The 117,234-nt window shown below is 37.2% G+C and overlaps 2 protein-coding genes, 1 long non-coding RNA gene and 1 pseudogene across 12 annotated transcripts; 1 reads left to right on the top strand and 3 right to left on the bottom strand.

The window, feature by feature from the left end:
* Nucleotides 1-9,666: 9,666 nt before the first annotated feature.
* Nucleotides 9,667-11,937, bottom strand: Tceal3 (transcription elongation factor A like 3). 4 transcript variants are annotated; one of them, XM_058571598.1, is made up of 3 exons: nt 11,805-11,937; nt 10,864-10,935; nt 9,667-10,519 (listed from the first exon to the last, which is right to left on the bottom strand). In XM_058571598.1, the coding sequence occupies exon 3, from the start codon at nt 10,498-10,500 to the stop codon at nt 9,895-9,897; it is 606 nt and encodes a 201-aa protein (XP_058427581.1). In that variant the 5' UTR covers nt 10,501-10,519; nt 10,864-10,935; nt 11,805-11,937; the 3' UTR covers nt 9,667-9,894. The 4 variants fall into 4 exon arrangements, with proteins under 4 accessions (XP_058427581.1, XP_046276794.1, XP_046276796.1 ...); XM_046420838.1 differs by lacking the exon at nt 11,805-11,937 and adding an exon at nt 11,478-11,602; XM_046420840.1 differs by lacking the exon at nt 11,805-11,937 and adding an exon at nt 11,478-11,602 and having other exon boundaries at nt 9,667-10,516.
* Nucleotides 11,938-21,396: 9,459 nt separating this feature from the next.
* Nucleotides 21,397-22,914, bottom strand: LOC124076726 (small ubiquitin-related modifier 1-like; annotated as a pseudogene).
* Nucleotides 22,915-41,465: 18,551 nt separating this feature from the next.
* Tceal4 (transcription elongation factor A like 4) lies at nt 41,466-43,877 on the bottom strand. Of its 7 annotated transcripts, none has more exons than XM_046420797.2 (4): nt 43,728-43,853; nt 43,345-43,520; nt 43,098-43,169; nt 41,466-42,716 (listed from the first exon to the last, which is right to left on the bottom strand). In XM_046420797.2, the coding sequence occupies exons 2-4, from the start codon at nt 43,384-43,386 to the stop codon at nt 42,111-42,113; spliced, it is 720 nt and encodes a 239-aa protein (XP_046276753.1). In that variant the 5' UTR covers nt 43,387-43,520; nt 43,728-43,853; the 3' UTR covers nt 41,466-42,110. The 7 variants fall into 7 exon arrangements, with proteins under 7 accessions (XP_046276753.1, XP_046276758.1, XP_046276755.1 ...); XM_046420802.2 differs by having other exon boundaries at nt 41,466-42,711; nt 43,422-43,520; nt 43,728-43,852; XM_046420799.2 differs by having other exon boundaries at nt 43,422-43,520; nt 43,728-43,851.
* An 18,124-nt stretch (nt 43,878-62,001) lies between these two features.
* On the top strand, nt 62,002-88,275 carry LOC124076753 (uncharacterized). Its single transcript, XR_009224589.1, has 8 exons — nt 62,002-62,118; nt 62,879-63,000; nt 66,930-67,005; nt 68,824-68,908; nt 77,396-77,535; nt 78,559-78,684; nt 84,026-84,164; nt 88,025-88,275. It is a non-coding gene; the product is annotated as an uncharacterized LOC124076753 (long non-coding RNA).
* The last annotated feature ends 28,959 nt before the right edge of the window (nt 88,276-117,234 follow it).

Below are 117,234 nucleotides of genomic sequence, written 5' to 3'. Positions count from 1 at the left end.
AACTGGGGACACAGAACAAATATATATTTTCATTACACCACATATCAAAATCTTTACTATTTTTGAGAGCTCTCTTATGTTTGATCTCCATATTCTGTTGTAAGTGAAATGATTTTCATTGGAAAGAGGTTTCCAGCTCTCTGTTTTACACCTGCTCCCCACCCATAAAAATCTCTGACCCATGAATCTGGAGTTTGTAATATATATCCTAGGTTATCACATTCTACCATCAAATAAAATATGACTTCATGGGTAAAGGAAGAACCTTATAATTGTGCATTCTCCCTCCCATCTTTTTTCTATCATTGTATATTTTACTTCCATGTATGTTATGAATCCGTTGTTATTATTTTTAATGTATGCAATTAATTATATATGCTTAACCTTGGGTTAAGCATATATAATTATATATATGCTTAACCTTGGGTTAAGCATATATATAATTATATATATGACCTTGCGTTAAGCATTTTTTATTCATGTTGAAAACAAATGCATATATGAAAAAAGACAAGATACATTTGACCTCATCAAGAAGAAATATATATATGCCTATGTTTTCTTCTGAGTTTTAAAGTTTTAGCTATCACTTTTTTGATTTCAGGGATTTTTTTTCTGTTTTAGTGGTACTGGGGATTGAACCCAGGAGCTCTCTACCATTAAATTACCTTCCCAGTCCTTTTTATTTTTATCTTTGAAGCAGAGTCTTGCTAAATTTCCCAGGCTAGTCTTAAACTTGAGATCCTTCTCATCTTCCCAAGTAGTTGGGATTATAGTTATGTACCACTACACCTAGCAAGATTATTATTTAAAAATAGAAACACTTTTAATTTTTCCTTTCCTATTTGGATGCTTTATTTATTTACTTAATTATTTTTTTTAAGCCTAATTGCCCTGGCTAGAATAATCCAATACAGAGTTGAGTAGAAACAGTGAGAGACTTCTTTGTCATGTTCTTGTTCTTAGGGAGGAGTTTTTCTTTATTACACTGTGAAGTATGATTAACTTGCTTATTTTTCATAGATGTCCTTCATCAAGTTGTGGAGGCTCTTTTGTTTATTAGTCCACTTTCCATCACTGTGACCAAAATACCTGACAAGAACAACATAGAGGTGGAAAAGTTTATTTTGGCTCATGGTTTCAGAGGTCTCAGTCCATGTTCCAATGACTCCATTGCTCTGGACTTGAGGTGAGACAGAACACCAAGGTAAAACGGCATGGTGCAGGAAACCTGTCAGTTCATGGCAGCCAGGAAGGAGAGAGAGAGAGAGAGAGAGAGAGAGAGAGAGAGAGAGAGAGAGAGAGAGCGCACAAGGAGCCAGGGACAAAATATAATCCCCAAAGGCACACCTCTAATGACCTACTTCTTCCAGCCATTCCCACTTGCCTACAGTTACCACCCAGTAATCCACTCAGATTATTAATCCATACAATGTATTAATCCACCAATTAGATTATAGCTTTTATAATCCATTCATTTCACTTCTGAAAATTTATTTCACTTTTATAATCCATTCATTTCACTTCTGAAAATTCCTGCATTGCCAAATGAGCTTTTCAGGAGGTATCTCATATCCAAACCATGACACCTTGTATTCCTGTTGTGTTGTAGGGTTTTTTTTGTTTTTTTTTTTATCATGCAAGGGTGCTGGATTTAGTCAAAATATTTTCCTGCATCTACTGAAATAGTTTTGGGCCTTTATTCTATTAATATGGTTTTATATTGACTGATTTTTATGTGCTATACCAAGCTTGCTTTCCTGAGATAAATTCCATTTGGTCACTGAATATTCTTTTTACATGCTGGTAACTCATTTTGCTAGTAATTTCTTGAGGAGTTTTTGTATCTATATTCATAAATGATATCAAGCTATAGTTTTTTTGTTATGTCTAGTCCTGTTTTGATATAAGAGTGCTCCTAGTCTCATATTCATTGGGGAGTATTCCTTCCTCTGGGCCTGGGATTATCTTTGTAGGATTTTAAAAATTACTAATTCAATCTCTTTACTTGTTACTGGTCTATCCAAAAGTTCTATTTCTTCTTGTGTCACTTTTGGTAGTTTGTCTTCCTAGGAATTTGTCCAATTCATCTAGGCTATCTGATTCATTGTTATACAATTGTTAGTAGTATGCTCCCATAATCCTTTCTCTCTCTGTAAGTGTGGTAGTAATGTCTCCTCTTTCAGTCCTGATTTTACTAACTTGAATCTTCTCATGTTTTCCTATTTTTTTTTATTCATCAATACAGTTAATGACTCATTGTTTTGTTGACCTTTTCAAAGAACAAAATTTTGGCTTCATTTTTTTTTCTCTACTGTTTTTGTATTCTTTATTTCATTAATTTCCACTCTCATCTATTTTATTTTCTTTCTTCTACTTGCTTTGTTTTTAGTTCTCTATTCTTTTCATAGTTTTTTAAAGGTGGAATATTAGGTTATTAAACAAATTCTTTCTTCTTTTTATAGGTGTCTCCAGCTATGAATTTTCCTCTAAATTCTGTTTTAGTTACATCCAGTAAACTTTGGTATGTTTTCATTTTCTTTGAACTCAAATTATTATGTAATAGTATGTAGTTTCTCCTCTGTTTATTCTTTGACCGATTGGTTATTTAGAAGTGTTTTTATTGTCCACATATTCTCAAATTTCCCAATTTTCCTTATGTTATTGATTTCTAATTTCATGCCATTTTAGTCTTAGAACATATTTTATATTAATTTGATCCTTCTAAATATTTTGAGACTTGTTTCATGGCTTAACAGAGTTACTGGGAAAAACAGAACACCCCAAACCCAAAGGAAGTCACAAAGATTAGAGCATGAATAAATGAGAATAGAAAAACAACACAGAAAATGAAACCAAATTTGTTTTTCAAAAACCAACAAAATTGATCAACTGCTAGCTTACATTCATCAAGAAAAAGCAGAGGGCTGGGGATATAGCTTAGTGGTAGAGCATTTACCTTGTGGGTGTGAGGCCCTGGGTTTGACCTCCAGCACCTTAAAAAAATGAAAAAGAATAAAGAAAGTAAGAGTAAGAAAGAAAGAAAGAGAGAAAGAAATAAAGAACAAGAAGACCCACATTATCAAAATCAAGAATGAAATTGGGGGCATAACTACTGACTTTACAGAGAAGAAGAGTACTATAATAGAATACTGTGAACAACCATATGGCAATAAATTAGATATCCTAGATGAAATAGACATTTTCTAAAAAAGATACAGTGTATTGAAACCAACTCAGGAACAATTAGAAAATTTGAATAGATCTCTGTTTTGGTTGGCATCTGGAATGCCCATAAAAGCTCATGTGTTGGAGGCATGGTCCCCAATACAGCATTTTTCAGAGCTGGGGCTTTTAGGCAATGATTAGGGCTCTGACTTCATCAGAGGATTAATCCTTTTGCTGAATAAATCTATTAATAGCTGAATGGACTACTGGGAGTTAGGACCTAGTTGGAGGAAGTAGGTCACTGAGGACTTGCACTGTAAGGGTTTATCTAGTCCCCAAGCCCTTCACCTCTCTCTCCTTCTTATCTGCTGTGAACTGAACAGCTTTCCCCTTCCACTGTCATGTTTTTTTTTTCTGCCTTACAGCCAAATGACCATGAACAAACAGAGACTGCTGAAACTGTAAGCCAAAATAAAACTTTTATTCCTATAAGTTGTTCTTATCAGATATTTTGATCAAAGTAATGAAAAACTGATTAACACAACCTATAACAATTAAAGAGATTGAAATAGTAATAAAAAATTCCCACAAAGAAATTTCCATGCCCAGATAACTTCATTTATTCTAGAAAACCCTAAAAAAATAACTATCCTTCAAAATCTCTTACAAAAATAGTTGGAGAAAATACTTCCTAATTCATTTTATGACATGTACATTATCCCAATACTTAACCAGAAAAAACCATCTTAAGAAAAATAAACTGTAGATCAATAACCCTTATGGATATAGAAACAAAAATCCTCAACAAAATGCTAACAAAATACTAAATATGGTGATTAATCCAGCATAATATATAAAGAACCAAATGAAATTCATCCTAAGAATGATGAAATGAAATTCATCCTAGGAATACAAATCTAATTCAACATCTGAAAATCAGTTAATTTAAAATGTCATTTTAATAAAACAAAGGGAAAATCACATGATCATACCAGACCCAGAAAACACACTTGACAAAATGAAACTTCCTTGATCTGATAAGAACATATACAAGTGTAAGCAATAGGTTACAATACACCTCATGGTTAAAGACTCATTACTGTATTTTACTAAGATCAGGAACAACACAAGAATATTTAATCTTAATATTTTTAGTCAGTATTATACTGGAGATTTTATCTTGTGCAATTAGGCAAGAGAAACAAGCAAAAGTCATCTAGATTGAAATGAAGAAGTAAATTTATCTTCATTCATAGATAAAACTATCTTTCTTTTTAAAAAAATGGTGCTAGGGGAAAAAACCTGGGGCCTCACACACACTACACGAGAACTCTACCACGGGGCTACCTCTCCAGCCCAATAAACTAATCTTGTAAATAGTATTCCTAAGGTATCCACACCTCCAAATAAATGTGTTCAGTAAGGTTGCAGAGTATAATATCAATATATAAAATGAATTGTATTTCTTTTTTTTTCAGTACTAGGGATTGAACCCAGGAGTGTTCTACTACTGAACTACATACCCAGCATTTTTTACTTTTTTTAAAAATTTTGAGACAGGGACTCACTCAGTTGCCAAGGCTGGCCTTGAACTTGCAATCCTCCTGTCTCAGTTTCCCAAGTAGCTGGGATTATAGGCATGCAAAACTGTATCTGTCTATATGAATCATATTCCTATACACTAGCAATAAATCAACTGAAAATGAAATAAAAAAGTTATTTCATTTACATAGCATTAAAAAAAAAGAATAAAATGGACTTAGGTGTAGCTCAATGGTAGAGTGCTTGCCTAGCATGTGCAAGGCCTCAAGTTTAATCCCCAGTACTATAAAACAAAAAGAAAAAAATGTTTAGGAATAAAGTTAACTGAATAAGTTCATGAATTATACACTGAAAACTAAAAAAAAATGAAATTAAATTCCTAAATATATGTAAAGACACGCTATATTTGTGTATTAGGAGACAATATTGTTAAAGTAGCAGTAATCCTCAAATTGATTTACAGATTCACAGCAAGCCCTTTCAAAATTTCAGCAGACTTCTTTGCAGAAATTGACAAGGTTATCCCAAAATTCATGTGGACTTGCAAGGTACCCAAACCAGGCAAAACGATCCTGAAAAAGGAGAAGAAATTCGGAGGCCTCACATTTCTCTTTTTCTAAACTTCCTGCAAAGCTATAGTAATCAAGGAAGTATGCTATTGGCAGAAGACAGACATATATATATATATAAGTAAAACAATTGAATGTATAGAACTAAACCCTCACATTTATGGTCAATGGACTTTTGAGAAATGTTCCAAAAATCATTCAATACCAAAATAACTGTTTTTCAAGAAAAGGTACAACTGGATATCTTCATGCAAAAGAATGAGCATAAACCCTTATCCTACAAAGTGCATTCTGTTGTCATGTATAACTAATTAGAACAATTTTTTTTAAAAGTAAAAAAAAATTTCTTGAAAAATAAATAAATAAAAACCCTGTTCCCTAAAAAAAGAAAAAGAAAAACAACAACAACAACAACAAAATCCCCTATCTTACATCATATGAAAACTCAAAATGAATCAAATATCTAAGTGTAAGGAATGAAACTATAAAAATCAGAAGAAGGGGCTGGGGTTGTGGCTCAGAGGTAGAGCACTAGCCTAGTATGCGTGAGGCACTGGGTTCGATCCTCAGCACCACATAAAAATAAAATAAAGATATGTGTTCACCTATAACTAAAAAATAAATATTTTTTAAAAGTCAGAAGAAAACATAGGAGTTGGGGCTGAGGTTGTGCTTCAGTAGGAGAGCATTCGCCTAGCACGTGCAAGGCCCTGGGTTCAATCCTCAGCACCAAATAAATAAATAAATAAATGGTATTATGTCCAACTACAACTAAAAAATAAATGTCAAAAAAATCATAGGAGTAAATATTCACCACCATGGGTTAGACAATGTTTCCTTAAATAAGCCATCAAAAGCATAGAAGGGGCTGGGATTGTACCTCAATGGCAGAGTCCTTGCCTAGCATGTGTGAGGTACTGGGTTCAATCCTCAGCACAACATAAATATAAATAAATAAAAAAGGTATTGTGTCCATCTACAACTAAAAATATCTGTTTTAAAAAGAAGAAAGATGAAACAAATAAATTGGACTTAGTTAAAAAAATTTTGTACTTCAAAGTACATCATACAAAGATTTAAAAGACAATCCACATAATGGCAGAAAACATTTGCAAATCATTTACATGATAAGGGAATTGACCCTAGAATATATAAAGTTCTCTTACAAGTGAACAACAAAAGAAAAAATAAACCCAACTTAAACAAGGGCAAAAGGTTTATTTAGACAATTCTCTGAAGAAGAAGATATACAAATGGTCCCCATGCCAATAAAGATATTTAAATTATTAGCAATTATGGGAATGCAAATCAGATGACAGGAAGATCCACACCCATTAGAATGAATAAAATAAAGGCAGAAAATAGCGAATTTGGGGAAATTGTAACCCTCATGTGCTGTAGGTGTAAGTGCAAAATGATAAATTTCCCTTGGAAAATAGTTGGGCAGTTTTTCAAAATATTAAGCATATAATTATCATATGACCCAGCAATTTTACTCCTAAGAATATTCTCCAAAGAATTGAAAACAGTGTTGAAACACAAAATTTTACATAAATATCCATAGCAACATTATCTATAGTAGCCAAAGGTGAAAAGAACTCAAATATTGTGACCAATTAAATGAATTTTAAAAATGTGGTTTGCCATTTAATTGAATATTATTAGATGGTAAGATAGTAATGGAGTACTAATGCATCCTACAACATGTATGAACTTTCAAAATACAAGCTATATGAAATAAACTAGTCACAAATCCCACATATTGAGATAGAGGAAGTGGCACACTCCTGTAATCCCAGTCACTTGAGAAGCTGAGGCAGGAGGATCACAAATTCAAGGATAGACTCAGCAATTTAGCAAGACCCTGTTTCAACATAAACAGCAAAAAGGGCTAGAAATGTGTCTCAGTGGTAGAATGCCCCAGCTTCAAGCTCCAGTACCCTCACCAAACCCATATATTATATAATAACATTTATATTAAATGTCAACAATATTCAACCATGGAGACAAATTAGTGGTTGCCAGAAAGTTGGGTTGAGGGATGGAGAAAAAAAGGGGAATGTATAATGTTTGCTAATGTATAAAGGGTTTCTTTTTTTTTGGATGATGAGGATGTTATAAAAATTAGATAGTGGCTATGGATACACAACTCTGGATATACTAAATGCCATTAAATTGTATGCTTTAAAAGCACACAAATTTATGGTATGTGAATTATACCTCAATAAAACTGTAAAAAGTACAATTGCTTCCATTTAAGGATCAGGTATTGCCTCTCCCTGGTGGAAGAAGCCCACTGTTATCAACCTTCCTTCTGGAAATGCTACAATATCTGAGACTCATCACTGGTTTCTGCTTTTGACAGATTCCAAACTCGGCTGTAACAATAGTTAGATTAGGTTGGTGAGGGAAGTCGATATTATTGACTTCTTTCATAGCACTATTCTTACTTCCTATGGTCACTTCATACATGGGCCCATGGAACAAACCCTGGCCTAGTGGGATGTGGGAAGAGGCTGACAGACACTACAGAGATGGTCATTTTTTTCCCCTCTCAATTATTGAGAGTTTGTTCTGCAGTATCTGAATAAGCAGATATGGCTAGTTAGAGGGGAATGATGTGGCCTGCTAGCATTTAGATCTCAAGACTCTTCCAATGAGTAAAAACAAATAGAATCTTGGTCAGGACATTAAACCATGAGGGAGTTGCCCTGGGCCCCTGCTTCTTGACCACCATTCAGGTAGCTTCTGAATGGGAAAATGAAGTGCACTGGTGCCTGAACAAGGCAGGGAGGATGAGCCTGATCTCTTTCACACTGCTTTTGCAGAGCAGACTCCACTGACAATTCTTTCCAAAGAGTCTGGGAAAATACATTAGCAGAGGTGTCTCTCCTTCCTGGACCCTGGACTCTAAACCTTTGTTACTCCAGGATTCTATGGGCAAGTCTTGTCCTTGAAAAATTAATTGAAACAAACTTTAAAAAATTAGAGCACAAGGCTGGCTTAACTATTTTGCAAGCTGAGCCCAGAGATATAACTTTGAATCTATTTTTTAAAATAGTTTTGTAGTTGTAGATGGACATGATACCTTTATTTTATTTATTTATTTTTATGTGGTGCTGAGGATTGAACCCAGGGCCCCACATGTGCTAGACAAGTGCTCTACCACTGAGCTACAACCCCAGCTCCTGAATTTTATTTTTGATAAATTTTAGTAACATTTGATTGAAAAATTTCATGGCATAACAGGGTGTTCCACTAAGGAAAACACATGTTACCAAAGGTTGAGTATCCCTTAACAGAAAGGCTTGAGGCCAGAAATATTTCAGACTTCAAAGTTTTTTTTGGATTTTGGAATATTTACATAGGATTTACCTGTTGAGCACCCCTAATCCAAAAGTCTGACATGCAGAATGTTCCAAAATATGCATTAGGAGAGGGCCTTTATGTGTATTCCTTTGGGGGTCAAATAGGGGTTTTAGCTCTTTGGGGACTGTAGAGAATCAGTTGGACCTTGTCACCATGAGGACTCCATTATAGAAGAGGTTGTCAGGAGGGAGTACAGTTATAGGTCATAGCATGATGGGACTGCCCAGATATGGTTGTATCCAGAGAAGAATGACACGCCTTCTCCAATCTTGGAGTTCTTCCTGGGCATGGGTAAGAACTACCTTCAACTCCCACTTCAGTGTATAATAAGTTCCAGGGTCCTGCTACTGCAAGGGAGCTAGCTCAAAACATATCACATATTTATCATGCCATCTGATGCACTGTGCAGTCCTGTGAAGCAAGTAGTTATCCCCATTTCACAGATGATAAGACTAACTCTTATAGCAAGAATAACCCTGTTATAAGTGCCAGACTGATTTTAGTTCTGAATCCCAGAGGTATTGTTAACTTTATTTGTTTTACATTCTGATAGCAAGAATTTTAAATATCTTTATTGCCCTCATAATGTTCTTCAATAATTCAGTCAATTATCACATATTGCTTTCTGATTTTGGTTTTTAAAAATATTATATGGAAAATATAATCCATATAAGTTAGGGAAAAGTAAATGTGAGTGAGCAAAAAGAAAGGAAAGATAAAAGGAAAAGCACCACACACTAGGCAGCAATAAGATGGTAGAGGACCCAGGAGAAGGAGCAACGGTGACTACTGACCTGGGACCACCTAGGGAAGACCCACTTTGGGCACACCAGCAAAGGAATGGCATGAAGTTACCTAATCCTCAGGTGGTAAGACTAACAGGTAATGTCTATTCTTGGTCACCTTGGAAGTCACTATTGCCTACTTTTTAGTGTACACACTTGCAGAGTTTTCTCTGAGCACAAATGCATTATGCAAACATATTTACACTTTTATAAAAATGGACTGACACTGTATATGTGGTTTTGCAAACTTTTTATTGTTATTATACAATGGACATGCACATGGGTGAAAATCCTGTACTAAAAGAGCGCTGTAGTTGGGTCAAAAGGCTGCTGGTAACAAGAGTGACACCTAAAGCAAAATATCAGCTTAAGGTTAAAGCACAGGACCTGGCAAGTATCTACCAGGGAAAGCAGGGCCGGCAATATCTCATCAGAGAAGTCTGAATCCATGACCAAAGGCATTAAAGGTAGGGAATATCGTGTAAGCCCCTTTGGCCCCTACCTCCGCCCCTCACTCCCCTGACACCCCGCTGGCCCCTTGGGTTGAAGGCATCCTGAGCATCTCTTTGCATCCAGTGAAAACTACCCATTTTCTGTTGTTTTTTCCTTAGCTCTTCCTGAGCCCTTGACACATCTGCACATTCTCTCATCATCTCCTCACTGCTCAAATGCCTGTCCTGTAAGTCCTCCTGAGAGTCCTTGGGGGAATCGTCGGTGCCCCTGTCCGTTTTTCTTTTGGCTTTCCGGGGCACATAATCTTCAGCGGGGCGCTTTTCGGCGGCCCGCGGCTCGCTGGCTGGCTTTGCCTGGGATTCTGGCTTGCCCTCCCCTGGTGGCTTGCTCTGACCTTCCGACTTGCCCTGCTTTTCTGCCTTGCCCCCATCTTTCGATTGTCCCTTCTCCTCTGGCTCTCCCTCATCCTCTAGCTTTCCCTCCCTTGCTGGCTTCCCCTCCTCGTCTGGCTTTTCTTCTTCATCTGACTTTCTTTCATCTTCAGGCTCTACTTCGTCTTCTGGCTTTTCCTCGTTTTCCAGTTTTCCTTCATTTTCGCGGTAGGGTTTTTCCATGTCGAGATTTCCCCTCCTTCTGTCGTGGGGGGTAGGGATGCAGAGAAGAGGAAACAAAAAGGAGACATGGGAGACTGAAGGCCCACAGAGTATTGCATCTCGCCCTTGAGAGGGTTGCCCTAAGCTGATCCGGCCCTCCGAGTGTGCCTCTGCAGATCCCTTACCCCACACTCATCCCTGACAGAGAGCCAACCATTCCTGTCACCTTCTCCATGCCGCTTCAGCGTGGCGAGGTGCGTGTAACCCATGCGGTGGGGGTGGGCGGTGAGGCACCACAGTCTGCCCGGGGGCCTTGTCCTCTGCACTCTCACCCCTCTGGGTCCCTGTCCATGCTCCCTCCTCCCTCCCCCTCTCCCCACTGACCTGCAGGGATCCTGGGCGGGTTGCTCCTCTCTTCAGGCCCTGCAGAGCACTGGGAACAACAGAAGCGCAGACCTACAGACAGGATGCGGGGGCGGGAGAGGCGCTCTCAGGACTGACAGGGACTCAAGACTCTTTCCTGAATCCAGGCCCACTTCACTCAACCTTTTCCTCTGCTACCCTCTCCCGCACCCCAGCCGCCATTTCTTTTCAGGCCTTGGGCACCAAACCAGGATGCTTTCCAAACTACGTTTGGGTCTGCGTGTTCCCCTTCCCAGAGGCGACCTGTCCAACCCACTCCCCTTTCGCTCAAGTCATTCATTTGTGTTCGCAGGCGCAGAGCGTGAGAAGGGGTTATCCCCAGAATGCGTCTACGTTTTACTGCCGCACTGCGGGGACGCGCACCCACCATGGTTTGCTCTAAAATGGATGGAGGGATGGGGGTCCAGAAAGCAGCCGGGCCACTACGAGGGCCCACCCTCCCCAACTGCTCTGCACCCCTCTTCTCACCGATATCGCAGATCCCTTCCCCAGCCCCCTGCCCGCTGCTGCGGGATCCTGCCACCCACCTCCACCCCTGTCCCGGGTCCGCTGGCAGTGCCCGCCTGTTTACTGACCTGCGAGGACCCAGGACAGGCCTGCGCCTCCTCGGGCTCGAAGAAGCCCGCTCGCTGCTCGCCCGCCGCCCAGCGCAGCTCAGGGAGCTGGTTCCGCGCGGGCACCGGGACCGGACCGCAGGGCGGGCGGGCGGGCGCGGGGGCTGGTGCCCACGTCTGCGCCCGGCCGGTCACGTGAACGTCGCGTCACCCGAGCTCGCCCCCCCTCCTGCCTGACCCACCTCACCACCCCCCATCCCTGAGGGGCTGAGAAGATGCGGACAGTGGGGAATGTATGTTGGAAATAGGGTGGGGGGAGGGAAGACTTCTTAACTCCAGGTGCTTTACCTGGTGCATCTCACCACATCGTCGTACAGCATACCTCTCAGATGCCCATTAAAGTTGTGACAGCTGATCAGAGAGCGTATTTTGTTGAGAGCGCTCAGCTCCTGAACCCCAACAACTGGTTTTCAAAACCAGCTCTGCCTGATTCTAGAGCCCGGTGGTTTCTCTGGGAAGCTGAGCTGCCACCCTGAACTGCAGCGTTCCCTAGGGTTCTGTCCTGGGCCTCCTTTCTCCTCAAGTTCTCTCTAGCTGGGTGTTCTCATTCGTTTGCCTCTAAAAACTGAACTCCCAAATTTGCATCTCCATATTTTCTCCCCAAACCTCAGATTTATTTTTCCTTTCTCACCAAAAATAATAGTGTTTACTGATACCCTTTCTAACATACCATATGAAATACGTTTAAGTATTCACTAATATCATAGTTGAGAAGTAGTATCTCAATGGCTTTTCCTTTTGCCTTTCTCTATGTTCAAGGGCAATTTAAATATCTTTCTGTGTGCATTGTCTATTCAGGGCTTTTCCATATTTTTCTAGTGGGAATTTATACATTAACTTTATTAAACCTGTTGTATATGTTGCAAATATTACCTTCTAGTTTGTCAGCTGTGCTTTGGCTTTGCTTATGGCATTTTCTGCCGTGCATTGAAAAATGTAGTCAAATATATCAAGCGTTTCTCACCTCTACGCTTTCATTCATAATTAAGAAATATTTTCCTATTTATGGTCAGAGAAGTATTAACCTGTGTTTTCTTCTCATATGCATATTGTTTTGTTTATATTTAGAGTTTATACTTGTGTATGTATGAGGTATGGATCTCCACTCCACAAGGCCAATGTTTTTTTTTTTTTTAACTAGTTTCTCAGTTGTTCCTGCATCATTTATTTAAAAGTCCATCTTTGCCCCTGTGATTTGAGATGCTACCTTTATTACATGCTAAATTTTCATATGTATTTGGGAAACTTTCTGGGCTTTTTATTCTATTGCATTGGTGTGTTTGATATTCATACTACCAGTTTGAATTATAGATGATTATATTAAGTTCACATATCTGGAAGAGCTACTACCCCCAATAATTTTTCTTTTTCAGATTTTCCCTATATGTTCTTGCATATTTACTTTTCCGTCTGAACTTTAGAGTCAACTTGATTCAGATACATTTTAAATAACTATTAGACATATCCACTCAGATATCCCTGGAATACCTCAAATTCAATGTCCCCAAGTGATTTCATCATCTTTCATTTCCTTTCTTCCCACACAATCTCCCTCTCTTCTTTCCTTTATCTTAGTTGATGGTCGCAGAAACCACACAGTTGCCCATGCAAAAGTCTGGGAATCATCCCTGATTCCCTTTTTCTCCCTGTGACCAAGTACAGTCACATGTTACTTGATAATGGGCATACATTCTGAGATTTGTATCAATTGGCAATTTTGGCATTGTGCAAACATCATATAAGGTATTTATATAAAATAGGATAACTACAGTGTCATTAGGTGACATAATCTTATGGAATCACTATTATATATGAAGTCCATCATCTATCAAAATATCATTATGTGGCACATAATTATACTCTTACAAATCCTTTTCGTTCTCCCCCATTTCTACTCTTACTGTGCACTTTCAGACAGCCAACTCCTCTTTCTTGGCCCATAGTGTCAGGTCCCTTTCTGGTTTTAGTATCTCAAGTCTTACTGTCCTCTAATATATTCATTTTTCTAAAATATTTTATATCATATTGTCTCCATACCTTTTCCTGTTCCATCTTTATTACAGCTCTTGAAGCAACTATTGGTAATACATTATCTCTCATTCAGAAGCTATTCTATACGTCAGGTTAAAAAGGGTCCCTGTCCTTAGTTTGATTATATTCAAATCAATTTTTAGTCATTATTGAAGATCTAAAGTAAATTTTGAATTTTGTTGAGATAATTGATAAGAAATATGTCTTTTGGATGTTTAGACAATTAGGAGGCCAGATTTCCAGATGGGATGACTCAGTCTTACAAAGCTGTGAATTCTATCTACCCATCTTAACACGTGAGAGCTTCTAATAATAAATAATTAAAACAGTGTGGTACTGGTTTATCTTCTAGTAGAAGATAAGAATGCTCTTCTACACTCCTAGGTTTTAATGCACTTTTAATATGTGGATAAGGTAGCATTTCAATATAGTGCCAAAAAACTGGCCTATTCAGTACATTGACATTTTGCTCTAACTTCATAGCCCAGGACCCTAAACCTAAGGAGATAATTCATCTTTGTTATCATCATCATCAAAAGGTTTTGTTGTTATTTTATGTGCATCACATCATATGGTTACCATATTACATACACTTTGACAGCCAGTCTCATTATTTACTGTGGAGGTCAAGAACTAAAATACCAGCTTTGCAACTTATTGGTTGTGTGAACTTGGAAAAGTTCCTAAAACTCCATGAGCCTTAGTTTTCTTATCTGGAAAGTTGGAATAACATTATCAGCATCAGAGGATTATTGTGAATTCTAAACAAAAATGCTCATAAAAGTGTTCAACATATAGCAAGTAGATCTTTAAAAAATGTTGTTTGGAACCTCATCTCGAACTCCCATTAAAGATATAATTTTGGGGGCTGGGGATGTGGCTCAAGCGGTAGCGCGCTCTCCTGGCATGCATGCGGCCCGGGTTCGATCCCAGCACCACATACAAAGATGTTGTGTCCGCCGAAAAAACTAAAAAATAAATATTAAAATTCTCTCTCAAAAAAAAGATATAATTTTGTAGTAAGAGGAACTAATATATATAATATGAGCTTCAGTGACATCAGATCAACAGATGATTGGATAGGAGAAAAACACACTGCACTATCAATGACTCTTCTGCCCCATTATGTTACCTTCTAGATGAACATCTGGGAAGCGTAGGTATATGAGAAACAGAAATACAAGTTACTGTGGATGCTGCTTCTATTTGGACCAAATACTGGAATCAGGAGATCCCTTTGAGTTTCCAGAGGAAAAAAAATCACTACTTTGTGTCCTTGAGTAAGTCACTTCCATTGTGTTGCCTCCACATCTGAAACACATGAAAATAATAATACATCTTGGGCCCTCAATAAAATGCAGTCATAAGGATTTCTTATACATCCACCAGAGTATGTGAGGATGGGGGAGGCACAAAGACCAATCACAAAGAAACAGTACTTTTCCTCTGGAGACCTCTGGGACATTCACCATTACTGACTGCTTGCTAAGTGTCTTGAATGGAGACAGCTGCTTTATATAGGTCAGTGGGGTAATAAGGTGCCCTCTCACCAATCTGTGAAGTAAGGATTCATTGCCTCATTGAATCAATTAGGAACCTGAGGCTCAGTGTTTATTCACAGTTAAGAATTTTTTAAATTATTATTATTATTTTATTGGCAGTTCTGGGGATGGAACCCCAGGCCTTGAGCACACTAAGCTATCTCCCTATCCTGTTTAAGAGTTTAAGTTTACACAAGCTGGATAGTGCCAGTCATAGAATGAGGCTGTCTCTATGTTCCTCTGTTATCTCCCATTCTCTCAATTTCTTTCTCTGTTGGGTGATGAGTTAATATTTATTTCTTCAGGAGCCTAAGGATGCCTAGCACTTCCTTGCATCCCTAAATGGAAAGGGCACAACCTTGTTGGAAGATATGCTCTCTCAGTAGGCAGAAAATTTCTTTACATGAGGCCATCTGTGGAAAGGGCTAAAGGGAAGGATGTAATCTTGGGTCAGCAGGGGCTCAAAGAAGACAATGGTGATATTGGTCTGAAATATACAGAGAAAGCTTTCAAAAGGAAATGGGGGCTGGGGATGTGGCTCAAGCAGTAGCGTGCTTGCCTGGCATGTGCGGGCGCTGGGTTTGATCCTCAGCACCACATAAAAATAAAATAAAGATGTTGTGTCCACCGAAAACTAAAAAATAAATATTAAAAAATTCTCTCTCTATCTCTCTTAAAAAAAAAAAAAAAAGGAAATGGACCTTGACCTAAGCCCCAGAAGATGGTCAGGATATAGAAAGAGGGAGGGAGCAACTAGCCTGTTTTGACTACAAATCCCAACCTGACATTAATTAACTTTGCCTATCTTTACAAAAGGATCAGGTAATGTCAACTTGAAATCAAAGTATCATCTGATTTTTCTCTCCCAGTCAACAAGTCCCCTTCTTGCTTCAGGGTATCTCCTTAATCTATAACTACCTTAAAACCTCATAATCTCATGTCTGAACTCTATAATAGTTCCTTCTTTAGTTTTCCTGCTTCCTTACCTACCCACTTCCATTTCAATAAATTTTGTATATTACCATCAAGTTAAACTTGACTCTCCCCCAGTTTCAACATGTTATTATCCTGCTCGAAGGCCCTGAATGGCAAGCCCATCACTTACAGAGCAAAACTTATTCTCTTAATCCTAACATTAAGCATCATCAGAATTGTGCCCCAGGACACACATTCATGTACTAGTCATGTACTTCTCTGCTTTCACTACTTGTGACCCAAGCACACTATATTTGTTTCTTATTGTCCTTACATGCCATTTTCTTCCTGCTACCTGCTCTCTTATTCTTCCCAGATCCTGGTCCTTCTCATTATTAGAGGTCTGGTATTCATCCTCTTTCATTCGTCCTTTGAAACCCCCCAGCTGGAAGTGATCTTTCTCTTCTCAGTGCCTACTGCACATAGGGTCTACACCCTCATGTGGCCTTTAACAAAGGCTACCTTGTACCCATCTCTCCTCCTCCTCTTCCTTCTTGTTGTCCCTCCCCACTCTCTCTGTAGAAAGAGTTAGCTCATCAGAAAGGTGGTCAGATGTAGCAGATCAAATGTGATCTTATCCTGCATTACAGGTCTCTATGCTGGTACATGGTGATTTACTCAGAAATCTGTCTCAGAAGTAGCTGTTTACCTATTGGCTCACAGCTTAATCTGCTTTCTGAGTGCACAAAAATTGGAGCAGATGGAGGTTTTTGTTTGTTTGTTTGTTTTGGTACTGGGGATTGAATCCAGTAGCACTTAACAACCAAGCTACATCCCCAGCCCTTTTTATTTTTATTTTTTATTTTGAGACAGGGTCTCACTATGTTGTGCAGGCTAGCTTCAAATTCCCAGGCTCAAGTGATCATTCTGGCTCAACCTCCCAAGTAATTGGGACTACATACATATGACACCAAGCTGGACATGTATCTTGGGTTTACATCATCTAGATTGACTAGTAAACTTTAAGATATGAATATAGATTATTATAGTGATTCCAGACAGTAAGCACACTTATGGCCCTGACCAATGCAAACAAAATATTCCATCATCCTAGACCTAAAGTTAATCCAGTAAGTAATTGCTCAAGTATAATATCCAGAAATCAGAAATAACCAGAGGTACAAGAAAAAAGACATTATGAGTAATAAGTAGTAGAGACAACAGGCAGCACAAACAGATCCATGAGATTTGAATTACTTGATTATGACTATTAAACCATAAAGCTTAGAGTATTTGGTTATGCAAAATCTAATCTTGAAGATTTCAACAGGGAACTCAAAATCAGAAAATTTGAAAAATAAGCAAAGAGAAGTTATTTTAGTAAACAACTTACAAAACTTAGCTGAAATTAGTAACTAAATAGATGGTTTAACAGGAGTTATGCAGCTTGAAATTAAAGAACTAGAAATGGTGTTCAGAAGAAACTTACCCATAAAGCTGCACAGAAAGTAAAGAAGATGAGAACTAATAGAAGGGAAGTTATGAGATGTAAAAGAAAAAAAAAACATAAGATTGAACATGTTCAACTGAACTTTCATAAGAAAAAGATAAATGGAATTGTTCAGAAGCAATCTCCAAAAATATTATGGCTGAAAAATTTTCAAAACAAATGAAAGATGCTGATATATAGATCCAAGAGTCCCAACATATCCCAAAGAGAAACTTACACCAAATGCACAGTACAGCAATCTTCCCTTACCTATGGTTTTGTTTTTAGTTACCTCCAGTCAATCATAATTCAAAAACATTAAATGGAATATTCCAGAAATAATAAGTTTTAGATTGCCTGCTGTTCTGAGTAGCACAATGAAATCTCAGGCTATCCCACTCCATCCCTTTCTCCAGCACATCCATGCTATATATTATATCCATCTGAGTCACTTAGTCTCATTTATCAAATCTACTGTTATGGTATCACAGTGCTGTGTTCAAGTAATCCTTATTTTACTTAATAGTGAACCCAAGGCACAAAAGTAGTGATTACTGCAATTCAGACATGCCAAAGAGAAGACATAAAGTACTTCCCTGAAGTGAAAAGGTAGGAGTTCTCAACTTAATAAGTAAAAATATCATGTGCTGGGCTAGGGTTGTGGCTCAGAGGTAGAGCGCTCGCCTAGCACATGAGAGGCCCTGGGTTTGATCCTCAGCACCACCACATAAAAATAAATAAATAAAGGTATTGTGTCCAACTTCAACTAAAAAATAAGTATTTAAAAAATATCATATACTGAGGTTGCTAAGATCTATGGTAAGAATTAATCTTCTCTCTATGAAATTTTGGAGAAAGAAAAAGAAATTCATGCTAGTTTTACTGTTGCACCTCAACAGCAAACATTATGGCCACTGTACATGGTAAGGTGCTTAGTTAAATTATAGAAAAAACATTAAACTATGAGGTTTGGTACTACCTACTGTGTTAGATCTGGGTTTTGGAACATGTCCTCTGAAGATGGGGGTGGGGGTACTAATGTAGTGCATTTGTAGAGAATCAAAGACAAATAGAAAATTTTAAAGTAGCCAGAAAAAATAGATTATGCCTTGAAAGAAACAATTTAGACTGATTGCTGATTTCTCAACAGTAACAATGGCAACATGAAGAAAGTCAAATATAGGTTGTGTTTTCCAAAAAAAGTGCCATCCTAGACATTGATAACCATCAATAATACACTTCAGAAATTAAGGTGAAATAAAGACTTTTACAAATAAACAAAAAGTGAGAATGCTTGACACCAGCAGGTATGAAGTAAAGGAAATCCTAGAGAACACTTTTCAGATAAAAGGAAAATGATCTCAGATGGAAGATTGGAGAGGGAAGGGATATGAAACAATTAAAAAAAATATCTACATAAATTTAAATCAATACTTATAAAACAATAATATTATCATATTGCTAATCCATTTTGACAAAAATATGAGTTAAGAGGGTGAGATTAAAAGTATTTAAAATGTAATATTTGGGGAGTGTGTAAATTATAATAAATCAAAGAAGTCTCTATTCCTATTTGATAATAGTTTGTTATGAATATATTCTGAACATACTAAATTATATCTATTCATGTTTTGAGATAATCATATAGTTAGACTTTATTCTCTTAATATAATGAATTATATGAATTGATTTTCAAATGTTATTTCTATCTTTCAACTCTTGAATACTTTAACTTGTTTTCAGTATATTATTCTTTTCATAAATGGTAGAATTTTTTCTCCTATAGGATTTTTTTTATCAGCTATGTTAACAAGAAAGATTGGCCTGGATTTTTCCTTTCCCATAATGGCCTTGTTAAAGTATAAGTATTAGCATTTGATAGGCCAAGAATGCATGCTTTAAAATGATCCTAAAGAGAAAACTATCTGGGAGTGGTGATGGATGCCTGTAATCCTAGCGACTCTGGAGACTGAGGCAGGGGGATTGAAATTTCCAGGCCAGCCTCAGCAACATAGCAAGACACTGTCTCAAAAAGGACTGAACTTGGGCTGGGGTTGTGGCTCAGTGGTAGAGTGCTCACCTAGCATGCACAAGGCACTGGATTCGATCCTCAGGACCACATAAATGTAAAATAAAGATATTGTGTCTACCTAAAAAACTAAAAAATAAATAAAATTAAAAAAAAAGAAAAAAAAGGACTGAACTTAGATTTGGGGTTGAAGTGCATGTGTGCGCACACCACACACATACTCACACACACACACACACACACACTCATGTACACATAATATGCTACTTGAGATTTGACATCATGCAAGTGTCTTTCTTTGTCTAAGCATCATTTTCTTCATATTATTTTAAAAATTATATTAATTATAACTTACCTTTTTCCATAGAGTTTTGAGATGATCAAGTGAATTTCATGGACAGAAAATTGTTGTAATTAATGTGGATGTTATTATTATGATAATTATGCAGCAAAACTGGATATGATTTGCATCATGTTATGAAAAAGTGCTTCACATTGGTGATCCAAAAACACTACTTTGGCAGGACATTTTCCAAACTACTTTCCCCAATAATCTGACCTGACCATTGAACTTAACATATTTCAAGTTATTCTTTAATTCAGCAAATCTTGGCTGAATGAATAAATGATGCTACCAAAAAAGGACTGGAGATGTAACTCAGTGGTAAACTGCCCCTAGGTTCAATTCCCAGCACCTATATATGAAGGAAAACTAATATGAATCATATGAGATAAACAGAAGGAACTTGATACAATGATCAATTTATACCTATTACTATCAATAATCACAGTAATGCAAATAGTCTACGTGTAACAAATTAAAATCAAAGATTTTTAGACTGGAAAAAAGCCCAACTATATGCTCCTTACAAAAGACAAACCTGAGGGACTAGTGAGGTAGCTCAGTGGTAGAGAATGTACATGCTAAGGCCCTAGGTTCAATTCTCAATACCAAAAAGTAAAATTAAAAAAAAGACAAACCTGAAAGATGAAGATTCATGAAGATTGAAAGTAAATATATAGAAAAATCATAACATGGAAAGACTAATCAAAATAAAGCCATTGGAATTATATTAATAATAAAATAAACTTTAAAGCAAACAGAATTAGAAGAGTTAAGGAGTGTCACTTCATTATAATATTTAAATATTTTTATGCATTTATTAACTTGATCTCAAAACAAAATTTTTAAAATTTCCAGAATTACAAGGATAAATAAACAATTTTTCTATATTATCGTTAACACCCTTCTCTCTGTAACTGATAAAAAGACAAAAATCAGTAGGGATACAAATTAAATGAACAAAATCATGAGTAAATTTGACCTACAGTGACATTTAAAATGCTGAACAATGACAGCACTCTGCATATTTGTTTAAAATGAATGCAAATCATTTACTAAAATTGAATAGATTCTAGGTTATAAAATAAATCTTAACAAATTAAAAAAAAAACTGAAATAAGGGGATTGAGAATTTAGTTCAGTGGCAAAGCACTTGCATAGCACATGCAAGGTCCTAAGTTTGGTCCTTGGCCCCGAAAAAAAACCAATAACCCTGAAATAATATAGAGTAACTTCTTTGTCACAGTGTAATTAAGCAAGAATCAATAGTAAAAATAATTACAAAATGTTTGGAATTTGAATAACAAATTTGTCCAATGAAAAATTTTAAAATGTTTGGAGTGAAGGGTAATTAAAATTACATATCAAACATTATTTGGAAGAAAAAAGCTTGAGGACTATAACTGAATCATACCTAGAGAGATATTTATAACATGAAGTACACATATTAGAATAGAAGAAACACTGAAAATCAATGACCCAGGCAACTAGCTTCAGAATATGGAAACAGAAAACAATCTATACCAAATGAGTTAGAGGCAAGGAGACATAAATCTACAAGCAGAATTTAATGAAATAGAAAACAGACATATAATAAAATACATCAACAAAACTAAAGTTGATTATTTAGTAAATGATAATAAAAGTAATAAATACATAGTCTGACCTGTGATAAAATGAAAATGAACAAATAATAAATGGCAGGAACAAAAATTGAAGTATTTCCTCAAAACCTACAGATTTAAAAATATATTAAAAATAATTTTATGTCAATAATTTCAAATTTTAAATAAAATATATGAATTTCTAATGATATGCATCTTATAAATATTGAAACACAAATAATTAAAAATTCTTATTTATTCTTTAAATATAAAAGAAAAAAATCAAAAATTTAAAATCCTTTAAGATGTTTTCCACCAAGAAAATTTCAGACCCAGATAACTTCTGTAGTGAATACTTCCACACATACATCTTTTTAAAAGGTTTTTACAAATATTGTTTATTTTAATGAAGCTGGTACAGACAATGTCCATTTAAAACCCATATCCCAGGCCAAAAGTACAAATAAAATAAAAGGAGCAGTGTTCTGTTGTATACAGTTCTGCATGAATAACTAACTTATTAACTGCTAACGAAAATTAGAACTTTTCCAGTATCTTCTGACAAGATTTTTTTTTAAATCTTAAAACGTTTTCTCTTCAGTGAAGCCATCTTTGGAGTTAGTTGTTACTCTCCCCATGTCTGTTTGTCTTGACTCCAAAGCTGATATTCCTTTTGGTCCAGACCCTCAGATTTTAAAAGTAGCATCAGGTTAAGGAAAGGTCATTTTCCCACAGTTCAGTTCTCTGAAAAACTTCCATCTCTCACTGAAAGTCAGAGTCCAGGAGTGAAGCAGTCACATGCTAGAACTTCAGGGCCAATTGGAAAGTCATTATAGACAGTCACATTGGTCAGTCTTATTTACCACCAAAAGTCTGAAAATGTACAGTCCTGAAAAAGGTGGCCTCTCTGTAAATACGTGTAATTTTTTAAAAGGAGAGGTCAATATGAAGGGAGCTAAGGTTTGATCACCAAAAACTCAGCACAATGAAAACAAACAATAATGAATAATGAGCGCTAGAATTCAAATTACCAGATGTTTTAAAGAGATGGGTGCCAGTTTTCAATTCCATTTGAACACCATATTACAAAAGAACTATTTTTTTTAATAAAAAATGATTAAGGGAAAATAAAAAAATAAAAGAATATCTAAACCGTTGAATGGTTTGTTCCTGATAAACTTCAATCACATCTTCTTCCTCCATTTCCAGTTCTTTTGGAGTATGATTATCAGCAATTCTCTGACCTTCAAATAGAAACCCGAGTGAATTCATTGGAACTCCCTGTCTTTGACAGTGTGATTCTTTGAGTTTCTTGAGATGTGTTGTCATTTTTCACTTTGAAGTGAATCTCACTGCTATCCTGTCCAATTACTTTGTATTTAATTCATTCTCCTTCTTTCTTATCCCCCAAATCCTCAGTTGAATTTTTGCCTCCTGATCCGACATGGTGACTGTGGCTTCACCTGGGGGTCTCCGCACAGCAGCTGCTTTGGGTAGGTAGAACCTGGCTCCGGGGTTTACAATCCTTCCACACATACATCTAAGGAAGAAAATAGTATCCATCTAAAAGAGTCTTTCAGATAATTATAGAAGAGGAAATACTCTGAATGCCATTTAAGAGTACAGTATAACCTTAATATCAAAACCTAACAAGGCTATTATGGGAAAGGAAAAACCCAGGCCAATCTTTCTTGTTAACATAGCTGAAAAAAAATCCTATATGAGAAAAAATTCTACCATATAGGAAAAGAATAATATACTACAAACAAGTTAAAGTATTCAGGAGTTGAAAGATAGATATAAAATTTGAAAATCAATTGATATAATTCATTATATTAAGAGAATAAAGTCTATATGGTTATCTCAAAACATGAATAGATATAATTTACTAATATTCAGCATGAATTCATAATATAAAACATTATCAAATAGGAATAGAGACTTCCTTGATTTATTAAAATAAATTTGTAAAACACACATAGAAAACATCAAATTCAATGGTGAGAATTGAAATATTTCTCTTTGAAATTAAGAATAAGACAAGGAAGCCCTAGATCTTTTCAAAATATTACTGCAAGTCATAGAAAGTAAAAGAAAAGAAATCAAAACAGAGGAAAGGAAGTATTGGAAAGTCCCACACAGACAAGATGATTTTGTAATTTAGGAAATCTAAAAGAATCTATATGTATATTTTACAATGAATGAGTTTAAGTGCTCAGGATACAACAATATACAAAATTTCAATTTCATTTTTTAAAAAAATAGCTTGAGATATAATTCACAACTCACGAAGTCCACCATTTTAAGATGTGCAATTCCATAGTTTTTGGTATATCCATAAGATTGTGCAATCAACACCACTATCTAATTTTAGAACATTTTTTTTCTCTCCAGGAAAAGAATTTCTGTAGCGCTTAACAGTGAAACCCCATTTCCTCCCCATCAGGCTCTAGCAACTACTAATGTACTTTCTATCTCTTGGATTTGCCTTGCTGGACATTTGGTATAAATGGAGCATATAACAATTTTTTTAAAAAAGCAAATATTAGTTTTATCAGCACCAATCTCCAAATGACAGTATTCAAATATTTGCTTATAGAACACAGGTGCTGAAGGGAAAATATAATTCGTGACACAGAAACCATATTCTACAGTTAATTTAGAAAAAATGTAAGCATTATGTATTCATTATTATGGTCACTGGAACAATCTGAATGAGATCCTGGCTCTGCCATGTAATAATGATTTGACCTTGAACAAGGTACCTAAAGTCTTTCTGCACCTCAGTTCCCTCAATTTATAATGAAAACAATAACATAATCTATCTCATAGGATTATTACAAAAATTGACATATTTAGGTCATTAGAGAGTGCCAACAGGAAATATTAGCTATTTTTCAATGCTCCATAACCAATGCCAATATCTAATAATTAAGTATAACACAATCCAATCAGGGGATAAAAAAGGATTAGTTTGTTTTCAAATAATTGGAAAAAGTAAAAAGGAGACTACAAAACTAATTTCAACAGAATCTATTCTTTCTTCTTTAAGAGTCATTGAATACTTAAATACTCTTTCTGTCTTTTAAATTTTAATTGTCATATTATTATTGTACAAATTTGTAGGACACAAAGCAATGCTTTGAAAATATGTATACACTATTTGATCAGTGTATTTAGCATATTCATCACCTCAAATGGGACAAACAGAGAAAGAAATCAAATCTTATCACTCAAGAAAACCACCAAAACACAAAAATGGGGAAGAAAAGAATAAAGGATATACAAAATAATCAGAAAATAATTAACAAAATTACAGGAGTAAATTCTTTTTTAAAATTTGTGCTTATTAGTTATACATGACAGTAGAATGTATTTTAACACATTATACATATATGGAGTATAACTTCCCATTCTTCTGGTTGTACATGATGTGGAATTACATGGGTCACATATTCATATATGCACATAGGAAAGTAATATCCAATTCATTCTACTATCTTTCCTATTCCCATTCCCCTTCCTTCCCTTAATTCTCCTTTTTCTAATCCAAAGTACTTCTATTCTTTCCTACTCCCCTTATTGTGAGTTAGCATCCACATATGAGAGAGAACATTCAGCCTTTGTGTTTTAGGGACCGGCTTATTTCACTTAGCATGATAGTCTCCAGTTGATCCCTTTACTGGCAAATGCCATAATTTTGTTCTTTTTAAAATATTTTTAGTTGTAGTTGGACACAATACCTTTATTTCACTTATTTATTTTTATGTGGTGCTGAGGATCCAACCCAGGGTCTTGCACGTGCGAGGCGAGCGCTCTACCACTGAGCTGCAACCCCAGCCCAATTTTATTCTTCTCTATGGCTGAGTAATATTTCATTGTGTATATATACCACACTTTCTTTATCCATTCATCTGTTGAAGTGCACCTAGGCTGGTTCAATAATTTAGCTATTGTGAATTGAGCTGCTATAAACATTGATGTGGCTATGTCACTGTGTTATGCTGATTTTATGTCCTTTGGGTATAAACCTAGGAGTGGGATAACTGGGTCAAATGGTGCTTCCATTCCAAGTTTTCTGAGGAAACTCCATACTGCTTTCCATAGTGGTTGCACCAATTTGCAGTCCCACCAGCAATATATGAGTGTTGCTTTTCCCACACATCCTTGCCAACATTTAATGTTACTTGTATTATTGATAATTGCCATTCTGACTGGAGTAAGATGAAATCTCAGTGTAGTTTTAATTTGCATTTCTCTAATTGACTAGCGATGTTGAACATTTTTTCATATATGTGTTGGCCAATCATATTTTTCCTTCTATAAAGTGCTTGTTCAGTTCCTTTCCTCATTTATTGATTGGGTTATTTGTGGGGGTTTTTTGGTGTTAATGTTTTGAGTTTTTTGTATATCCTAGAGATTAATGCTCTGAGGTGTGGGTGGCAAAAATTTTCTTCCATTCTCTAGGTTCTCTCTTCACAAGAGTAAGTTCTTACATGAAAATAATAGCCTTGAATGTAAAAAAGGAATTAAATCCCCTAATTAAAAGATAGATGAGTGGATATAAAAAAAAAGAAGAAGAAAACAAGGACCCAATTATTTGCTGCCTATAAGAAACTCATTTCACTGTTACACACACAAATATACTGAAAGCAAATAGATGGAAATAGATATTCTATGCCAACAGACACGAAATGTGAGCAGGAGTGGCTATACTTACAACAGATGAAATAGACTTTAGGTCAAAAATTGTAAAAGAGACAAAAGAGAAATGAAAAAGAGAGAAATTCATCCAGACAATATAGCCATTGTTAAATATATATGCGCCCAACACTGGAGCACCCAAATACACAAAGCAATATTATTAGATCTACAAGGAGAGTTAGATTCTAATACAATAAAATTTAGGGATTTTAACACCCCAGTTTCAACAATGAACAGATCATCCAGGCAGAAAATCAACCGAAAAAAATTTAAATTAAATCATATCTAGCAGACATTTACAGAACACTTCATTCCACAGCTACAGAATATGTATTCTTTTCATTAGCACAAGGAAAATTCTCCAGGATAGACCAATTGCAGTTCTTTTTTTATTTATAACAATTGCAGTTCTTAATCAGCAAAATAATTGCAAAATAGAATTTTTAAATCCAGTACATGATATTCAAAACTTATATGGTAAAAAACATTACTGAGAAAAATGGAATGCCTAACTAAATGGAAGATATACCATAGTCATGGACTGGATAACTCAATATTAAGAAAATGGCATTTTCTATTAACTAACTAATCATATGTTTAATTCGATCCTAAATAAAACTCTTCCTTCCTACTGTCCTTTAATCCTTTCTGCCTTTCATGGACCTTAATAAGCTGTTTCTAAAGTATATATAAAAATGCAAAAAGTTAAGAATAGACTAAACATTATTGAAAAAAACTAATTTGGAAAGATTTTGTTCATCAAATATGAATACTAATATAAAGTCTAAATATCAATACATATTATTAAGTCCTAGTAATTTAGTGTGATGTTAATTCAAGGATAGCCAAAGAGACCAATGGAATCGAATAGATACCATAGAATAGAATAGAATAGAATAGAATAGAATAGAATAGAAACATATTCATGCATTATGGATCTTTGATTTATAATAAAATTGGGGAAGAGGATAACTATTTAACAAATAATGCTGAGTAAACTATATGCTCATGTGGAAAATATAAATCTTGACTCCTGCCTCACATCACAGTGTAGTTAATATTATGTAATATTATGTGTTAACTTGACTGGGCTATAGGGTGCTCAGACATTTATGCAAACATTATTTTGAGGTGTTCTGGATAAGATTAGTATTTGAATAATTAAAATAGATTGCCTTCTTTAATGTGGGTGAGTCTCAGCCAATCAATTAAAGACCTGAACAGAATACAAAACCTGAGTTAGAGAGGTCTTCTCTTGATTAATTGCTTGAGCTGAGAACTTACACCATGGCTTTCCTGTATCTATAGCTTTCTGAATGTAAATCTTTAGAGAGAGAACACCAATACAATACACAGAAACCCACTTCTGGTCAATTGTACATGAATCTCTAGAAAAAATATAACAATCTTCATAATTATGAAGTAGGAAGAGACTTTTTAAATTGGACCCAAATGTGTTGATTATAACAGAAAAAAATGAGAACTCTGATTAGGCTGAGGTAAGATTTTCCATTAGTCAAATGACACCATTGAGAGACTAAAAAAATATGCTACAGAGTGGGTGAACTATTTGCAATATATTTCACTGACAAAGAGCTCAGATATAAAATATATACATTAAAAACTGCTATAAAGCAATGTGGAAACATATAAAAGCCAATAATGGGACAAAAACCATATGAGAATAATATAATCACTAAGGATATCCAGCCAGACATGGTGGTGCACACCAGAATCCCAGTTACTCTGTAGGCTGAGGCAGGAGGATCACAGTTCAAGGCCAGCCTGGGCAACCTAGTGAGATCCTGTCTTAAAACCAAAAATAAAAAGGAGCCGGACTCCGTGGCACATGCCTGTAATCCCAGCAGCTCAAGAGGCTGAGATAGGAGGATCACAAGTTTAAAGCCAGCCTCAGCAATGGCAAAGCCTTAAGCAACTCAATGAGACCCTGTCTCTAAATAAAATACAAAATAGGGCTGGGGATGTGGTTCAGTGGTTGAGTGCCCCTGGGTTCAATTCCTGGTACTAGAAAAAAAAGTACTGGGGGATGTAGCTCAGTGGTAGAGCACCCCACTATCCCCCCATCCCCACAAATGAAGGTACTGGGCTGGGTTTGTGGCTCAGTGATAGAGTGCTTCCTAGCACATGTGAAACACTGGGTTTGATCCTCAGCACCACATAAAATAAATAAATAAAGTAAAGGTATTGTGTCCATCTGCAACTAAAAAAAATTGAAAAATGAAGATACTCAAATCATCAAAAATATATGAAAATGTGCTCAACTTCATTATTTATCAATGAAATTAAAATAACAAGTGATGATGAGAATATAGAAAAGTGAGAATTCGTTACTGCTGATAAGAGTGTAAATTGATACAAGCACTTTGGAAAAGTTTGATGTCATCTATTAAAGTTGAATATGTAACTCCACTCATAAATAGCTTCCTAACAGAAATATGCACACACATAAACCAAGATACATAAATGACAATGTACATGTCATCATTATTTATAAAATTTAAAACTGGAAATAACCCAAATGTCCATAAAGAGTAAAATAATAGTATAAACTGTGTTATTTTTACTAACAGTACACTACACATCAATGAAAATAACATAATATTTTAACATAAACATGGATTAATATCATAAGCATAGTGTTTTAGCTTGGGCTGCTATAATAAAATACCTGGACTGAGTGGCTTATAAACAACCAAAATTAATTTCTCATAGTTTTTGAAGCTGGGAAATGCAAGATCAGAGGCTAACAGGTTTGATACCTGGTGAGAACATACTTCCTTATAAATGACACTCTTTTTACTGTAACCTTATGTGTCAGAAGGTTAAGGGATCTCTCTGGGGTCCTTTTTTAATATAAGGGCACTAATCTCATTCATGGAGGCTATGTTCTCATGACCTAATCACCCTCCAAAGGCCTCTGTCTCCCAACACTATCACCTTGGAAATTAGGAGTTCAGCATATGAATTTGGAGAGGGCATAAAGATTTGGTCCAATTCACATGCTATTTAATAAAATATGCCAGCCATAAAAATATGTGCTACATAATTCCAATTATATGAAGTTAAACAATTGATAAAACTAAACTATACTGCCTAAGTCATAAAATATAAAGAAAATTAATGATTAACACAAAATTCAATATCATTATTATCTCTAGTGGGGAGGGAAGTTGGAATGATTGAGAGAGGATATCAGTAGTATCTCTGGGGTGTTAATGTTATTTTATTTCTTGATATGAGTGGTTGTAATCCAGGTTTTCATTATGTAATAAATAATTTAGCTCTATATTTTATGTATATGTGTGACTTTGAATGTGTGCCTTCATGATAAAATGTAAAATTTCAGAACTATGAGGAGAAATAAATCCACAACCATCATGAGATATTAACATATGTCTATCAATAATTGATAGAACAAAGCTGGGTGTAATAGTTCACATCTATATCTAGGGAAGCTGAGGCAGGAAGGTTGCATGTTCATAGTTAGTCTGAGCAAATTAGCAGGATGTTGTCTCAAAAATAATATTTAAAATGGATGGGGGTGTTGGGGTTGTGGTTCAGTAGTAGAGCACTTGCCTAGCATGTGTGAGGCACTGGGTTTGATTCTCAGCGCCACATATAAATAAATGAATGAAAATAAAGGTCCATCAATATGTAAAAAAAAAAAAAACAATTGATGGGGATGTAGCTCAGTAGCAAGGCACTTGCCTAGAATGTGCAAGGCCCTGGCCTCAATCCCCAGTACCACCCAAAACAAAATAAAACAAGCAGATAGAAAAATCTGAAATGATAAAGACTGAAGCAATTCAAGTACTAAACTCTCCTAAGGACATACATAGAACAATGTAGAAATAGTATTGGAACTTGGTTTGACTCAATAATCCATGATATTAGACAGCTTGATTGCTATTCTTTCTATGTGCATTACTATCTTTCTTATATCTGCATTACCAGTTTATGAGTTGTGTACTTGGTGGTGGGGAAGAGTCAGCTACTTTGGGCTCCATTTTGAAGGGAAAAAAGACACAGTTGGTACTGAAACCCATATCTGTGGCCTCCAGGGTATTCCTGGTACACTTGAAGATAAGCCTGTATAATTCAAGAGGGTGTTGTCCCTGTACCTCAAAGCTTTCTTTATAACAAATGTGTACCCTCTAAGGGAATGATTTTTATGAGAGCCTTTTCTTGGAGCTGTGGTGGACTGTTAGTTACCCCAATCCATTGCCCTCTGACTTTCTGTATCATCTAAAATGAAATTAGGATATGTTTTAAAAAAAAGCCTTGTGAAGGTCTTTAACTTGTGTTAAAGAAATAAGTCCATTAAGATGGAAGTTTAATTGGAAGTATATAGAATACCCCCCTTATCTCTTCTCTTACCACCATATTATCAAGGGTCTAGTGTAATAATATTAATTACAATGGAAAAAGCTGCAAATGACTCAGACTCTCTCTGAAGACTACTTAGGAAAGTCCAAAGTCAAGAAGGGAAACAAGAACACTGAAAAATCTAACACCTATAACAACAGCAAAAAGGAATCAAAACCCAACTCCTAGCCAGATTAACATAAATCCTTCCACTAGAGGCCTATTTACCTCAGTTCCTATTATCTGATATGACACATCTGATTTTAATGACAAAATAATAAAACACTACAAAAGATAAGACAAAAAGATCTGAAGGGATAAAGCAACATGAGAACCAGACTCACATATGATACAGTGTTTGAAATTATAAGTCAAAGAATTTAAAATAATTCGTGCACTAATGAAAAAAGCAGACAACGTAAAAGAATAGATAGGCAATATAGCCAGAGAGATGAAAACTCCAATAAAGACTCCAAAGAAAAATCTAGCTATAGAAATCATGAGATTTCTACAAGAAAAGAGTAGAGTGAAATATTTAAAGAGTTGAAAGAAAATAAACCAACCTAAAATTCTATATCTGGCAAAATATCTTTCAAAAGTGAAGAGGAAATAAAGACTTCCTCAGCCAAACAAAAACTGATAAAATTCAACACCAACAAAGTTGCCCTTCAAGAAATGTTAATTTTTTTCTTTGGGCAGAAGAAAAAGAATATTGGTCAATGATTAGATGCACATAAAGAATGGAAGAGTACTGGAAACGGAGTAAATGAAAGCAAAGTAACATTTTGTTATTCTTATTCTTAATTGATATAAAAGATAACTGTCTAAAGAAATAATAGCAACAATGAATTGAGTGATTATAGAGTATGAAAAGAATGACATGACAAGTACTCTATATTAAGTCAACTGAACTACAAGCAGATTAAACAGAAGAGTATTATTAGAGAAATCACTAAAACATTTTTTAAAGGAATAAAATTGAGATATCAAGAGAGGAGACAAAACAGAATCATGGCAAATACTGGACACAATGGCACAATGCTGTAACCCCAGTGGCTTGGGAGGCTGAGGAAGGAGAATCATGAGTTTAAAGCTAGCCTCAACAAAAGCAAGGTGTTAGGCAATTCAGTGAGATTCTGTCTCTAAATAAAATATAAAATTGGGCTGGATGGGAATCAACTTAATGAAAGAGGTGAAATATCTATACAATGAAAACTGCAGAACCCTAAAGACAGAAATCAAAGAAGACCTTAGAAGATGGAAAGATCTACCTTACTCTTGGATGGGCAGAATTAATATTATCAAAATGAACATAGTACCAAAAACACTGTACAGATTTAATGCAATTCCCATCAAAATCCCAATGGCATTTCTCATAGAAATAGGAAAAAGTAATCATGAAATTTATCTGGAAAAATAAGAGACCCAGAATAGCTAGAACAATCCTTAGCAGGAAGAGTGAAGCAGGTGGCATCAGTATACCAGACCTTAAACTATACTACAGAGCAATAGTAACAAAACCAGCATGGTATTGGCACCAAAACAGACTGGTAGACCAATAGTACAGAATAGAGGACACAGCGACTAACCCACAAAATTACAGTTATCTTACATTAGACAAAGGTGCCAAAAACATACATTGGAGAAAAGATAGCCTCTTCAACAAATGGTGCTGGGAAAACTGGAAATCCATATGCAACAAAATGAAATTAAACTCATATCTCTTACCATGCACAAAACTCAAAGTAGACAAAGGACCTAGGAATTAAACCAGAGACCCTTCATCTAATAGAAGAAAAAGTAGGCCCTAATCTCCATCATGTGGGATTAGGCCCCAACTTCCTTAACAAGACTCCTGTGGAGCAAGAATTAAAATCAAGAATCAATAAATGGGATGGACTCAAACTAAAAAGTTTCTTCTCAGCAAAAGAAACAATCTGTGAGGTGAATAGAGAGCCTAGATTTTGGGAGCAAATCTTTACCCCTCACACATAAGATAGAGCACTAATCTCTAGGGTATATAAAGAACTCAAAAAGCTAAACACCAAAAACAAAAACAAACCACATAACCTAAACAATAAATGGGCCAAAGACCTGAACAGCTGAACAGACACTTCTCAGAAGAGGATATACAATCAATCAGCAAATAGATGAAAAAATGTTCATCATCTTGGGGCTGGAGCTGTGGCTCAGCGGTAGAGTGCTTGCCTAGCACATGTGAGGCGCTGGATTTGATTCTCAGCACCACATAAAAAAATAAATGAGTAAATAAAATAAAGGTATCTTGTCCAACTACAAGTAAACATATTTTGAAAATGTTTATCATCTCTAGCAATTAGAGAAATGCAAATCAAAACTACTCTAAGATTTCATCTTACTCCTGTCAGAATGGCAGCTATTAAGAACACAAACAACAGTAAGTGTTGCCAAGGATGTGGGGAAAAAGATACATTCATACATTGCTGGTGGGACTGCAAATTTGTGTAGCCAATATGGAAAGCAGTATGGAGATTCCTTGGAAAACTGGGAATGGAACCACCCTTTGACCCAGCTATCCCTATCCTCGGTCTATACCCACAGGACTTAAAAACAGCATACTACAGGGACACAGCCACATCAATCTTTATAGCAGCACAATTCACAATAGCTAAACTGTGGAACAAACCTAGACGCCCTTCAGTAGATGAATGGATAAAAAAAATGTGGCATACATACACAATGGAATATTACTCAGCAATAAAAGAGAATAAAATCATGGCATTTGCAGGTAAATGGATGGCACTGGAGAAGATAATCCTAAGTGAAGTTAGTCAATCCCAAAAAAACAAATGCTGAATGTTTTCTCTGATGTAAGGAGGCTGATTCATAGTGGGGTACGGATGGGGGGCATAGGAGGGATAGACGAACTCTAGATAGGGGAGAGGGGTGGGAGGGGAAGAGAGAGGGTATGGGGTTAGAAATGATGGTAGAATGTGATGGACATCACTATCCAAAATACATGTATGAACTTTTCAAGCTACTTCGGGAAATAGAAAAAGAGGGAGAACTTCCAAATTCATTCTACGAGGCCAACATCACCCTGATACCTAAACCAGACAAAGACACTTCAAAGAAAGAAAACTACAGACCAATATCTCTAATGAACCTAGATGCAAAAATCCTCAATAAAATTCTGGCCACTCGGATACAAAAACATATCAAAAAAATTGTACACCATGATCAAGTAGGATTCATCCCTGGGATGCAAGGCTGGTTCAATATACGGAAATCAATAAATGTTATTCACCACATCAATAGACTTAAAAATAAGAACCATATGATCATCTCGATAGATGCGGAAAAAGCATTCGACAAAGTACAGCATCCCTTTATGTTCAAAACTCTAGAAAAACTAGGGATAACAGGAACATACCTCAATATTGTAAAAGCAATTTATGCTAAGCCTCAGGCTAGCATCATTCTGAATGGAGAAAAATTGAAGGCATTCCCTCTAAAATCTGGAACAAGACAGGGATGCCCTCTCTCTCCACTTCTCTTCAACATAGTTCTCGAAACACTGGCCAGAGCAATTAGACAGACGAAAGAAATTAAAGGCATAAAAATAGGAAAAGAAGAACTTAAATTATCACTATTTGCAGATGACATGATTCTATACCTAGCAGACCCAAAAGGGTCTACAAAGAAATTATTAGAGCTAATAAATGAATTCAGCAAAGTGGCAGGATATAAAATCAACACGCATAAATCAAAGGCATTCCTGTATATCAGCGACAAATCCTCTGAAATGGAAATGAGGACAACCACTCCATTCACAATATCTTCAAAAAAAAAAATACTTGGGAATCAACCTAACAAAAGAGGTGAAAGACTTATACAATGAAAACTACAGAACCCTAAAGAGAGAAATAGAAGAAGATCTTAGAAGATGGAAAAATATACCCTGTTCATGGATAGGCAGAACTAACATCATCAAAATGGCGATATTACCAAAAGTTCTCTATAGGTTTAATGCAATGCCAATCAAAATCCCAACGGCATTTCTTGTAGAAATAGATAAAGCAATCATGAAATTCATATGGAAAAATAAAAGACCCAGAATAGCAAAAACAATGCTAAGCAGGAAGTGTGAATCAGGCGGTATAGCGATACCAGACTTCAAACTATACTACAGAGCAATAGTAACAAAAACAGCATGGTACTGGTACCAAAACAGGCGGGTGGACCAATGGTACAGAATAGAGGACACAGAAACCAATCCACAAAACTACAACTATCTTATATTTGATAAAGGGGCTAAAAGCATGCAATGGAGGAAGGATAGCATCTTCAACAAATGGTGCTGGGAAAACTGGAAATCCATATGCAACAAAATGAAACTGAATCCCTTTCTCTCGCCATGCACAAAAGTTAATTCAAAATGGATCAAGGAGCTTGATATCAAATCAGAGACACGCCGTCTGATAGAAGAAAAAGTTGGCTACGATCTACATACTGTGGGGTCGGGCTCCAAATTCCTCAATAGGACACCCATAGCACAAAAGTTAATAACTAGAATCAACAAATGGGACTTACTCAAACTAAAAAGTTTTTTCTCAGCAAAAGATACAATAAGAGAGGTAAATAGAGAGCCTACATCCTGGGAACAAATCTTTACTCCTCACACTTCAAATAGAGCCCTAATATCCAGAGTATACAAAGAACTCAAAAAATTAGACAATAAGAGAACAAACAACCCAATCAACAAATGGGCCAAGGACCTGAACAGACACTTCTCAGAGGAGGACATACAATCAATCAACAAGTACATGAAAAAATGCTCACCATCTCTAGCAGTCAGAGAAATGCAAATCAAAACCACCCTAAGATACCATCTCACTCCAGTTAGATTGGCAGCCATTATGAAGTCAAACAACAACAAGTGCTGGCGAGGATGTGGGGAAAAGGGTACACTTGTACATTGCTGGTGGGACTGCAAATTGGTGCAGCCAATTTGGAAAGCAGTATGGAGATTTCTTGGAAAGCTGGGAATGGAGCCACCATTTGACCCAGCTATTCCCCTTCTCAGTCTATTCCCTAAAGACCTAAAAAGAGCATGCTACAGGGACACTGCTACATCGATGTTCATAGCAGCACAATTCACAATAGCTAGACTGTGGAACCAACCTAGATGCCCTTCAATGGATGAATGGATTAAAAAAAATGTGGCATTTATACACAATGGAGTATTACTCTGCATTAAAAAATGACAAAATCATAGAATTTACAGGGAAATGGATGGCATTAGAGCAGATTATGCTAAGTGAAGCTAGCCAATCCCTAAAAAAAAACAAATGCCAAATGTATTCTTTGATATAAGGAGGGTAACTAAGAACAGAGTAGGGAGGAAGAGCATGAGAAGAAGATTAACATTATACAGGGATGAGAGGTGGGAGGGAAAGGGAGAGAGATGGGAAATTGCATGGAAATGGAAGGAGACCCTCAGAGTTATACAAAAGTACATACAAGAGGAAGTGAGGGGAAGGGGAAAAATAATACAAGGGGGAGAAATGAAGGTCAGTAGAGGGGGCAGAGAGAGAAGAGGGGAGGGGAGGGGAGGGGGGATAGTAGAGGATAGGAAAGGCAGCAGAACACAACAGACACTAGTATGGCAATATGTAAATCAATGGATGTGTAACTGATGTGATTCTGCAATCTGTATATGGGCTAAAAATGGGAGCTCATAACCCACTTGAATCAAATTGTGAAATATGATATATCAAGAACTATGTAATGTTTTGAACAGACAACAATAAAAAATTAAAAAAAAACAAAAAAAAAAAACAAAATACATGTATGAAGACACATATTGGTGTGAATATACTTTATATACAACCAGAGATATGAAAAAATGTACTCTATATGTGCAATATGAATTATAATGCATTCCACTGTCATATATTAAAAAAATCAATAAAAAATAAATAAATTAACAAATAAAATATTTTTAAAAATTGGGCTGGGGATGTGGCTGAATGGTCAAGTGCCCCTGAGTTCAATCCCAGGTACTCCAAAAAATAAATTAAAACCAGAGAAGATAAATGAAGAAATGTCTGGTAACAGAAAACATTTATAAACATGGTTGATATTAATCCAGATATATTAAGAATCACTTTCAATGAGAATGTCTAGATATACAAATTAAAACCAGAAATAGTCAATGTAGATAAAAAATAAACAAGACCCAAGGGCTGGTGTGGTGTGTAGCTCACTGGTAATAAAGCACATTCCTAATATGTTCAAGGCTCTGGATTTGATCACAGTACTAAAAACAAATAGCAACAAGTTGTCTATAAGAAGCCCACTTTAAATATAATACCTTGGGAGGTTAAACATAAAGTAATGGAGAAAGATATATCATACTATACCATTCAAAAGAAAACTGGAGTACCTATATAATATTTGAATGAGAAAATATCAGAACAAAAAATATTAGGGTTAAAAAGGGACACTACATAATAATGGGATTAATTCTCCAACAACACATCATAATCCCAAACATGTATACACTTAACAGAGTATCAAAATATGTGAGGCAAAACCTGATACAACTGAAAAGATATACACAAATCCATTATTAGAGTAGACAACTTCAACACCCCCCTGTCAGTAGCTGATAGATTAAGTAGGCAGAAAATCAATAAGGATATAGTTGATCTGAACAACACTATCAATCAACTTGATCTAATTGACCCTTGGCCTAATTTATAGGATATTCCATCCAACAGAAGAATACTATTCCCCCACCAAGCTTACATAGAACATTCGCCACCAAGAGAGACCATGTTCTAGGCCCTAAAATACACCATAAGAAATTAAAAAGAAAGGAAATCAAGAAAGTATGCTCTCAATGTTACTAAAAATCAGTAACATTTAATGTCCGAAAATGAAACAAACTTCTTCATAGTATGAGTGAAAGAATTCCCAAGAGAAATGTAAATGCATTCTGAACTAAATTAAAACATATCAAATTTGTGGGATATAACAAAAGCAGTGCTTACAGGATAATTTCTAGCTTAAATGGATATACAAGAAAAGAAGAAGGATCTAAAATCAATAACCAAAGCTTTCACCTCAGGAAAGTAGAGTTCAAAGAGTAATATAAGATATAATGACAATTAGAGAAATCAATGAAATTGCAAATAGAAAAACAATAGAGGAAAGCAATGAAACAAAAAACTCGTTCTTTAGAAAGATTAGTAAAATCGATACATCTCTTCCCAGGCAATCCAAGAAAAAAGAAGACAATCTAAATAACTATATCAGAAAGAAAAATTTGGGGTTATCACTACTGATTCCATGGACATTAAGAGGATAATGAAGGAATACTATGAACAATTCTATGCTTATACATTTGTTAACACATATTAAGTTCACCAATTCCTTGAAAGACACAGATTACCAAAACTCACAAAAGGATAAGTAAACCACCTGAATAGACTATTATCTATTAAATAAATTTAATCAATAATTAATAACCTTCCAAAATAGAAATTGCTGGGACCATAAGTTTCAACAACGAAACCTACCAAACATTTAAGAATTAAATAATACCAATTCTTCACAATTTCTTACATAAAATAGCAGCAGAAAAAGCCATTCTTTGAGGCAAGCATTTCTTTAATTCCCAAGCCAGATAAAACATTACAAAAAAGGAAAACTACAGATGAATCTGTCTCATGAAAACAGATGCAAAATCCTCAACAAAATACTGACAACTCAAATGTATAAGAATTATGCTAGGCATTTGGAAATCAAACAATATGATCATAGAATAAAAGATGAAAAAGATATGACCACATCACTTGATGAAGACAAAGCATTTGACAAAATTCAATACAGATTCAAGATAATAACACTCAACAAAATAGAATTAGAAAGGAGGTTCCTCAATGTGATAAAAACATCTCCAAAAAACTATGTCTAACATCAAAATTAATGGTGAGAAAGTGATGCTCTTCAACTTAAAATTAGGTATAAGGGAGGCATTGGTGTCCTTTTTCATTGCTCCAATTAAACATAATACTGTAATTCCTAGCTAGTGTAATAAGAAAATTGGAAATAAAACATATATAAATAGATCAGAAGGAAATAGAACTGTTTCTATGAGAATGATGGGAAATGCCAAAGAACTGACAAACCCCTGGCTTCAAGTTTCCAGGATAAAGGTTAATACACAAGTCAATTGCTTTCCTATATACTAGCCAAAAAAAAAAAAAAACAGTTGGAATTTGAAATTTTAAAATACCGTTTATGAGTGTGGGGCTCACATCTGTAATCACAGCTGCTTAGGAAGCTGAGGTGGGAAGATCCCAAATTTGAGGTCAGACTGGGCAACTTGGAAGAATCCTGCCTCAAAATATTAAAAAATAAAAGGGCTGGGATGTATATTTCAGTAGAGATTTCCTAGGATGTCTGAGGCCCTGGGTTCAATCCCCAATACTGCAATGAACAAATAAAGATCATTTATAATAGGAACCCCCAAATGTAGAATATGACAAAAGAATCTAAACGTTTTACAAATGTATGCAACAATCTCACTGAAAGGAATTGGGGAATAATGTACTGACATGTAAATTTGGAAATGAGTAGCATCTGTAAGACTAAAGGCAAAAGAAACAATACATAACATTTTATTCTGGGTGGTAAAGTTGTTTCCACAAGGGAAACAATTTGGAAACTGTTATGCTTGAATACTGAAATTGAATAATTAAAAAAAAACATGATGGAGAGTAGGAGACAGGTTTCTTTAACTGGAAGGTTAAAGATAAAGGAGCTTAGTACGATCCATGTAGTAATGGATTGCTGTAGAAATACCATTATAAACTTATATTTAGATTTATATAAACACAGATGGTTATATAGAGAAATATTTAAAATTTTCTGTGTAAACATAAAGGTATACACACACACACACACACACACACACACATATGGGTTACTATATACATATATATTTGCTTGTTCTATTAACAGAAACAGCCTAGAAGCAATGATATCCCTACAGCAATGGTTATGCCAAATACTCATACCTTGCTTTTATTTTTCTTCTGTAATGGGGATTGAACCCAGGGGTACTTTATCACTGAATTACATCCCCAGTTCTTGCTATTCTTTATCTTGAGATGGGGGAGTCTCCTTAAGTTGTCCAGGCTGGCCTTGAACTTGTGATTCTCCTGCCTCAGCCTTCTGAGTAGCTGGGATTACAAGCATGCATCATTGTGCCTAGTTTAGATCTTGCTTTTAAAATTCCATTTTCCAACAAAAGTTACCAGGGCTTCTTGAAGAAATGGCTGATTCCAGGAACAGGGCAGAAAATATGCAAGATAAGGCTGGAACATCTTTTAGTGCCAGAAAGTACTAAAAACAAAAACCCCACACAATACAATGATGGAATATGCCAAATGAATACAGGAGCCAACTGATAAAGCTCCCAATTGTCAAAGCAGGAACTATTTGAGCAACAAAATGTGAAATAGTACTGCATTATAATTCAAATGATACAATAAATATTTATGCATCTATATTGATATAAATAAACTGAATAGATAAATAAAGGAGTGTAAAATATCCTATGTGTTAGAATTAGACATGATTTTTGTAGCTACTATTATCAAGGAGGTGGAGCATAGTGTGTGCTGCCAATAGTGACTATTCCAAAGAGTAGTTTGGAAAGGGAGAAATGATATAGCAACTTTTCCAAGGAGAAAACTGACAAGTACTACCTCAGCCAGGTGAACAAGTTTAACATCAACAGTGGTAAATAATATTGAATAGTTTGTACCCTTTATATGATGGAATGAGAATGACATTTTTACCTTTGTGATTTTTTCCCCCAAACATGTAACACCTGTATAACCACAAGAAGAAAATAAAGCAAATCCAACCTGTGGGACATTGAATACATGATCATTGTTCTCAAAAGTGTGAAGGTCATCAAAAACAAGTAGTCTAAGAAATTCTCACAGCCAAGAGGAGACTATGGGAGAGATGATGACTAAATATAATGTGGTAACCTGGATGGGATTCTAGGATAGAAAAAGGAAATCAGGGGAAATCTGAATGAAGAATACACTTCAGTTAATAATAATTTGTCAATATTGGTTCGTTATGACAAATGCAAAACACTAATGTAGGATGTTAAGAGTAGGGATACTGGGTATGGAATATATAGAAGCTCTATATTACCACTGCAATAATTCTCTAAATCTGTAACTGTCCTAAAATAAAGGTTATTTGAAAAACACTGTAAGCAAATAAAAGGCTAACAAAAATCCAGGGGGCAAAAAATTACATAGGCAGAACAATCTGTTGAAATGGTAAGGTAGGGCTTAACAGGAATTTCCTGGGAGACAATTCCTAAGGGAAAAATAATGTCAGCAGATAGGAGATTACCAGATGAGAACAGCACAGCATCTGCTCTCTCAGATTTGTTTTCCTGGCTCAATCTCCAGTATCTAAATCCTGAGGAGACAACTAAATCAACAAAAAGTATGGAAAGGAGTGTTTTATATGAACTTTATAAAGCATCAAGACCCAAGTGACAATTGGGTACCCATCTGGGTTAAGGTGACTCTGTTGTAGGTAAAGAAGAATTCTCCACCCTGTTGTTGGGACACCGTGTTGCTTTAGTTAATCATTTCCAGCCCACCACCAGCAGAAGGGACTTTAAGGAGGTTTAAGTTTCCATGAGAAAAGGTACAAACCCAGGAGACATGACACTACCCAGGGGACACTGGTACTCACCTTTCAGTTGTCTGGATTTATTCTGGACATGGATGAGACCTGTGAGACCTCCCTCAGTTCTCCACCAAGTATCTGTTAGTATTGGTTCTGTTAGTGCAGCAGAAAAGGTAGGAGCCAGCCCAACATACTCAATACCTTATTTAATTTTGTACACAAGCCTGGAAGACAAGTTTTATTCCCATTTCATAGATGACAATACAGTCCTTTACAACAATGGACATGTAGTAACCATTAGATTGCTCCAGAATGGAGTCCCAGAGGTAACACAATTTTTATCTATTATTTTACATCCTGATAACAGAATTTTAATGTCGCCACTGCCTTTATAAGTTTACTGGACAGTTTTTTGATTAGTTATGTATTATTTCCCTGATTTTATCTTTTATTAATTTTATGACAACATTAATCTCTTTTAGGAGACAGTGGACAGATGAACAAACAAAAAAGAACAGAAAATCACCACAAATAACCAGTTAATTGTTCAGTGAATACAACTTTAAAGTTGTTTTCTCTACATAGTTTACTATGTAAATATCTTTGTAGATTTACATAAGTGGGTTGATGCCATATATATAGGGTTCTGCAAGTTTTTTTTTTTAGATTTACAAAGGAACTATAAACATTTTTTCCATGCAGTGAATGAAAGTCTGCTACTGACACATAGAATGTTGCAGGTGGGTCAAAGCCCTGCTGGTAACAGGAGGGATGCCTAAAGGAAAGTATTAGTAAAAGATTAAAGCACAGGACCTGGCAAATGTTCGCTAGGGATACTACACATAAGGAATGTCTTCAAGGTCCCTTCGTGGGGCCCTGCAGCCACCCCTGAATTCCCTTGGGCCCCTTGGGTAGAAGGGGTCCTCTAAATTTCTTTGCATCCACAAAAGCCTCCCTAATTTCTGTCTGCTTTTTCTCATGTCATCCTCCACCTTAGCCATACTGTCAAATTCTCTTATCATATCCTCATTGCTGAAATTCATATCATGTATGGACTCTTTATACTCTTTAAGGTAATGAGCCAGCCCCTTGTTGGTTTTTCTTTTGGCTTTCCTGGGTATGTCATCCTCAGCGGGGCGCTTTCCTGCGGCCCTTGTTTCACTCTCTGGCTTTCTCTCCTCTTGTGGTTTTCTCTTGCTTTCTGGCTTTCCTTCCTCTTTTGCTGTTCTCTCACTCTCTGGCTTTTCCTTGTCATTCAGCATTTCCTCATCTGCAGTCTTTTCCTCGTTTTCTAATATTTCCTTGTCTTTCAGAGTACAGGCTTCTTCTGGCTTTTCCTCATCCTGTGGCTCTTCATTTTCCCTCTTTCCTTTGTTGGAAGGTGTTCCTTCATTTTCACTGTAAAGTTCTTCCATGACACGATTTCCTCTCCCTCTCCTGTCCTGGGAGTGGAGGTAGAGAGAAGAGAAGACAAAGAGGATACTTGGGAGAGTGAAGGATGGGGATGGGGGTGGGACGACGATGCAGGTCCATAGGGCATTGCATCTTGTCCTTTTGAGGGTTCCCCTAAACTAGCCCCGCCCTCCAAGTGTGCCTATGAAGACCCCTTACCCTAGATTCCTCCCCCACAGCGAGCCAACCACTCCCTGGCAAGCCCTGCCACCTTCTCCACGCTGCTTCAGCGTGTCAAGGTGCGTATTTTCCATGTTGTGGGGGTGGGCGGTGAGGCCCCACACTCTGCCTGAGGCCATGTCCTCTGCACTCTCACCCCTTCTGGGTCCAAGTCCGTGCTGCCCGCTCCCCCCCACACCCCACGCAATCACCTGCAAGGATCCTGGGCGGGTTGCTCCTCTCTTCAGGCCACGCAGAGCGCTGGGAACAACAGACGCACAGACCTGCAGAGGAGACGCGGAGGCGGAGAAGGCGGTCTCTGAATTGACAGGGACTCGGGTCCCTATCTTGAGTCTAGGCCCTCCTCACCCAACCTTCCCCTCTACTACCCCCTCCCGCACCCCAGCCGCCATTTCTTTTCAAGCCTCGGGCGCCAGACTACGATGTTTTCCAAATTACGTTTGGGTCTGCGTGTCCTTCTGCCTTGGACACAACTTGCATTCCCACCTTCGCGATCAATATTCTCCTCTACGTACGGAATGGTAGAGGGTGGTTATTTCCACTATCTCACTGCTGGGGAGCTTCACCGGCCCACCATCTCAGACTCCAAAATGGACGGAGGGCAGAGGAGGTGCCTAGAAATCGGCAAGAATACTTGGGGTATTCCTCTTCTCTACCCTCTGCCCACAGGCTGCTTGCTCCCCCTCAGCCAACGTTTTCCCACTGCCATCTCTATCTACACTCGGGCCAATTTCCCGTCACCCAAACCCCACCTCCAACCTTCCCCTCGTCGGTACCCACCCTGGGGTCCCGTTAGCAAGGTGCAACGCCCTCACGCTGACCTGAAAGAAGCTGAAGCAACAATTAGAAGACCGGACCGGAGCGGATGGCTCCCGGGCAACACCGAAGGGAAGAAGGGCGGGCACCACAACTGGCAGGTCACGTGAACTTCCCAGCTCCAGAGTTGGAGCTCCACACACCCCGCCTACTAACTGACGTCTGCTTGCCACCCACTTTTCTTGAGCAGGTATCCCCTCACCTCTCTGAACCCCTTTGTCATTTTCCTCTTGTTGAGAAGTTGATCAAAAAAGAATTTTAATGAAAACCACAAGGGTTTATTTTGTGTGTGTGGTGGGGGGGAGATTGGGCGGTCTGAGGGAGGAGACTTGACAATGTTGCTTTTAAATACCGTTGCAAGAATGTAAACCCAGCCAATTGAATGGAATGAATGCTCAAATATTGTATGGAGGGTTGACTACAGCATTTTACAAAAAAAAATTAGGACATTTTCCCCAAATAATGGAAATTTCTCCTTTATTCTGACACACAGAAATATTTTTTCATGAATAAAAAAATGAAACTATATTTGAAGCTGAATAAAAGAATGATTAATTTATCTTCCTGAGAAACTGAATGTATAAGGGATAATGATCAGAGCATATGACAATAGAACTTTAACCCACAACCTTTGCAGCAAGCAGTCCAGACAGCCAAATCACAGCCTCTGTAGCAATCTTCAGGATTTAAATACTGATGAACTTCCAGACTTCCCATTCCTTGTCACTGACGAACAAGAAAAATAACAAATGTGTACCGTTAACACAGGATGCCCCACTTGTAATTGGCCTTCCTCTTGCTTCCCCATGAAACAAACTCAGGTCAGATCATTCCTGAAGTCTTCCTTCTTTGTTGTTTTGTTTTTATTTTTAATGCATTAAAAGTTAAATGAATAAATTACTGCTACAAACAATAATATGAGATAAATATAACACTTAATACTTTCATTGTAATCCATCTACCTCCCCCCTGCCCACCAAAACCATATACCTGCAGAGTCAAAATTAGATTGGTTTGAGGACACAAGAAAGAATTCAGGCAGAGAGAAAAGCAGAAGCAGCCCTCAAAACTCAACCTCATGGCTGACACCTCTAGCTGTTGGAGTTTGTTAGGAGAACAAAAATGTACTTATATATTATCATTTGAATTAATCACTCAAGTAGAGATTAAGGTAACTTATGCAAATGAATAGTACATTTGCATTTATTTTAACTTATTTCTTATCAAGCAGGTTAATGCAGAAAAACACAGTTTCTATGATCATCTAATAGGTTCAAACACCTAAAAGCTAATGCTGTGTCTGATGGATCAGACACTGAAATGAGATTCACATCAACCTGGGTCTTAGTGTTCAATCTAGCCCAGTAGTGATATAACATTGGGTAAGTCCCTTCACTTTTCTGAGAGGATTCCATCTGTGAAAGGACTTTCAGTTCCTAGAAGGAATAGAATTCATTATGCCAGGCCAGCTATTTCAACAAGCACAATAATTATGTATCTTATTTGTTTTTAAGACAAAATTCCCAGTGGTATGTGACAAATTACCTGGTCAGGTATCAGGTATGCCTGTTACCAACTCTGAGGGTTCTTGTGCTCTCTATCAGATGAATCAGGTAAAAAGGCACATTGGCACAGACACAAGGCTTTTTATTTTTACACTTGAGCATAAGGGAGGTGGCACATGGGGGACAGTCATCCCAGGCTGACTCCAACAAAAAATATGAAGGTGTACAGCTTTTATGGGATCTGCAGGATAGGCAGAGACCCAGTCTCTTAATATCATTATACTTAGAAATAAGAGTTTTAGCTGTGCCTGGGGTTTTCTTTAACATGTTTCCTCAATCAGTGTGTGTCTTACTACACTTTAAGTCCCTACTTCAGCATGTGATTTTTACTAGGCTAAGAAAATAAGGGTAAATGTAGGTTACTCTAATGAGTAATTTATGTATGGATTTATCCCTTACCACCAGGAATTTGGCCCTTACCTGGGAAAGTTTCTAATTGGATCTTAGAGGAGGGCAGATCATTTCCCTGCCTCAGTGTGTTTCATTTTAATGATCTTGTTTTTCTTGATTTTGTCTTCCTGAAATCTATTTTGATCACATAGTCTTTGAAGGCTGAACTGACTTCCCATCCTCCTATCTCCTGGTGTGTTGTCTTAATTTTATAGCATTAAAGACAAGTCTACTTTTTTTAAAAAAAAATTTTAGTTGTAAATGGACACAGTATCTTTATTTATTTTCATGTGGTGCTGAGGCTCGAACCCAGTGCCTCACACATGCAAAGCAGGCACTCTACAGCCCCAGCCCCAAGACAGGTCTACTTTTAAACTTCCAATTTTGTGGTATGTTTGTTAACCCTGGAAGACTTAGAACTAACTTATCTGTCTCATACCCCAAATCATATGTTCTCTGCCTAATTTCATTTACTGGGAGACACTGTTATCCATACTCACCTCTGCATGGGAAAATCTTGGAATCAAAGGCAGTTAAATTCTGATTTGGGGGCTGGGGTTGTGGCTTAGAGGTAGAGCACTCACCTAGCATGTGCGAGATGCTGGGTTTGATCCTCAGCACCACATAAAAATAAATAAATAAAATAAAGATATTGTGTCCAACTACAACTAAAAAAAATATTTTGAAAAAGAATTTCATGGTAACAGCAGAGGCCATGATGGACAAAACTTGTCTGTTTCAACCCTTAGTTGGATGCAAGGGCAGGATTGATGACCCAATAAGCGGGAGTCTTCATGTTTTCATGCTCCATTAATGTCCTCCTCAGGGGTTGGTCAGAACTTGAGAGTGATGTGAGATTTATATTTAAATTCCTTCCTAACAAGAAAAAAGGGTAAGCCACGTACAGTGGCGTGTACCTGTAGTCCCAGGTACTTGGAGGCTGAAGTAGGAGGACTGCTTAACTGCAGGAATTGGAAACCTCAGTAATATAGCAATACCTGGACACACACACAAAAAAAAAAAAAAAAAAAAAGAAGGAAGAAAGGAAGTGTATGTGGGTGAATGGCATTTTTCAAGCTTCCTCCTCCCCATACCACACTCCTTCTGGACACCATCCTTCTCATATCCAGGAATAACTGACCACAATCAATCTGGAATAACCCCACTTTATTGACCATTAAACTGGTGTCTGGCATTTCATCTTGCCAAAATAACATGGTAAGTTTTAGTTTTAGACAAACATGCTCAAAAATGAAAAAAATCCAAATCCAAATAGCTTGAATGCAGGGGAGGATAAGTCACCTGGTCCACCCCCACTGCTCTTGTGCTGGGGATCAAACCTAGGGCCCCAAGCACACCAGGCAAATGCTCTACGAATGAGTTACATACCCAGCCTTCTTCTTGTTCTTAGTTGGTTATTATGTGCTGCAGTTTTAATTGTGTCTTCTCAAAAATTCATGTTTAGACAGTCCCCAATGCAGTCATGTTAAGGAGCTTCTAGGAGGTGATTAGTCCACAAGGGCTCTGGCTTCATGAATGTTGTGAACAACATTATAAAAGAACTGGAAGGAAATATCTCTGGAAGGAAATATCTAGGTCCTTTTTGCCCTCTGTCAAGTGAGGATACAGCAAAGACTGGGATCTCACCAGACACAAAAAACTGCCAGCACCATGATCATGTACTTCCAGCCTTCATAACTGTAAGAATTAATTTTTGTTCTTTAAAAATCACCCAGTGTTAAGTATTTTGCTAAAACAGCATGAATGGACTAAGACATCCAATTCTCTTAATTAAGATGTAAGAGACAAGAGATGTCTACTACATTGGACATTTGCCCTGGATTCATATGCTTAAATTACCATTATTGGAAGCAAAGGTTTTCACAATTAAGCAATAATCTAATGACAGGTAATGACACACCAATTTTCTCTACCAAAGGTTGAGCATTCCCATGAAAGCTCTTATTGGATCATCCTGGGTCACCTCCTCACACTTTGGGCAATGTCTGTGGCTCAGGGGCTGCAAGTCCTTCATTGACTGAACCAGAGGAAAGTGGAACATGAACTACTGTAATTGGCTTCTCTCATTGTTCAGTCATGCACAGTTTCAAGTTGCAGGTCATAAAGATTTGTGTGTGCACGTGTGCGCGTGTGCACATTGGGGATTGAATCTGGGAGTGCTTTATCATTGAGCTACATCCCCAGCCCTCTCTATTTTTATTTATTTTGAGACAGGGTCTTGCTAAGTTGCTTAGGGACTTGCTAAATTGCTGAGGCTGACTTCAAATTTGTGATCCTCCTGCTTCAGCCTCCCCAGTCACTGGGTTTACAAGTATGTGCTACTGTGCCCAGCCAAAAATTGTAAAATTTGTGTTTTTAGAATTGATCTATTATAGACTGGAAAAGAATAGAATTTAATAAATCTGAATGAAATAGAATAGTAATTTCAAAGTCAAGGGAGCTTGGTAATTTTTTCTTGACATTTTAAAATTTATGTTTCTGTACTATTTGTTTGTTTCCATTATATAGTAAATATATATATATATATATATATATATATATATATATATATATATATATATAAATGAAAGTTTATGGTCTTTTTATTCCAAAACACTATTTTTGCCAGGCTTCTGTTTTCAATATATTACTTGCATCCATTAAAGCTGTTTCTCTTAATGTTTTTCATAAAACAGAAAATTAAAGCATGACTGCTCGCTTAGTCTCTTTGTTCCTCATTTTCCCACCAGGTTAATAATCAGATGTATCAATTGGCCCTTTTGGTCTTTTAGCATAAAACCTCATGTTTTTCTCTACTTAGAAGATTCATCTGTCTTAATTGCCCCTGCACTTTCAGCCAAATTATGGTGCATTTTTAATTTCTTTTGCTAATGGCCAAAAATGGCCAAAACACTATGATTATCCTAATGGATTTGATATATTAAAATACCTTTTCAGGGGCTGGGGATGTGGCTCAAGCGGTAGCGCGCTCGCCCGGCATGCGTGCGGCCCGGGTTCGATCCTCAGCACCACATACCAACAAAGATGTTGTGTCCACCGAGAATTGAAAAATAAATATTAAAAAAATTCTTTAAAAAAAAAAAAAAAAAAAAAAAAAAAAAAAAAATAAAATACCTTTTCACGTAATATAATCTGTATAAGACCAATATGTTAGAATAACTTTGGTAAAATGTTTGTGTGAGCATACTGACACATTGGCACTTTGAAGCACCAACAATTACTATGATATAAATTAAATGACTTAATGGATTATTGTTTCCTCCAAGCATGTGGCAGCTCTTTATCTAGACACATACAAGGCTCTGAAAAAAGCCTTTGGTTTCACAAAATTTTATTATAAATGTGTGAGTCAGTCATGTGATACTCCCTTAGGGGATTTACTTGCAAATGATTTTGTGATAGGTTTTCTTTAGTTCTTCTTTGCAATAAAATCCTTTTTCAAGGCCTTTTATTTAAAAAAAAAAAACTAATATACCAGTTAATGATAAATAATAGTCCTGATGATTGGGCTCATTATCACTTAGTCCTGATTCTGTTGATGGTAATGCTACAATTTCACCATGAAACAAACATTATCCATTTCATCATATTAACAAAGGAATTTAAAGTGTGTACTGAGAGTAACTGAAGACTTTCCGATGTCCTTTAACATTCATCAGATGAATTCTATTTGTATTTTACTAATACATATTTGTATTCTTTAATGGATCTTGATTTGTCCTTTTTGGTTACTCTTTTATTGTGACTCCAGACATAATTGTTAATATTTTAAATAGGACTTTAATATTTTTATTTATGAATGTGAGTGCTCAGGATTCTTCTTGCATGCTTTCTTCACATTTTATTTTCTTCAAATAAAAGTGAGATTTTCCCCTCATAATCTGACATCATCTAATTAACAGGAAAAAAAAACACCTCTTCTTTAATGATATGACATGTAGTACTTTTCAAAGCCTGGCCATTTGAGATACTGACTCAATGATTACCTCAATTTTTCCCATTTTCTTTGTCTTTAAGTCCCTTTTTAGGGGAGAAGGTGAGTTTAATTTCTTTGGTTAATTTTCCCCACAAATTCATATATTTTAATCAATATTTTCAGACATACTATCATAGACATTTGAAAGAGATCATTGTTACATTGAATATTTCCCATATTGTCCCCTTTTTCTCCCTAAGGAGACTACTTAGATGTGTCATTTAATATTTGTTTTTAGCCAAGAGCTCTTATACTCTAACATTTGTTCACAAATTATATGGTTTAGAGTTTTTTATTCCCTTGGACCTAAGATTGTTGTGAAGGAAACAATTTTAAACTCGTTTAATGTTTAAGGATATTTACATTTTAATAAATCTATTTTGTTCGTGTTCTGTGTTCGGAGACTGATTTCACCATTTTTCCCTTTTTCTGATGACTGAGGTTTTTCATCAGAATTGGAAGCAGTGGCCGGTCAGCCAAGCCTCTTGTTTTCCAGGAGTTCCTCCTCCATATCAGAGAGTTCCTGCTTAAGCCAGAGTGGCTTAACCCTGGATGACATTAGAGTCTGTGTTGTTCGACAAATACCCAAATGTTGCCAGTGTCATTTCTCTGGGCATCATGGACAATGGTTAAGAAGGTCAGATTCTCTCAAGGAGTTGAAGCTAAAATTTCGGCAATTTAAGTACTGTAGATGGCATCTTCAAAGTGCTCATGATGGAGCCTACAGGAAGCTTTCAGTATGCTTGAATACTCCATGCCTTCTAATTGGATAATGGCTTCATTGCATTTCATGCAATCAGGCATTATATGCAAGACTTCGATTGACTACAGGGCCTATAAATGAGCAACACACTTTCACCAATCAGCATCCCCTTTAATTCCAAGCTACTGAAAAATATGTCCATCATGGCTGACCATTCTTCTAAATCTGTCTTTATCAAGAAGTGCTTTAAGGGCTGGGGCTGTGGTTCAGCAGTAGAGCTCTTGCCTAGCACGTGCAAGGCCCTAGGTTTGATCCTCAGCACCACATAAAAATAAATAAATAAAATAAAGGTATTGTGTCCAACTGCAACCGAAAAAATAAATATTTAAAGAAAAAAAAATGCTTTAAGAGCTGGGCACAGTGGCACATGCCTGTAATCCCAGTGGCTCAGGAGACTGAGGTAAGAGGATCAACAGTTCAAAGCCACATTCAGCAACCTAGAAATGCCCTAAGCAACATAGTGAGACATTGTCTCAAAACTAAAAAAAAAAAAAAAAAAAATTAAAAAAATGGCTGGGGATGTTGCTCTGTGGTTAAGCACCCCTGGATTAAATATCCAGTATCAAAAAGGGGGAGATTAAGAAAGACATTAGACAATTAGACATTAAAAAAAAAAAAAACGGAAGGGGAGGATGTGAAAAGATGCTGCCAAGACAAATTACTCCATCTATGTCTAAAAGTTTCTGATGCAGGTTCACCCTCATTTTGCATTTCATTAGATGTCATGTATATAATGAACTATTTTCTTATTGACATCTTCAGTGCATTGCCAACAAGGGTAGCCACCTGCCCCACCAGACCAAGTGCTCAACCATCATCTCCAGAGATACGGACAACCTGTATCTCTGGAGATCCTGCTTCCCAGGGAGAGCATGCTATGTCCAAACCAATGACTCTTTTCCGAGCCACATAGGTTTTTCTGAAAAAAAAATTTATTCCAGTAAAATTGAACGCAATTTAGTTATTGAATTGTGGTCTCCTGATAATTTTAAAATATTTGTATAACAAACTAAATAATATCAAATTTAGTAGAGCTATAAACCCATTTGCTTAAAAATTAGGTCTTGCTTGATAATGTTACATTATACTACTTTACTAAAGAGTAATTTCTTTTGGTTATTTTTCTAGGTGAACTTTCATGGGATCTGTAAGACAATGTCAAATTTACCTTTTCTACTCTAATTAATTCACAGCTGTATGGTGAAATTTGCCAGACACATATTATGTATGGTATGGCAACAGATTAAGTATATGAACTGATATAAGAATCCAACAAACTTCTATTAGGATAGATATGAAAGATATTTTCAATTTTAAAAAAAAATATCATGACTGTTTTTGAAAATACATTTTTCATGTGAATGTGCAATATAGTTTTATATGATGAAATGAATATTGTGTTGTAGGCTTTAAATGAATTAAAATAATAAATATATCAAAATTTCTCAGTTTTGATATCTAGTATAGTAAACATTGACAGATATGACCACATGAAAATTTAAACCTCCATTGTTTTTAAACCGAAAATAATTAGCCCCTTTCTCAGAGTTGTTTTTCCCGAGCAGAAGGGAGGGGCATCCCTTTCTCCTGTTGACAAACAATATTTATTTGCATTTTTATAGACAAGGGTTATTTCCAATGCTCTAATTTACCTCTTACAGAGTTATAAGATAGTTCTCATAGAATCAGAATCCTGCATCTAGGAGGGTGTTCTATAAATAACACATAATTTTCCATTGAAAAACACTTTTAATCGATAGTCTCCTTTTTTTAAGTACTGCGGATTGAACCCATGAGTGCTGTACCACTGAGCTATATCCCCAACTCTTTTTATTTTTTATTTTGAGATGTAGTCTTACTAAGTTTCTGAGAGTCTCACTAAGTTGCTGAAGCTGGGATCCTCCTGTCTCACCCTACCTTGTCACTGGGATTACAGGCATGCACCACAGTGCCTGGCTTAGTCTCTCCATTTAAAAAAAAAAAAGTTGTAGATAGACACATACCTTTATTTTATTTGTTTATTTTTATGTGGTGCCAGGGATTGAACCCAGTGCCTCATGCATGCTTGGCAAGTGCTCTACCACTGAGCCATAACCCCAGCCCCAGTCTCTCCATTTAAAAAAAGTTTTTAAAAGTATTTTTTTTAGTTGTAGATGGACACAATATCTTTATTTTATTTATTTTTATGTAGTATTGAGAATCAAACCCAGTGCCTCCTCCATGCGAGATGAGCACCCTATCACTGAGCCACAACCTCAGTCCCTAGTCTCCATTTCTTTAAAAAATATTTTTAATTGTAGATGGACACAATACCTTTATTTTTATATGTGGTGCTAAGGATCAAACCTAGTGCCTTATACATGCTAGGCAAGCACTCCACCACTGAGCTACAACCCCATCCCTCTCCATTTCTGATAAATATTAATTTCAAAGAACAGTTATTCCTGACCACAAAATAAGGTTGAACCCATTAGATTTGCATTGATTATTTACATAAATGAATTGGAAATGCTAATTTACTATGTAGCTCTTCTTAATTTTCTTTGCAGAGAGTTTTCGTTACAATCATACTTCTTATTGTGATAAAATATACATGATTTAAAATTGGCCATGTAAGCCAATTTTTGGTGTACAGTATAGTGACATTAAATATATTAGCACTGTTGTGCAAACATTACCAACACCTATCTCCAGATTTTTTAATCTTCCCAAACTGAAACTCTACCCATTAAACAATAATTTCCCAAACTCCCTCTCTCCAGCTCCTGATAACCACAGTTATACTTCATTAATTTGACTACTCAACATATCTCATATAAATGGAGTCAAACATGACTGCTTTTTCTATTTTTATGAGGAATGTCATTGAGATTTTAAATGGAACTGCATAATATCTGTATAGTATTTTTGGTAGTATGGTCATTTTGATAATATTAATTCTTCCTATCCAAGAGCAAGGTAGATCTTTCCGTCTTCTAAGGTCTCCTTTGATTTCTTTCTTTAGGGTTCTGTAATTTTCATCATATAGATCTTTCACCTCTTTCATTGATTCCCAAGTATTTTATTTTATTGTTTTGAGGCTATTGTAAATGGAGTAGTTTTCCTTTCTGAGGATTTGTCACTGATATACAGAAATGCATTTGATTTGTGGGTGTTGATTTTATATCCTGCTACTTTGCTGAATTCATTTACTAGTTCTAGAAGTTTTCTGGTGGAACTTTTAGGGTCTTCTAGGTATAGAACCATATCATCAGCAAATAGTGACAATTTGAGTTCTTCTTTTCCTATGTGTATCCCTTTAATTTCTTTTGTCTGTCTAATTGCTCTGGCCAGTGTTTCAAAAGAACTATGTTAAATAGAAGTGGTGAAAGAGGTCCTCCCTGTCTTGTTCCAGTTTTTAGAAGGAATGCCTTCAGTTTTTCTCCATTTAGAATGATGTTGGCCTGGGGCTTAGCATAGATAGCCTTATTGATTTTGAGACATGTTCCGGTTATTCCTATTTTTTTCTAGCATTTTGAACATGAAGGGTGTTGTATTTTGTCAAATGCTTTTTCTGTGTCTATTGAGATGATCATATGATTCTTATCATTAAGTCTATTGATGTGAACAATAGAGTACTTGTCCTTTTGTGTCTGGTTTATTTTATTTAGCATAGTATTATTAAATTTCATCCAAGTTGTAGCATGTATCAGAATTTTATTCCCTTTTAAAAAGCTGAATAATACTCCATTATATGTATATACTGCATTCTGTTTATCCATTTTATCCCTTTATATGCACGTGGGTCATTTCCACAGTTTGGTTGTTGAGAATAATGCTGCTGTGAATATTGGCATACAATATCTATTCAAGCCCCTGCTTTTAATACTTTAATGTATGTATTTAGAAGTAGACTTGGTGGATCCTATACTATTTGTATGTTTATTTTTTCTTAGAAATTTTCGTGTGGTTTTCTATAGTTGTTGCACCATTTTACATTCCCATCAATAATGTGCTAGGGTTCTAATTTTGCCACATCCTTCCAACATATATAATTTTTTTGTTTTTTTATATTAGCCATTCTAATGGGTATGATCTGGTATCTCATTGTGATTTTGATTTGCATTTCCCTAATGATTATTGATGTTGAACATCTTTTCATGTGCTTATTGGCTATATTTATATATTCTTCAGAGAAATAGCCATTCATGTTTTTTACCTATTTGTGTGTGTGTGTGTGTGTGTGTGTGTGTGTGTTGTACAGGTGATTGAACCCAGGAACACTAAGCTACATTCCCACCACTTGAAAATTTTATTTTGAGACAGGGTCTTGTTAAGATGCTGAGGCTAACCTTGACTTGTGATCCTCCTTCCTCAGCCTCCTGATAACTTGGATTAGAAGCATGCATCATTGTTCCAAGAATGAGTTGTTTTTTCACTCAGCTAATAGTGTCCTTTGATGAACAAAGTTTTTCATTTAGATGAAGTCCAATTTATCTATTTTACCTTTCATTGCCTATGTTTTTGGTATCATATCCAAGAATTCATTGCCAAATTCAATGTCATGAATCTTCTCTCCTAGGTTCTTTTTTTATAATTTAATTTAATTTTTTATTAGCTACACATGACATTACAATGATCTTGGCAATTCATACATTTAATTCATTGGGGTATAATTTCTCATTTTTCTAATTGTACAGATTGCAGAATCACACTGGTCATAGAGTCACCTATATACACACAGCAATCATAATGTCTATTCTATTTTGCTGCCCTTCCTATCCCCCCTTCTACTAGGTTTTCTTCTAAGAGTTTTATAGTCTTAGCTTTTACATTTTGGTCTTTGATCTATTTTGAATTCATTTTTGCATATCCTGTAAGGGAAAGGTCTAACTTTATTCTTCAGCATGTGGATATCCAGTTTTCCAAACACATTTGTTAAAAATACTGTCCTTAATCCATTGAATAATCTTGGCATCCTCATGAAAAATAAATTGATCATATGTGTGAAAGCTTATTTCTGGATGGTCTGTTCTATTCCATTTATCTATATTTCTGTTTTTTATGCCAGTACCACACTATTTTGATAACTAGATTTGTAAAAAGTTTTGAAACCAGGAAGAATGAGACCTCTAATTTTTTTTCTCAAGATTATTTTGGTTTTTGAGGATCCCTTGAGATTCCATATGAATTTTAGGATGAATTTTCCTTTTTCTGAAAAATGTCTTTGAGATTTTGATAGGAATTGCATTGAATCTATGTATCCTGTTGGTTAGTACTGATATCTTTATATTATCTTCCAATCTGTAATTATGGGATGTCTTCAATTTCTTTGTTTCTTCCAAAACATTTCTTCCAAGAACATTTAAAATAAATGTAAAATAGTTTCTTCCAAAACATTTTGTAGTTTCCAGTGTAGATGTATATTGCCACCTGGGTTAAGTGTATTCCTAACTATTTTATTCTTTCTGATGCTATTTTAAGTGGAAATGTTGTCTCAATATCCTTTTCAAATTTTATATTGTTAGTGTATATAAATGCAACTCATGTTTATGTGTTTATTTTGTATCTTTAATTTCTTTAATTTATTAGTCCCAACGTTTATTGGGGGGAGATATTGCAGATTGAACCCAAGGACACTGTACTACTGATCCACATTCCAAGTCCATTTTATTTTTTTTATTTTGAGATGGAGTCTTGGTAAAATTGCTTACACTGGTCTCAAACCTGGCCATCCTCCTGGTTCAGCCTCCCAAATAGTTTGCGTGTGCTCCACCACACCCATCTAGCATTTCTTTTATGGAATTGTGTGTGTGTGTGTGTGTGTGCGCGCGCGCGCGCGCGCTCGCACGCACTGGAGACAAGACTCAGGGGCCTCATGCACGCTAAGCTTCTGTCTTGCCACTGAGCTACACTCCCAGCCCCCTTTTAATGGAATCCTTAGATTTTTCTCAATATTAGATTGGATCATTTTGCCTGAAAACAGAGATAATTTTACATCTTCATTTCCAATTTGGACGCATTTTAATTTCTGTCTCTTGTCTAATTGTTCTGGATGTAATTTCCAATACAAATTTGAATGCAAATGTCTTCTTTCTGATCTTAAAGGGAAAAAATCAGGCTTTCTCCATTGATTATTATGTTAGCTGTGGGTTTTTCACATTGGATTTTTGAAAGCCTCTTATTATTTGCTTATCTCAGGGCTATGAAGGAAAGCCAAGAAACTGTCCCACCATAATTCACCTGCAATTTATGTAATTTGGTCAATTGTTTCTTCTTAAGGTTTCCAAACTATCTCAGTGTTGCTATCCTGTCAACAATGACCATACTTTCTCACCTATATGTGGGGACCATGTAAACCTAGTACCAAGCCAGTTTTCCTCAGTGGGTCCTCTAATGTCAACTTTAATTCTCTAACTGTAGCTGACTATGCCTGTTTTAATGAGTATCATTCTCAAATATGACATTGTGGGGAAGATCTTAGTTGCATAAACAAGTTTGCCAATTAATCCTGGTAGAATGGAGGACAGATTTTTATGGAATCTGTACAGATAATTATATTTCTATGAAAAATAAAAATACCCAATTCAATTTTTTGAATTTTACAGAGGGCGGAAAGGCAATGAGAACAAGTTTAATTTGCAAATTTTTCATTTCAGTTTACAGATGCCAAGTTTACTAAAGTGTTATGGGTTCAATATAGTATAAAAAAGACAGAGCTGCATTTTATATCCAGAGTATAGAAGATTAAAACATCAACAATATTCCCCAAACCACCATACAATAATTCTTCATCAGGTTGTTCAATCCTGTGCGGTTAATTATTGCTCTGCTGGATTTTGGGTTAGCAATTTCCCAAGTGCATCTTCTTCTCAACTAAAAAGAATTCTACAAGTCCATGGTCCATTAGTAACTTCAGAAGCCAGTACCCATGAATGTGTCCTTTCAAGTGTCTGTGAGCTGACATGAGTAGCATAGTTCCTTTGGGGGAAATAACTCCTTTTCAGCACTCTAACAACTTTGCATGTATCAGCATAGGCCATCCAGCCAAGGCTTGAACCACTGCTCATTCAAATCTTGGAAGAGTGCCTCTTGGTCCTCCTAGAGCACGAGAGCATGGCATTTTTCTGTGCAGCTATCACCACACCATTTCTCACTTGATTCACTCATGAGAGTTTCTAATTGCCTCTTGAATTCTGATGAGGTGTGATTTTTTCTGCCTCATTCATTTGGGGTACAGCTGCAGGTTATAAAACTCTAAGTGAGGGACAAACTTGACTCGTCAGAAACAGAATATCCTATCATCCATGTTGCAGTTATTTGGCCTCTTTTGTTTTGCCCAATGCAAAGGACAAGAATATTTGGCATTTGAGCCAAAGGGTATTACCTTTGGCTACTTATCCTTTTATTTTTATTTTGTATTTTTATGGCACTACTGAGGATTAAACCCAGGGACCTTGCATATGCTAATAAAGCACCCTACCACTGAGCTATTGTCTATAAAAGTAAAACACTCTCTGAATCCAAAAGAAACCCATTGTTTCTTTACTGGCCAAATCTGTCAACCTGCCATTTGTGTGACATCCATTTCCACAGGGCTCTAAGACAGTCCTAGTTTATTGAAGGCCTGTTGCTGATTGTGGAGTCTTCAGGCAAGCATTAGAGTAAAGCAAAAACTATTTGTAGGTGACAGAGAGTTAAAATGACTGTGATTAATTTATTGATAGTAATTTTCTAAATTAAAATTACTGATGATTTTATAAGAAGAATAAAGCAAATGACAGGAAATTTTGTTTGTTTCTGCAGCAATAAAGGCAATAAAACCAATCCACAAAATTTAAGACAAAATGTGTATAAATGATAATTATTATGCCTACTTTTGGTAACAGTGAATGTTATATATTTTTACAAAAAATAGATTAACATTTTATAAAGGAAATATCTTGAGATATAATAATTCAGGAACATAACCTACCATGAGTATATTTAACATTCAGTAATAATATATAGCAAGAGAATATCAAGTGAAAAGATTAGGTAAGTCTGGAATAGATTTTAAATATCTATGTATTAATAACACTTCATAAAAAAGTCTACAAGTATATGTAAACCTATTTAAATAGATGGTACTGTGTAACTTGTAGTTTTTTTAAATATTTATTTTTAGATGTAGATTTTGTTTCTAAGATTCATCTATATTTTAATAGCTGTAGCTTTAGTTTATTCATTTTTACTGATATATTGTATTCAACTGCATGATTGGAGTATGATTTATTTATCCAGAATGATCTGTTTGTGGGTATTTCAGTTGTCTTCAAATTTGTGATGTTTACAAAAGGTGGTGCAGAGGTCTTTCTTATACAGATCTTTTTTTTTTTTTTTTTTAAATATTTATTTATTTATTTTATTTTTATTTTAGTTTTCGGTGGACACAACATCTTTGTTTGTATGTGGTGCTGAGGATCGAACCCGGGCCGCACACATGCCAGGCGAGCGTGCTACCGCTTGAGCCACATCCCCAGCCCCTCTTATACAGATCTTGTGCACATCTGTTCTTGATATATAACTGTGGATCCATTTGAGGCATTACCAGATAAATGTAACCAAAATTCTTTGCAAAGTTGATGTACCAGATCATATTCAATCATTTGTGTATAGGAGGTCCTATTGTTCCACTTTTTATATTGAAACAGGAGGCTCTGTGCTTGGTTCCATACACAGGTCTTTGAGTCAAACACATGGCAATTATGATAGCAGCTGTTTCTTTTAGTAACTGTGTGACTTTGAAACCCATAATTAGCCTCTTAGTGCCTTGTTCTTATAATCTGCAAAAAAGGAATCCTGATAATAACTAAATAGAATATCTAGAACACATAGGCAGTATATGTTTGTATTCTCTTTATTCTAAGAGTAATATTATTGTTATTTTATTTTTATTTTTTTAAAGAGAGAGAGAGAGAGAGAGAGAGAGAGAGAGAGAGAGAGAATTTTTTAATATTTATTTTTTAGATTTTGGCAGACACAACATCTTTGGTTGTATGTGGTGCTGAGGATCGAACCCTGGCCGCACGCATGCCAGGCGAGCGGGCTACCACTTGAGCCACATCCCCAGCCCTATTTTTTTATTTTTTAAAAATATTTTAAGTCATAGATGGACACAATACCTTTATTTGATTTTTTTTTTTAATTTTTATGTGATGCAGAGGATCAAACTCAGTGCCTCACATGTGTGAGGCAGGCACTCCACCACTGAGCTACAACCCCAGCCCGAGAAATATTATTTTAACCTCAAGATCATCACTGTGTGTCTTAGCATTTTGGGAAAGTTGAAAGAAGCAGGAAAATAAATACAATAATACATATTATATGACAGGTTCAAAGTCATTTCTGTGATAAAGAATGCTGTGGAAAGTGACCAATTATGTATGGAAATATTACATTATATTCCACAAATGTGTACAATTATTATTTGCCAAGTAAAAATAAAACAAAACTTAAAAAAGAATGCTTTAGAATGAGTTTTATGATGGAGAGGAGAAAGAGAAAAAAGATTAGTCTTTCCTATTGAATGCTTGTATCTTCTTTGTTGCTTTCTTGGGTTCAGTAATTCAGGTGGGTCCATAACCTAAGAGTCAGTATCTTCTTGGAGCTCCAGAAAAATGAGGCACTTGATGACTGTGGGTCTTTGGGAAGGGACACTGAAAGGAGAGTCAGAAACTCTGACCAAATATTAGTGCCTGAGCCCTCACTGTTGACAGCATCTTGAATGAATCATTTCCTCTTTCCTTTCCTCACCTACTAAGGTGGATTACACCAGGGAGCCAGGTTAATGGGAGCATGGTATCTAGATTGAATATTTACTATGCTACTCTGCCATTTTCTTTACTTGATTTCTCCTTTTTTGTCAAGCACTTTTGCTCAAATGGATTATATGGAGTGGAGTCAAGCATCCTAGAGAACAACATTTGGAGATATAGATGGGAGGAGGGCCCAGAAATCCCCTTTGAGAAATTACATTTTAATGGCAAGAGGAGAAAGCAATGCAGGCATTGGGGAGAGAATGTTCAGAATTTCTGTGGTTTGATGTAGCTTGGCCCATTTGGGATGGAAGGAGGCCACTGGAGCAGAGTGAATGCGAGAAGAATGGCTCCAGATGAGAGTAGAAAGGAAAGCAGGGTCCAGAGCACACAGGGCCCAGCAGGTTAAGGTCCATAGTTTGAATTTTACCTTCTGACCTCTAGCAAGGCACTGGAGAGTTTGTAAACAGATGTGATCCTGCTTGTTTTTGGCAACCTAAAAAAATTTTGGACTCTGATGGTAAAAATGCTATACCCAGAGTGGAATGGAGTGGAGCATCCATGTGAAGTGGCCTGAAGTAACAGAACATTAGATTTTCACTATAGAAACTTAATATGGGCCTGGTGACAGTGGTGGTGAGGACATACGACAGGACTTGGGGCTGGATGGTAGGACTCTCTTAATTATTTTCCCAAGTGAATGTATTGCCTGAGGTGAAGAGGGATGAGGGATAAGTTATCCTTCCTGGTGTTCCAGTTAAGCAATCAGTCCCACTAAATGAGGGCAAAAGTCACTGAGACATATGGCCCCAGTATCCTTGTATGGTTCTGAAACAAGCTAAAATATTTAGAAATCCTGGTTCTCTTTGTGACAAAAACTCCATATTTCCCCATGCCATTTTCCCTCTTACAATCATACCCATCGATCCATGGTTCCTGACCATTTGCATGTTATTCAAGATATATTATTATTCACCAGAGCATAATGTTTTTCCTTGATGAGCTATAGTTTGGAAGGAACATAGATCACATTTATTTAAATTTTTAAGCTGTATCCCACTAACCATGATTTTATTTTTTGCATTTTTACATCATAAACCATATGGAGCTAATTAACATTTCTATATCAGTTTTAATAGAACAAAGAATTAGATAAATGTGTTTTGAGTGGATATTGAATATAAATTTTATTCTCCTCTGTACCCTACTGCTTGTTAGAATATCTTCCACACATGCTTTTTTGAAATGGTTATAAATTTATAAATTTATGTGTCTTTAATGCCTCACAGCTAGTAAAAATCAAAACTCTTTTCCTGACCACCATTCCTCCATTCTATTCCCTGGAGGTAATCCCTGCTAACATTTGGTCCATACTTGAGTTTTTGGTCTGTACTTGGCATACAATTTTTCTATGCATGTGGAAATGCACATGCATGCAATAGATATGTTGGCTTATTTGTTTATCATCATCATCACCATCATTATTATTATAATACCAGGAATTGAACCCAGGGGTACTTAACCACTGAGCAACATCCCCAGCCCTTTTCAATTTTTTTTTTTTTTTTTTTTTGAGAGAAGGTCTCACTAAGTTGCATAGGGCCTCGCAAAGTTGTTGAGGTCAGCCTCGAACTTGCAAATCCTCCGAGTCGCACAACCGGACCAGAATTCCACCAACTTCCTGCATCCCAGACTAGTTTGTCTAATTGGCAGTGTCTTAGATGGTGGCCTGCAGGAGGAAGGATTTGTTTGTTTGTTTGTTTTCAGAGAAGGTGAGGGAAGGATTTTGTGTAGGCGTTTCCGGTGTGGGGAAACAGCTTGCGTATCGCCGTTACCACAGTAACCTGACGTCATCATGGCGACCAAGGCGACTAAGACGACTTTTTAAGACAAGGAGGTGATCTGGTGAGAGAAGAGCACGGCCCCGCCTCCAGGTGTTTGGACTCACCTGAGGGTGTGGGTGCCCTGCGGCGCGGGGAGGGGGTGGGGGGTGGAAATTGAACTCCGCTGGGATGGGGAGATGAAGGGATCTCAGACCCAAGTCGCCTCATTCCCGCTCTAGGACTTGGTGCCCCGCTTAATGGAGAGGGAGAGAGACGTGGGACCCTCCTGGCACCAGGCAGCATGATGTTCTGCTCCAAGGTGTCCTGGACCTACCTCTCATGTAAAGGCGGGGCGCGGGAGGGTAACACCGGGAACGGCCCTCTGTAGCCTAGCTACTCCTCTGTAAAATGGGGTTAGAAGTGCTCTCTCACAGGCCCACCCTGCAAGCACATAGCCCTGTGGATTTTGTGGAATCACGAATGCCTGTATAAATTCAGGCCACTTATTCCTTTTCAAATTTGTCGTTAGGGGGCCGGGGATTGTGGCTCAGTGGTAGAGCACTCCCTAGCATGTGTGAGGCACTGGGTTTGACCCTCAGCACCACATAAAGATAAATAAATAAAGGTATTGTCTATCTACAACTATTTTTTTTTAAATTTATTGTTAGGGAATAGAGGAGGAAAGGAGAGGGAAAAGGCGTGGTGAGAATCCCATGGTACCCTCTGGTTGTTATCGAATTGTATCAATGTCACTGTACAATGACCCAGTGCCTAACATGGTGCCAGGCATAGTTACTCTTGTAAGACAAGGTGATTTCTGGATTCTGTTTCTTTCCTGGAAGCTCCTCATAAGGCTCATATCAGGTGTCTGAAGAAGACAGTTTTCTGAGGATGTGGGTCATGATTGCTGCTGAAGATCTGAAGGGCAGCAGTGCTCAGGGGATTCCCAACACTTCCATCCCTGGTAAGATATAATGCCTGGCTCAAGTGAGTTCATAGATCTGAATAAGAGTATATGGCAGAATAGCACACAAGGTTCACAAAATAGTCTGAAAGTAGAGAAGCTACTTTGATCTCATCCTTGAAGAGGTTTAGCTGGTGAGATTTCATTCTTTCAGTAGTATGTGGTTTGTAGTAGACCTTAGGGCCCATGTTAGGAATGCCTTCTTTGTCACAAAGCAATGAATAGTTCAGTTGGGGGAAAATGATGGTTAATATGCATTTGCAAAACAATTTTTTTGAGGTGCTGCGGATTGAACCCAAGGCCTTACACATGCTAGGAAAGCACTCTGCCACTGAGCTACATCTCCTGCCCTTATTTATTTTGAAATAGCATCTCATTAAGTTGCCGAGGCTGGCCTTGATCATCTTGCATCAGCCTCCCTAATAGCTGGGATTACAGGCATGCACCACCATGCCTGCCTGAGTTTTCAGCTGGCCATAAAGAAATTCTTTGACTTATCTTGTCTAATAATAGGTATTCTGACCATCATGCCAATATGAGCCCTGCCCCATATCATTGAGAAAGGAATGCTTTAAAGAGAGGCCAAGAAAAATCTCAACAGACCTTGCTAGGTTTCCCCACCCAGTCTAGTAGCATGAGATCTTATTCTTTTGTTCAGTTGTTCATGCTTTGATTGTGCTTATATTATAAAGCCTATATAAACAACCCAAAGGGGCTGGGTTCAGAGAGCTTCTGGATAGCTGAACAGAGGGAGATTCCTGGAGTGTGGCACCTGGTGAGGGGATGGAAACTCCAGGTCTCTTCCCCCATACTTGTCCTACATATTTCTACATTTGTGTCATTTGTAATATCCTTAATAATAAAATGGTAAATGTGTTTCCCTCAGTTCTATGAGCTGCTCAAGCAAGTTAATCAAACCTAAGAAGGGGATCACACAAACCCTGGTTTATAGATGGCCAGTCAGAAGCACAGGCAAAACAACCTGGGCTTGTGATTGGCATCTAAAGTGTGGGAGGTATGGTCTTCAAGATTAAACCCTCATCCTGTGGGCTAAGAACTGAACTGTGTGTAAGAACTGAAGTAAATTAGAGAATACTCATCTAGTATCCACAGCTGCAGCATTACTTGCTTGGTGGGTGGGATTAAAAAAAAAAAAAAACTTAGGCTGAAGTTATGGTTTCAGTGGTAGAGCACTTGCCTAGCATGTGTGAAGCACTGGATTCGATTCTCAGCACCACATATAAACAAATAAAATAAATAAGTATTCATTAAAAACAACAACTCTGCATTCCTGGTTGAGAAGTCTATTGTTGAGTAAAAGTTTGGGAGGAAATTCATCTGCACAGATCGTGTATTGTTCTAGTGGGTGTGGAAATATGCAGTTTTAGGTCTTTCTAGCAATCTGAGATTATAATACTTCATTCCTGGTGACTGCATTTTTTTCTACTTTTTAATGAAGTTTTTTAAAGCAAGAAGTTTTCCAAATGTTAGTTAAAATGTTAGTTACTAGAAACTAATATTTGCAAAAATAAAAATTACTCTAAGTAGAGTGTGCTGTATTATAATGACACTAGGTCACATTCCCTAAGATAACCAGTTACTCTTAAGTATCATGATTATTTTCCTAGGATGCAATATTTTTATTCTTATACTTCAGAAGGAAATGGACATTAACTTTATTATCATATGATAACAAATGATCATTTCTATTGTGGTTATATGTAGCATGGACCAATTTGATCATAGTGCAGATCCATTAATATAACAAGAGAATAATAATAGAAGGAACCATCAGGCTGATTTATTTAATTACATCAAAGATTACTGTACATACTTAAAATATATGCTTTAGTAAGTTTTAACATACATGTGTACTGATAAATTCAGTATTAAAGTCAAGATAATAAAAATACTCATCACCTCAGAAATCTTCCTTATACCCCTTTGTAATTCGCTCCACCTACCTGACTCTAGATTCCCTCTCTATATCACTTTGCCCCATTCTTAGGCAAACAGTGATCTTTTGTCACTGTAAATTAGTTTTCATTTTATATAAATGGAATCATACATTCCTTATTTTCTTTTTTGTCTGCCTTCTTTTATTTGACCTAATTACTTTAAAATTTATCCTTATTGTTGCATGTATGAATAGTTCTTATTTTTTATTATTGGGTAAAATTCCATGACCTGGATATACTACATTTTGTATTATAATTGAGTTTTTCCTATTTTGAGTCTTTTTAATTAATTAAGAATTTTGTTTTATTTTATTTATTTATTTCTGTAGTGCTGAGAATCAGTATCAGGGCTTCGCACATGCTAGGCCAAACACTCTATTACTGAGCTTCATCACCAGCCCTTGAGTCTTTTTTTTTTAATGAAAGCTGATGGGAACATTTTTTAAAATGTTTTTTTCATGAGCAATGATTTCTTTCTCTAGGGAAAATATTTTGGAGTACAATCAATGACTATAAAAATTGGTAAATGTAAGCTTAACATTGTAAAAATCTGTCAAATTGTTTTCCAAAGTGGTCATACCATTTTCCCCACACCAACACTGTGTGAGAGTTCCTTTGTCCATTATCTAGAGAGCACCAGCCATTTTTAGAGGGATATAGTGGTATCTCATTGTTGTTTTAATTTATATTTCCTAATTATTTTAAGCATATCTTCTTTTTTCCCCCTCTTTTCTTCTTTTTCTCTCTTTTTTTCTGGTATGGGGGTTAAACCCAGTGGTTCTCTACTACTGAACTGCATCCTCAGCCCTTTTTATTTTGTTTTGAGGCAGGGTCTCACTAAGTTACCCAGACTGGCCTCAAATTCATGATCCTCACAGCTTCTTGTGTTGGCAAGTCTAAATTCTGAGACCAATAGACTTCAGACTCTGGAAGGAGTTGAAGTTTGAGTTCAAAGGTAGTCTCCTACTTACTGACTAGGAAGAACCTATATTGCAGATGAAATCTGAAAAGTAAGCCAACAGAATTCCTTCTTCCTCCAGGAATATCAGTTTTTTGTTCTGTTGAGGCTACCACATGAAGGTTGAGGCCCACTCACATTGTGGAAGGCAATCTGCTTTACTGAGTCCGCTAATTTAATGTAAATCTCATCCAAAAACACTGTCATAGAAACATCTAGAAGAATGCTTGACTGAATATCTGGGCACTGTGGCTTAGCCAGTTGAGACATACAATCAACCATCATGACATCCATTTGCCTGAATTTTTGTTATCAACTTTTAGACATCATTGGCAATGTACTGAAATTAAGGAGAAAATATCCTTGACCCAATTCTACAAGTCATCTCCAGAGAAATCAATCACTAAAATAAAATACTTTAGTAGCTGTCAGTATTTAGAATTACATTGTGGACTTTTCCTTTTTTATCCTTAAACAAATCTGCCTTGATGAATTCCTGGATTCTTGGGTGGTAAGAAAAAAAAGGGAAGGAAATGTATGTATGTATGTATGTATGTATGTAGACATGTATATATGCATAAAATATATATTTTGTGTATACTGCTGAAGCTGTGAGGTGTATTTATTGTGAGAAATTTTTGAGGTTAATTATTGCATGTTATGTCAGTCACATTCAATTCCTAGCACATATTAGAAAACACAAAATAGAAGATGTTGGTTTTCTGATTTTTCTGCTTGGCCAGCATGGTTACCATGGTGATTCAGTGACTGCTGTGGGATTTGGTGCAAACTGAGCATCCATTTTTGATTCTTTCTTGAATCATTTCTTACTATGATAGTTGTGAAGCATTGGTTTTATAATTCTGTCATTCCTTCTGGATTTATTAATTGACTTTTGGCTATTAGAATTATATTTTATTAATGATTCATAGATTGCTATTTTGCTCAGAGTTAGCATTTATTATTATAGTTACATTTTTGTAAGAGAGAATTTTTTAATATTTATTTTTTAGTTTTCGGTGGACACAACATCTCTATTTTATTTTTATGTGGTGCTGAGGATCGAACCGAGGGCCTCGTGCATGCCAGGTGAGCGTGCTACCTCTTGAGCCACATCCCCAGCCCATAGTTACATATTTTGATGTTCAGGTTGTCCCAGTGTTTGCTAGTGGATATGCCTTCAATGTCAGTGTTCATTTGATGCCTCTCTGGAAGTCCTTGAACATGTGCTTTGTTCTCTGAGCCTGACCATCTCCTTATCTGTAGAAAGGAATTAATGTCTGCCTACTTCATAGAATCACTTTAAAGATTTGAATAATGCAAGTCTGGAATAACAAGTTACTCCATGTGGTATCTAGTAGGTCTTCAACAAGTGTTAGTTCTCTAGTTCAAATTTTCTTCGTTCTGTCATTGCAGTACCTCTAACTTTAACATAATATGTTTACCAGAGAGAATACTTAGAAATATAATACCAAATAGGGATAAAATTATGAAACATTATGTTTTAAATACTTAATTGAGAAAGCTGGGATTACGGGCACATGCCACCATGTCTGGATGGATCTTTTTTGATGTAAGCATTGACTGCTATACATTTTCTTCTTAGAAATACTTCTCCTGCATCCTATAAATTTTGGTATATTATATTTCCACTACTCTTTGTCTCGATATATTTAATTTTTTTTCTTTTAATTTCTTCTTTGACTCATTGGTGTTTGAGCATGTTTAATTTTCATCTATTTGTGAATTTTCTGAAATTTCTCCTCTTATTAATTTCTACTTTTATAACAGTGTGGTCAGGAAGGATACTTGATATAATTCAATCTTTATAAATTTGGGGGGACTTGTCTTGAAGCCTAACATGTGATCTCTCCTGGAGAATGTTCGATATGTGCTTGAGAAGAGTGTTTATTCTGCTGCTATTAGATGGATTCCTTTCACACTGGGTTTGGCTTGTGATTGGTGTCTGATGACTAGTGTCGGTGGAGCTTCCATGAAGCTGAGGCCTAAAGTACAAGCATACACAGAGGGGCTATATCTCTGAGATCCAGGGTGGTAATGGACCTGACACCTGCTGAACAAGCACCCCCACTGCTGCATTGGTGGAAGTACAGGATGTGCAGATATTTGTGAAATAATCAGGGAGCTAAGAATGGAAGCACAGTGTGAACAAAGTTTGAGTGGCTCTATTATCAGGGCAGGGCCTTGCCCTCTGTGGTGGCTGAGCTCATACCTGGAACATGGTAATGCATTGCAAAGGCTTGACTATGGGGCCCAGATTATGGACTTAATCACTGTGGCAGTGGCTCTGGTATCTGAGTTATGGGTGGGCACAATGCAGCCACAGAGCCTGGGTCTAGAGTATAAGCAGTCATCGAATGACTATGGCCTTGGGTCTGGGACTGCTTCGGGTTGAGAAAGGTAATGGTTCTTTTCTCACTATAGCTCAACAGTGGATGCTTCTTGTGTGGCAAGGAGGGGCATGTATCTGTGTCTTATCTCAGGATTTCTCTTAAAAAGAATGATTTATACCTTAGTGGTGAGCAAGATTCTGGAGTCCTCGGTGGAGCTGGCCTCTGACAGTGGTAACCTCTGACTTTCTTCTTTGCTCCTAGCTATCTTCAGGCATCTGAATTATGCTAGTCTCGCCAGAGACCCTTTTTGATGAGAATATTCTTTTTTTCCTTTTTTTTTTGCTCTACTGTGTTACTGACTGCAGATTCTTTAATAGACTTCTGAGCCCTCTCTGGGAGTTTTGGTTTGTGAATGGCTGTCTATATACTTTTATTGGGAGATGAAGGGTGGTATCTCTTAATCTGCTATCTTGGTAGGCTTTTTATTCTTTAGACCTTTTTTATTGTTTCTCCTTAAATGAAATATTGTTTTGTTGCATGGTTTTGTCTGTAGATCCCCTACTGCCTCATAGAAAACCAGAGAGGAGGTAACATGAGGAGAACAAATGGACATTTTCATCTCAACGTGGCAGAGTAAAGTGAGAACATGTTGTGAAACAACTTTCATCTCATGACCTTCACTAAAATCCTGGGAAGTGGAGACGTACTCTTGCCCTTTCCCTGTACATCTATAATTTCCCAACTGTACCCAACTGTGGCTGTCAGTGTAGGTAGATTTATATGTTAGTTCTGTGATGACCCTATTAGCTAATTCCCTTGATTTAGGGATGTTCTCCATTTGGAAACAGCCATTTTCCTAGGGGAAGAACTAGAGGTGTTTATTTTTTTTCTCACTTCCAAAACCAAGACATTTTTGTTATGGATAAAAATGGAATTACATGAAAGGAAAAAACATCATTTAAAAAACCTTAAAATTCAATTACTCATGAATAAACATGGTTAAATTTTGAATATATGTATATTCAAAAGAGTTTGTCTCTCAAATGAACTTTTTGAATATATGTATTCAAACTTTTTTCACAAGTTTTTCTGTGCAAATGTAACCATATTTAAGAACAGGAATTTGATAACATACTTCTTATACCCTTGTTAACTGCTTTTTTGTGACAGACATGGAAGGGCAATCCATGTCCATCACTCTGAATACACATAACAATAAAAAAGGCCACCAAGACACTAGTAATCAAATTAGATATAAAACAGTGATTAAAATGGTTAATATTCATTGTTGACTTCCTATAGTTCCAGACACTATTATCAGTGTTAAGCCTGTCATTGTTCATTTAACCTTCACTGCAACTGAGGAGGAGGGCCTATTGATGTTCCACTTTAACATAATGGAACTGAGGCACAGTTAGGGCAGGGATATTGAGTGGAGAGGCTTAGATTTGAAAGTAGGCCATGTAGCAATCAAGCAAAGATACCTAATCAGTATGCGCTACTGCCTCTCATCAGATAAGACCAGATTTATTGTTAATCGGGCACATAAAAATGAATGAAGCGGAGGTAACTTGTTTTTTCTCAGTTGACTAGGCAGAAATTTAAAATATATATTAAAAAAAAACTTTATGGTTTGGAATTTGGGGAAATGTGTCCTGTTATACTACAAACAGTGTTGCTTGGCTCCTGTCTCCCTTCCTAAGTTTTAGGGATGTTCCTCTTTTGCATTGAGTGACTTTCCTATATGTGGGACAGCAAATGCTTATTTCCTAATTATTTTATTATTTTGTATATTTACAAGAGAAATAGATATGTATTATAGGTAAAAGTAGAAAATATAGGAAGTAATATAAAATAACATTCCCCAAACATAAAACCCAAGGTAAATCCTGCTAATGCTTTCATCTAATTATATTATTTCATAAGTTTTCTTATGCATGTGTTTATTTATACATATATGGCTAAATTTTTGTATTTGTTTACATAATATAGGAACTCATTTTAGTTTTTTAACCTGCTTGTATTATTGTAGTGGGTTGAATGAATTACATCTCCCAACAAAATTTGTCCCAGAGTTAGCTCCCAGTACCTGTGAAAGCAGGTACTTATTGGGGAATAGGGTTTGTGCACATGTAATTTAGGATCTTGAGATGAGATCATCCTGGATTTAGGGTGAGCTCTAAATCCAATGACCTTTTTTTTTTTTTTTAAAAAAAAATATTTTTAATTGTAGTTGAACATAATAACTTTATTTTATTTATTTATTTTTATGTGGTACTGAGGATTAAACCCAGTGCTTCACAAATGGTAGACAAGCACTCTACCACTGAGCCACAACCCCAGCCCCTGACCTCTGTTTTTGTAAAAGAAATGATAGAGAACTTTGACACCCACCCAGGCAGGAGGTCATGTGATTGAGACCGACATTAGAGTTCTGCTGCCACAAACCCAGGGAAATGGAAGCCACCACAAGCTGGAAGAGGTAAAGAAGGATCTTCCTCTTTAAGTCTTCAGAGAGGGTGAGACCCTGTCAACCCACTGATTTTAAACTTCCAGTTTTCAGAACTGTACAAGAATAAATTTCTCTTTTTTGCCATGAAGTTTATGGTAATTTGTTATGGCAGCCCTAGGAGATGAATATGCTCAGTAACAATATATCTCCATGTTTTTGGTACTGGGGGTTAAACCCAGGAGTTCTTTTTTTTTTTTTTTTTAGAGAGAGAATTTTTTAATATTTATTTTTCAGTTCTCGGCAGACAAAACATCTTTTTTTGTATGTGGTGCTGAGGATCAAACCCGGGCCGCACGCATGCCAGGCGAGCACGCTATCGCTTGAGCCATATCCCCAACCCCCAGGAGTTCTGAACAATGGAACCACATCCCTAACCCTTTTTATTTTTTATTTCAAAACAGGGTTTCACTAAGTTGCTTAGGGCCTTGCTAAATTGCCAAGGCTGGTTTTGAACTTTCGATCCTCCTGTCTCAGCTCTTGAGTAGCTAGGATTACAGACGTGCGCCATCATGCCCTGCAGTAACAACATGTTACAAATGTCATTATGAATAAACACCAGTCTGTACCCTATTTTATCATGACTGTAAAGAAAGTAAGATCAATAATGATTTGTAAAAACAAATTTTAAAATTGCCTAAAATTTCTTATGTATCATATCCTCTTTATGTATTGAGGCATTCAGTGCTTAGAGCACACTTACAAGATGGGTACTATTGTTAATCCTCGTTATATAGATGACAAACTGAGGGATAGAGACAATAAGGACTTGCCCAAGACTGCACAGTTGGGAAGTGGGACAGTTTGTATTTGTACTCAGTAGTCATGCTCGAGAGCCTGGTAAGTTTATTGTTAAGAGGGCTGGGGTTGTGTCTCAGTGGTAGAGCACTTGCCTAGCATGTGTGAGGCACTAGGTTTAATTCTCAGCACCACATATAAATAAATGAACAAAATAAAGGTTCATCAACATTTAAAAAAATATTAGAAAAATTTATTGTTAAGAGAGAGAAGCAGTTGATTCAAACATGCGTATTTTAGGACATCATTAAAAATAATAGTCACTGTGTTAATATATTTATACGAACAATTGTATCTAGTAACAAGAAGGTGGTTTGTGACCTTGGAAAATGTTCATTGCAGTTATGGGAATGGAAGCCAAATACAATGGGATAAGGAATGAATGGAAAATGAAATTTATAAACAGGGAATGTAGAAATCCTTTTTGGACCTTTGATTTGAAGGAGTAGGGAGAAAAAGGAAGTTAGATATTGAACCTGTCACTGAATGGGTAATGAGATGCCCAGGAGGGATTATTGGATAGCTTTAATTTTTTGAAACTTACTTGAGCAAGTTTACAAGTTAACGTTGAAGAATCACCTCATCTCAGATTTAAACCTTAAAGTTGCCCATATATTTATTTCTCTTCTCACACTTTCATTTCCATAAGGAGTTAATGAGATACCTCTAATGGAATAGTATAGGTTATGAGCACAATACATATTTAGTTATTAGCAAATGAAAGAATGGGCAAATGTGTGAGAGAATTGCTAGTGAATCTTGGATTTCTGTCTCTCCAGAAATGGCTGAAATCCTGGTGTCATGTGGTTGGATAATGCATCATCTGAGGACCTTGCACTGATGAGTTGCAGGATGGGTCTAGAAGTTTCCTATAAATACATGAACTGAGCAGTCCAGTAACAACCATTAGGCAAACACCACACCTTTCTTCCCACTGTGACCTGTCACTGAGCTCACCATATTAGGTCACAGATACTCCTATCTTCCCAGTGTGATGAACTAGATTTGGGTTTGCTCAGAGCTGTGTTGTGAAACAGCTCTTATCACATTATGAAATACCCAAGAAGGTAGATAATCTCTGTCTCTAAAACTTTGAACTCAAGGCATATCAGAGAGAGATTTGCATTCTTTATCTAGCTGCCTGTGTTCTCAGTAGGGGAAACAATGAGGAATGGTTTCACAATACCTACCTTAGTCCTGAGGCTCAGCCAGCTCCTGTTTCATGTCTCAACTTTAAAGTCCTGTTCTATGTCATGTTCTCTGGGCAGGTTTTCCTCAGGTCAACTGTAAAAACATACATTGTATATTTTTACAGTATTGACAGTAAGGATGGAATGGTCAGGCCCATTTCACAGATTACCAAGCCAAGCTTAGGCTCACAAAGCCTAAATCACTTCTTTAGGTAAAACGTAAGGACTGGTAGGAGATTCTCTCACCCTCCCTAGAGGACTCTGAGCATCAAAGCTGCATTTTTCTCTCAGATCAGATGGGAGGCTGGAGCCAATCTCAGTTTTAGATATCCTAGATAGTGATGGATGCAGGATGATTCCTTCTGTTAGTTCAATAATTCCAGAAAACACTGGAATTAGGACCAAGCTCCCAACATGCATCACTTCCTTCCCCTTTTTGAGTCACTCAAAGTTACAGTCTCCCTCATGCTACCAGATGATACCCATCTTTCTTTTCCTTCTCTTTTTTGCAATACTGATAATTGCACCCGGGGCCTAGCACATTCTTGGCAAGCTCAAACAAAAGCAAAAAGGACTGAGATAGGATCTTGCTAAGGGCAAGTTGCTTAGGGCCTCACTAAGTTGCTGAGGCTGACTTTGAAGTTGCCATCTTCCTGCCTCAGCCTTTTGAGTTCTGGAATTACAGGCATGTGCCACCATTCCCAGTCTTTAGTTTTTTCTTTTCTTTTTTTCATGAAAAGGTATATGTTTTGTAGGGTAACAAATATGATAAACTCGTATTTGTTACCCTACAACATATACCTTTTCATGAAAAAAATGATTCTAGTTCTGTTTGGAAAATTCACATGTATATCAAAGCAGTTCAATTTGCTGTTGACCCCAAATATACATGGCATTAACTGATTTATCTCTTTCCCCTCAGTGTAGATTGAAGTGTCAACACTATAGAGGGTCCCCCAGTGACCAGAATCCTCACCATCCATTACCCCACCCCTGAACATGCTTCCCAGACCTTCTGACACCCACTCTCAGTCATCCCTTTTCCTGAACCCTGGATACAGCTGCCCATACTGCTGACGCCCCCATCCCCTTTTGGTCACTTCTTGTTAGGTCTGTGCTGCCCTATGCTCACTGGTAAATGCCAAGGCATGCTAGAGCTATTTGGAATTTCGTTGTATGTTTTTACAGTATTCTTTTACACTTACCAGTTTTGGGAAAGAAAAAGAATCATTCTGTACAAGCTGGTTTCAATGGCGGTATCATTTTTTCTGCTCATTGTGTAAACTGCTTTGTGGAGATATTTGATAATGATGGTATGCTATTGCCACCTCGTGACAGAATTCTAAACTGCAGCTTTAAACTGCTATTCAGGAAAGTAGGAGGGTGTGGCTTGCCCAAACCCACTCTGCAGAGCTTTATGGAAAACTGGGTGAAAAAGGGGGTACTTCCAGTGTATGGGTATATTGATGACTCCAGACAAAAAGTGAAGACTCTCATTATTATGAAGAGAAATTCTATGTGAGAGAAACAAGTGATATCTTATTTTTATGGCTAAAATTCTCTGGATAAATAGAGACATATGTGAGAAAATATAAATTCAGGTCACTGTGATCTTTGTAACCTGCCTTTACCTTCATTATGACAATATTTATATGTAAATGCATTTCTGTGAAAATATTTTAAATTGCAATTTAGTTGTTTTTGATTTTACATCAAATGATCGTTTCATCATATAGATGCTGCCAAGTATTTTACTTGTATTGTTGCATAAAAATTTACTTCCTTTACCATTTGTATTAGAGACTATAGTTTAATATTCTCAGACGCAATATCTTTATTTTGACACAATATCTTTATTTTATTTTTATGTGGTGCTGAGGATCGAACCCGGTGCCTCACACATGCTGGGCGAGCACTCTACCGGCGAGCACTCTACCACCGAGCCACAACCCCAGCCCTGATGTATATTCTTTTAAAATATTTTTAGTTGTAGATGAACACAATACTTTATTTTATTTATTTATTTTTATGTGGTGCTGAGGATCGAACCCAGTACCTCACAAGTACTAGGCAAGCGCTCTACCACTTATAGTCCCAGCCCACTAATGTATATTCTTAACAACGTGGTATGAAAGTATCTGTTTCTTTACACATTGGAAATAATATGAATTATTGCTAATCTGATAGGTAACATACCACCTCTCACTATTGTTTCCATTATAACTTATTTTTACTGCCCTCTAGAATTCTATCTTATGGATGTGATAGTCACTTTTCATAATACTGTGTTAATTGGGGTGTTCTGATATTCCTCATTATCAACCCTGTGGGATGGCATTACACCACTTGAAGGGCACAGTGTGAGGCAGAGTTCACATGGCTGTTTGCAAGATGAGATGAATATGCTCTGTTTGAGCCCAGCAAACTGTCGTGGGAGAATTCTAGTCATACCAGAACCTGGTTTGTATGTATGTGCACGCTGACAATCATGCTTCCCTCTGCCTCTTTGTGGCTTTGCCTCCTATTTAGCCTATCTTTCTAAATTCAGGCCCAGAAGTAGAGGAAGGGAGTTCTCAGGATGGCAGTGTTTGTTATTTTTTTCTTGTTTTTGTTTTTTTTAGGTATAGATGGACACAATACCTTTATTTATTTATATGTGATGCTGAGGATCAAACCCAGTACCTCACACATGTTAGGCAAGCATTCAACCACTGTGCTGTAACTGCAGCCCTTCCTTCTGCTGCCTTTTTTTTTTTTTGGTAGCAGGGATTTAACTCAGGCCACTCAACCACTGTGACACATCCCCAGCCCTTTTTGTATTTAATTTAGAGACAGGGTCTCACTGAGTTCTTAGGGCCTTGCAAAATTGCTGAGGCTGGCTTTGAACTCAAGATCCTTCTGCCTCACCCTCCAGAGCTGCTGGGATTACAGGTGTGTGCCACTTCACCTGGCCTCCATTTATTAATATATATTTTTTGGTTGTAGATAGACACAAGACCCTTATTTTATTTATTTATTTTTATGCATTGCTGAGTATCAAATTCAGTGCCTCACATGTGCTAGGCAAACTCTCAACCACTGAACTGCAACCCCAGCTCCAGGATGGCAGTGTTTATAACCAGATTCTTATTCATGGCCCTTACTAGGTCCTGAAAATAGACTTCTAAAAGGGAAATTGTTGGTGCAAAGGGTGTGCACCTATGTGGCCCTTTGATAAGTAGTGCCATCCTGACATTCATGAAGGAAGTTCTAATTTAGTCTCCCTAAAATGGAAGCATATGGAAAATAAAAGTATGGAGAGGCATGAGGAAAGTAATAATGCTGACTTCCTGTCACAGAGGGCAGGCCTTAGACTCTATTTTGGACCAATTCTTAAGTTACTACCATAGTTGGAAGATGTGAAAGAGATCAGAGGTAAATCAGGCTTTCACTACAAGGGCAACCTCAGGAAATTTTTGATTGTTCTTGGGGTATAACAGATGACCAGGGGCTGGGGGTGTAGATCAGTGGTAGAGTGAATGCTTGGCACATGTGAGGCCAAGGGCTTAATCCCCATACCAAAAAAAAAAAAAAAAAAAAGAAAAGAAAAGAAAAGAAAACCCTAGGCCAAAAATCACATTTTAAAAGCTTTCTTGCAAATATAAAGACAATTAAAATCACACATTTTAAAGTTGGTAATTTTTAGTAAATATATTGAGTTGTGTACCTATATCCATAATGGACTTTTGGATGTTTCTGTCACCTGAAAAATTCCCATTGTGTTTCAGTGCAGTTAAATCTGCACCCACCCACCCCCAGCCACATGAACTACAGTTATGCTTTTTGTCTCTATGGATTTTCCTGTTCTTAGCATTTCATGTAAATGGAATTATGATATTTGATCTTTTGCATCTGGCTTCGTTCACTTCAGATAATATTTTCAAGGTTCATCCATATTCTAGCATGTAGAATTCATTTCTTTCTATGGATGAATAACATTCTGTTTTAAGGATATACTGTGTTTTGTTTATCCATTAATCTTTGCATAATTTCCACTTTTTATTAATTGTGAATGATGATGCTGTGTACACTTATTACAAGTTTTGACATAGACATGTTTTTATTTCTCTTGAGTATATACTTAGGAGTGGGAATTGCTGGGCATGTGGTGATTCCATGTTTATCTATTTGAGGAACTGCTAGAATACTTTCATGGCCCTGACAATCATGAGGCTTAGTCAGTTTTTCTCCATGTTAGATAATTTTATGAGTTTTGAGAAACAATACCACAGAGTTGAAGCACCCTTCTTGCTACATCATATCTGGTACTACATGATGCTTACATGACATAGTTTTCACTTGGTTAAGGCAATGTTTTCTTAAGTTTCTTCTAGCATACAGTAACAATTTTCCATTTGCCTAGAGAGCATGTAGAGACAAGAAAGAAAATGCTGGCGTGTTTCTCTTTTCACTGTGAATCCATGCCATTTCTGTGTGGTGGGATGAGTGTCCTAATAGGGAAGGGGGTAGGGAAGAAGGGAATTGATTATATCATAACCATTCATCTGAAGTCACTGTCTACCCCATTTCTTCATGTTTCCCAAATTTTCCTGTCTCCTACTTTTATCCCCTGTTTTACATGAGAGAAGCATATTTCCTTGAGCTCCTGAAGGGAGAGAGCAATCTTCATGCTGTGTATTCTGGAAATGATGCTGGAGCAAGACAGACAGATCTCCCTGGGCAAGCATTATATCCAAACCAGAAACTCTGGAACATTCTTGACTTGGGGGTAAGTCTCTTCACTCTCTTATCCTCACCTGGGAACACATGTATCTGTTGTGTGTGAGTGTCTTTGCTCTGTGGTAGAGTGGTGACAAAGAAAATAGACAGGTGGGGACTAAGTTCTTGGTGAATGAATCAATACCCAGGGCAGAGGCTCCAGTTCCTCTGTTTTGGATTCTATTCTCATGTTGAGCATTTATCATCTTTCTGTCCCTTCCCAGGGGTGACCTAGATGCCTACTTTCTCTCTATGTCGCCTACTGTCACAAAGGGGTAGGAAAAATAGCAACGAGAGAGAGAGAGAGAGAGAGAGAGAGAGCGAGCGCGCGCCACACTGGAGGACCTGCTGTTCTCCTCTGTCCTGGAGGAGTTGGGAAAAAAAGAAGAAAATCAGCATCCTATTTCCTCTTGTTGTAGATACTATCATGTTCCCAATTTTTCAGTACACTTAAACTCATAGACCAGCCAACCCACGTGACACTATAGTTAGGCCTCATGGCACAAAGATTTTATCACCACCACCATCTTTAATATGGGGGGTTGTCGAGTGAGTACTTACATATAGGGCATAGTACTGGGAAAGTTGAAAATGACCATTTTCCAAATGGGAAGCTGCTGGTTCTTTTGCAGGGAGAGCAAGAAATGGAACCTCATTTCTATCCTGCCACTTATCTGGAGAGAGTCTTAGACTTTGTGAGACTGAGCTTGGTCACATGTGAAATGGCACTCACCATTCCTTCACACTGACATCTGATGGTAAATAAGAAATGCTGAAAAGTACCCATGGGACACAGTGTGAGTCCTGTTTCCACTGCCTCTTCCCTCCCAGGAGGAGATGTCATTGGCCAAAGCTCAAAAGTGTAAATGCATAGAGAGCCTGTGCAAAGGGAGCAGCAAGCATTGAAATAGATCCCAGAATGTGTAAGCTTTGGGCCAGTGTCAAGCTGTGGTTTGTGTTACCTGATGGTTGGGACAGAGGAATAAATTATGGCACCATTTCCTATTATTACATATGCTTGCTGTCCCCTTAGTTTGCCATACTGTTTGATACCAGAGGCGCAGTTTCCCATTGATTCTGAGGTAGAGCAGACAACATGGATGCTGGACCAAAGATGAGAGTCAAGACACTGGACACCTCCCTGACTGCAGATTCTTGGGTGAGTCACTTTCCCTGTGCTGGCCTCACCCTAGCACAGTGATGCCCTATAATAGTGGCCTGAGCTCTGGGTCAAAAACCAGTTTCAGTCTGGACACCACTGATGAAGTTTGAGTGATTTTTTAAAAAAATTGTCTTGAATCTCCATGCGGTAGGCAGAATTCTAAGATGACATCCAATGACCTTCACCCTTGTGTAATCTCCTCCTCTTTGAGCATGGTTTGTATCTGTGAATATGATATGTGTTCCATGATTGTGTTCTGTTATGTAGCAAAAGAGAGACTATTTGGGTAGGCCTGACCTACTCAGTTAAGTTCTTTTTTTTTTTTTCTTTTTTTCTTTCTTTCTTTTTTTTTGGTACCGGGTATTGAACTCAGGAGCACTCAGCCACTGAGCCACATCCCCAGTCCTATTTTGTATTTTATTTAGCGACAGGGTCTCACTGATTTGCTTAGTGCCTCACTTTTGCTGAGGCGGGCTTTGAACTTGCAATCCTCCTGTCAGCCTCCTGAGCCACTGGGATTACAGGCATGTGCCATCACACTTGGCCTCAGTCAAGTTCTTTAAAAGTATTTTTTTCTGGCTGTTCTAAGTAGGGGAAGTCAGAGATTCACAACCCAGGAAGCATTCAATGCACCATCATTGGCTGGAAGATGAAGGTGGCTATACAGCAGAAAATTGGACTAGTCCCTAGGAGCAAGGAACCTTCATAGATGACAGCCATAAGGAAAATGAAGACTTCAGTCCAGTAGTCACAAGTAAATTATTTCTGTAGCAACAAGCATGATATTGGAATTAGATTACTCCCCAGAGGCTTCAGTTGAGACCTCAGTGGGACCTACACCAATACCTGGATTTTTCCCTAAGCACACAATTAGGTCATGCTGTGCCAGACCTCTGACCTATAGATCTGTGAGCTATTGAATGGGTGTAGATGTTAGTCCCCACACATGTGGGTACACAACTGCAGAAAATTCATCCATTCCAGTTAAGCTGGATTCATACTCATTGCATATAGAGTGTATATGTGTGCAGATGATACTTGGAGAGAATATAACACATGATAACTTTTACTAGTGCACGGTGAAGCTGATGGTTATGGATATATTCATAGTGGTATCTGAATTCATTTCCCACATTTACCAAGAGGATGATGGGCTACCTGTTAATCAGAGATAAATAAAACCCAATAGAGTTTTCTTAATGTAAACATATTAGAATTCAGACATTTGAAAGGTATAATAAATACCATAATAACCAGATATGTCCACAACCAAGACTGTAAAATTAAACATCAGAGTAAATACACCTGGATGACTTTTCTGATGCCTTATCCCCAAAAGGACCCATTATCCAAAATCTGTTTTTGACATTCTCCTGCTTTGCTCCACGTTTTACCCCTGTGACTATATCCCTAAACAAAACCCATGGTTGCTTTACTTATTTTAAGCTCTTACATAAGTAGTATATTTATATTTATATACTACTTATTGATTTTTTCTTCACTGAACATAATGTTTTTGAAATCTCTCTAATAATGCAGCTTTGGGGTTTTGATATTTTAGCTAAGCTTGGTGACCTGCTTGCATATTTGTCTGAGGCACTGAGTATTCCAGTGTTCCAACCACTAACAGGCGTTTCTAGTGCTGAGGACAAATCTGTGAATTGTGGTTGCCATAGAAACCAGATGTCATTATGGCCACTATGGTGACTGTGATGACATTTTAAAGGAGACCCACTTGCTATGGTTGGAGAGCAGTGTCCCACCTTCAGGTGTTTGGACTCAGCAGAGGGTGTGGGTGCCCCACAATGAGGATTGAGGCATGGAGAGACAAAGGCATCTGAGACCCAAATCACCTTGTTCCCACACTGGGTCTTGGTGCCCTGCTGACTCAAGAGGGAGAGAAATATGGAACCCTCCTGGCCCCAGGCAGTGTGGTGTACTGTGTGGATATTATAGGATCATAGATGCCTGTATAAATTAGACCACTTCTTATTCATTTTCAAATTTGTTTTTAGCAGATGAGAGATAAGTAACAGAGAATAAAAAGGTCCTGGTGAGAAGCCCATTGTACCTCTGGTTGTAATAATCACTACCCAGTTGTACCAGTGCCTAGCATGGTACTAGGTACACAGTTCCTCTTGTGAGGCACAGTGATTCTTGGGTTCTCTTTTTTCCTGAGAAATTCCTCTTGGGCTTATTATATCAAATGTCTGAAGGAGGCAGTTTCCGAGGATCTGAGTGGTGATGGCTGCTGAACTTCTACCCCACATGTAAATGCTGCAGTGCTCAGGAGACCCCTGGTGTGATATGAGTCTTGGTTCATGTGAGTTCATAGAGCTAAACATAGTCATGTTATTGAATATTGTCTACAAGGTTCACAAAATCATATAAAAGTAGACAAGCTCTTTTAACATCATCATTTGAAGAAGAAAATGGAGTTTTGTCCCATTGGCAACTTATATGCTTTGTTGTAGCCCTTGAGGCTCATTCATCCTAGAGATGGCTTCTTAGTCTGAAAGCAATGAATCCTTCAGCTTGTGGTAGGAACTTGATATTTAACAGGTATGTTCAATAAATTTCATTTACTTTTTGATTATATGCATAAAAAAACTGATTCCTATCAAAATCTTCAGATGAGTATTGAAATATACAGTTGGTTAGAAGGCATTGTGAAATTGTAATATGGAATTGAATCATCCTTGGTAGCCAAGTTTTATGCATTCTTAAATTTTTGTAGAAACCAACTATTATCTAAGGATTAGTTTAATATAATTTTTATGTTTTTCAAAAATATTAATTAAAATAGAATTTATCCTATTGTAATTCAGAGCTATGTTGTTTAAAATAACCAAATACACTGAATATCAGTATGATTATTTTATCAGGTTGTACCATTTCAGTTTTAGACTTCAGAAAGAAATGTGCATCACCTTTCCCTAAATATTTAGATAGACCTCATTGCAAATGATTGCTTCTATTTTGGTCATATGTTGTATGGAAAACTCAAAAAGACCTAGTGATTATCTATTAATATGACAGGATCATCTTAGTGGAAATTATTCTATTTAAATGTATTTCACCAAATCTCTGAAGAATACAAGCATATTTCCAATACTTTATTGATGTATGATTCATGTGTAATTCACTGTGCGTATTTAAAGTCTTTGCTGAAGTATTGACATCTGTATGCACCAGTGAAGCCAACACTACAGCAAAGGAAATATATATCCATCCCCCCAAAAAGTGTTTTCCTGCCCCTTTGCCATCCTCATACCCACATATCTCCTTCCAGCCTCCCTGCCTCTCCCACCCCTCCCCATTTTCAAGCAACTACTGTTACCTCACTATTGATTATTTTGTCTTTCTTATAATTTTATGTAAGCAGATTCATATATGTATTCACTTTTGTCTGGCTTCTTATATTCAACCTATTAATTTTAGATTTATCCATATTGTTTCCATTTTAATTGCTGAGCACTATTCCATTATATAGATATGCCACAATTTGGTTTTATCTATCCACTTTATTATGGATGATGAGCTTTCATTGTGTATAAATTCTCTCTCTCTCTCTCTCTCTCTATATATATATATATATATATATATATATATATGATTTCTTTGTCTAGAGTACATAACTAGGAATGCAGTGGCTGGAGCCTATGGTAGACATAAAATAATTATCGTCAGAAACTGCCAAAATCTTTTCCAAAGTGGTTGTATCATTTTTCATTCTCATGAGCAATATATGAGAGTTCATTCTCCACAGCCTTGTCAACAATTGGTATGGTCAGTCTTTTTTAATTTTAGCCATGTTCATGGGAGTGTAGTGGTATCTCATTGTAGTTTTCATTTATATTTCTAAAACAATGATGTTGAACATATTTTCATATGATTATTTGCTATTTATATATATTATTTGGTGAAGTGTCTGTTCACATTGTTTTCCTATTTATTTATTGTGTCTTTTTTTCTTTTTATTGATTTCTAATTTCTGGATATGTTACTAGTCAGACATATTACTTTCATACACTTTTTTTCAAAGTTATTTTATTTCTTTATTTAATTTTGGTACTGGGTATTGAACCCATGGATGCTTTAACATTGAGCTACATCTCCAGCCATTTTTTTTTAACATTTTGAGACAGGGTCTTGATAAGAGGCCTAGGTTAGCCTCCAGCTTGCAATCCTCCTGCTTCAGCCTCCCGAATCACTGGGGTTACAGACATGCATCACTGTACCCAGCTTTTTCACAATCATTGCTTCTCTTTTCATTATCTCAACCATGTTTTTGGAAGAGTAAAACTGTTTAATTTTGAGGAGGACCATTTATAATTTTCTTTCTTTAAAGTTAAGATGCTTCTATTGGTCTTATCTAAGTTTTACCTAACCCATGTTTATAAGGATTTTCTCCTGTGTTTCTTTACAGCAGCTTACACATTTAGGTTTTATGTTTAAGTGTCAGATTCAGTTTGAGTTCAGTTTTGTGTGTGGTACAGTATATGTACCACAATTCATTTTTGGATATCCATTTGTGCTAGAACCATTTGTTGAAAAGACCTTCCTTTCTCTCCTTAATTGCTTTTGCTCCTTTGTTGAAAATTAGTTGTCCATCCAGGAGTGAGTCTATTTCTGGACTCTTTATTCTGTTCCTTTGATGTAACAGGGTTCCACTTCATGCTTTGAGTGTAAACATTGCTGCCCCACCACCACAGGTGGATCACTTTAAAACTGGCATTTTTTTTCTTATTTTTCCATTTTCTTCATATTTATCCTCTCCACATCCCTAATGGCAGGGGAAACAAGACCAACATTTTTCCCAGCCCACGCTAAGCTATCATGTCCTTCACACCTTGAACAATATCACTGTCCACAAGAATAAAGCAACTCCAAACCTGGGAGCTGGAGCAACAGCTCTCTCAAGGACATCCACTGGACACTAATTACTTATATCTACTGATAATGTTTATATCCCAGTTCTTGTGTTCCTCCCTTAAAATTCCTGTGTTCCCACAGGCAGGGAGAATCAGCCTCTGGAACAGGAGTCCCCAGTGTTTCTACTTTGCTAATAAATCAATAAAACTTCTTACTTTTTCTCAAAACCTGTCCTCATTATTAAATCGTCAGTGGAGACAAGGACCAAGCTTTGGTATCATACTTACCTACCTTGATACCAAAACCACAGTTTGATTACTGTAGGTTTATAAGGAATCTTGAAATCAGGTAGTATTTGTCCTCTAACTTGGTTCTTTTTCTAAGTCATTTGTTATAGTCTAGGTCCTTTTTATTTCTACATGATTTTAACATCAGTTTATAAATTTCTTTTAATTTTTTGTAGGACTTTTATTGAGATTGCACTGAATCTGTATATTAATTTGAGGAGAAGAGACATCTTAACAATTCTGAGTCCCATGAATACCATTTGTCTTCCACTTCTTTGAGTCTTCCTTAGTTTTCTTGGCAATATTTTATAGGTGGTAAGTGTACAAATATTTTACATATGTGGATAGAGTATTCATAAATATTTCATACTTTGGTACTACTGTAAATGGCATTATTTCTTAAATAGCATTTATAATTCTTATATATTCACTGAACCATCAAAACAAATATTTAAAAATAGATATTGAGGAATCTTTTTGTTTGAAAGTATATACTATTGTAGGATACTGTTTGATACTTAATAGGCATGGACATGTATTTCCATACCATCTTCAGAAATCATTAGCCATACATTGAAATAGACAGAAAAAATGTCCCAGAGACAATATTGCAAATCATTTTCTGAAATATTGACCGCTAAAATAATATAGTTTAGTAGCTTTCAACTTTATGTATGCTATATTTGAATCTGTGAAAAATGTGAAGTTGTAATTTTTTCCCCCCAGTAAATTCACCTCAGAAAATTCTTGGAATCATGGATGATGAGGAGGCTGAGTCTATGTATTTGTCTATATAACTTTGTATATTGCTGAATCTTCTAGGAATGTGTATTGTAAGGTGTCCTTAAAGTTAATTACTGAGCATTATGTCTGCCCTATATAGTTCCTAGCATATTTTAGGATCAAGATGAGGGTGTTGTTTCCTTTTTCTTGTACTTCCTATCTTTGGATACTTAGGTTTCTTTTATTCTTTTGCAATAAAAGTAACATCACAATGAATATATATTACACACACACACACACACACACACACATATATATATATATATATATATATATATATATGTATATATATTCATATTTGTATCTATACCACAATTTTCTGTTATTGACAGTACACATACATGCACTTTTTTTAATTTCTGGAAATTGGTTTAGTGAGTCAAAGAATAAAAGCATATACAATTTTTGGAGATATTATCAAATTTCCCTTCATGGCAGTTACATTAGTTTCCTGTGTCTACTGTAACAAATCACCACAAACTTAGTTGTTTGAAGCAAGATAAATTAATTTTCTCGGAGATCTGGAAAGAGAAGAAGTCAGAAATTTGTTTTATTGGCCAAAATCAAGGTGTCAGCAGAGCCATGCTCTGGAGGCTTCATGGAAGAATCTGCACTGTACCTTTTCCAGCTTCTCATAGCTGCCAGCATTCCTTGGCCTATTGCTGCCCCCTCACCAATTTCTGCCTGCATGGTCATACTGTCTTCTCCTTTTCTACGAATGTCAAGCCTCCCTCTCTCCTCTCTCTTAAGGACACTTGTGACTATTTATAAGACCCACCCAACAATCTCATATGAGCTTCCTATTTCATCATGCTTAGCTTAATCACATTTTGAAGATCTTTTATCAGGTAAGGTAAGACTTACAGGTTCAACAAATTGTAATTGATAGCAATGGGAGCCATTGTTAATCATTTTATGGTAATCATATCATTTTGATCTCAATGGGCAGTGTAGAAAGTACTTTTTTCATTTCACATCCTCACCAACTGAATGTATTGACAGACTTTTCAATCTTTCTCAATTTAATATTGAGAAATCATATCTTACTGCAGTTTTAGTTGTATCTCTCTTATTTAAAGAAAGTTTGAGGGGCCAGGGATGTAGCTCCAAGGTAGTGTGTTTGCCTTACATGCATGAGGCCCTGGGTTTGATGCCCCAGCACACCCCCAAAAAAGAAAGTTAGTTTGTGCCTCCTTTTGTAATTTTAAAGATAATTTAAATTTCTTGCTATTTATACCTTTTAAATATTGTTGATGGTAGTATTGGATTTTTAATGTCTCTATATCAGCTTTTATATAGATAGGAAATCAACACATTTTGGAGGTGTTAGCTGTCAATTTTCCCCCATTGTCTTTCTAGTGGCTATCATATTTTTGCTATGCAGTATTGTTATTTTTATTTTATATAGTCAATTATATCAATATTTTTACTTACAATCTTGGGTTTCAAGTCATAGTTAGGAAAGTTCTCCCCACCTCCAACTTGTAGATGCCAACAGGGCTGGGCTCTCTATATAGGCTTTAGGGAAGAATCTCTGCTTTGCCCCTTCTAGTTTCCAGATTATTCTAACAATTGTAAGAGTTTTAGTTTTGATATTTATATCTATACCATTTGGAATTTATCCTAATTAAAAACTTAGAAATTGGTCTACTTTTGCTTCTTTTACCCATACAGCTATCTAGGTATCACCATAGCACACACTGCCACTGATTTGAAATGCTATTTGGATCATATTCTAAATTTCCAAATATAATTTAGCCCTTTGAAATTGACCACATATTAATTTCTTGTTGCCCATAGAACTCCTGAAACAACTCCAGTGGAATAGTATGTGTTATAAGTTCAAATATATATATATATATATATATATATATATATATATATATATATATATATATATATATTCATTCCAGGGCTTGAGACAAGCTCAGATTATACTGTCCTGCTATCGTAGCCTCATGAGCCCTACTCAGCAACCCCTCTTAGTGATGAAGAGGAGATAAGAGAAGAAATTCTGCCCTTTTTGCCAAGATACCTTGGTGTAGGGCCACATGCGATGGTTGATCCCTGAAGCATGAGTGGGATCAGGAAGTAGCTCAGCTGTTGCCCTTGGGACCAGTAAGCTATAAAGAAGGAAAGTATGTAAACTAAACTGCTTAAAACAAATACTCTATTTCATCTCCTTTAATCTTAACTGCTACAGAGGTTTCCTGTTATTTATTATCATTATTCATATCAGGGTACTGGCTTCAGGAGAGTTTAAGTAAATTAGGAAAACCCTTTGTGATCTTCCTTTGGGCAGGTTCTCCTAAATTGTCATAAAGTCTTCCAATTTGGTCTTCATGCCCTCTGGGCTCTGAATGATTTAATCTTCCTGGGGGTGGACATTACATGTTCTTGGGATGTTCAACCATATTTAAAAAGTATGGTCTGTTACATTTTTAAGTCACAATATTATTGAAATTGTAAAAAAAAATCTTCCTTAGCAGACATTATATGAAAACTTGGGAGAAACTGGTAAACTACACTTCAGATACTGGGTTAGTGTTCATGGTTTGTAAAATATACTCACAGATTTGCAAGCAAGTTCAACAGATAATTCACATAAAAATATACATAAATGGGATCTATCTCCATTTTGCCTTTTCTTTTATAATGAAAGGAGTATATTTTGCAAAGAATTATATGTCTTAAAACAATTTGTTTAATATGATATGGGTTCTTCTTGAAAAATTCATATGTATGTTAAAATAGTTTCATCTGCTGTTGACCCCAATCTACATGTCATTCACTGATTTCTCTGAAAGAGGGATATTTTAGTGTATGTTAAGGTGTTCACACTGTGGAGGGGTCCCTCTCAGAGAACAAGGCCTTCACTCTCCATTACCCCACCCCTACATAGGCTTCCCAGTCCTTTTTCTTTCATGCTCTCATAGTCATCCCCACTCCAGGACATTATGTACACAACTGCCCAGACATGATGCAGGTAGTTCATCCTTTCTGCCACTTCGTTATAGCCCCACCACTGCTACCTGGTGTTTCAAGTTATAGATGCCCCTGAGCATGTCTTCACAGTCTTCTTTTACACCTACTAGGTTTCTGTGGCAGAAATAGAATCAGTCTGTACATAGATTCATAAGGTGATTTTTTCTAAGTTTTTTTTTTTTTTTTTTTTTTTTAATTGGTGCATTATAGTTGTTCAGATGGTGGAATTTGTTATGTATTCTTACTGGCACACATATAACAGTATAATTTGGCCAATATAATTCCCCAGTATTTTCCCTTTCTCTCCCTTCCACTATCCCCCTGTTCCCTTTCTGCTACTGATCTCCCTTGGATTCATATTCTGTCTTCATTGCAGTTTTTGTATTTGTTTTTCCTTGCACCCACAGCTTTGTATAGAGGTTTGATGATGGAGGAACATTGGTGCCACCTGGTGACAGAATTCTGAACTGCAACTTGAACACCCTTAAGTAGGTAGATGGGAGGGAGAGGCTGTGGCCCAAGACTACCTACAGAACTTTCTGGAAGTTTTTGTGGAAAGGGGGACATTCCCAGGATGCAAGGATACAGACAGCCTTCAGATGGAAAGTTCTGAAGAGAAAGCTCTATGTGAGAGGAATAAAAAGATCATTTAAAGTTCTATGCTTTGAGATCTCTTCATGAATAGCTAGAGATTTATATAAGAATAAATAGAACCAGGACATTTATTACCTTAGTAACCTGCCTTTACTCTTTTTTAAATTTATTTTTTTAGTTGTAGTTGGACACAATACCTTTATTTATTTTTATGTGGTGCTGAGGATCACATCCAGGGCCTCTCACATGCTAGGCAAGTGCTCTACCACTGAGCCACAACCCCAGCCCCTGCCTTTACTCTTATTATGACCATTTTTTCCCATTTCAGGGATGTTATACTGTACCCAGCTCTTTTGTAAGCATTTTTATACATAGTTCCTGAAAGTATCCTTTCAAACCACAGGAAAATATAAAATTTTGTACTAATATAAAGTATTCAAGATATGATTAATTTATATTCCTTATATTACAGTGAATAAGTACCTGTATCTCTATGTTATCAAACTTTAAAGATGTGGATGCAAGGAGGAAAAACCTACTAAAACTCTCATAGAAGTCAGCAAATGAATTGCAGGGAGATCAGTAGTGTGTTTTAGTAGCACATTTCTATGATAAAATTTGAAATTGCAAGATATTTTCAACATTTTTATATAAACCAGTGTTTCCTGATAACATGCCCCAAATTTTATTTCATCAGTACCTGTACTGATGTTTGTATGCACACTAATAAAAATTGATCAATCTTATTAGATAGTATATATATATATTTTTTTAATATTTATTTATTTATTTTAGTTTTCGGCGGGCACAATGCCAGGCGAGCGCGCTACCGCTTGAGCCACATCCCCAGCCCCCCCTTTTTTTTTAAATATTTATTTTTTAGTGGACACAACATCTTTGTTTGTATGTGGTGCTGAGGATCGAACCCGGGCCGCACGCATGCCAGGCGAGCGCGCTACCGCTTGAGCCACATCCCCAGCCCATATTAATGGTGTTAAATTTCCATGGTCTTTGATTAAGCCATCTCAACTGTGGAATTTACCTTCCTTATGTGGCAGGAAAAGTCCCCTGTCTTCACTTATCCCTGAAGTAGGTGGACACTTACAACCCCTTGGGGGAAAAAGGAAACTGTGGACTCTGACCTTTTGCAACTTCCTTAATCTGACAAAGTTCCCCTGTCTGCCAAAAGTAAGCCTGCCAAAAATATCTGACAAACTCTTCCCATGATGAGGCCCCAATAAACCCTATAAAACTCAGACCCTTGTTGTAGCCAGTCACCATTTTCCTCTTGAAAACGTGCCCCTCCGCTACTTAATAAAGAATTGCTAGTCCATTGAGGTCTGTCTTTGTTTCTTTTCCTTTTTGCTTTCTCTTTCATTTGCTTTCAGTTCCATCCTGATAAGGGCAGAGAAGGCCACTTCCCTAGCTAACTCAGAGTCTTCAAGCCCCCTATACCTCAGGGATTGTTTTATAATGTAGCTTTTTAAAAATAATTATTTAGGTATGGCAAGCCCAGGAGATCAGAAGACCTCTGCTGTGGAGAAGAGTTTGCTACTCACAGTTGAGAGAATCTTCAAGCCACACAAGTCCACATAGGGAAGCACTAGTTTAGGTCAGGAGGCAGAGAGAACAGGAGATAAGGACATTATTATGTTGAGTTCATCAGGAAGGGACTGAAATCAAAGTATACAAGTTTAGGGCTGGCTACATTTAATTTCTTTTGGCTATGGGGTGGGGAGCTGTCATGATTTTTCTGTTTCAGTCACTAGGGTGATTAGGACAGGAAATTATTGGCCTGCAGTTTAAAAGCTCAAAACCATATATATGCTTGAGGGAAGGCCTGGATGTGTTGGTTTATATATGAAAGGCACACTCCCAGGTGAGTTATGTTCTAGCTCTAGGAATTAGCTAACTCAGAAGGGCTTTCCTTCTCTTGTAAGCAAGGACTCAGATGCCATATCATCAAGTATGCAGTAAATAAGGAGAAATAGTTAATACATCCAGCCATCCCTTCAGTCAAACAGGAAAATCTGCCTCATGATTGAGATGGACCATCCACAGAGTCACCACAAGTGTTGATATGGGGCAGTGCTCAGGTACATACTCCTGAAGAGACCTTCAGACCTCCCCACTCATCCCTGTCTGGGAGAAATTCCCCTTTCTCTCTCTTATCTGTGTCTTCTGAGGCCCTACCCCTCTCCACCATATACCAGTAGCTCATTATTTCCTTTAAATTCATGTTTCTTTCAAGGGTGGAAGAAACATTGCCTTCAGACAGCTTCTGTCTCCAGCCCTGCAATAAACCTCCACTGAAGAAAAGGGAAGGGGCACCATGCTTGGTTCTCTGCTGCAGGGAAAGCAAACACAGGGGGAACAGAGATTAACCTCTTCTACAGTGTGAGTCCTGACACATTTGCTGCAGACATGCCACCAGCAACTCAAGGTGCCCAGGCTGGCAGGTTCTCTCCCTGAATCTGGTAGTAGGCCTCTACCAGAGATGAACAACCTCTTTGTCATCTACCTCCGTTGTTAGGAGTATATTCTTTGTATTCACACACATCCCTAAAGAGGGTGCTACCTGTCACGAGGATTAAATGCATCCATATACCCTAAGAGTGTAGCATTGGGCTCAGTTAAAAATCTGGTCCTAAGCTCTAGCTTATTTTCTCTCTAGAGCTAGAAACTCATATGGCTCCTTGAGTCCCATCATGCAAATCCTCTTAACCAAGTGGCAGGTCTCAATCACATTGGGATGCCCTTCCCAATCCTCCCCTGTTGGTAAAGCTAATACTTCTTTGTTTAAGGCTATTTAATAAATGACATCATAACAATATGGGCCTTAGAGAATTGATATACCCATTTGCCACCAATAGTGTATCCATTGCCTCTTTATTCCACCAAGAAAAAGTGCTACCAGCTTTTGATTTTTGTGCCAATCCGATCTGCTTGTTTTCCCCTGTCCTGCCAGATTGCAAGAGTGCTCTCAGAAGGTTAATAAACTTGCATATTCACAGGCTTTATCCACTATAGTTGCCAGATTTAGCACATAAAAATAAAAGATACCTAGTTGAATTTGAATTTCAGATAAAATTACATTACATTCCACATTCACTAAAATTATTCCTTCTTTATCCAGAATTCATATTGTGTTTCCTCTTTTTCATCAGGCAACCCTCCATAGGGAGAGCTCTTTGTCTAACCAATGTGCTCCATGCAACCAATAGCCCTAGATGGATTCAAAGCAGATGCCAGGACCAGCCATCATCCACATCAGGGAGCTCTCTGGATGTAACAGATGAGTGGAGCCTCCAGATGCCAGCAGCACTAGATGACAGACACCACATGTAGCAGAAAATGCCCAGTTGAGCCCAGCCACCAGAAACAAGCCACTTATAAGGAGAAAGAGGTGAATTAGCTCACAGTTTTGGAAGTTGAATGCACAACACTTGTAGATTAGAACTGGTGAAGGTCCCATGGCAGATGGCAGTGGCAGGAGCATATGCAGGAGCAAGATTACACCTGGAACAAGGAAGCAGAGAGAGCTGCATGGGCCAGGCCAGCAATCCTCTCCTAAGAACTCAAGGACTCGCACCTCTGAGAAGACACAGTTAACCATGGCAGTTGGTGGAAGGCTCAGACTTGACACAGGAGAGTATTTAGTGGCCCCTTAAAGACCTGAGCCTTTAAAAGCAACACCATAGGAATAGTTAGGGAATCGGCAGACACAGAAAGAGAAGAGTTGTGGGCCTGCCACCCCTGAAGAGCAGAACAGAAACGTGCTCTTAAAGGGGCTGCTTACTAACAATGTTGCAGGGATGGGGCCTCTGGGAAAGCAAGGCAGTTCAAAGACCCCCCCCCACTAAACCCAATACTTGCATAAAAGCCAGAAATATTTCAGACATGTCCCTCATATTAACAGGCATCAGTTTATTAGAATAGGTGGGAAAGGGGATAAGGGAGCGAGCAGGTCCTCTCGGAGAATAAATGGATATCATGCCTCTCTTGCACTCCAGTTTTATTGAGGGATCCCAGAGAAGTTTCCAGAGAGTCCCACCAAGGTTCACCTTTTGACTTTTGACTGACAGTAGAATAATATCAGACTTTCAAGTCCCTGTTGCCATGACAACAAGAGGTCATTTTGGCCCATGCTGCCTGGTTCCAACTGGATTCATCTTATCTCCCTGAGTTCCAGAATCTGGTGTTATAAAGATCACAGAAGTCTCCCCCTTCAGGTTAGCCTGCATTCTTCTCATGGACATCATTTCAGACCTGCATTTCTTCTGCAGATAATAAGTAGTTTGCTAAGGAATGTGACATATCCTGTCCACTTAAGCCAGGCAGGGCTACAGGTAAATTGCTTCTTGGAAAATAAAGCATGTGGGGGTCAGCACATTAGACCCATTTTATAGAATTAGTCTCTTAACCTCATGTTCCCAGCACACACATCTGTCTGTCCCTATCATCAAGAGACTTAAAGGGATGGCCTGGATTGTGGGCTCCCTGTTTCTCTTTACAGTCTCAGCCATCATGTGAGTCATTCTTGCCATACAACAGGAGTGGGTGTGTACAGAGGTTAGATGTGTTTTTGTCATGGATGCTCCTCCACGTGGAAGAAAATATCAGGAATGGAGGATAAGAATTCCCCAGAATAAACTATTGTATGGTTGATTTGACTAGGATTCTGCCCGATAAATGCATATATCATTATAGATCTGCATCCCAGATATAACTCAAATGTCATTTTTGGTGTTCCTAGTTCATTTAGACCCATGACTATGGACAGCCTCTGAGTTTCTGCCACAGATGGGCAAACTAGATAGGATGGTATGTGAGTTTTACATGTTCCTCTCAGAAGGCTAGCTCAATTGTAAGAGCACTAGGAAACATCCATCCCTGTTTGTGTGTACTGATGATACTCGTCTAAGATAATTTTTAAAGCCAGTACAATTCCACAATTCTCTAATTATTATGTTTTCTCAGGAGTCCTAAATTGTGAAGGGAAGGACAAGGGAACAGAAGGAAGACTGACTGGAAGGAAGACAAGGAAACAGAACGAAGACTGCTCTGTTTCCAGAGCAGCGTCCCGGATCCAGGTGTTTGGACTCAGCGGAGGGTGTGGGTGCCCTGCGGTGGTGGGTGATCCTCCCTGGGGTGTGGGAGATAAAGGGATCCCAGACCCAAGTCGCCTCGTTCCTGCTCTGGGACTCGGAGCCCGGCTGACTTGAGAGGGAGAGAGATGTGGGACTCTCCTGGCCAAAGGCAGCATGACATAAGGGCCTGTGTGATAATTGAGGGATCTTAAATGTCTGTATGAATTTAGGCCACTTCTTATTCCTTTTTCAAATTTGTACTTAGAGTGGGCCAGGGTGTCCTGTACCTCCTTAAGGAGTTGAACTCCTCAGAAAGAGTGGGCAGAGTTTTTCCCATTGCCTGAGACTGAGTCTGAGCCTAGTTCCTCTAATTATTACAGTTTCTCAGGAGGCGACCTGAAGAGTGAAGGTGTTTTGCTTTTAGATAAGGGTGAGGGGACAAAGAGGAGGCCTGCCTAGAAGAATTTCTGATGCGCAGGACCCTCCTGCGCAGGTTCTGTGCACTGTGGTTGCCATAGAAACGTGACGTCATTGTGGCGACAGTGACGACATTCTGAAGGAGACGGAGTTGCTTTCTTGAGAAAATACCTGGCCCGCCTTCAGCAGAGGGTGTAGGTGTCTGGCGGTAGGGGCTGACCCTCCCTGGGCGGTGTGGGAAGACTAAGGTACCTCACACCCCAGTTGCCTAGTTCACGCTCTGGGATTTGGTGCCCAGCAGCTGGAGGGGAGAGGGATGAGAGACACTCCTGGCCTTAGGCAGCGTGATGTCCTGCTACTTGTGCCCTAGACCTACTTTCCGTGAAAGGCGGGGTGCAGAAGGATAATACAGGGAATGGCTCTCTGAGCCCAGTTTGCCCTTGGTAAATCGGGGGCAAGAATGCTCAGCTACAGGATTGCTGGGAACTTTCGTGATAACACACATGTAAGCCCCATTGCTCTGGTTATTGTGGGATCACTAATGCTCACTTCAGTACCTAGCATGGTTCCACGGATGTAATTATTCCAATAAAGCATAGTAATTTCTGGATTCTGTATCTTCCTGGACAGTTCTTCATCTGGTGATTGAGCTCATATCAGGTGTCTGAAGAAGATAGTTTCTGAGGTTGTGGGTCATGATGGCTGCTGAAGCTTCTACTCCAGATCTGAAGGGTAGCAGTGCTCAGGAGACCCCAGACACTTCCATCCCTGGTAAGATATAATGCCTAGCTCAAGTTAGTTCATAGATCTGGACAGTAGTATATGGTGGACTAGCATACATGAGGTTCACAGAATGGCCAGAAAGTAGAGAAGCTACTTTGATCTTATCCTTGAAGAGGTTTAGCAGGTAGAATTTGCCTTCAGTGGGTACCATGCTTTGTAGTAGTCCCTGAGGCCCATCTTAGTGATACTTTTCTCTGTCAGAAAGTAATGAATAGTTCCCTAAGGTACACGCTGTTTAACACACATATAAATATATTTTCTGGCTATTATAATCAACAGATCTCATATATCTCTCATATGGGTGTGAAAATATGTAATTGATTACAAGGAAGCTCTTTCTAGCAATTTGAGATTGTAACATGAATGCTTCCCAAGTAGCTACAGTTTTAACTATTGTCTAATCATTATTTTTAAGTCAGAAATATTCTAAGTATTAGCTTAAAATGTCACTTTTAAGAATTTTAAAAACATTTAAATAATAATTACTTGTGTATTTGTCCTGTCATAGTGAGACCCAGTAACATTTCAAATGACCAGGTGCTCTTAAGTACTACTATAATTATATTCCCAGAACATCACATTTTCAGAACATTCTCTCCTTACCATGCTCTATCCCCAGCAACCACTTAATATTTTGTTAACAGATTAGTTTTTATTTTTATACTTTCACATGAATGGAATCAGATTGCTTTTACTTTTTTGATCTGGATTATTTTATTCAGCTTATATATTTGTTTTAGTTTTTAAAATTATCTTAGCCATGAATATATGAATCAGCAGAAGCATTATTTCTGAATATGTGAGAAAGAATTTCTTGAGTATTCAGTATGTACTATCCACTAGAGGAAGACTTGTGTATGGGAAACAGGGAAACAGGGGATTACCAGTTCTTTTGTCAAACACCTAAATATCCATTTTATATACACTGAAGGAAAAGCACTTAATAGGTTTATATTCAAATTTATGATAATAATAAATATTTTACAAATGAATAAAACAATTTGGAGTTATTAAACTTTCCCCCCAAAAGGATACTATATGGAGGGAATAAATTTGTCTCCACCCTCTGAATTGCTATGTTGAAGCCCTACTGCAGAATTGGATATTATTTGTATGTATAAACTTTTTAAGAGATAATTAGGTTTACATGAGGTCATGAGGGTAGCCTTATAAGAACAGAGATGTGAAATATCTGTCACTCACTCAGCCATGTGAGGATGCCACAAGAAGACAGTATATGCAGACTAGGACGAGGGCCTTTGCTAGATAAAAATACTGCATCCACCTTGAACTCCAACTATCCAGCCTCCAGAACTATTGAAATAAATGTTTGTTCTTTAAAATAACCAGTTATTATATTCTGTGATAGCAGCCCTGACTAAACCAAGGGATGATAACATAGTAGTATTTTTCCCTATTGTAAATCAAGCTTTTGGGCTTTGATAATGATAAAAACCAAACCATAGTAATGGCTTGGGTCCTAGGTATATTTTTTGTACCTACATAGTTAATGTCAATAATGAGAAAGAAAGTGAATAAGTAAATAGTAATCACATGAATATTTTATTTCAGAAATTAAAAAGAGGTATTCCATATACACTAGTCTTTAGATATAATTTCTTCATTCTTATTTACTAACAATGTAAATTTCTATCCTACTTGCTGAAGAATTTAACAAATAGATCATTTTTTATCCCGTGGTAATGGCATCCAGGAGAATCTTTTGCTAGCTACTGTAAACTCCTTTTCTCAGATTTTAAGGGGTGGTTAGAATTCACAAAATATATTTGACAGTGTGACTTTGTACCATTATACAAGTCTGAGTTTTCTGTCTCAGATGACTAACTGCATAACATGGTATATGAGTTTTTCATGTTCTCCTTAGAAAGCTAGCTCAACTCCAAGAGCCCCTAGGAGACATCCATCCTTGGGTCTCTGTGTACTGATGATACTTCTTTTTTTTTTTAAATTGTTGTTTGTAGTTGTACATGGACAGAATGCCTTTATTTTATTTGTATATAGTGCTAAGGATCAAACCCAGTGCCTTGCACATGCTAGGCCAGCTCTCTTCCGCTGAGCCCCAGCCCCAGCCCCTGATGATACTTCTTTGAGGTCATTTTTAAGCCAATACAATACATACTTTGCTCCAACAACCTGGGAGGAATGCTCCCGATTTCCTGTATTCCTGCCTAGATTCTCTCATTAGTATGTTGTTTTGGGTTCCCTGAAGGGTGAAGGCATTTTGACTGAAGAGAGAGACAAGGGGACAGAAGGGAATGTCTGCATGGAAGGCTTTTTCCTAGAATAGGAACATTTGGTGCATTGTGGTTGCTACTGTGACAACATTCCAAAGGAAACACAACCAACTTGCTCTAATTGGAGAGCAGCCTACCACTTCTGGTTGTTTGGACTTAGTGGAGGGTGTGGGTGCCCTTGTGGTGAGGGCTGAGCCTCTCTGGGGTGTGGGGAGATGAAGGGATCCCAGACGCAAGTTGTCTCATTCCTGATCTGGGACTCATAGTTCTGCTGACTTGAGAGGAGAGAGATGGGGGACCCTCTTGTCCTCAGACAGTGTGATGTCCTGCTCCAGGGTGTCCTGGATTTACTTTCCATGTGAAGGGATGCAGGTGGATAAGACAGGGAATTGCCCTCTGCAGCCAAGCTTCTCTGTAAAATGGGGGCAAGAATGCTCAGCAACAGAATTAATGGGTTCTTCAATGATGATACATGGGAGAATCCCATAGCTTTGTGCTTTTTGTGGGAGCATAAATGCCTGTATCAGCCATGTGTGGTGGTGCATGCCTGTAATCCCAGTGGCTCAGGAGGCTGAGGTAGGAAGATGTCAAGTTCAAAACCAGCCTCAGCAAAAATGAGGCACTAAGCAACTCAGTGAGACCCTTTCTCTAAATAAAATACAAAATAGGCCTGGGGATGCAGCTCAGTGGTTGAATGCCCCTGAGTTCAATACCCAGTACCAAAAAATTAAAAAAAAAATAATAAATGTCTGTATCAATTTAGGCCCTTTTTATTCCTTTTCAATTTTATTTTTTTAAATATTTTTTTAGTTGTCAAGGGACTTAATTTACTTATATGTGGTGTTGAGAATTGAACCCAGTGCCTAACACATGCTAGGCAAGTGCTCTACCACTGAGCCACAACCCCAGCCTTTAATTTTATTTTTATAAGATGATAAATGAGGAAAGAAGAAGAAAAAAGCCTAGGTGAAAAATTCATTTTCTGTTTTTTATGATCCCTACCCAAATGTACCAGTGCCATTGGTCATTGACCAGTGCTAGTGTGGTGCCTGGCAAATATTTACACCATAAAGCATAGTAATTCCTAATTCTGGATAGCTCTTCATCTGGTAACTAAGCTCATATCAAGTGTCTCAAGAAGACAGTTTCTCTGGATGTGGGTCATGATGGCTGCTGAAGCAGTACTCAGGAAACTCCTGACACTTCCATGCTGGTAAAATATAATGCCTGGCTCAAGTAATTCTTAGATCAGGACCAGAGTACATGGTGGAAGAGTGTACATGAGGTTCATAATTTAGTCTGAAAGTAGAGAGACTACTTTTATCTCATTATTAATATGTGGATTTTCCTTCTATCACCTCTGCACTTTGTAGTAACCATTGAGGCCCATATAGAAAGTTTGTCTTAGTCTGAAAACAATGATTTGTCCTGCTTAAAGAAGGTTGATCTTCTCTTGAACTTGTAGTAAATATACATATATTTTCTCTGCATGGAGTATAATAAGCAGTGGCTCCCAAGTATCTCTTTAGATCAGTGTTGAATGGCAGTTGCTTAGAGAGTCTTCCTTAGCAATTTGAGATTTTAACATGGATTCTTCCCTTGTAACCACAGTTTTATTACAGAGTAAAATTTTTTTAAAGCCAGGAATTTTCCAAGTGCTACATCAATAAGTCACTTAACAAGAATTTAAAATGTTAAAATATTAATTAACCTATATATTTGCTTTCTTTTAGTGATAATCCAAAAGGTCCTTTATATTAACCAGATACTATTAAATATTATTATTACTACATTCCCAGGACATCATATTTTAGTTCTTTGTTCCCCACCCACCCTTCCCTTACCATGCCTGTTCCCAGGCATCCACTGATCTACTGTCAATAAATTAGTTTTTTTCCTTTAGTTTTCTATATATGGAATCATACAGATTGTCTCTTGGGATGGATAGGAGAAGGTCTTGCTTGTTTCATTCAGCATAATTTTTAAATTTAATTTTATTGTTTGTATTATCGTTTTAGACATAAATATATGAACAAATGACTACTTTCTGAACACTTAGGGAACTCTCAAGTACTTAATATATACTATCTGTTATAAGCAAACTTGTGTTTGGGAAATATGAAGTTTACTAATTCTTCTGTGAGTCAACAAATATCCATTTAATATACTCCAAAGAAGAAAAAACTACATATTCACTTTCAGGTTTAAGATTTTATTCTTGTTTAAGCCCACCCAATGCATGGTATTCTGTTATAACAGCTGTAACATCTAAGCCAAGGGACAGTAGAAATATTAATATTTTTTTCCATTTGTAAAGCAAGCTTTTTGGCTTTGAGGATGATAAAAAACCAAACCTTAGAGATGGGTTAGGTCCTAGACTTTTTGTTTCATACCTACATATTTAACTTCAAACATAGATTTTGTTGAAAAGTAATAATCAAATGAATATTTTATATTTCATTAACTTGTTTTATAGTCATTTCATGTAACGTATCTTTTTTTTGGTACTGTGAATTGACTCCAAGGGTACTTAACTTCTGAGCTACATCCCCATCCCTTTTTGCTTTTTATTTTTACACCTTTATTTTAATTAATTATTTATTTTTACATGGTGCTGAGGATCAAACCCAGTGCCTCACATGTGCTAGGCAAGCATTCTACCACTGAGCTACAACCCAGCCCTTAGCTTTTTATTTTGAGATGATCTTTGTAAGTTGCGTAGGGCTTTGCTAAATTGCTGAGACTTCCTTTGAACTAGGCAGTCTTCCTGCCTCAGCCTTCTGAGCCGCTGGTATGAAATGCATGTGCCATCACCCCCAGGCAGGTAACATGTCTTTAGATGTAGTATCTTGCATATGCATGAGCTAATAAATGTATAATCTTTTTTCCCTATTTACTGAAAATGTTAATAGATTGTCTTATACCAAAATAATGTTAGTAAAGTGCAGCAGAACATTTTACTTATATAGACTGGTGTTTTTCAAAATATTTTTACTAGAATTCACACAAAATATATTTTATATTTTAATTTAATACAAATATGCATATTTATAACTGAAACCAATGAACAATTCCTGACTACTTGTGCTCCAGTATATATTTATTCCATTCATCTCTAGCCTATGTTTAGTTTCCTTTAAAAATAATGAAAATGACCTAATAAATTGATTTTATAACCCACTAATGGGTTGCCACTGGCTTTGTGAAGACACTTCTAGACTAATCTTCAAGATACAGCTCAAGTTCAGATACCACTAGTTGATGGACCCTGCCTTCCTCCATATACATGGGTGACTGATAGTCTAGGTATTCCTCCTCAGGGCCACTATCAGCCATTTAAATGAAGGCATGCTTCTGTTAATAAACATTAACACCTACATTTTTGATCCCATAGCCATAATTTTCTAATCACAAATAACTCTTTTCAGCTTAAACCCTTCACAATGCTACAAGATTTACCCAGTCTTCTTTGACTTTGTTTTCATTCTTATCCCAGGGAGGGAAATTCTGCTCAGAGATTTCCCAGCCTGGCTGCCTACTATTGCCTCTTCCTTCTTTTTCACAAATTTTTATGGAGATAAAATTTATATAATATAAAATTCACCCTTTTAACCATTTTAAATTGAGCAATTATGTGGGGTTTAGGATATAAACTGTGTTATACAACCATTGCCACTCTCTAATGTGTTAAGAATTGTTTTATGGCAAAGAGTGTGGTCTTTATTTGGTGATTCCTCCAAGTGAGCTTGAGAATGTGTATTCAGCTGTCATTGGATGACGTATTCTGTAGTTGTCAATTATATTCAGTTGAATTTAAATATACTATAACTTGTTCTCTCATTCCTCTAATTAGTATGATTTCTCATTTGATAGTTTGAAGGGTGAAAGTTTTTTCTCAGTGAAAAGCAAGAATATAAGGGAACAAACAGAGGCATTACTCATTTGGAAAACCAATATTCATATTTCAGTTGCCATAGTAACCTTCTTTCCATAGTGTGACCTTTATGCCTTTAATAGAGACAGACCTAGCATGATATAAAGAATAGGGAATCGCCATCAAATATCTCAGGAAGTGAGGAGGTCACAGTAATCATTGGTCTAGGTCCAGGTCCTTGTGACTTAAGGTGACCTCTGCAGCACAACCTTGTTAAAGTTGAGGGGAATGTCTCACTGGTGGTCTTAGATACTCCTCAGTGAGTAGCTGAGTCTTGGGCCATAATCAGGTCTTATAGGAGTGTGTGGAAAAGGATGGAGGGAGCCCAGCCTGATTGGAATGGAGAGTGGGGGCCTCCCAGGAGAATAGACATGGCTCTGAGATAATGGATTGGACCCTCTGTGGCGTGTTGTTTTATAAGTGAAAAGATAAGTGCATTGAACCAAAGTAACCAAGTATCCTAGGAGGTGATATTTACATCCTTACTATCTAGACTATGGGAAACATGTATACCCCATACCCCAGTGCGTGGGCTCTCTCTCGTTGAGCGAGGAGGTCCACAGAACAGGGTAGAGGAGAGTGTGGCTGTGGAGTTGCTAATTAAGACCTCCAAAGTCCAAGCAGGAAGCAGGTCTGATTTTATTGCACAGTTACCATGTATATATACTCAAGTAGTAGATAAGCAGATTACAGGCAGCCACCAATGCAATGTACGCTCACTGTCCTTGCAGCGACCAATTGAGGAGTGGACTGTGGAGCAAGCACAGGGACTGCAATACATGGCCTCACACCCAGGGCTGTGCCTATGGGATAAGCTCACACGCCTAGCACGAGGAGAGTGGCCTGTCACTCAGACGCCCTTAACGTATGCCATGTATGCAGTACTCCATGCACTTGTCCCCACACCCCAGGATATCTCTCATTCATTTATTGGTTTACATACATATACATGGTTAATTGGTACCCTATAATGTGGTGAATGCCTTCATGCCAATTTCCTCTGCCATTGCCTTTATAAATGACAAGGTTGGCTTTGAACTTGTGACCCTCATGCCTCAGTCTCCTATGTCCCTGAAATTACATATGATGGCCACTGTGTTCAGCTTAATATGGCATTTAAATGCCTTTGTTTTAGGTATATGTCTTGAAAAGCAATTATTTTTAATTTTACTTCAATAGGTAATCTGAAAGTCATTTACTTTTAATTATTAAGTTATATCCATTTACATTTTTATGGGGTCAATATATTTGGTCATTTGTGTTCAATTCTGTTCTATTGTTTACACATACATAAATACATTATGGAACTTCACTGTCTTTTTGTACGCCATCTATTTTATTTATTTTTTGGTGCCATGGATTGAACCCAGGCCTCATGCATTCTAAGCATGTGCTCTATCTAATCATACTATACCCTCTTATCCAGGTCATCTGTTTTATTTGCTCTCTGCTTTTATGTATACCTCTCACATGGGTATGGAAATATGTTGTTCCCTTCTAGCAATTTGTAATTTTAACATGAATTCTTCTGGAGTAACTATGGTTTTATTTATTGTCTAATGATTATTTTTAAGCCAGAAATGTTCCAAGAGTTAGCTTAAAATGTCACTTTTATAAGGATTGAAAAGTTGTAAAATAACAATTACTTGTGTATTTGCCCTATTATAGGCAAATAGGGATACCCAGTTACATCTTTGAAATGATCAGATGCTTTTAAGTACTACTTTGAATATATTCATCCAACATCACATTTACTGAACATTCTCTCCTTGCTGTGCTCTGTCTCCAGGAAACTACTTATCTTTTGTTAATACTTTAGTTTTGATTTCTTATACATTTATTTAAATGGAATCAGATGACATGCACTTTTTGATCTGGCTTTTTTATTGAGCTTACGTATTTGTTTTAGCTTTCAAAATTATCATAGACATGAATATATGAAACAGCAGCATTATTTATGGAGATTTGGGAATTACTTTCCAGAGTATTCAGTACATACTATCTACTAGAGGAAAACTTGTATATGGGAAACAGTTCTTTTGTGAAATATCTAAGTATCCATTTTATACACACTAAAGGAAAAATTCTTAATAGATTCATCTACAAATTTAAGATTATAATAAATATTTTGCAAATTAGTATGCCAATTTAGAGTTATTAACTTTCCCCCAAATAGGATACTACACAGACTGAATGAATTTATCCCTACCCCTGAATTGATATGTTGAAGCCCTACTGCCCAGTGTGATATTATTTGGATGTATGACCTTTAAGAGGTAATTAGGTTTAGATGGGGTCATGAGGTTAGCCTTATAAGAACAGAGTAGTGTTATCTCATTAATTACTAATGATTGTTACTGTTTATATGCTTAATTGACACATGTATATCTTCTTTTGAAAATGTCATTTCAAATATTTGCCCATATATTTATTACAGTGTCTATTTCATTCACTTTTGAAAGATTTTCTATGGTCTAGAAATATCTTTATAAGATATACAAATTAAAAACATTTTCTGCAAGTCAGTTGTTTCTCTTTTCATTTTTTCAACAGTGTCTTTGGAAGAGCAAACATTTTTTAATTTGAGAAAGTTTAGTTTATCAATTTGTTCACTTATGGATTGTGTTTCTGATATCTCATTTATGATATCTTTACTTAGACAAAAAGCAAAAGGATTTTCTCCTGAGTCTTCTGCTAAAAGTTTTAGTTTTATATTTACATCTGTAATCCAGAGTTACCTTTATATGTGGTACAATATATGGATTAGCGTTAACTTTTGTCAGGCAAATATCCAAAATATCTAGCATTATTTAAAAAAAAATTTTTAGTTGCAGTTGGAAACAATACCTTTATTTTATTTATTTATTTTAATGTGGTGCTGAGGATCAAACATAGGGCCTTACACGTGCTAGGTGAGCGCTCTACTGCTGAGCCACAACCCCACCCGTCCAGTATTATTTTTGAAAAGAGCATCCTTTCTCAACTGAGGTGCCTTTGTATCTTTGTCAAATAGTTGTCTTTATACATACATGAGGATGGGATTCTGAATTCCTTTTTCTTTTCCTTTGATCTACTCTTCTGTATTGATGCCAAGAGCATACTGTCTTGATTGCTATTGGTTTATAGTAAGTCTTGAAATCAGAAGTATTTGTCCTCTTTTTTTTTTCAAACGACCTTTGATTTTCCACATGAATTTTAGAATTAGTCTATCAATTTGTTTCAAAATCAGGGATAGAGTTTTTATTGAGTTTACATTGAATCTATAGAACAGATTGGGGATAATAGGCATCATAACAGTCCTGAATCTTCTGGTTGTATGATAAATGTGCAATAATAACAAGGGGCATTTATTCACCTTAAGAAGTGTTGTCCTGAAATACTCTCCTGCTTCAGGGATAGCCCTTGGCAAGTTACTTTTTTTTATATTTTTAATTTTTATTGTTGGTTGTTCAAAACATTACATAGTTCTTGATATATCATATTTCACACTTTGATTCAAGTGGGTTATGAACTCCCATTTTTACCCCATATACAGATTGCAGAATCACATCAGTTACACATCCATTGATTTACATATTGCCATACTAGTGTCTGTTGTATTCTGCTGCCTTTCCTATCCTCTACTATCCCCCCTCCCCTCCCCTCCCCTCTTCTCTCTCTACCCCCTCTACTGTCATTCATTTCTCCCCCTTGTATTATTTTTCCCTTTCCCCTCACTTCCTCTTGTATGTAATTTGTATACATTATATATTATTTGTATAACCCTGAGGGTCTCCTTCCATTTCCATGCAATTTCCCTTCTCTCTCCCTTTCCCTCCCACCTCTCATCCCTGTTTAATGTTAATCTTCTTCTCATGCTCTTCGTCCCTACTCTGTTCTTAGTTACTCTCCTTATATCAAAGAAGACATTTGGCATTTGTATTTTAGGGATTGGCTAGCTTCACTTAGCATAATCTGCTCTAATGCCATCCATTTCCCTGCAAATTCTATGATTTTGTCATTTTTTAATGCAGAGTAATACTCCATTGTGTATAAATGCCACATTTTTTTTATCCATTCGTCTATTGAAGGGCATCTAGGTTGGTTCCACAGTCTTTCTATTGTGAATTGTGCTGCTATGAACATCGATGTAGCAGTGTCCCTGTAGCATGCTCTTTTTAGGTCTTTAGGGAATAGACCCAGAAGGGGAATAGCTGGGTCAAATGGTGGTTCCATTCCCAGCTTTCCAAGAAATTTCCATACTGCTTTCCAAATTGGCTGGACCAATTTGCAGTCCCACCAGCAATGTACAAGTGTACCCTTTTCCCCACATCCTCGCCAGCACTTGTTGTTGTTTGACTTTATAATGGCTGCCAATCTCACTGGAGTGAGATGGTATCTTAGGGTGGTTTTGATTTGCATTTCTCTGACTGCTAGAGATGGTGAGCATTTTTTCATGTACTTGTTGATTGATTGTATGTCCTCCTCTGAGAAGTGTCTGTTCAGGTCCTTGGCCCATTTGTTGATTGGGTTATTTGTTATCTTATTGTCTAATTTTTTGAGTTCTTTGTATACTCTGGATATTAGGGCTCTATCTGAAGTGTGAGGAGTAAAGATTTGTTCCCAGGATGTAGGCTCCCTATTTACCTCTCTTATTGTTTCTTTTGCTGAGAAAAAACTTTTTAGTTTGAGTAAGTCCCATTTGTTGATTCTAGTTATTAACTCTTGTGCTATGGGTGTCCTATTGAGGAATTTGGAGCCCGACCCCACAGTATGTAGATCGTAGCCAACTTTTTCTTCTATCAGACGCCGTGTCTCTGATTTGATATCAAGCTCCTTGATCCATTTTGAGTTAACTTTTGTGCATGGCGAGAGAAAGTGATTCAGTTTCATTTTGTTGCATATGGATTTCCAGTTTTCCCAGCACCATTTGTTGAAGATGCTATCCTTCCTCCATTGCATGCTTTTAGCCCCTTTATCAAATATAAGATAGTTGTAGTTTTGTGGATTGGTTTCTGTGTCCTCTATTCTGTACCATTGATCTACCCGCCTGTTTTGGTACCAGTACCATGCTGTTTTTGTTGCTATTGCTCTGTAGTATATTTTGAAGTCTGGTATCGCTATACTGCCTGATTCACACTTCCTGCTTAGCATTGTTTTTGCTATTCTGGGTCTTTTATTTTTCCATATGAATTTCATGATTGCTTTCTCTATTTCTACAAGAAATGCCGTTGGGATTTTGATTGGCATTGCATTAAACCTATAGAGAACTTTTGGTAATATTGCCATTTTGATGATGTTAGTTCTGCCTATCCATGAACAGGGTATATTTTTCCATCTTCTAAGATCTTCTTCTATTTCTCTCTTTAGGGTTCTGTAGTTTTCATTGTACAAGTCTTTCACCTCTTTTGTTAGGTTGATTCCCAAGTATTTTATTTTTTTTGAGGATATTGTGAATGGAGTGGTTGTCCTCATTTCCATTTCAGAGGATTTGTCGCTGATATACAGGAATGCCTTTGATTTATGTGTGTTGATTTTATATCCTGCCACTTTGCTGAATTCATTTATTAGCTCTAATAGTTTCTTTGTAGACCCTTTTGGGTCTGCTAGGTATAGAATCATGTCACCTGCAAATAGTGATAATTTAAGTTCTTCTTTTCCTATTTTTATGCCTTTAATTTCTTTTGTCTGTCTAATTGCTCTGGCCAGTGTTTCGAGAACTATGTTGAACAGAAGTGGTGAGAGAGGGCATCCCTGTCTTGTTCCAGATTTTAGAGGGAATGCCTTCAATTTTTCTCCATTCAGAATGATGCTAGCCTGAGGCTTAGCATAGATTGCTTTTACAATATTGAGGTATGCTCCTGTTATCCCTAGTTTTTCTAGAGTTTTGAACATAAAGGGATGCTGTACTTTGTCCAATGCTTTTTCCGCATCTATCGAGATGATCATATGGTTCTTGTTTTTAAGTCTATTGATGTGGTGAATGACATTTATTGATTTCCTTATATTGAACCAGCCTTGCTTTTGTTAGGCACACACAGACAGGACTCCTTCCGTAGACAACTGATAAATATGCATTGCAGTCCTTGGCCTTTGTTAGTGCCCCAATATAGCACTGCTGTTTGGATAAGTCTACCCAGTTCTGGGGATCATTGGTAGGAAGCTCAGGTACAAGTAAACTAAGTCACATTCTCCAATGTCACCTTTATAGGAATAAAGTTGATATGATGATCTTAGTCTTTGGTCACATATCTCAGGTTTGAAGCATCAAATGTGTTTTTTTGTGGGTGGTTTTTCACATTGAAGACTATCAGGGATGGAGATTAAGAATTCCTCAGGATCAACCTATGTATGGGTAACTTGACTAGGTTTCTGCATACTAAAGAACTATATCATTCTAGTCCTGCCTCCCTGAAATATCTTGAGATTCCCCAAATGACCTTTTTTAGGTGTTCCTAGATCATAGTTGAGTAATTATGGACTGTCTCTTAGTTTTCTACCAGATGGCTAACTGCTTAGAATGGTATATTTTACATGCTCACCTACAGAGGGCTAGCTCATCTCCAAGAGCCCTAGGAGCTATTCCCAGTTCTCTTGTGTGCTGGTACCACTCACCTAGTGTCACTTTTAAAGCAAACACAATTCCTGACAATAGGGACATGATTTGTACCACCAAATTGGGCAGAGTTCTCAAAATTGCCTAAGCCCAAGCCTAGTCCCTCTAGTTAGTGTGCTTTCTCAGGTGGTTGCCTGAAGAGTGAAGACATTTTTTCCCCCTTAATGAAAAGCAAGAAGACAAAAAGCCAAGAAGAAACAATTCCAGTTTGATGTAACAGGCTGCCCTAGTGGTTGCCTTAGAAACCTGACTTCATTATGGTGACATTGACAGCATTCCAAGGAGACCAACTTGCTCTTGTTGGAGAGCAGAGCCCAGGCTCCAGGTATTTGGACTTAGCGGAGGGTGTGGGTGCTCCATGGTGGGGGCTGAGCATCCCTGGGATGTTGGGAAATGAAGGGATCCCAGACCCAAGTCACCTTATTCCCACTCTGGAACTTGGAGCCCTGCTGTTTTCTATATTTTGAATATGAACTTCTAATACTACATTTAGTAGAAGTGTCAAAAATAGGCATTATTGTCTTGTTTCTGATGGAACAATGCTTTGATAATTGACAAAATAAATGAGAATCCATAGAATGATGTTAGGTTCATGGTAATAGTTCAGTGACTGGGACCATTTTTATAAATACTTATAAGTAAAAGTTATACAAATTAGATAATTTCATAGTTTGTATGTGTTTTTTAAAAAAAGATTAATAGGACTGGGGTTGTAACTCAGTGGTAGAGTGCTAACACATGTGAGGCACTGGGTTCGATCCTCAGCACTACATAAAAATAAATAAAATAAAGGTATTGTGTCCTTCTTCTATAACAAAAATATTTTTAAAAGATTAATAAAGTGACTACAGAATTCTCTCCAGCTGATGTTTGTATGTGTGTGTGTGTGTGTGTGTGTGTGTGTGTGTATGTGTATGTGTGTTTGTTACTGGTGATTAAATCTAGGGCCTTGCACATGAGCCTTTTACTACTGAACTACTTCCCTAGCCCTTTTAAAATTTTTATTTTATGTTGAGACAGAGTCTCCTCTTGTTATGTTGCCATGTTGTCTTCAAACTTGGTGATCTTCTTGCTCAGCCTCCTTAAGAAACGGATTACGGTGCATGCCACAGAACCTGGCTCTAATTATCTTGATGTCCAAACATACTTGGAAAAACTAACCTTAGAAAAAAGCACTACCCTTTCTCTACATGATGGATCAGTATACTATGGGGTTATCCTTGACTTACTAGTACATAATGGCGAAACCCTGCATTTATCAAGAGATGATAAATGTCTTGGGATGCTTTGTTTACTCTTTCAGCAATTATGCCCAGAAAATTCACATGTATGTTAAAATAGTTCAATTTTCTGTTGACCATAAATCTACATCATGTTCATTGATTTATCTGTTCCTTCCTTCATTCACTAGATGAGGAGTCCATACAGTAGAGGGGTCCCTCAGACAGCAGAGGGGAAAACCCTCTGTTACCATATCCCATACAGGGTTCCCTGACCTTCTCTCACCTCCTCTCAGTCATCCCCTCTCCTAGACACTATGGAAACATCTTCACAGGCTCCAATGTGGTGCCCCATCCTCTGTTACCTGCTACTACCTGCCCTGGACTGCCTGGTGCCTGCTGCTGACAGCCAAGGTGCCCTAGGGCTGCCTTGCTGTTTTACTGTATGGATGCTCCAAAGCTTAAATTTTTACAGTTTTCTTTTACACCTACCAGTTTTTCTGTCAAATAAAATTATTCTCTACTTAAGTTCATAAACTGCATCTTAAAGAAGGTACTGTATTTTTTGCTCATTACATAAACATCTTCAGACATTCTGTATGTTGACATGTTGGTGACACCTCATGGCAGAATGCTGAACTGCAACTTGAACATGCAGACATGAAAAGTGAGAGGATGGGGCTGTGGCCAATCTAACAGATTTTTCAAATCCGATTGGAAAGGGGAATCCTATGGCTTCCAGACAGAAAGTTCATTCTCTTTCTATGCCCAAGCAAAAGGTGTACATGACGGAAAAATTACATTTACTTTAATGGAGCATGAATTGAGAGAAAGATCAATGAAACAGAATAGACTAACCAGATATAGACATATTTAGAAATTTATAATGTGACTAAGGCAGCATTTCAAATCATTAGAGATATAATGGATGATTTAAGAAGTGTAATGTGTTAGCTAGAAAATCATATGGCTAAAACAATAAAAAAGACCTTTTTGTTTCATTTTACAGTCGGGTAAGATCCAAATAGTTTTGAATTAGATCTGAAAAATATATTTAATTATTAGGAGAAAATGTGGGTGAACTCCTGTATAATTGATGAGAGGAGGCAACGTTCCTTAATATGAGTCAAATCCAGGAGCAATAAGGACAAAGATTGATGTGTTTGATGCCTTAAAAATTATAACTGGGGGCTGGGACTATAGTTCAGTGGTAAAGCGCCTGCCTTGTACATGTGAAGGTATGAAGCACTGGGTTCGATCCTCAGCACCACATAAAAAAAAATTAAGATATTAAAAAATTTATGACTGGGAGGGCTGGGGTTGTGGCTCAATGGTAGAGTGCTCACCTAGCACATGCAAAGCACTGGGTTCGATTCTAGTACCACATAATATTTTGCCCAGCCAGCCGGGCAGCGGCAAAAAGCAAATAAAACAAAGGTATTGTGTCCATCTACAACTAAAAAAAATTAAATAAAAAAGTTATGACTGGGAAATGAAATTCACCAAATTATGTTATATGCATGTTTCAATATATCACAATGAGTCCCAACATTATGTTCAATTATTTTGCACCAATAAAATTTTAAAAGATATTAGCAATGACAAAACCTGCATAGCAAAGACATGACCACCTATTAAAATGACACTGAGGAAGACATCTTCAACAAAATGATGATATACTCTGTATAAATTCTTACCAATATAGAGGCATTAAAAAAGCAACAACCCTATCCAAGGTATGTAAGAAATATAAACAGTCATTCACAGTGGGGCACCTCTTAATCTCAGCAATTTGGGAGGCTGAGGCATGAGAATGGCAAGTTCCAGGCCAGCCTGGGGAATATATTAAGACCCTGTCTCAAAATAAAAATTTAGAAAAAGGGTTGAGAATGCATCTCAGTGGTAGGATGCTTCCAGTTCCAATCCTCAGTACAGTAGGGGGTAGGGGAGGGGGTGAAGGGATCACATACACAACAATACATACAGTTAACAGAAAAAAAAAATATAACTTGTTTTTAAACAAAGGACCAGAGGCTTAAGCCTCTCAACTGTTACATTGGCAAAGATCCAATGTTTGCCAATGCATATAGTTGGTGAGTCTGTGGAAAAACTTGTATTTTCATACCCCAACATGATATCAGATCTTAATCCTTAGAACCTTTAAATCCTAATTTATAATGATCTTGAAATCGGGAGATTATCTAGGTGGACCCTAAATGCAACTGGCAAGTGTCCTTGTAAGAGAGAAACAGAGGAAGTATTGACACAGATAAAAGAGGGAATAGTAATGGGATTGAAGTGCAGAGACTGGAGTGATACAGCCACAAGTAAAGGAAGGCCAGAAGTCGGTGAAGGCTTGAAGAGGCAAGGAGGCTTATTATCTCCAGAAGGAGGTCAGGTTCAAGTATACCAATCAAAAGGTGTACATGACATAAAAATTATATTTACTTTATTGAAACATGAATTGAGAGAAAAGATAAATGAAACAGAACATACTACCCAGACATAGACATATTTAGAAATTTATAATGTGACTAAATCTGAGTGGAAAGAGGGCCATCCACAGACCAAAGGAATTATCTCTAGAAGGAGGACAACCCTGCCAAAACTTGGATTTTGGCCCTGGAAAACTAATTTTGGACTTGTAGCATCCAAAACTGTGAGGAAAATCTTTGTTTGTAATGACCCCAAGCTTATGGTAATTTATTACATGACCCATAGGAAACTAACATAATCATTATGCTGAGAAATTTGATGAACCGTATCAATTTAACATATGCCCTTACACTATGACTCAGAAATATATATCCTAAAGATATGCTGGCACTGACACAAATAGATTTAGATATTTTAGATATTGCATTTTAGATTTTAGACTGTTGCACTATTTGAATAGCAAAAGGATGAAAACTTAATTATTTTGCTCTAGCTTCCACATATGAGGCATAAAGAGGAAACACTATCTTTATTGTTAGAAATGCATATATGTGAAATATGTCGTTTACATAAGATGGAGGAAAATGAAGAGCCGAGAAGAAACGTTTCCATTTCCTTGAATCAGCCTGAACTCTGGGTTGTCATAGTAACCTGACGTCATCCTGGCGATTCTGATGGCTTTTTATTAGAGACTTCCATGGCCTGCAGTTAGAGCCGGCAGCCTCACCTTCAGGTGTCTGGACTCATCTGAGGGTGTGGGCAGAATTGTCCCCATTGTCTGAGTCTGAGCCTAGTTCCTCTAATTAGTGTGCTTTCTCAGGTGGTGGTCTTTAGAGTGAAGGTGTTTTGATTTCAGAGAAGAAAAGGGGACAAAGAGGAGGCTTGCGCAGAGGCATTTCTAGTGCAGAGGACCAAACTGCGCATTGCAGTTGCCATAGAAACCTGTTGTCATTATGGTGACTGCGATGACATTCTAAAGGAAACTGACTTGTTCTGGTTGTAGGGCAGAACTGAGCCTCCAGGTGTTGGATTCGGGGGAGGTTGTGGGTGTCATTTGTGGGAGTTGAACCCTCCTGGGATGTGGGAGTGCTCTGCTGATTCCAGATGAAGAGAGATGTGGATTCTCCTGGGCCCAAGGTAGCATGATATCCTGTTCTGGGGTGTCCTGGACCTACTTTCCATGTAAAGGCCAGAGGATAAGACAGGGAACAGCCCTCTGTGAGCCCAGCTTGTCCTCTGTAAAATGGGGTAGGAATGCTCACCCACAGGATTTTGGGGACCTTCAATGATAACACCTGCTTTCCTAATAGTGATTCCCATGTCTCTTAGATTGATGAAGAATATGTAGTTGGTTTGATGGTGGTCTTTACAATCTGAGATTGTAATATGACCATGCATTTTTTTCATGGTCACCGCGTTTTTGTCCGTTGGTACTGAACATTGAAGCCAGGAGTGCCTTGCTACTGAGCCACATTCCCCACCCTTTTTGTTTATTTATTTTTATTTTATTTTGAGATAGGGTCTCACTAAGTTGCTTAGGACCAGGCTAAGTTGTTCAGGCTGGCCTGGAACTTGGAATTCACCTGTCTGAGCCTCCCAATTGGACACTGAGACTGACTCAGTAATGACATTTTTAAAGAAGCCAGGAAATAATCAAGTGTTATTTAAAATGTCAAGTATGAGAACTTAGTATTTTCAAAAATAATGCCATATATTTGCTCTATTATAATAATACCGAGCTATGGTCCTTAAAGTAACCAGGTAGACCTAAATATTATTCTTATTATTTCCCAGGACATAACATCTTAAGTTCTATAGTACCTAGCTTTCATACTAAACCTAATGCCCTGTCCCCAGGCAAGCCAAGCACTTCTGTTGCTATAGATTAGGTTTCATGTCCCAGAAATCTATTTAAATGGAATTATGAATGTGTTTTTGATTTTTATTTGGCTTCTTAAACTCATCCTGTTTATTTTTAGATTTACCTATATTCTTGTGTTTATTGATGGTTCATTCTTATTTATTTATTTATTTGTTTATTTTTGCAGTTCTGGGGATTGAACTCAGGACCTAATACTTGTTAGGCAAGTGCTCCAACCCTGAGCTATTCTCCCAATATGATTCATTCTTTTTAATTGCCAAATAGTATTCTAGTATTTAGATATACTACAGTCTGTTTTATACATTTACCTGTTGTTGAATATTTTGGTTATTTCCAATTTGGGGCTTTTGTAAATAAAGCCACTGTCAGCACTTTTGAATAAGTAATTTCATGGAAATATGATTTTTACCCCTAGGGCAAATGTTTAGGAGTACATGAATGGATCATATTGTAGATATAAGATTAGCATGGTAAGAAACTGCTAAACTGACTGCCGTGGTTATACCCTTTTGCACTGCCAGCAGCAGTGTATGAGAGGTGTATCCTCCACAATCTTGTCAGTGATTGGTATGCTCAGTCTTTTTAATTTTGGCCATCCTCCTGAGAAGGTACTCGTATCTCATTGTAATTTTCTCCTAATTTTGGCTAATGATTAATGATGTTGAGCATTTTTTTCATACTTGACATTCATATGATTTCTTTAGCAGAGTTCAGATATTTTGCCTGTCTCTCTTGTTGTGGGTTGGAACTGGGAAGAGGGTTGTGCAGCCTTCAGTTGAATGAGTGGGAACAGGCAGGTTGTCACCACCAGATCCCATGTTTCATGTGCTTTCCCATCCTCATATGTTCCTCTCTGTCCCATGTGCTTTATTTCCCCTTACTCTCCCTTCTAGAGTATAACATCAGAGAAGGGTGGGAATGCTGTACTCCAGAACAAGGGGGCTCTTGGAGAAGAACCAAGTTTGCTATGGAATCTGCTGGAGAGGTTACTGGAACAAGAGTGAAGAGGTCATAGGTACACAAAGGTATGTCATTTCCCTTCCACCAAACTTGTGTGTTCAACAGGATAACAATTCCCAACATTCTCAAACATCAGAAATACTCTGAAGTTGGGCTGTAGTTAGAAACTATAGTCGCTTGTTAGAAAGCAGTCAGAGGTCTCAGGTGGAGGGAGAAACCAGGGCACTGCCCAATAATTTCATTAACAGGGACACTCTAGATGTTCCAGAACATTTCATGGTAGGCATTAAATTAATGACACTTAAGATGGGCATGGTGGTGCACGCATATAATCACAGCTGCTTAGGAGGCTGAGGCAGGGGTATCAAGTTGAAGGCTAAATGGGCACCTTAGTGAGATACTTGTCTCAAAATAAAAATAAAGAGTCCTGGGGGTACAGCTAAGTAGTAGTGTCATGGCAGAAGACATGTCTTTGTAGATAGGTCCTAGGAGTTCCCAGAGGAAGGGGAATCTTGAGTCAGGACTAGCAGGGTTCTTGGCCTTCATGACTGAAAAGAATTTTTGCACATGCCAGTCTCCAGAGGGAGAGACAACTACCCAGTGGTGTAGGGTGTTAATATTCATATATGGACAGTTCCTAGGGTGTGGACTAGCAGTGGAGCCTGGGTGGAACTACATAATTTTGTGCCAGTTTTCCCTGTACTTGTACATCACCCACATGTTACAAGGGCATTAGTCAAGGGCACAGGCCAAGGGCATGTCACTCAGAAGTTGCAATTGTTTGTTGTTGTTTTCCTCATTTCAGTGGTTTATGGGTACTTGTTTTGAAACACAGTATCTTTTCTTTTATCCCCAAATTTCTGTCTCAGTAGAGCATTCCTGGGTTCAATTGTATTAACTGTAAAAATAAGTGAATAAATAAATAAAATAACAAAAACTAAAAATAAAGTAAAATAGAAAACAATTTAAAAAATTTAAAAAAAAAATTGTATTTAAATATCAGCTCTTGAGGTCAGACTTTCTTTAAAGTGTGGCCATTGACTACTTCATCAAGAACATCGAAGATTTCTTGTTAAAAATAGCAGATGTTTAGTTCAACCCTAAGTCTGCTGAAGCAAAACCATGGAGATGGGGTGGCAGGTCTACATCATCATCTTTCCTCTAGTTGCTTCTGGTATTTATGCAGGTTTGGAAAGCAATCTGTGGATTTGCCAAAATGTCTGCTAAACTTTTGAATCATTTAATATCTAATTCCATTAATAGTTGCTGCTGCTACTCACCTTTAAATATCTGTGTCTTGTCTGTTCATCAAATATGTAGTACTTCCTTACTTTAAACAATAGTTATTCTGTAATTTATATACATGGCTCTAATATAGGTTCTGGGGAAGCAGGCTCTCTGGAGCTGTCATTTTAGTTTGGGAAAACTGCTAATAGGGAAACAAATCAATAATGGTAATTTCATACAAGATTTGTGCTTTGAATTAAATAAACACTTAGGTAGAAAAGAACCTGGACAGGGATCATGATAGATGGGGTTGTCAGTGAAGTTCCTTTTCAGAAAGTGGCATTTGAATTGAGTCCTAAATGCCAAGAGGAAGCCAGGTATGGAACAGGCCATTCTGTTCCTGTGTTTTGTGTAGATACCTGTTGATCCAGGATCAGAGTGAAAGCTCAGTGGCTGGATCCTGGTGGACAATGTGAAGACTGGTGAGAGGTGAGGTGGAGAGGGCAGCTGGAGCCACAGGGTTTGGGCTGTGTAAGGAGTTTGGATTTTATTCTGAGTGTGGAGTGAGTATGGGCATGACATGATCTGTTTCTTTTTCTCAGGTGAGTCTGGTCTCTCTGTGAATGGATTAGAAAGAGATTAAAAAGCCTGCGGTGACAATCATTTGGAGAATATTGCCCAAGTCCATGAGAGGGATGGGATCTGCTGTAGCAATGTGCAGAGGGAGGGATACTCCTGGACAGGGTATGTCCTGAGGTAGGGCAGGAGGGACCTGCAGTGGCTATGCATGGGGGGTATGGTAGGAATGAGACAGAATCAAAGAATACTGGTCTTATTTGGTCACGTGGAGATATGAATCGTGGTACCTCATCCATGCTTCCTTTCTTTCGTACTTGTGATTTAACTGCTTTACCACTGAGTCACAACCCTAATCCTTTATATTTTTTTTATTTTGAGACAGGATTTCCCTAAGTTGCTGAAGCTAACCTTGGCCTTGCAATTGTCCTGCCTTATTCTCATGAGTCACTGGGATTACAGGTGTGTGCCACCCCGACTGGCTTGTGATTCTGTTTTCTGAGATCAGTTGCTCCTTGTGCCTGATATTCTGAGAATAGTTAGTTCAGTTATCCAATAGTAGTTGTAATGCTATTTAGTGATTTAATATTATGTGTCAGTTAACAAATAGATTCACGTAATGGTTGGGGTTGTAGCTCAGTGGTAGCATGTTTGCATAGCGTGTGTGAGGCAGTGGGTTCAATCCTCAGTACCACGTCAAAATAAATTTAAAAATAGTGTCCATCTACAGCTAAAAAATTTGAAAAAAAAAATCACTTGTAAGTCTATTGCCCTTTATTAAAGAGATTCAAATTCTAAACCCATCAAAACCATAGAAATCTCAACTTGCAAGCATTTATGCAACAGCTCAGGATATTGATCATTTTTTAGCTTGTAACTAGCACACTTCTAAGGGTTTTCAGGTATTACCTCAAGTAGTTCTCAAAGTGACAATCTATGAAGTAAAGACAAAAGTTTTCCCCTCATTACAGAAGAGGAACCTGAGGTACAGACCCAAGAGCACAGAGCCAGATGTCGCAAAATCTTTGCAGTAGATTTAAAAAAATATAATGGCATCCCAATCCGTTTTCATAAAACAGAAAACAGAAAGTAATGTTTGTTTTCAAACATTTTGTCTTAAGTACTTAAGGATAAGTACTACATAATCCCAGGTTTGCAGAGGAGGCATTATAGTGACTACAAGGTTTATTAAAAATATTCAAAGTCATGTAGTTTTGTTTTGTAGGGATCTGTTATGCAGTTTTTAAGTAGCAGTCAGAGCTAAAATCCTAACCAGCACACTCAGGAAGAAGAAACACACCACAGTTGAACTCTGTCATCCTATTTTGGGTAATATTGGGTCAGGAATGTATGTCTTTGGGAGGACGTGATGCTTGGGTAGCTATTGTGCCTTAAAGCAGATGGTGTGTTTGAGAAAATAAAAAGATAATAATTGTAAAAACAAAGGATAATAAATATTTTTAAAGTAACACTCCTCACAGGTATGCATTAAACAACTGACTGTTCAGTAATTCCTTGGACCTCCCCTTTATGAACTCAAGAGTGATTTTTAAGATGGGAATCACATAGTTTTGCTCTCTATACTTCCATGGTTGGGAGGCAGGGATGGCCTTACCCTCAGTGATGGATGAGGCAGATAAGGTATGTG

Source organism: Marmota monax, unplaced genomic scaffold (genome assembly GCF_021218885.2).
Source record: "Marmota monax isolate L192 unplaced genomic scaffold, Marmota_monax_Labrador192_F-V1.1 WCK01_AAM20220418_F8-fsc00050, whole genome shotgun sequence".
Taxonomy (NCBI): domain Eukaryota; kingdom Metazoa; phylum Chordata; class Mammalia; order Rodentia; family Sciuridae; genus Marmota; species Marmota monax.
Note: the sequence above shows the minus strand (reverse complement) of the source record. Positions and strands in the feature narration are given on the sequence as shown.

Bases quoted from the DNA above. Each gene is read 5' to 3' on its own strand.
- Tceal3 (XM_058571598.1), bottom strand. From the start codon at position 10,500: ATGGAAAAACCCTACCGCGAAAATGAAGGAAAACTGGAAAACGAGGAA.
- Tceal4 (XM_046420797.2), bottom strand. From the start codon at position 43,386: ATGCAAGTTGTGTCCAAGGCAGAAGGACACGCAGACCCAAAC. The intron at 43,170-43,344 runs GTAATTTGGAAA...TCTCCTCTGCAG, and splicing joins AAGGACACGCAGACCCAAAC to GTCTGTGCGTCTGTTGTTCC. The intron at 42,717-43,097 runs GTGATTGCGTGG...CTCCACTCCCAG, and splicing joins CCCGCCCAGGATCCTTGCAG to GACAGGAGAGGGAGAGGAAA.